General features: G+C 32.7%; 8 protein-coding genes and 2 long non-coding RNA genes across 10 annotated transcripts; all 10 read left to right on the top strand.

Annotated features, from left to right (window-relative positions):
- The first annotated feature begins 55,925 nt into the window (after positions 1 to 55,925).
- Positions 55,926 to 59,386, top strand: LOC145328601 (sister chromatid cohesion protein DCC1). Its single transcript, XM_080172345.1, has 6 exons — positions 55,926 to 56,137; positions 56,657 to 56,741; positions 56,892 to 57,022; positions 57,268 to 57,714; positions 58,035 to 58,292; positions 58,499 to 59,386. The coding sequence occupies exons 1-6, from the start codon at positions 56,018 to 56,020 to the stop codon at positions 58,670 to 58,672; spliced, it is 1,215 nt and encodes a 404-aa protein (XP_080028471.1). The 5' UTR covers positions 55,926 to 56,017; the 3' UTR covers positions 58,673 to 59,386.
- Positions 59,307 to 62,385, top strand: LOC145328604 (ATP synthase-coupling factor 6, mitochondrial-like). Its single transcript, XM_080172349.1, has 5 exons — positions 59,307 to 59,463; positions 60,397 to 60,459; positions 60,781 to 60,849; positions 61,730 to 61,797; positions 62,197 to 62,385. Exons 1-5 carry the CDS (start codon positions 59,386 to 59,388, stop codon positions 62,228 to 62,230), a joined length of 312 nt encoding a protein of 103 aa, XP_080028475.1. The 5' UTR covers positions 59,307 to 59,385; the 3' UTR covers positions 62,231 to 62,385.
- A 55-nt stretch (positions 62,386 to 62,440) lies between these two features.
- Positions 62,441 to 65,421, top strand: LOC145328603 (uncharacterized). Its single transcript, XM_080172348.1, has 3 exons — positions 62,441 to 62,619; positions 64,586 to 64,726; positions 65,098 to 65,421. The coding sequence occupies exons 1-3, from the start codon at positions 62,500 to 62,502 to the stop codon at positions 65,191 to 65,193; spliced, it is 357 nt and encodes a 118-aa protein (XP_080028474.1). The 5' UTR covers positions 62,441 to 62,499; the 3' UTR covers positions 65,194 to 65,421.
- On the top strand, positions 65,240 to 85,191 carry Gnf1 (germ line transcription factor 1). The gene is made up of 25 exons (XM_080171005.1): positions 65,240 to 65,245; positions 65,404 to 65,546; positions 66,005 to 66,101; positions 66,840 to 66,956; positions 69,821 to 69,907; positions 70,925 to 71,033; positions 71,175 to 71,632; positions 73,299 to 73,416; positions 73,742 to 73,808; positions 73,979 to 74,108; positions 74,496 to 74,621; positions 74,976 to 75,081; positions 77,833 to 77,908; positions 79,293 to 79,397; positions 79,877 to 79,924; positions 80,204 to 80,309; positions 80,519 to 80,638; positions 80,918 to 81,002; positions 81,397 to 81,477; positions 82,018 to 82,097; positions 82,998 to 83,074; positions 83,451 to 83,598; positions 83,797 to 83,844; positions 84,207 to 84,287; positions 84,413 to 85,191. Exons 1-25 carry the CDS (start codon positions 65,240 to 65,242, stop codon positions 84,599 to 84,601), a joined length of 2,808 nt encoding a protein of 935 aa, XP_080027131.1. The 3' UTR covers positions 84,602 to 85,191.
- On the top strand, positions 85,189 to 92,178 carry Mt2 (tRNA (cytosine(38)-C(5))-methyltransferase). Its single transcript, XM_080172346.1, has 11 exons — positions 85,189 to 85,290; positions 85,816 to 85,886; positions 86,083 to 86,160; positions 86,315 to 86,385; positions 86,736 to 86,822; positions 87,080 to 87,141; positions 87,457 to 87,576; positions 88,055 to 88,135; positions 90,578 to 90,707; positions 90,958 to 91,107; positions 91,607 to 92,178. Exons 1-11 carry the CDS (start codon positions 85,219 to 85,221, stop codon positions 91,723 to 91,725), a joined length of 1,041 nt encoding a protein of 346 aa, XP_080028472.1. The 5' UTR covers positions 85,189 to 85,218; the 3' UTR covers positions 91,726 to 92,178.
- LOC145328600 (uncharacterized) lies at positions 92,154 to 105,725 on the top strand. The gene is made up of 16 exons (XM_080172344.1): positions 92,154 to 92,356; positions 92,914 to 92,993; positions 93,415 to 93,510; positions 93,781 to 93,878; positions 94,231 to 94,312; positions 95,161 to 95,406; positions 95,842 to 97,796; positions 98,231 to 98,362; positions 98,752 to 98,953; positions 101,593 to 101,711; positions 101,899 to 101,964; positions 102,312 to 102,843; positions 103,140 to 103,331; positions 103,671 to 103,744; positions 104,309 to 104,416; positions 105,242 to 105,725. The coding sequence occupies exons 1-16, from the start codon at positions 92,243 to 92,245 to the stop codon at positions 105,397 to 105,399; spliced, it is 4,254 nt and encodes a 1,417-aa protein (XP_080028470.1). The 5' UTR covers positions 92,154 to 92,242; the 3' UTR covers positions 105,400 to 105,725.
- Positions 105,726 to 114,825: 9,100 nt separating this feature from the next.
- Positions 114,826 to 119,644, top strand: LOC145327457 (casein kinase I-like). Its single transcript, XM_080171004.1, has 8 exons — positions 114,826 to 114,934; positions 115,845 to 115,958; positions 116,286 to 116,349; positions 117,103 to 117,145; positions 118,331 to 118,422; positions 118,733 to 118,806; positions 119,089 to 119,124; positions 119,539 to 119,644. The coding sequence occupies exons 1-8, from the start codon at positions 114,849 to 114,851 to the stop codon at positions 119,642 to 119,644; spliced, it is 615 nt and encodes a 204-aa protein (XP_080027130.1). The 5' UTR covers positions 114,826 to 114,848.
- Positions 119,645 to 120,182: 538 nt separating this feature from the next.
- On the top strand, positions 120,183 to 123,814 carry LOC145328282 (uncharacterized). Its single transcript, XR_013882408.1, has 3 exons — positions 120,183 to 120,266; positions 120,641 to 120,740; positions 123,639 to 123,814. It is a non-coding gene; the product is annotated as an uncharacterized LOC145328282 (long non-coding RNA).
- Positions 123,815 to 127,963: 4,149 nt separating this feature from the next.
- On the top strand, positions 127,964 to 132,760 carry LOC145327456 (uncharacterized). The gene is made up of 8 exons (XM_080171003.1): positions 127,964 to 128,025; positions 128,704 to 128,757; positions 129,217 to 129,312; positions 130,049 to 130,088; positions 130,659 to 130,705; positions 131,126 to 131,178; positions 131,878 to 131,937; positions 132,367 to 132,760. The coding sequence occupies exons 1-8, from the start codon at positions 127,964 to 127,966 to the stop codon at positions 132,420 to 132,422; spliced, it is 468 nt and encodes a 155-aa protein (XP_080027129.1). The 3' UTR covers positions 132,423 to 132,760.
- A 2,993-nt stretch (positions 132,761 to 135,753) lies between these two features.
- Positions 135,754 to 140,598, top strand: LOC145327788 (uncharacterized). The gene is made up of 5 exons (XR_013882240.1): positions 135,754 to 135,854; positions 136,302 to 136,349; positions 137,902 to 137,933; positions 138,254 to 138,334; positions 139,176 to 140,598. It is a non-coding gene; the product is annotated as an uncharacterized LOC145327788 (long non-coding RNA).
- The last annotated feature ends 3,581 nt before the right edge of the window (positions 140,599 to 144,179 follow it).

Genomic DNA, 144,179 nt, shown 5'->3' with positions numbered 1-144,179 from the left:
AAACATTCAAATATACATAAAAATGATATAATAGTTATTTCTCATCTTATTATAAACGGCTTTCCGCGGATATAGAATGTACAATTATAAGATTAAAACTATGATTGTACATTTCTATATTCGTAGAAAACTGGATATAATACGATGCTAGACATAGTTTTTTCGTATGGATGAGAACCGGTTACTATCCACCGCATTCGAATGAATACGAGAAAAAATGTTAGTCCTCTCTGCATATTCGCTTCGTCTCTTATTTTTATTTACATTTCATTTTCGTATTGTCTGTTTATTTTTATGTTTCGGTCTGCTATTGATGAGGGGAAAGAATTACAAGTGCTCAAACATGTTTTTTTTTTAATTTTTAAGAGATAGCTTTGCTTATCAAAAATATTGTTTTAGTATATTTAAAAGCATTAAAGTAAAAAAAACGTTCTTTTATATATATATATATTAATTTACCTATAGTTATATACATATATACTATATGAAGCTAGCTTTTGAATCAGAAAAAAAGGAGTTAAAGAGTTTAAAAATGAGGTTATAATATAGTCTTTGGGGAATAATGTTTTGTAGATTTTGTTTGAAAACTTATTCACAAGGAAAAAAACGATAAAAGACAAAAGTTTTAAATGTTTTAAAAATTATATGGATTTTTTGATCTTCAAAATCAACTACCCCAACATCACATATCAAGAACCGTTTCTGTTGGCGGTTTTTCGTAAAAAATGCATATAATTCTTTATAAGGCGGATAATTATGGAATTGTGTTGATTAAATTTTTTGTTTAAAATAAACATATAAATAATTAAAATTTTACAAAAACAACATCATTTTTGAAATCTACATAAAAAATTTCACAAATATAGTATACAACAATGGGTAAAGGGGTAATTATTCTTGATCTGCAGGAGATTTCCTAGGTCCTTTATTTGTTCAGTGATAACATTTAAGTATGGCATCTAAAATAATTGTATTATGTTTTAGATTGGTCGGAAAGAGGAGTAGTTGTAGTGGTTGAGATATACTATTCATTCGATGGTGAGTTGTTAAGATTTTAATTTATGTTGTTCAACATTTGATTAATATTACATATATATTATTATCTGTTCGAAAATCGATCAATCTTGATAAACAATTTATTATAGATATTAATACCTGTTAAAGTGATTTATTTATTAAATGGCATCTGAAATGTTTGTAATATTTTAGATCGGCCGGAGAGAAGTTTTGGTGGTGATTGAGATCTAGTTTTGAATTGAACCATTGTTGTTTGATGTGGAAATTGTCGGTGATTGATTTGTTTTATTTTTTTTGAAATAGATAGAAAGTTATTTGGTAGGAAAATTGGATAGTTACAACCTCATAACTGTTGGTGTTGGTTAGATAGCTATTTTCTAATTTTCATGAAGATTCTGAGATGGCGGCTGAAGTCTACGTTCCAACGAAGATTGGTGACATGGAAATCCTGGCCTTAGTGGACAGCGGTAATGCCCGTGGCTGCCTCATCTCTCAAGTGTTAGCTCGAAAACTCGAATGTACGATTGAAGAGACGGATTCAAAGGCATCAGGAGTGCAGGGTTCCAGCATCAAGATTGACGTGTTGTTCGGAATGTTGAATTTCAGATTGGAGGCCACAGTTTTAAAGAAGATTGCTATGTGATTTCTGGCATGACTGTACCTATGAACCTAGGTAGTCATTGGCTTAACAGAAATCACGTGAAGACGATATTTGAGAAAGATGGTAACAGAATTGAGATGCATGGAATCAGTGTGAATCTGGTGGCTAAACGTAAGATTGTAGTGAAGAATTTGGTTCATACTGTTCTGGAAAAGATGGAGAAGGCAAGAACTAAGAAACCTGAGATTAATGTAGCTGAATTACAAGACCAAAAATGGATTTGTTCATTGAAAGATCGAATAGAAATTCCAGCCTTAAGCACAGTTGTGGTAGAAGTTTCAACTAAAGGAAATATGCCTGAAGGACAGTTATGTTATATAGCTCCTAGACAAGGTTACTGTAGCCGGAATAATCTGTTGATAAATGAAGGAATTACGGAGGTTGGAAAAAACGGTAAAATTATGACTAAAATTACGAATTTTGAGACTATTAAGAAATCTGTTCCTGCTGGTACTTTGGTTGGAAACTTGTTTTTGGCGGAGAAGATAGCGATGTTGCAGGAGAATAGGGTTAAAGAAGATGTGTCGACTACATTAAAGAAAATTCGTTTTATTAAAGATAAATTGAAGTTAGATAAAGTTCCGTTTTTAAAAGATAATGTTTCTTTGAAAGGAAGAATAGTTGGTTTGTTTCTGAAGAATTTCAAGGCGTTATCGGTTGAACCTACTGATATTGGATCTTGTACTTTGGAGGAGTATGATATTCAGTTGGTTCCTGGAGCTCAACCTTTCAAGAATAGAATGATTAGACTTAATCCTCATCATGCAGAGAAATTGAAAGAACAAATTGATTTATGGTTGGAAACAGATGTTATAGAAGAATGTAATTCACCTTTTAATTCTGGAATCTTTGCTGTTAAGAAAAAAGTGGGAAACACTAACGAGGTGAAAGTTAGGTTTGTCCTGGACTATCGCTCGTTGAATGAGATAACTGAGAAGATATGTTATCCTTTGCCTAACATTGGTGAGTTATTTGACAAACTGGGAGGAAAGAAGATTTTTACGTCCATTGACCTCACCTCGGCGTATAATTCGATGCATTTGAAGGAATCTGTTAGGAAATATACCGCATTTTGTTCTAACGGGCGGCAGTATTGCTTCAAGAGGCTGCCGTTCGGTTTGACCAATGCTCCAAGTGCATTTGTAAAATTGATGGATAGAGTAATGGATTTGAGCCCTGAATTAAGAGCATTTTGTCTCGTCTATTTAGACGATGTTCTGGTATATAGCATGAATGTGGAGGAACATCTGGAGCATCTGAATATACTACTACGAACTTTCTGTGAAGCAGGACTCAAGATTAATCTTGGAAAATGTACATTGTTTGCAGAGGAAGTGAAATTTCTGGGTCATATTATAAATGCAGAAGGCATATTCATGGATAAGGCATACATTGAGAAAATTAAAAGTTGGCCAGTACCTGAAACAGGCAAAGATATTCAAAGATTTACTGGTTTCATAAACTATTATGGTTCATATTTTAAGAATTTTTCTGATATTACGGCACCATTGAACAAATTCAGAAACAGTAGTAAAATAGAATGGGATGAAAAAAGTATGGAAGCTTTTACAAAGACTAGAGAATTGTTTTGTGAAGAAATAAGCAAATCATTTCCAGATTGGAGGATGGAGGCTGAACCATTTGTGCTGGATACAGATTGGTCGTCTACAGGTATGTCTGCAGTGTTAAGTCAAAAACAAAATGGTCAAGAAAAAATGATATTGTGTTGGTCAGGTGTTTGTTCAACTCATGAAGCCAATTATGCAGCACATAAAGGAGAATTATGTGCATTAGTAAATGCTGTTGAAAGATTTGAATGTTATTTGAGACACAAGAAATTTATTGTTAGAACTGATTCAGCTGCACTGAAACATCTATCTACTTGGAGACAAAATGGATATTTTGTTGGTCTCACCATAAGGTGGATAAATTTCTTATCCACCTTCAGTTATGAGGTTGTACATAGGCAGGGCAAGATGCATACTAATGTTCATATATTGTCACGTACTACGTTAGTGGATAGTAAAGATAGGATATCTAAATTATCGACAGACGAGCAAGGAGAGTTAATATTAGACACTGTATATCAATTAGAAGATCCTAAACTATGTCTTATTGCAGGAATTGGAGCAGAGACAGCCAGTAAAATAGCAGACAGATTGAAGGCAAGAGAATTCAGTCATAGCCTGGAGAAGGATCCTGTTTTAGTGGAGGTGAGAAAATTCATTGTAAATAACATTAAACCAACGTCCAGAGAATTGTCTCAAATGCCTTACCGTGGTAAACAAATATTAAGGTTTTTCGAACACTTGAGTTTTCGTAACGGTTTAATTATTTTGACTTCACCTATGCGGCTCCAGAAAGAATTTCAATTTATAGAAAGGGTAGTGGTACCTATCGGGATGTATAATAAAGTTTTTCTGTTGGCTCATGCAGATGTTACAGCGGGACATAGGGGTTATCTGGAGACCTTGAGTAAGATCAACAGACATTTTATTTTTCCCTATGTGTCTAAATATGTAGCTGCGGCAGTTGCAAATTGTGTTATTTGTTTGAATAGGCGTAAAAAACCAAGACATAATCATACCATTGAATTTTCACCTTTGGCTGGGGAGGCTATGGCAGAGTTAGCCATAGATGCGTTAGGTCCTTTGAATGAGTGTGAATATAATGGAGTCATTTGTAAGCATATTTTGATAGTAGTTGACAGTTGTACTAGATATGTGTGGTTGTTTGCTATTGAGGATGTTAAAGCTGAAACAATTATCGAATGTTTGAAGTTTAATTTATTTTCTGTCTGGGGATTGTGCGAGAGAATTAGAACCGACAATGCTCAAAGTTTTAAATCGAAGGTTTTTAGGGAAGTTTGTTTGAGATTGGGGATTGAACAGATTTTTATCCCTCCCCGCTCAGCTAATTCGAATTTTAGTGAAAGATACAACCAATCGGTGTATTCGTTTCTTAAGACTGATTTACGTTTTCAAGATGGAGATTGGGCTCATAAACTTAAAGCTACGCAATTTTGTATGAACACTTCTTTTAATCGGAGGTTGGGATGTTCCCCGTATTTCAAGTTTTTCCTACGCAACCCTAAGCTTCCATTGGACGCATTTGATCCTTTAACACGCACAAAGATTAAATATATGAATTTTTCAGAACTATTGGATTGTCTCGACAGAAATTGGAGAACAGGACGAGAGAGGACTGAGAAGTATTTACAGGTAGAAAATACAGAAAGGATAGGTAGGCCGGTAGCTATAAATTCCTATTGTTATATTTATTATGATGTCACTACGATTGGTGTAGCTCGTAAACTCTGTTCTTTATGGGTGGGTCCGTGTCTAGTAACAAAAGTAATTTCTGATAGTTTGTTTGAGGTTCAACCTTTAGAGAAGTGTAGACTGAAAGACAAAGGGGTTAGAATCGTGCCAAGGGATAAAATATATGTTATAGAAAGTACTCTAGATTTGACTCCAGATGAAAAGATCGACTTAGTGGTTACAGATGAGTTTTTTTCTGTGGACAATGACTTGAAAATAAACTATGACTTTCCCAATACCTTAAGAAATTTATCTTGTTCAGGCGTTACAGAAGAAGAGAATAGTTGTGGCGCTAGTCCAGAAGTGGTTAGAAAGCGGAAGGATGGACAACAGGTAACACAAAATTCTTTGGAAGGTTCTTTCTTGGGTGTGGGCTTGTCACAACAAAGGTCAAATGTATCTAAGGATAATGAATGTTTAAATGATTTAGTTGAGGATCTTAGTGATACTTTAGAAAGTACTCATATTTCTGAAAGTGTAGATATGGATGACAAAACTACGTTAAATTCTACATATTCTACTATTAGTAAAGATAGTGTTTTTCACGGGGATTATTCGAATGATAATAGTTTAATAGACAACAGTTTGGGTGTAGAGGATATTAACATGGAATCTGCTAGAGAATTAGAGTCTCGAATGAGTATTTTAGAAGATACTTTTCCAAAACTTCAGAATAAAATTGTAAATTTGGAACAAAGAAGGGGAAGTGTTAAACGGGGCAGGGATGTTGAGGAGGATGATTTAGATAGATCGTTAGATAATGCAAAATCGCAAAAAATGTCTGAAACTATTCCTGTGAAAGGTCGTCCTAAAGGTTCTACAAATGAAGTACAATTACAAAAATTGGATGAGGATAGACAAAGTAGGGATAAAGATAGATTAGAACGTTATTCTGTAGCAGATGTAGTAACTAGGAATCTTGCAAAACTGATTAAAAAATAATATTTGTAATAATTTGTATAATATTTGCAGGAGAAGAGATTACCATGACAATCGTCGGGAGCGTGACGACAAGCGAGGAGGCAGCGGTGGTGACAGACATGACCGGAACAGAAGAGAGGGAAATGATCGTGGTATGCGGAAAAGGTCACCTGACGCTTGTAGTTCGAAGAGTGGACGTTCTGGACCGATACCTGTGAAAAAATCCAAGGAAGATAGAGGTGTCAGGTACTTGGATATTTTGCTATTTTTTGTTGTGATGCAGACATATTGTTTTGTAATTGTTGGTTGTATGTATGCGTCACAGGATCCACGGTTAGCGGCTTATGATTGTTCTCAGATAAGTGCTGTTGAGCTTAGATCAGCTGCCTGTTTGCATGATAGGATGGAACCGGTCAGATCTGTGGAATTACTTGGTTTGGCTGAAACTGATTTTATTTTGTCGGAAGCTATTAGTTGTGAGGTTAGGCTAAAGTTGGAGCGCTGGTTCTGCGGCACTGCGAGTCATGTGCACGTGTTAGACGTGCCACATGAAACACAGGTAGAGTTAAGTATGGATGAATGTAGAAGGGTTTTCCATTCTGGCAAGTATCAACATGATGGTATTAGTTTTAAAGTGAATATAGATTTGCCAACTGTTCACAGTTTTACGGTTAATGGAACATTGTCACCTTTTAGTGATGTTGGTGGTGAAAATATTCAATGTAAGACACTGGGAGTATATGCGCACAACATGTGGTTCGACTTAGGTTTTGCTATTGGGACTTTGCATATTTTAGTAAAAAATACTCCAGTTTTGATTAAGGGAAATGTTGTTATGGATTATGATAAAAAGACAATTGTGGCGAATTTTGAAGAAAATCATTTGTGGGCAACATCAACTTCACGCTATTATCCGTATGTAGTACGAAAACCGGCCAGTAATTTTAAGGTAGTTTTTCAAGATACATTCAATTTAACTACATGGAATGATCAACTTTTTGTTTCTAACTCGGAAAGGAATATTTTAGTTAAAGTTATGGGAACGGAGAAATTTGTTTTGCAGCATTTGGATTTTAAGATTTTTGTAACAGAATTGGAAGGTATTAAGTTTTTAGAGGAACCGAAGGCAGCTGTTAGAAGTTATTTTGGGAATCTGTTGAAACAAGAAGCCAGGTTTGATTTAAATGCTATGTTTTTGGCTAGTAGAGAAAGGAATGAGAGGATGATGGAACTTCTTAGTATTTCTAGATGTGCTCAAACGGAAGTTAGATCAAATGTACAGTTGCATCATGGGTTCAGAATTATATACCTGGGAGAGATTGCTAAGTATGAAAAATGTACAGCGTTTGAAATTCCAGTAAAGTTAGGTGTGGATTATGGTTGTGCTGTAGGACATTTGTTGGTGGAGTATAAAGGTGAAACAGTTGGGATACAAGAATATAGTAGAATGATTGTTACAGTAGAGGAAATAAAATTGTTGAATTGTTCTCAAAGTCCGGTATTTTTGAAGTTGACAGCTAATTTGTTTCTTGGAAATCAGGGGCAGGGACTCGAGATTCTTCATATTAAGAATGAGAGATCTGAACATGTGGGACAGAAGATTTTTCTGAATGATGAGAAGGTGTTTATTGCTGATTTTAATAAGACTATTAGATATCAGGGTCTAGAAGATTTTGAGGATTTTAATGGACAGGCTTCTAAATTGGATTTTGTTGATCATAAGTTGTCATTTTTTGAACAAGTTACAGGCTCTTGGTTTGGTTTAGAACATTTGTTTAAGGATATACTACCATTGTTTGCTAAGTTTGTATTGATTGTTTTGATGTTATTGTTAGGTATAATTCCTATGTTGGTAGTTTTGTATTGCTGCTGCTCATGGTGTTATAAAAAAAGATTTACCGAAGAAGAATTTAATGCTAGGTTTACACATTAAATTCTTATGCTGAAATTTAATTATATTGTATTTTTTTGCAGGTTGGTTACGGCGGCAACAATGAATCAACAGTTATTGAGCAATGAAGAAAATGGCCGCCACAAACAACCTTCGGATGAAAGAAATCAAGTCAAACCTGGCCTACCTGTAAGCGCGTTGGTCAGCAATTCTGCATCCAGGCTGGTGTTGATAATGTCGCGTGTCGAGCTGCCAACGTTGAGTGTGGGCAGATCGTCGAGGAATGTGTTTATCAACAGTGAAGACATGCCACTTGCAGACTTAATTCGTCTTATTGATAATGAACCAAGGTTCAAATTGAACTTAGTGAACATGCTTTCATTGCAGCTTGAGATGGGGAGATGTATAAATTCATTAGACTGGGCCTTGGACAGAATCCCTATCTATACCAGCCAGAACTCAAGACACTTGAACCTGGTAGCGGCTGGTGAGCATTCTAAAGCTATAAACAGAAAGCTGTTCTGGAACGAGACCAATAATTTGAATAAGTTGAGTGCAACTATGTTCCTCTCCAAGCTTGTTTGTGAAATGTTGCCAAGTCTGGTGCTTCTTGCTAAGATTGAATACCTGGATGGAGATGAGAGAAAAAGCTGCCAAACGTTGGGAGAATTGTTGCCTATAATCAAGCACATGGGGGAACTGGATGACTGGCACCAACTTTCCAGAGTTGAAGTCATACCTGCAGATGGTCGTATGAGCCTTCAGTCCGTGCTGAGAACGGTGGGCAATAGTATTGACGCGCGTTTGAAGACGCAGGTTGTATCAGCTATCCGGCTTCTGGCGCATTGGAGAGACGTTGTGAATAAAATTTCATTTATTCTGAAACAGATGCCATCCACAACTTTATTCCAGTTACAGAAAGAGTGGCTTGAAGGAAAGTCTGAACAGGATTTGAGTGCTAAAGTGTTTATTGACGCTATTCATGTGAATGAATACGCGTACTTATCGGTTTTTATACCACGAATCTTCAACGTAAATTCGGTCAGCCTAATTACCAGTGGAGAGATGCCAGCTGAGATACGCTATGTTAGATTGGATGCACAAAAAGAAATAATTGAGAATCTTGTGAGTGCTACATATACAGGTAGTTTGGTTAACAATAAAGTAGATGGAAGAATATTGACATGGGAAATGCAGATGCGATGCAAACGTCTGCGTCCTACTCTGGCCAAGCAGACGTTGCTTTGTGAGCCAGGTACTACTTTAGAGGATGTGGCAAAAGAACTTAAACTGGAGTTGGATGGAAAAGTTCATACAAGTTTGCTGGCAACAAATCTCGAATGGAAGTTTAATCCTGAACACAGAGTAAATGAGTGGTTTGATGGCGATTTTAAGTTGATTACTCGGTTTGGGGGTCCTGTTTGTATCCAGCAGGATCGTCCTTTGGATCAGAACATTCCTGTTTGCCTAGATCTTGAATTGTCAGGTCAGCAATGGCGAGTTGATGAACAAGCGATGGAGGAAATGAGGATGGAACACACGCCTGGAATATTGACGATGCTTGATAAATTCGGGGAGGAGGTTAGCCGCAAGCATCAAAAGATTTTGGATATTCAGGAGGAGGCTGACAGCGTTGCAACCTCGATTTCGATTGCGGTTAATAACGGATTTGAAAGATGTTTGCATATGCTTGGTGATACTGAGGCAAGGTTGCCTCAAGACGGCCTTTGTGATGAGACCGCAAAACTTGGAATCGATAATGAGGCTAACATTCCTATGGATATTGAAGAATCTGGCAAGAAAGGAAGAGCAGCTGGAAAAAGAAAGTAATAATTATAGTTTAATGTGTGTTAATTCATATTTTTATTTTTATGTATTAATGTTTAAGTATTTGTTGAGGCAGTAGTAGTCTCTGAAGGTTATAATATCAATGCTTTTATAACAATGCATCTTTAATGACATGTGTAAATCAATGCATTTCTGATGGTTTTATGTTAATCAGTGTTTTTATTTATCAATGCATTTCTGATAATTATATGTTAATCAATGCATTTCCGATGATTATATGTTAATCAATGTTTTATAAAAAATATATAAAAAAGAAAAAAAAAACACATAAAGAGAAAAAGGAACATAAAAAAAACATAAAAGAGTTTTAAAAAAAACCAAAACAAACAAAAAAATATATATATATGAAATGTTTAAAGATCTGGAAATAAATTTAAAAAAAAAATAAAAATTTATGACAGGTGTCATACCAGATCAATCATTATTTATTTGATAAGCATTCAATGCTACCTATATCATATTTGATAATTAACATGTAATGAACATATTGTTATATTCAATCTGTAATGTTACAGTTTCGAAATTTATGTTCATATTAAAGCCGGGGAGAAATGTGATGTATAGTCCCTTCCTCCCTGTCTTGAGAGCATTGTATGTATTTTATATATTAACTTTTAGTTCTTGTGTCACCATTCCCGGAGCAAGTCTTTGCTCTGTGATTCGGCACGAACCTAAAAGTGTAACCTTGTTATTATAATTAATATCTATTTTGTATGTTTAATCTGTCTTTGAATTAATACACTTTATTAGAATATTTAGCTGTTTATTCTTATTATTACTACACGTCAATTGTACATTTCTATATTCGTAGAAAACTGGATATAATACGATGCTAGACATAGTTTTTTCGTATGGATGAGAACCGGTTCCTATCCACCGGATTCGAATGAATACGAGAAAATAAATTTCTTTATTTATGTATACACATATTTTCCCTATTTGATTGCACGACCTTTGTCTGAGAAGTTCTAACTGTGGCATGGTAATGAGATGCGCCTAATTATGGACCAAGGCATTACCCCTATTTTAACTATTGATGTCTTTCATCTGACATAGCAGCAGCTGGAACCAATTTTAACGTCTTTAGTTATGACGCGTTGTAAGGCCAAGAATCGAACCTATCACATCCCCGACGACGAGTGGATGCGTTACGTAATGAGCCACGTTCGCGGTTTATTTTCTTCTTTTCTATAATTTATTAATGTTGTCATCCTAAAATTATCTTTTAAAGATTCTGAATTGCAAAAAAATATTACACCGGGACCACACAACGGTCAAACTCCAATTTAGCGACCTCAGCTCTGTCCTCCAGCGACTGAACAAGTTCATCCCGTAGACTTTTTGGAATGAAATCTTGCCAGCCCAAATTCAGCAAACATGTTTTCCGCAGGACAAGTTTAATCCTCAACAGAATAGGGCTGCAAAGCCCGATCGGGTCAAAGGTTTGGGCGGCGAACCTGTGGACCATCTTCTTTGTCAGATTCTCGTCCAAGGCGTCCTGGAGGTTGTACAAATCAGCATCCTCTTTCACCTTCCTTCCCTTGACTTTACCATCTTGGTTGACTCTTGTGGCGATGGACAACACATCGGTGGCTGGCTTCCATATCAGCCCGAGAACCTTGGTAGGCTGGCAATCATCTCCAGAATAAATGACTTGTTTGAAGGAAAAACTACCTTTGCCGATAATCCTGTCGGCCTCTTTCATCATCTCCTTGGCTTCTGGCTTCGATCCTGCTCCCGAAATAACGTCATCTATGAAGCTGTGCTTCTCAAGCTTGACTGCAACTGGAATCTGAGGTAACTTGAATTCCTCATCAGGGTAGGTAGGTATTTGTGGCTCCTTCCATAATTCAGGTTTAGCAACAATTTCACTACCGTTTATCTGTCCCTCTCCATACATCTCCTTGACCTCTGCTTCACTCTTTCCGCCGAACAGGCGGGACGTCAACTTCAGGGCTGTAACTGCCAAATTTCCCGCAGCTAACTCGCCGAAATTCACAACTTTGGTCAGGTAAATTTCAAGTGGACCATCTGGCGTCGGGGAAAATAAAACTCTCTTCATCTGGCTGTCGAACTCTGTGGCCAGGATGGAGTTATAAAACTTGGAGATATCCGCGGTTATACCAACCTTGTAACCGCGGAAAAGCATCAAATGATAAAAAATCTTCTGCATTGGCGGCGGGCCTCCCAGCATTATGTTATTAAAACTGGTACCCTTGAACGTCAGAGAACTATTTGCACACAATCGCATGGGTGTGGAACTTGAATCCTCCTTGAAAGCAACCACTATTGATGAACAAGACTTAGGTCCTTCATACTGCAATTCTTCAGGCGTGGCTTTTTGAAAAACGCCTCTTCTTATGGCGTCGTTGAATACCTCCACATACATTCCATAGGTACCTTCCTTGACCATCCTGGCACGATCCTTTTCAGCAATTTTGCGGGCTAAACTCTCATTGTAGGGTAGAGTGTGAGGATCTTCAATATAAGCATATTGACCTGTCCACTTGTTGGACTGCAAGTCTAGTGTTAAACCTGCCTCAATTATCCTCTGCCTCTCACGCTGGTCCCAGGTAGTGCCGTCGGCCATAGCCTTGCACTCTTGACAAGCAGTACATCCTGGACAAAGTGCCTGCGGCTGTACGCCAAACGATTCAGACGTCAGAAAGTCTGGTAAAGTGCCTCCACTGACACTGACAGCCTTATAAGCCGACTTTTGATCTCCAGCTCCACCATCAGCACTTGTACAGATAAAACCACTACCAAAAATGGTTCGCCACAACATAGACTGGCCCACTTTCTGGTAGGTTGAAGGAAACACGTCAGGATGTGTATTTCCAATGATGATATCTAAGCCTCCACTAATATATGTAAACCTTTCTGGTGGCATTTTAAATATCTCGGCGGCAGTTTCGGGGTGGACCGAGCGCATCTCGTTGGCCCCGCCGAGGGTAGGCATGACAGCTGCCTCAAACTCCCTCAAATTGCCGTCCCTATCCTTCAGATAAAACACAACATTGCGGCAGGAAGACTCACTGCCATCAGCTACAGAAATAGTTGTATATCTGCCGGTAGATTTCAGCTTCAACTTGTTGGATAACTTCTCAGACACAAGTGGCAAATTTGCCCCGGAGTCAAACATTACCGTGGCGTGGCAGGTGCCGCCGCCAGGTGCTACAACAGGAACTAACTGAAGTAAGAAGGTACAGGGGCTGGGTGCAGAACTTGACTTGTAGACTGTATTCACACCAGCACTAGCCTCATGAAGTAACCTTGAATGGTATCTGTCACAATTATTGGTACCACAAACACCAAGCTTATCCGATTTATTACACTTGTCAGCAGTATGGCCGTCACACAAGCAGAGTTCACATAACTTCTTCTGCTGGACAACTTTCTTTCGGTCGACCACATCCATCTTCTTAAACGTGAGGCAACGGAAAATCGGGTGTTTCTCCTTGCAGTTCTCCACAGGACATGCACTGTTCCACTTGGAAGCCTTGTCCTTTCCAGCCTTTCCATTCTTATTGTCGCTGCGGCCAGATACTTTGCGGCGGCAGCTCTGTCACGATTTCTCTTGCCGGCGCCACTGTCATAGGACATATCACCGGCCAACATGGCACCCCTGGTCCTCTCCAGCAGTTCTACAATCTTCGGGATGTTTGGTTGGTTCATGCTACCTAGCTCCATCATAATTTTGTCTCTCAAATTTTCAGGGCACTTGTCTTTAAAAATATGAATAAGAGTTAGGTGGTTGTAATCCTTAGCTGCAGAACCAACGATGGCTTCTACCTCCTGCATCATGCTCTTGAAGGTAGCAATTGCGCTAACCACGTCCACAGGTTTATCCACAGGTTTCATCTTGTTCAACTTAGTTAAAATCCTCATGAACCGGCGAGTGTTTGATAAAAACATCTGATCAAGAAACGCCCATTGTTCATTATGATCTCTAATCGCTGACACTTGCTTGCGTAGTTCCGGGTTGGTTATCACCTTCTCCATACACAACATCAGACTTAACCTCTGGTCAGCAAATCCATAACCAGAACATAGATCTTTAAAGACCTGTTTAAAGTTTGGGTAATCCGTGTCAGTACCGTCGAACGACGGCAACAAACTGTTGTCCCAGCGCCCGTACTGCGGGTTGGAACTCCGAATATCCACAGCAGACATACTTCTGGAGAGCATGGCAGGTGTCCCACTCTCATCCAGATTAGATGAACGACGTTCCATCTCTCTAAGCCTTCGGTACATATCACGTACTTCTTGGCGCAACTCCACGGAAATTTTAAGCACTCCCATGTCCATCTTCACCTTCTCAATGACGTCGAGGTTCCTGGTGACAGTGCTTGACCTCGCGTCATCTGAATCATTGTCAAGCCAGTACAGAATTTTTGTACACTGCTCCAACGACGCATAAACTTTATCTGCAACAGTTTTCTGCTCACTAGCTTCATCCAAATCACGCTTAAACTCGCGCAGCTCACTAGTCTCCACGGCAGGTTTTAGACTTTTTATTAGGTCAGATTGGTCCTTGACCTCACTAAAAATGTCACGAATTGATTTTACAGTCACATTTTCACATGAACTAAAACTTTGGCAGGCTTTTAGATTGTCATAAAACACTTTTAACTGTTCATCAAAAACTTCTAGCCTTTCACTGCCAATAGCGATAGCTCGCTCAATTTTCTGCTTTTTGGTTAGTGGCATATTGATTCACTAGGTACTTATTTCACAGAAAAATTGTCACAGTTTATTGCATCAATAATTCACTGGATGCTATTGATCTCTTGATGAATGCTAACGCCTATTCATCAGATACTTTGAAATTGTCACAACCATGACACTTTGGTTGAGCTTGACTTCCGAATTAGCGGGAAGTTCACGAGATCAGTTGGCGAACATACAAACCCCCAATACCAGGAACCATCAAGTTTCAACAGCAGGTTTGAATATAGATTTATTGATGAAATTATTTCAAAGACCTGAAATTACAATATCAATTAGTTCATAATTCCAGTTATTTATAACCACGTAATCTTATTTGCTTTTTAAAAATCATTTTTCTCTACGGTAAAAAATCTTTGGAAACTTTGGCTTTAAAGGAAAATTATTTGGTTTAATAAATCATTGTTAAATGCAACAATAAGGCACATAAAAATTACTAAAACATATATTAATCATAATTAAGTTTCATGCTTAGCTGGCTAAAGCCTTTTTAAAACTACATATAATCGTCCTATACACCATACTTCTTAGTAAAAATAACAAATTCTACCTGAAGCTCTTATGGTTTCAAATCCCTGATATACTAGGGTCGTTCACACACTATGAGACCAATGATAGGCCCAATTTTGTTCTCCGAAATCTTCACACTCTCATATCTCATTCAAAAGTAAAGAACGTGCGCATCATAATAAACAAAACAATCCATGCCGCGCCACATTATGAAAGGAAAGCCATAAAAAGACGACATTTGCGCTTGGTTTTCAAATAATGATAAGGAATTAATTTCATACTTGATAAACACAAAGCTTCCTCGAAAAGAGGTTAAGACACTTTCATTGTGCCAATGTAATCATATAGCCCTTTTGATCATCATTTTTCTACCCATCTTGATTTTTTTAGAATTGCTATTATTAGAAGAACTATTCGACAATTCTTACAGATTGTTTAACCGTCATTAATACTTTCATTCATTTTCGTTTTAGGCCTTTACAAATAAATTCCTGTAGCAGGTACCATCAACTCTCTATGTCCATTTTAGATATTTTATTTTTAATCTTTGATTCCTATTTCGATTAAGCTCAATGTTACAATCAAAGCATCTCTATAATAAAGTCTAAGTACATTTAGAAATACATGGTATACACATGTTAACGAATTTTTTTTATGAATTTCGTAATTTATTATTTATTTTCAATAATGGATCAATAAATTTTGATAATTGGATAAATTTCATAGGAATAAATATTTTATGTAACAAAGCTACCCTAAAAATCAATGTGTCCGTTCAATTGTACGTCAGTAATTCTTAGGATCAAACGTGATTTCTTGGGTACTTTTAAATATAGTTTTTTTTACGATTCCTGATTTTATCATAAACTCTTTTCGTCCGTTTGTCCATTTTAATAGTGGAGGCTATAAAAGACAACAAGTTTTCCTATGATATAATTATCTTATTTATGGAATAATGATTCCTAGGACAACAAGAATTTCTTTAATCAAGCATGTTTTTAAAAGTAACCTGTTTTTTTTATATTAATTTTGCATCAAAATTTATACATATAATTTTAATTTGGTTATAAATTTATATTCTGTTATACTAGTGTTAATGTTTGTTCATCATTTGATTTTAGATATTTGCTTGATCAGATGTTGCCATCCTTGTTTTTAAAGAAAGTTAAGAAGAATAGTTTTATTATCAAATTCTTTAGAGAAATAAACAATTTAGAATTTTAGTTTTAACAGAAGAATAAATACATTCTTTTAAGTACAGTGTAGCTGCTATATAACTATACAATTATGTTATTGTTCATATATCCATCACTATATATATTGCCCCAAAAGGTTTGATCAACCTGTTTTTGTGTTATTTAAATTTAAAAAGAAAAATTTGTAGAAAATCTTTTTGGGAAGGGAAATTTTTTTTTCTTGGGGGGGGGTGGTTGTGGACCCTCCTTTTTAAGTTTGAGTTTGAGAAAAAAAATTGTTGTTGGGGGGGTATTTTTCATTTTTTGGGGGGGTTTGGGGTGTCCCAACCTCCAAGAAAATAGCTTAAAACCACCACAGGACCTGGTATATTCCCTGAAGAGTAGAGCCCAATCGTTTCAGTGGTTACTGAGATATTAAGCTTCAGACAAACGGACAGACACCTTGCTTCTTTGTATTATAGATATGAAAGATAATGACAAAAATCGAATAATTAATATAATAATAATGTCATTTTTAATGATTTTTTGTTATTGTTATTGCTGTTCTATTTGTGAATTTCGTATATAAAGTAAAGAGAATTTTAAAATTAAATTTCTTTTAATTTTATATTTACAAAATCAATAACTTTATGTTAAAAATAATTTTGATAAAAAAAGATCAATAACATGAATGACAACATCCATGAGAAGTTAATCACAGTTATAGAGTGACAAACCTAAACCTAGGACAGTTTCTTTACATCTAGAACATGATTATGTTTGCCAGATGCTTCGCATATTAATTTGTGTCTAATTGTTCTATGAATCAAGAATATCTAATAAAATGGATGAGCGAATGATTATACACTTTCTAAATATATTTTATTTTTAACGCGCAATCATGTTCTATAAAGCCTAAATTCCCTCACTATGTCTGTAACAATGTAATGTATGTTTTATATTGTAAATATGTCTGTTTATATATAGAGTAGATACACTTTAACAAGGATGACAACATCTATAATAGCGAAGCTCTGAAACGATAGGACAAACGAAGATTAACACTTAGTGTTAGAGCTGAATAAGCAGAATGTAAATGTAAAAAAAGTCGAAACAAAATTGTAATTAAAATGTTGAAAACCCGTTTAAATACAGGATAATGTGGATATACTTAAATTTTTAAGACTTGATTACAGAGATGCTTTGCTTATAACATTGTACTTTTTGACTTAGCAATCATTATTCCAAAATTCTTATCAATCGGATAATTTTGTAAATAAAATATGTGTTAAAAAAGTGAAAAATCAACATGTTTAAAATGGACGTACGGACATTCTGCTAACAATTATAGAGTTGCTATGCTTTCTAAATCGTACCTAACTAACACAGGAATCACCATGCAAAGTTTAAAATCGATAGGACAATTCTAACCTGTTTAAATTATCGAAAAGAGCTAACTGATCCGGACAGACGGACACACCTACTGACGGACCGACCCTAATTATAGAATAGATTCGAGTTTAAAAACATATTAATTATGATGGTAGGTATTCTTATTTTTATATGTACAAGAAAAAACTAATTCAACAATTTTTACACTTCTTTTGTTTTCAATTCTGCAGACAAACCAAAAGTTTTAAGGGTCTTACTCAATATTGGCGACCACAAAAAACGTTTTTTCTGTCACATTTTTTTGCTTTAAAAAGATAGAAAGCTCTTGCCATTCTGGCTTCCACGGGCTTCCAGCAAACCCTTCCTTGCAACGTCATCCAGCAAAGTACAGGCCATAAAGATTTAATGCATACTTGACAAATCCTTATAATAAAGTAACAGGATGTTTGTGTGTCTGTGTGTTTGTACCGAAGGATCTTGCTAACCGCTGAACCGATCGGGTTCTCCTTAACAGGGTAGCATCTTATAGGTCCCGGGAAGGTTTATAACTATTTTCTTGGGGGGTGGGACATCCCCAACCCCCCCAAAAATGAACCCCCCCCCAAAAAAAAAAAATTTTGTTACTTTTTCTTTTAAAAATCTAAAATAAGAAATTAGGTTATCAAATTCGACTCTCCCCTCCTCAAGTGCCCCTAGAGGTCTCTAGGGGCGTAGCCGCTAGTATTGAATATAAAATGATAAGTCAATGACTCAAATCTAGTCTCTAGATATGATCTTTTTAATAGCTTCTATAGCCGCAAATTGCTTATAATTTTAAACTTAATTACATATGTTCAACCGTCTACCTAAGAATATACATTCAATGCCTTTAAACTCAAAGTAAAAATTTAAATTTTAAGTTGATTAGAAAAAAAGGATTTAGACAAAGGTTGATAAAAAAGGAGTGAAACAATATAAAAAGAATAGACCCTGAGCTTTAACAGATGGTGAAATAAGTCAACAAGTTGCAACAAGGGAACAAAACAGACTTAAAAATTTCTTTAATCTTTTCAATACCTAAGCAATTCTGTCGTCATTTAACTTGAATACAAATTTTGAGTTAATCCTAGTTCATCACCACCCTTTATTTTCCACTAATTGTGGAAAAGAAAGAAAGAAAAGAAGTAAAACAATGAAAAAGCTCACATAGACAATTTTACAAATATATAACTGAATACTTTATCAAACATGAAAAGAACTTTTGTTGCTAAGTTTTTTCAGCAAATGAAGCAAGGACAAATAACAAGAATAATCTATCAAGTCGAAGCCCAAAAAAACCGAATTATTCAGTAATAAATCTTAAATAAAGAAAATCTTGTTTATATTTGTTGTGCATATTATTTATTTAAGCACCATTAAAGCCAAATTGAATATGATCTTTAATCGCTTTGTAAATTTAGACTTTTAAAGTACAAAAATTAAATCAAGTATTTTTCGGCATATGGCTGACCGCACAGATTTTGTTCACACATCATATATAAAATATAAAATGTCAAAACCGGCGCAATAATGCTGAACTCATTTGAAATTGTCAACAGGAAGTCAGACTAGGGTTGGACATTGGGCTGTTTATTACACTAGTACCAAAAGTCCTTCAATAACGTTTTCGTATTCGTTGGCTTAACAACTTTGGGGATTTTTAGAGAAATTTTGATTGGTTGGTTCATTAAGTTGAGTGTTAAAAATTCCAACTATTAATTGTAATCTACAGAAGGGGTAATTTTGTGTATCATAGTTTGGGATGTACATCAATATATCAGCTATTGTCTTATCCCTTTAGATTCCTGACAGGAAGTAGATATCACATAAGATGTTAACCTACTTCTTAAAGTGTGTGTGTGGGGTGGTAGAATTTTTGAATTTCCTTGGGATGATTTATTTTGTACCTATAAGATGCTTCGCTGTAAAGGAGAGCCATATCGGTTTTGAGGCTAGTGATATCCTTTACAACAAACAGACAGATATTCTTTTACTTTCAATACAGATCACAGATAAAAAACAATAGATGATGATATAAAATTTGAAGAGAAAAAAATAATTATAGTCCATTGTTTTATCTCTTTTTTTATCAAAACCAAGTCATCAAAAAAAAACTGTTCTCTATATTTTAACATTTCTTTGACAGTTCTATATTTTGCTTTCTTCCCAAAGCTACCACGAAACATGATTTACTGATTTCAACATTTTGTATTTAATTATAACGAAGCTACACTGTGATTTAAAATTTTGTCTATTCTTTTGCTGTTAAAGATAGTTGTCAGAAATTTGGACTGATGATCCCTTACCAACGAGCATCTATCAATTTGTTTTTCTATATCCCCTTTGGTCTATTCAAAGATCGGTTGGAATGAAAATTCTCAAAATGAAATATGATTTTCTTGGCTGCCATTAAAGCTAAATTTCTCAAATTTAGTGTGAACCCTTGACTAATAATCATCTACTCTATCCTATCAACAACTTACTTCGTTGGATGTTATATTTATTTATACAAATAAATTAGTAAATATGAAAAATTAGATTTTTATTAATTTTAATTAATAATATTAAAAAATTGTTTTGGAATTGTTTTGTTGATGAAATGTATCTTCTAGATAGAAATACGCAAAAGTAAATTAGATTTGATTTAACCTTGTTGAAAACTTGGGTATAGAACTAAATTAGTAGAAGGCGTGGGCAGTGATAAATATTCTATAAAACAAAAACAGAAGAGGACATTTTCACTCTTATTTTAGTTTAATTGGGTAAAAGGGGGTTAGTTTTTTTGTGCTGTACCTTAGGTTAGGTTAAATGGGAACAGGGTAGCCCTGTAGGGTTAGGGCACTGAAGGTTTGAACCCTGCAGGATTTGGGCTTCCCGCGAAGGTTTGACATAAAGAAAATAACCCCCCTCTATTTTTTTATTTCAAAATTTGTGGGTGGTCCTATGCTTGCTAGGCTCGAGGAAAGGCATCATGCATTGAAGAACCTCACTATACATGAAACAAATTTATATCCTAAAAACCATATACATGATTTTCATTCCCTTTTCCCATGTACAGTCAAGTTAAATAAATGCTTCTGTATATCTATCTCTGTTCCATGTAGAGTTGGGTTAATTAGAATTCTTCATTTCATTTACTAACTTTCTCACAGCTAGGATACACTGAAGAGAGAGAAATAGAGATAGATATAGAGAGAGAGAGAGAGAGAGAGAGAGAGAGAGAGAGAAAGAGAGAGAGAGAGAATGATATATATAGAATGAGAGAGAGAGAGAGAGAGAGAAAGAGAATGAGAGAAAGAGAATGAGAGAGAGGAAGAAAGAATGAAAGTGAAAGAGAGTAATATAGTGTGATTCATACTTTTGCCATTGATTACTTGGGTAGCTAATTAACTATCTCACCTTATACTTTTAAACAAACATATTTTACAAAAGAGTAAATCTTTAACTAATAAATTATAAGTTTATGAGGTGGTATACCAATAACACAGACCCATAAACATATCCTTATCTCGAAAAAAAGTTTAAAAGGAAATTTCCCCTTAGTAAGCAATATTCTATGAGGCAGGAATAATGGTCAAAACACAGAATTTTTCAACAAAAAAAAAGAATGATACCTATAAAAAAAATATTTTTGGTGCTTCACGCCGTGATCAGGCCTCAAAGTTTTACTGATCAGATGTTTTTAAGACACTACATGCACCATAATTTAGGTTATTTGAATAATCCCTCGTAAAAAAAACTTTTGGAATAATTAACCTTAACCACAGATACAGACAGATATCCCTGAAGTGATGAATATCCTTGCTCTTTAAACTGCTATCTATGCACTAACTAAATTAAGGATTTAGCGATTAAAATTAAGTAAGACACACACATGCCTAAAAATGCATGTCCGATACTTTTTTTAGAAGCAAAGCTACTTTATAAGTTGTGTGATGGTACATTGTCTGTCTGTCAATATCAATGGGCACGGGTGCCATATTTTTGATAAGGTATTAGAAATGCAAATTTGCTTGATTTTAAAGTTGACATTTTCACCAACACTAGATATTATTTCTAGCAATTAGAGAGGGATTGGAGTGGGAAAAGGAATCTTAAATGATTCATTCCCCCATACTTTATAAACTCGTTCTCACATTGGTTAGATTAACATTTGCAAGAGAAGAGATTTGATCAGGATTAGATTTTCCAAACTTTTTCATTTAAAATTTTAATCTACCAAAGGAGTAATTTTGCTTATTAAAATTTGTGAAAAGAGGGGGAGAGGGAATTATTGTTGATAAAATTCTTATTTCAGCTTTTTATTTAAAAATTATTGCTAAATTTCGCTACTGTACGACCCATGCATATTTGTTTGTGCATAAGCATAAAGTTTTAAAAGCTCTGATATAAAATTTAAGATGCAATAGTCTTCTTTATTGATGCATCCTATATTAGAAAATACATTAGGGTCAAACTCACTTACTATTTTAAATGGCACTGATTCTTTTATGATCATTTTTAGCAAATGTGCTAATCTATAAGGAACTAATATGGGGGTATCGTTAATTTAGCTACCTGCGAGTATTAGAGTACATGAAAATCTGGTACAACATCCAAGTAATAACAAATAGATTTATCTAATATTTTTTAGTTGTTATATATATGTATGTTAAAAAAGCTAATATGACTTGCAGAAGAATGACACACAAATAAGGGATTTAAATTGCTTGGAAAAAAACATATCTTTCAGTTAAAGGAATATACACAAAAAATGATAAACTTATCCTGAACATCTTATGATTGTTATATATTGTTATTCATTTAAACAGACATACAGTTTTGAGAAAAGACCTAGATAAATATCAAAGCAGTCTAAAATGTACTCGTAAATTAGCGCGCAAATTTTTTTAACATAAAGTAACTTTTTGTCTAAATATTTGATGTTTACAAATGTTTTTATATAAATAACAACATAATATACCATATTATGAACAGAATAAATCATTTGAAAGGCCGCAAAGTGCAACTTATTTTTCAAATATGCAGGGATGTAGTGGACATTGGGTTATTTATATTACTAGTCCCCAAAGTTTGATAAAAAAAACATTTTCTTATTCGTTGGCTCAAGAACTTTAGGCACTTGATTAATTTTGATTGGTTGGTTAATTAAGTTAAGTTTCCATATGTTCTATCCACTAATTATAATCTACATAAGGATTAATTTGTGTATCATCATTGGGAATGTACATCAATTAATCGGCCATTGTCTTTTCAATATAGATCCCTTCAAATATGTATTTTCTTTGCGGTAAAGTTTATATTTTAAACAAGGATGACAACATCCATAAGTAGCAAAGCACACAAAAAATGTAGATGATTATTTTATATTTATTTAAGAAAATAAGCACAAAACCCTTTTTTATTTCGTATGATGACTGTTAGACCGACAGCCAAAGTAATTAAATACTGGATGCTAAGAACAATGGAAAAAATTATTTTGATACTGTTATCCAAAAAAAGTTTGAAAATCTGACCAAAAACACCAAAGATAAGGGTAAATATGTAAAAGATAAAAATAGCCAAAACCCTGCTAGATGACAGTCCAACGCCATAGATGTTTTATAGTTGGTTATGCTCCTTGATTATAGGAATGTTGTCAAAAAGTTGCCATCTATCTTTTATAGAAGCGGAGAAAATCACTATTAAAAAAAATTGGCATAATTGGGAATTTCCAAATATGGTATGATTAATTGAATAATAAGTTTATAAGTAAATTTTTGGTTATTCTTGATCTTTTGGAAACATTGGGACAGTTTTGATTTGGGAGAGGGGAGGGGGCAAAATGGGGCATTCTTGTTCACCAGGGGGGGGGGCAAAAAGGGGCATTTTCAACATTTAGGGGGGGGGGTAGGGAGGGCATTGGCTAGGGGGGCAGGGGGGGGGCATTTTGGGCGTTAGGGGGGGGGGGGGCGATCGCCCCAAGTGCCCCCCGGTTGCTAACAAACTAGTGCCAAACTAAACCACGCGGTGGGGGCGTGATTTAAATGTGTAGTATACTCCTTTTGTTAAACTTAATTTAGGGTTTCTTATATAATTGCAACGTAGTTATAAGACTTTGGGTAGCAATAAAATGAGACGTTGGGTACACCTCTAACTGAAACGATTTTTGATTAGTCAACGGATCTAAATTTGTCTCGGACAGGATATAATTAAAAGCCTAAATCGGACAAGGAATAGCCGAAAACGATATTTTTATACTTAAAATTTAAAATATAGAGCTAAATGAGTGACTGCGTCTTTCTCTTTTTATCGACAGACGCACTTGGATATATTATTTTCATAATGAATGATATGTATTTCCGATTTTAACGTCAGCTCATGTTTAAATTTGGTGAGCTATATCATTGAGTAGCGCTGTTAAGATTGGATGGAAGAATTTTGTAATGAAAGCAAAAGTGGGGAAGGAGGATAAGGGATGGGGTAAACGAGTTATCAAAAAACCCAAATTTCTTGCCAGTGGAACAAATTCCACCGTGCCCCCTTCGGTTCGCACACCACTGATTGAATTCTGTTAGTATATTTGGTTATATGCTACGATAATCATGGACATTACTCTCCTAGTTTATTGTTTTCCAGAAAAAAAGGAATAATATACATTTTATAATAATATCACTTTTTGTGAAATTACGTAGATATACTTATATAGAAAACAAGGATGACGACATCCATAAAAGCGAAGCTCTGAAACGATATGACAGACGAACATTAACTTTTGTTGAGTGTCAGAACTGAATATACAAAATATGAAAATATAAGGTTTGACAAAATTATACCAACGTAAATTTGTTGCAAAACTTCTTAAATACAGAATTCTGTTTAAGGACATACTGACATTTTTAATACTTGATTATAGAGATGCTTCGCTCATAATATTGTACCTTATTGTAATAGGAATCAGTAATCCAAAAATCAGATAAATCGGATGTTTTTATCACATAAAAAATTGTTATTAAAAAAGTAAAAAAATCAACATGTTTAAAATGGACGTACGGACAAACTGGTAATGATTATAGAGTTGCTATGCTTTCTAAATCGTACCTAACTACTACAGGAATCACCATGCAAATTTTGAAATCGATAGGACAATTCTAACATGCCTAAATTAACGAATAAAAGCTAACTATCTCGGACGGACGTACGGACGGACGTACGGACCGACCCTAATTATAGAAAAGCTTCGCTTTTAACAATGAATATAATTAGAGACAATTAGCTATTTCTTTACAATTACTGATATAAATTAGATACTATAGCCCCTATTGAATCAAAAAAATATAGTATAAAAATACTAAATAACTAATTTTGTATTATCTATAATACAAAGTAGAACGATGTCTGTCTGTGTGTTTGTGTGTTTGTCTGTTTGTTTGTAACGAAGGATCTCGCTAACCGCTTAACCTATCGGGTTCTCCTTAACAGGGTAGCTTCTCATAGGTCTCGGGAAGGTTTATAACTATTTTCTTGGGGGTGGGACACCCCCAACCCCCCTTAAAAATGAAAAATCTTTTTTAAAATTTTTTAACTAATATTAAAAATGAGGAAGGGGGGCACCCCCCCTAGATATACCACACTTTTCTGGGATCTTGCTGAGTCAAGTATCAACTGTTGGGAATATCAAAGGATGACTCCATGCAAAATTTGAGCCGGATCCGGCCAAAACCGGCCGTGAATTTTATGAAAAACCGGTTTTTTCCGGTTTTTAGGGGGTATCTGTAAATCGATTCAGCTGGAGCAAAACCGGTTGGAGGTACAAAAAATTTTACTTCACATGAAATTTAGCCAATGCAATTGCCTACAAAAATGTACTTCATCATCAACTTGATTGGACAACTCTTTCCCCTCCTAAATGTCCATTAAAACCTCGGAAACGGCAAAAATCGCAAAAAATCACGCCTTCGGCGGTAAATAACGGCTAATCGGTCAGCCGGAGGCGAATGAAACATAAATAAAGAAATGTCTGCCTCAAAAAGTTGTTCAACATCAAAGAGATGCTTGAAGTCTCTAAAACGACTCCTTCCCCTCCTTTAAGGGGAAAAACTGAAAAAACGTGATTTTCAAAAGTATGCCCACTTCGTGGGTGTGGGGGGCACTGAACCCGTCACCCCAGGGTCACCAAATATAAAGTCTAGGCGGCCCACAATGCTGAATTTTTACCAAGTGAAAGTCTTGTGTCATTATCTTTTATGAGAAAAAAGTTATTAATTAATTAAAATTTCAAATTGTGATTTTTTGATGGATTTCTTTGATGAAATGACAGGCTGGTCAATTTTTAGGCCATTTTTTGCTGTTTTCGGCCCGCCACGCCCAAACGGTTTGAGATAATCTCACGGGACCTTTTGCCCGACCTAAGCCTGGTTATTTGTAAGGTCTAAGAAAAAAAAAATCCTGGATTGGATGAAGCACGACGTCGCTGCGTGCCGTCAAAAATCGTTGGTCGGCTCATTTTGCCCCCTCAAACCCTCACCTCGTGCCATTTTTCTGTGTAAAGATTATAATTATAATCTTTTGCGTAAGTCTGTTTTTTTCCTAGACCTCACAAATAACCAGACTTAGGTTGAGCAAAAGGTCCCGTGAGATTATCTCAAACCGTTTGGGCGTGACGGCCCAAAAACCGCAAAAAATGGCCTAAAAATTGACCGGCCTGTCATTTCATCAAAGAAATCCATCAAAAAATCACAATTTGAAATTTTAATTAATTAATAACTTTTTTCTCATAAAAGATAATGACACAAGACTTTCACTTGGTGAAAATTCAGCATTGTGGGCCGCCTAGACTTTATATTTGGTGACCCTGGGGTGACGGGTTCAGTGCCCCCCACACCCACGAAGTGGGCATACTTTTGAAAATCACGTTTTTTCAGTTTTTCCCCTTAAAGGAGGGGAAGGAGTCGTTTTAGAGACTTCAAGCATCTCTTTGATGTTGAACAACTTTTTGAGGCAGACATTTCTTTATTTATGTTTCATTCGCCTCCGGCTGACCGATTAGCCGTTATTTACCGCCGAAGGCGTGATTTTTGGCGATTTTTGCCGTTTCCGAGGTTTTAATGGACATTTAGGAGGGGAAAGAGTTGTCCAATCAAGTTGATGATGAAGTACATTTTTGTAGGCAATTGCATTGGCTAAATTTCATGTGAAGTAAAATTTTTTGTACCTCTAACCGGTTTTGCTCCAGCTGAATCGATTTGCAGATACCCCCTAAAAACCGGAAAAAACCGGTTTTTCATAAAATTCACGGCCGGTTTTGGCCGGATCCGGCTCAAATTTTGCATGGAGTCATCCTTTGATATTCCCAACAGTTGATACTTGACTCAGCAAGATCCCAGAAAAGTGTGGTATATCTAACCCCCCCCCCCAAAAAAAAAAAAAAAATTTTCGCTCCCCCCCCAAAATTTTTTTTTACTTTTTATTTTAAAATCTAAAATAAGAAATTTAATTATTAAATTCGACTCTCTCCTAAAGTCCCCCTAGAGGCCTCTAGGGGCCTAGCCGCTAGTCTATAATACAAAGTAGAACGATGTCTGTCTGTTTGTTTGTGTGTTTGTTTGTCTGTTTGTTTGTAGCAAAGGATCTCGCTAACCGCTGAACCGATCGGGTTCTCCTTTACAGGGTAGCTTCTCATAGGTCCCGGGAAGGTTTATAACTATTTTCTTGGGTGGTGATACACCCCCAACCCCCCAAAAATAAAAAATACCCCCCCCCGAAATTTTTTCTTTTTTTATTTTTTATTTTAAATCTAAAATACGATTTATTGGTTTGATTAAACCTCTTGGGGCAAAGCCCCTAGAGGCTAGGGACGAAGCCGCTAGTTCTTAATAAAATAACAGGATCTCTGTCTGTTTGTCTGTCTGTGTGTACCGAAGGATCCAGACTTCTTATTTTAAAAGAAGTATGGATATGGTTTTATGCTATTTAAATGCCCTTCCATATCCCTTCGAAGAAAGAGCCCCTAGATGCTAGTGTAACCCTATAATAAGATTACACATTAGTATATAGTTATCATACCTGATATTAGCCATATTTTTAGAGTAACTTCGGAATCTTTGAAGCACAGCTTTTCTATAATGTAAACATGTATTAATGCTTCACTGGGTAGATCTAGAATTTCTGTAATTGTACTTATAAGTTACGAAATATTGGCACCAAATCTAAATATTAGGACTTATCCTTATAATAAAGTAAAAGGATCTCTGACCGAAATGGTTCTCCTATACAATGTGGCTTGTAATAGGTCCTGGGAAGGTTTACAGCTATTTTGTAGAAGGGTACCCCCTCCCCTCACTCCGAAAATAATATTTGATTTAAAAACCTAAAATATAAAAATGAAGGGTCAAATTCAACCATTACACTGTATTCCAGAAATCCCGAAAAATGACAAAAAATCATAGAGAGTGTATATTTGAAAATTTGGATGAAATTTTATTTAAAAATTAATAAGTATAGATATATCTTTTAAAATAATGGTGAAAATACTTATAATAAGTGTTTTACACAAGGGGCGTCAAGGGGGGGGGGGTGTAAAGCTAGTCTAATAAGCAAATTTCAGAACTTCCTTTGTTTCTAAGCAACATTGACGGGAATCATATCAAAAGATATTACACAACCCAACTAACAATGTTTGTTAACCCTTAATAGTCGGGGGGGGGGGGGCGACCCTCCCCCCTTTTAGTATTTTCTATATCATTTTCTTTGTGTGAAAGATAGAGAGCTATAACTGAGTGACTTGTTTAAAATGGGTACGACACATAACTGAAAGTTGAATATCTCCACCCTGGTGGGCACAGGATGCCAGGATACCTGGCAGGATCATACAGGTAGAGAGCCAAAATATTTTTTTTTTATGACTTAAACTTAACATTTCATCTTACCAAAATACTAAAATATCCTATATTACTACATACAGGTGTTCAAGTCAATTTCCGGTTCCAGGTATGAACCTGCAGGTCTCCAGAAATCTTTAATTAACTCCTTTTACCTCAATTTTTCACTTAGAGACCTAAAATTTTAAACTTAAGCTATTCTAAGAACTATACACGACCAACTAAAATTTCATTAAAATCTGCCGCTATTTTCCTGCCGACTGCCGTCGCTGAAATTTATATTTTGAGATTTCTAATAAATACAGATGAGTAAATTTCTTACTCATTTTCTGTGTGTATATTTAAGCAGGGAGGAAGGGAACAATGGACTGTTTATTATACTAGTCCACAAAGTTTTATGATAGTTTGTTCTTATTTGTAGGCATAATAACTTTTGGGACTTTGATTGGTTGGTTTATTAGTTGAGTGTCCAAACATTTCAACAACTAATTGTAATTTATAGAAGAGGCAATTTTGTTTATTACCATTGGGGATGTACATTAATTTACCGGCCATTGTCTTATCCCTTTAGATCATAGATATGTAAGACTCTAATTTTTATTTTCATTTATTTTAAAGGAAACATTTTCTATCTTAATCAACATAAGTTCTACTCTTCTAAGTTCTTTGTTAATATGAAAGAACCTTTTGTGAAAGGTTGCTCAATAAAAGGGTAAAGGGAGTAGATAATGTTAAACATATAAAATCAGAATATTTTTTGTTGATTAAGGAAACCACTTACAAATTTTTAGACTTTTAGCTTTAATGGGATCCAAGATTGACATAAAATTACTGGGTGGGTTAAGTTTTACAGGGAAGCTTATTTTAGGCCTTAGGGAAGTTTCAGGTTATTATCCATGCACCCTTTGCAACTGCTAGCATATTATAAGAGCTAATCCAACTTGTTTTTCTTAATTTGAGAATTTTTTGATGGATGAAATTTATTTCATTTTCGTTTTTTTGCTTTATTATTAAAATGTTGATTGTTTGTGGTATAAAAGGACAGCAAACACTTTTTGCGCAGATTTTAACATCTTAAATTTTTCATGCTTGTCTAAATGAAGTCAGGAATACGAGGATAGGTCTGGTCAATGTAATGTAAAATGATCTTTTCCAAATTATTTTTATCAAAAACATTGAATATTTCCTTCGACTTTAGAATATGGACAATATTGTGTAGTCATTATATTATAATTACATTATATCGATGATATTTCTATCATTACTTCTTCTATTCATCACTAAATAGTTGACAATAGTAATGGCGTTCCTTTCTATATCTGTCATTACTATTTGATTTTCAGCTATAAAGTTGACATAATCTTTATTATCTTTTCTGTAGTGTTTGAATGGCAGGAAAGTTGGAGATTAAAATAGTTGTATTCTAAAAATAAATGTGCTATAATCGAACAAAAAGAAAAGTAAAGAGCAGAGTTGGATTCTTAAAAAATTATGGTCCCGCTGTGAGGCAGGGCTGCAGCGATCCTATCTTTTTTTAAGAATCAACCTAAGTATTTTCTAACTTTATAAACTGGTGAAAAATTATTTATTAATTTTTTGCCTATTCCTGTTGGCCTGAATTTTTCCCTTTCCCTTCTCTATAAAACCTCTTTTTAAGATGCCTTTGGTCTTAAAAGTGTTCATAGAAAAACACAAATTTTTTTTGTCAGTTTATCAGTATTGTTTCAGCTCATACCTTTATAAATTTGCCTGATTTTAAATAATATTGACTGCGCCCCTAGAAACTCAATAAATGAGCTCTGCATTCGAGGGGTGGACAAAAAATAACTTTGAACCAAATAATATAACCATCCAAGAGTCACAGGTAAAGCTTTCCTTAAGTGGAGGACTCAATCGGTTCAGTTCTCATTGAAATCATAAGCTTCAAAGAGAAAAAAAACCTTACTACTTTAAATTATTGGATATTGCATGAACACCTTTGTATATAAATAATCAAATTTTGCTTATATCATGTTTTTATTCAAGTAAATATAAACCAGGGAGGAAGAGGACAAAGGAAGTTGGATTAATCTTCCCCCAAATATATTATTGATAGTGAGCTACTTTGTACGTCTGTATATTCATCTGTTCGTCTCGCCCACTTTTTACTTCATACTCGTATTCTTGGCCCAGCTGTATAAAATGTAAAAATTTTCACAATATCAAATTGGGAGAAAATTGATAAATGTTTTATTTTCTTATCCCCTATTTTCCTGATAGAAACCAACATCCATGTTTAATCAACGTTTTTACAGCGATCTATAACTTACTTTGTTCATTTTAAACTTTTTTTTGTAAACTTGATGACAATTACGTCCAATAATAATTACTTTCAGGAGCAGTATGTATTTCTGCAGTCTGCTTAGAAACACGATTTAAAAATTAATTGAAGGTCATTAAACCAAACTACCAACCTACCAAAAACATTTTTTTCTTATGGGTTTAAGGGGTAGGGGATGTGACCTTCTAACCTTTTTAGGGGGTTTAATATAATTGTGGGATGGATCCATAAGGGAGTGTATCCAACGTCCCTAAATTTATCCATGGGGGTTGATACATAATTTATTTCTACATATTTTGAAATTCCGTAATAAAAGTTGCTGTCATTTACTAAAGTGTAGTTGCAAGCCTGCAAAACTATTGAAATTTAACTTTACTTGTTTATAAAAGTTAAGGGTTGAGTTACAGCATAAATATTTACACTTTAAATGTAAATCATAAACATATAAGTCAAGGTAAAATATCACTTCCGCATTAAGTTTTTTTAACCACTCAATGCTAATTTTTTTGTTTCTTTACAACCATTACATATTTGCATATATATATATTGGAAGCTATAATACAAAGTAGAACGATGTCTGTTTGTCTGTCCGTCTGTCTGTGAGTCTGAAGCTTAAGATCTCAGTAACCACTGAACAAATTTGGCTCTACTCTTCAGGGAACATACCTACTGGTCCTGTGATGGTTTTAAGTAATAGAAAGTTTTATAAACATTCTCTTTAATTCGTTAGATAATTTTGGATACTTTTAGATCTTGATTGTTTGGTTCAAATTTGAATCTTCAGAACGGGTAGTTTTGCTAACCATTATTGGAGATGTACATAGATTATTGTCCTTGTCATATCCCTTCCTTTGTTTTATTTCGACTTTTAAAACATTTAATAATGAAATTGTTCATTTGTTTTTAAGAATACTTACTCAGTCCATATGTAAAAGAATATCAATATAAATGAAATAGATCTCCCCATGTTATCAAAAGTGTGTAATTTTTTCCGCGCATTTTATATGAACCAAAAGATACAATAGCACAATAATTTAACGCAGTAATTTATTACATAGTAAGAGGGGCATTTTAAATGAAAAGGTATTTTATTCTACAGTAATAATTTGCTTAACAAATAAATTTGACAAAATAAAAAAAGCATTTTGCAGAAGTGATTGCACTTTGTGTTTGGCTTATAATTAAAGCTAAGCCACTCAATAACACCGGGAAGGGAGGGAACCATAGTTGTGAAATAAATTCCCTTAGCCCCCAGTGGTTTCAACAATATAAATGGGAAAAGAGGAATGTTGAATTGTCTTTACCTCCCTCTATACCCCCCCCCCCCCACTCCAAAAAAAAGCCTATAGCTATTGACGAAGCCACTGGTATCAAATATAGCAGATAATTCTGATGCCTATTAAAAAAAAAGATGTAGGGAGTATAGCCAGATAGAGACACACACCCTAGTTATAGAGAAGCTGCGCTATTAATAATGAAAATTATATGTATAATGCAAGGTATATTAAATATAGTATTGAATTCTAATGCCTATTGATAATAGGACTCAGTATGATACAAGGAGTAAGATTTGTTCAACAAACAGTTATTTTTTCATACGATTAAGTTAATATACAGAGCTGGCTTTAATATAAGTAATAAGATGTATGAGTGTTGATTCTTTGGCATATAAAAATATAAGAATATATGTTCACTAAATGAGTATGTTAATGGCTGACAAATTGTGGACAATTACCAACTATGGTTTCTATAAGAACAGTAAAGGTACTGTAATATTAGTTTTGCAGACAGCATAATATACGCCTGTTTATGAGCATAGACATTCTTCCTTGTGTATTAATTCTAATTAATGCTAATTTGGTCATATTTAGTATACTAGCTCAGGACCTGTTTTTATTGTTAGCACGGTTACTCTATAATTAGGGCCAGTCCGTCTGAATGACCGAGTAAGTCAACAAATCAGACTTATTAAGAGACTAAAAAGATATAGGTGCGATTTTTCTATTGTAATCCACAAAAACATTCATCACATTGTTAGTCAGAGCACTCCGTGACTAATTTTTTGCCACTTTGCGTTTTTTAGGCTTGTATCAATAACAGATACCTAATTTTTTTTCTTGTAGATTCTCCTAAATAAAGGGCATTTTTAATTTTGAATGACTTTACCTGTCATATAAATCCTTAATTTAGGGGTGTAACTTTCATAAAACTCATTGGGGTAAGCCTGCAAAGGCTAGAGCCGAAGCAGCTATTAGTTTTAAAAGCTGTCTTCAAGAGATGATTGTAAGAAAAAATTGTGAAAGTTTAGATTTGTTCAAGAGCATAAATTGTATGTAATACACAACCATACTCAGCGGGATATATACCAACTATCTTTCTATCCATTTTATATCTGGGATTAAAATATGTAGTTTAGTATTGGTTTCGCCCATAGCCTTTGGTTTCGTCTTAATTGGAGGATTGATGGAGTTTCTCCCCCCCCCCCCGGCCCCCATTCAACGTTTATAGTTTTTCTTTTTTACGGGGTCAGAAAAAGCGGGTGGGGCAATAGGTCAGTGGTTCTATCCTCCATAAAATAAGCTAAACTCATTATGTAACCTGTTAAATCCCTGAAAATCAGTATCTAATAGATATCCCGGTCAGCGAAATTTTCAAACACTGACAGACGGACGGACTTCGTTCTACTTTTGATCATTGATACATCTCTACTTATAGATAAATTTGTTGTATTTAAAAACAAACAGTCTCTGATATAAGTGTCTATAGCAAATGAACAGATAATATCTTGCAACATTGTAAAAGTAGTACCTATTTATAAATACATCTTTACTTCCTACTCTATTGATTGTCTGTAAAAAAAAACAAGGATAACAACATCCATAAAAGCGAAGCTCTGAAACGGTAGGACAAATGAACATTAACACTTGTTGAGTTTTAGAACTGAAAAATCTGAATATAAATATATAAAAGTAGAAACAATATTGTAAGTAAATTTGTTACAAAACTGCTTAAATACATTGTACAATGTTGCCCTAGGAATCAGTATTTCAAAAATCAGACCAAATGGATAGTTTTTCACATAAAAAATTGTCAAAAATGTTAAAATCAACATGTTTTAAATGGACATACGGACTTTCTGGTAAAGATTATAGAATTGATACGCTTTCTAAGTCGTACCTAGCTATTAAAGAAATAATTAAGAAAAGTTTGAAATCGATGGGACAATCCTAACATGTCTAACCTAACGAAAGGATCTAACTGTTACGGACGGACTGACTTTAATTATAGAAAAACTTCGCTTTAAAAATAGTACGTCGAAGTATAACAATATATTAATTGGCGTTTTCCCTAAATAATAAATTAAGTCAGCCATTGCTACTTTTAAAAATTCAAATTGTCGACAAAATTGTTTGCCACAATAGTTTTTTTTTAACAAGGAAATAGCTAAGTCCTGTCAAAAGTAGGCTTCTTGCTAATCTTTTACTATGCAAATTCCTAATACAAAATGTCTTTGATAAAAACCTATTTAATTCATTTCAAGTTGATTGATTGATTAATTGATCACATAAATATTTGAATGGTTAATTGATGTATGTTGCTTTGATTCTAAGTTGTAAGAAATCTATACAAATATCTATCTTGGTAGTACTATACTTAACAAGGATTATAACAATTTAAAGAAGCGAAGCATAGAAATGAAAAAATATCTTTCATTGAAAAGCAACCAGACAAAGTAAGTTATATGATAGATATTCAGTAATCTATATGGATTTTTCTTTACGCATATTAGAAGAATAATTATGTTATCTATCAAAGAAATTATATACATCGAAATAAAATCTTCTCCGTAGCATTATGGTCAAACAGACAACAGAAGTGTTTTACATAGTTTTTAGCCCAACGGTAAATGAAACCTTTAAAAAATTGCAGATCAAAAAACGCATTCCATATAATAGCAACCGAGAAAAATCATGTATCCTAAACGTTTCATATTTGAGATATGGAAATAAAGTAGTTGCTTCGTTACTCTAATAGGTTAGTTGAAAATTAAATACTACATATTTGTAAAACTTTGATTGAAACTTTCTGTAATGGGTTCTGAAAGAGTTTTAAAACAATTTCTTTGGTTTTGGAACAATTAATTTTCGTTTGAAAATTAATCCGACTGGACACTTAAAGATCTCGTTCTCCTATAAGGATACTTTTACTGTCCGTTTTGTATAAAGCATTCTTAGATTCTTAATGTTGCGCTACTTGGTAATATTAATATCATACATATATTTCTCAGTCGCATCAATATATTATAACAATAGAAATCAATTTCCTTACTTTGATTATCATATAATAAGATTCTTGAGTTGGTTACTGTGTACTAGAGTAGCTAATATAAAGAGGGGGCATTTCAGTGAAGTCGACCGTCATTAAGTGTCAGAAATGAATAGGCAGAATATAAATGTGGTAAATTTGGAAAGTCTGAACAAAATTGTAATAAAAGAGCTAACTGTTACGGACGGACCGACCCTAATTAAAGAAAAGATTCGCTTTAAAAAAAGGTTACAAAAAATTATTTGTGGGCTATTTCTCTTGAAAGGAGAACCAAATCGGTCTATCAGTTAGTGAGATCTTTCAGTACAGACAGACTCAGAGACATCCTGAGTGGGTTTTTACTGACCATAAAATTTCCACACTGTAGATTAAAAAAATGTACATAGGTTGATAATGAAAGATATACAACAAATGTTACATAAAAACTATTTCCTGGTTTTCATTGTAAAAAGGTAAACAATATTATTTTCTTTATCAGTTAAATGATTAAGATATTAACCCTTCAAAGCTAAAATCTTGCCTTCAAATTCGTGTGTGAAAAATTGTGCTATTGGTAGGTCATCTATAATACAATGTAGAACGATGTCTGTCTGTCTGTCCGTCCGTCCCTTAAGATTTCGGTAACCACTGAACCAATCGGATTCTACTCTTCAGGTAATATACCTACTGGTCCTGTGGTGGTTTTAGGCTATTTTCTTTCCTGTATTTTCTTGGGGACTGGGACACCCCTAACCCCCCCCCCCAAAAAAAAAAATTATCCCCTAATTTTTTTTTAATTATTCAAAATTAGTGGTGGAGTGGGGGCATCTCACAAGTTACTTAATTTTTTATTTTTTTTAACTATTTAAAATTAGTGGGGGCATCTTTAGAGGTACTTAATTTTTTTTTCTTTAATTAGAGGCTACGGGCGAAGCCGCTAGTAATTATATAAGGGGAAAAATCTTATGGATGAATTTTTTATTGGTAATGGCGTGCACAATGATTATTTGATAAACAGCGTAGAGGGGGGGGGGGGTAAAAAGGGGAAGTCTTGAAAATAGACATTCCATATTTTGATTTTATTGGGGGTGTGAACACCCCTCTACCGCACACCACTGTATTCATTTATGATCTGACGCTATGGTATTTATAAAATTTAATGCATCAAATATTTGATCGTTTTGAAGATGTCATTCATACCATTTCAGTTCAATGTTTAAATTGGATATATGGAATCATGGATTTGTGATACGACTAATACGATTTTTTAGGTGGGGGGGAGGGGGGGGGGTATGATATTCTAATCAGAACAGTAAACTAGATATTAAACATAAATTAGAGTTTATTATTCTAATATAAAAAGTAACAAGATTTTTTTTGTGTGTAGCTTAAAATTTCGAATACTACTGAACTGATTGAGTTCTATATTTTAAAGAAGCTTAAGAAGTTTTAGGCTATTTTGATTTTAGATTTAGGTGATGAGATAGTTTTGGGCCATTTTTGTGCTCTTCTCGACACCATAATTTACAGAACCCTTGAATGCTAGGGGTGCAGCTGCTAGTCTTAGATAAGATAATAATAATAAATAATAATAAAATCAATCCAAAAGATTATAATAATAGTATGATTAGAACTAAATTTTAAAAGTTACGAATCTGTCCTTAGATTTTGAAATGTTTTGTCCATATTAAATCATTCGTTACATGTATATTACTATACATTTATACATGCGCCCTTGAATGAGATCAAAGCATTTTGACATTCTTGACTGATTGATTAACAAATTGTTGTTGTTGTTGAAATGATTTATTCTTACAGAAAAAAATCATACATGATAAAATAAGTAAAATACGAACTAAAAAAATTAATAAATTAGATATGTGTTAGTAGGTTAAGGGTTAGCTGTTATACATATAAAATAATAATAACTAGCATAATAAACTAAATACACAATTAAATTGATAATGTTTAAATTGGTTTGGTGTTTGAGTTTAGTTTGTTAGAGTTGGTTGGTTTGATTGATAGCAAGAATTTTGGGCAGGAGTAGATTATGGAGGTGGAGGGTCCCAGTTTAAGTTTACTGGGCTCTTTTGGGGACTTACAAAATTGAGGAAAAGTCAAAATTGTAAGGTAGTCTTATAATAAAAAGACTACAAGAGTTCTTGCCAGGATTTGAAAGTATCACTGTAATAAGCGAACCCGCCCCTAGGCTTTTGCGGGTGAAAATACCCCATAAAATATGGGGGAATCTGCACAAGAATAAAGGAAAAATATTTTCCCTTTCACACACACTAAAATAGATAATAAAAGCACACAAAGGATTTCTAGCGGGTTCATAGATGTTGTAGGCACGTAGGTGTAGGAAGTTTTGAGGAGGGGTTGTTGACAGAAGTTTGGAGGGGAGAGAGGTGGTGAGACTGTTGGTGAGGAGGAGGGGGGGGGGGGGGGGTGTAGGTCATCTGGCGGGCGTCTAAGTTAAGCGTCATGGGGTTAAGTTACCAAACAATGTTTCCAAGAAAGGAAACAAAGGAAATCTAAAGATTTAAATAAAAGCTTGAGATGATGTAGCAGGAAAAAAAGCAGGCAGTCAGAAAACTGTTTCTTCTTTTGGTGGCAGAAATCATCTGTGTCCGATTACCAACACTATCTTCAAAGCACCTATCAGGAATCCACGAAGATTTTGTTATCACACAAATAACAAATAATATTGACACAAATAATGTGTGCAGCGGTCAGAGAAGCACACATGTTGTGTGTTACTCCCACCGCGTCCCAGAGCAGACTGATTGATTAACAAATTAAGCACAAGTTTAAGTATTCTGTTAAACAAATTTTTGCTGTCAAATTAATCATAATTGACACAAAATGTTTTTAGTTTGTTGTTGTTGAGTTTTGCTCTTTGTTTATTGTCATTCTTTTAATTAGAGTAGATTATTTCTTACTTATGCTGCACGTCTGTTTAAGTCAAGCGCTGGATCACGACGGACGGACAAACGTTACTAAGTTTAACTATAGAGAAACTGCGCTTCAATCCCCAATTACACAGAGGTGCCATATACAAGTTTAATTATACACAAACAAAACAATACTAAATGCAATAACTACAGAATTAGGATGGGTTAAATAAGATAACGATATTTTGGGAACGGGAATTAAAAATAGATAATACAAAATAATATTTATGATTTACATCAAAAGATTTATTACAAGGAATTATTATAATGGGACATAGGCAAGTATATATATACAAATTGCTCATTAAATATTCAATCTTCACAATAAAAAATTTTAATTTAACATATATAATTTTTATATATATGATTACTATACGACAAATTACTGTTCCTTTTTTAAAAATATACTTTTGATGCGCTATTTATAGACGAGTGTATTTTTGTTGTACTTGTATACAAACATGTTAGCACAAAATGTTGGCAAAAAGTTGAAACTTATTAAAATTCTCCGTGAGATCAATTTCTGATTAAAAATTGAATTCGAGCTTAAACTCAACAAAAAGTGAATCTTTGTAATTCCAACTATCTATCTATCTCACTATCTATCTATCTTTTAAACCATTTAGTTTATCTTAGTTCATTTTAAAAAAATTAGCAGGTACGTCCCTAGAAGCCTGTATGAAACTTAATGTGAAGGGGAAAGTCTACCTCCTCCCCACATTTTCAAAAGAAAGAAAAAAATTATTGGGGATACCCTCACTAAAAATAGTTAAAAACTTTCCCTAGACCTATAAGAAGCGTCACCTAAAGGAGAACCATAATGCTTCAGCGGTTAGCGAGATACTTTGCTACAGACAAAAAAGATTACATCATAGGATTAAAAGAATAATTGATGCCACAGAATTTTTCTGGATGTTGAAGGATAAAATTAGTTTTTAAAAATTTCTTATTGTAATATGTAAACCTCACTTTTATGATGTTGTCTCTCCTGTCTTTTTTAGCCATTACAGATCTAAAAAAATTGTTTAAATTTCCCTCCAATGATTTCCATTGCTAATAAACAGCTGCTACATTAGATAAATATTTGAATCAAATAAACGAAGAGGTTATAAACAAATTTTGTCTCAAAATACACTGAATTACAAAATATCTAATTTAAGGAGGATTTAAAAACAAGACAAAATACCTACATAAAAAAATATTGATTAGCCAAAAGACAGAAATAAAGAATCGATGTCATACAATAATCCTGCCAATAAAAATCTATATCCCCAATTTTGGTAAAGTCAGACAGGCTAACATACCGACTGAGTTGTGGAGTAGATGTATTTTCTCTAGTAACGATAGGTGGGATGGTGCTACCTTCCCCAAAATAGATATAAACTTCCCCGTAGCTACCCTTTAAAGGAGAACCATAATGGTTCTGTGGTTAGCGAGATCTTATAAGATTCTTATAAGGATTGAGCCGATTTAATTTACACTATACATTTAGTTAATTTAAAAAACAAAACCCTCTAAGTTTTATGGGAAATGAGAACATCTTCCATATGACGAACCCTATTTTCTAATATTTTGAAAGGATGATTATAGAACAGAAAAGATTCTATATTTGACACATGCTACTATAATAAACAAGGACAATTATGTTTATACAGAGCAGTAATAATAAGAAACGATAATATTATTTACAGAGAGATACATAAATCTTACCCTAAACTCGTATACTTTTCAAATCCTGATAAAATTGTAGACCTATCTAACCATTTTAGTCGTTTCCTCTTTGGCTAAAGCTTCCATGGAAGGCTTTTGTGGGTTGTTCCCTCTCTCAAAATACCTTTATTTTGGCGCGCTTAAGTTTTAATTTTAATTAATAAATAAACTAAAAAAAAGAATAATAATAATTCAATGCTTATTGTCTAAAACTACAAAATTTTTAAAAATCAAACTTTTTTCCTTAGTGTTAATGAAATAAATTAAAGAGAAGCTTTTTCTCTATTTTTAAAAATACGTTAAATTTTGTTTATTTGATTTACATGGCAATTTGCTAATTCAAATTTAGATACTTTCAGACGCTTTTTGTATTTGTAGTGTTTATTTTATAACGAAAAGAAACAAGGATGACAATATCCATAACAGGCATGGATAAAACAGTTAACGATAAATTAATGTATATCTCAAATGATGATAAATAAAATTATCCCATCTGTAGTATTATTAATTGAAAAGTTTGGACACCACTAGTTTGAAACCAAATTTAATAAGAGTACCCAAAGATTTTAGGCCAACGAATGATAAAACTTTGGGTACCAGCACCTTTGTTCGAAAATCAGGAACTTCATCTTTTACTTTAAGTCTAGGTTTCATAATTAAAATATTTTGGTTGTTTGTTCTCTATCTCTGAATAATATTAAAGAAAAATATGAGTTTGTCTGAACAGCGTTCACATAAAACAGTATAATAAAAATTAATGTAAAAATAATAATAACCATCACTGCTGATTTTAATTTGCCTTTGAAGAAGAGTGTGTATGATAAGTGTTTACTTATGAGATAAACCAAGGTGAATAATTGTCCCTTTTCCTATCTATATATACAGTTTTAATTGATTTTAGCTGTTTTGAATAAACATAAACTGCTGAAAATATGAAAATAAGTAGGTTTGATGATGAACAAATTAGTAATGCCCTATGCCTGTGCTTATATCTACTTAAAGTTGCCCTTTTTTACCACAATTTAAACAACATACATTTGAGTTTTAAAAAAAAAGTTTTATGTAATTTTTATATTCTCTGTTTTAGGCAAGTTTCACATAGGTCCTGTGATGGTTTAGGCTTTTTATTTTTTAGATTTAAGTCTTGGTGCTATTTTCCTGCCCCTTACTATCCCAACCAAGAAATAGCCCCCAGATTCTAGGGGCCCGGCCGCTTGTAACGAATAGATGGCTCAAACGAGAATTTAAGGGTGTTTTCGAGAGTGACATCCCATGTATAAGCTTTACACACAGACAAACAAAGACAAATATTTGACTTGTAGAGTAGCCTTTCTGTTGAGAGCGACAAGATAAAGGAAAATGATGTCTTCAAAGATCCACATTACTTTAGCGTAATTCAAATAGACTTTCATATTCTAGTATTTGTCTTTTTGCAAAATCTATATTATGTATGCAAACATAAAATATTTGCAGTTTAAATCAAAACTTTATAAACATTTCTAATGTTCACTTTTTTGAAATTTTCATATTCTTTGTTATGTCATAAAATAATATATTTTTTTATCTTTAATATTTCTTTGTTAAATGTTTTCTGTAACAAGACTCCAAATCAAAAAGCAAAATATAAGCGGAGAATATAATTAAGTAATTGATAATTAGACCAAATTGTTTTCAAATAAAAAACTGAAGCTTCATATAGTTCCCAGGGTGATTATGGTGAAATGGTTATAAGCAGACAAGGCATTAAAATGCACAAGAATGAGTATCTACATAATGTCATTACATCTTTATATCTATAATACAAAGTATAATAATGTCTGACCATTTGAATCATAAGATCTCAGTAACCGCTGGACCGATAAGGTTGTGCTTCTTAGGAAATATAGATACTGGTCCTCCAACAGTTTCAATGTATTTTAAAAATTAAAAAGGGGATTGAATGGATCTTGGACAAAGTAGCCTCGGACAAAGTAGCCTCCGGATAAAGTAGCCTCTAGGACAAAGTAGCCTCGGTACATTTACTTAAGAAAAGTAGCCTCCTAAGGAAATTAGCCTCCAATAAAGGTCATAGCCACAGCGCTCAGCCCCCTAGCCTATAATCTAACCTATGTTAACTTCAGGACATTTACTTAAGAAAAATAACTTTAATACATAGGTGATTAAGAATTTCGTGGATTTTACGAAAAGTGGTTGGTAGATTTTTACAATTTTTAATGTTGTTTTTACAAAGGCAGGCCAGGGGGCTGAGCACTGCGGCCATGATCTTTATTAACTATGGAGGCTAGTCCTAGATGCTACTTTGTCCGGAGGCTACTGTGTCTGAGGCTACTTTGTCCAAGATCCGGTTGAATCTCTAGCGAAGCCCCCAGAGTCCAGGGGCGAAGCCACTAGTATATACATTTTCTATGTGATAAAACTCATGATAATGTATTATTATGTCCAATCCAAGGATATTATTCATATAATTTTTGGCAAATGAAGCTAAGCATGCTTTTTGCAACATTTATGTGTGAGCAAATTATACTTCTTTATGCTAATTTTATTTGCATATTTCAAGTAATATAAAATTTTTATTAGTTATCCTTCCCTCACTCCACAACTATATAACTATTTCTGTAATGCCTATTCTATTTTGTTCTAACTTTTCCTATATCTCATGGGTCATTATTTAACATTTAGTTTGATTTTGATCCTGTATTTGTGACTACCATGAGTTTATGAATACTATTAAATCCATTGTATAATCTAGGATTACATTGTTCAATGTGTAAAACGTAAATGATATTTAATATTTTGTTATGGCTGTTTATGTTCTTATTAATATTTTATCAAAAACATATTTTGGTTTTTACGAGCAATTGTCCTCAATTAGGTCATGCACACTCGAAAATTGCTTGAATCAAAGAGAAAATAAGTAAGCATTTATAAAAATTCTAGACCTCAATTGTAGACATTAAGGTACCAAATTGGCACATATTCTAATACTTAAAATTAAATTGCAATTAAGAATAATATGTAAGAAACAATTATGTATAGAATTTGAATCTTATCTAAATCTTTCCTATTTCAAATGAAATTATTGAAAAGCCATTTAAAATGCAATAAAAATAGGTCAAGAAATTGCTCTAAAATACTTTAGAAGGAAATATTTTCATAAATGAAAATAAACGAAAAAATTAAGAGATGATACCTAGGATTAGGGAAAAGGCCCTGAAGCTAAAGTAAAGTAGCTACTTGATAAATATGTTTGTACGTACGTCAGTCTGCCTTCTTAATCACTAACCATCATAAATGTGGCCATTCAACTGTAGTAGATCATTTTTTTGCTATTAAAATTGTATTTTCAATTTAATATTGATAGAAGTATTTTTACTTGTTTTGGTTCTAAAAAAATGAAAGTATGAATAGGAATAAGTTCTTTAATACAATTTCCAAAGTTTTGCATACACTTTATTTATAATATTAGAGGACATCATGATCGAATACAGACATCTGGCAATTGAATATGAATTATAATAAAAAAAATTGTAAACCGCCTAAAATTCAAAGTCTTAAAACAAAGTCATATGCCTAAATCAAAGCACTTGTAAAAATGGAACCATTGGTTTCTGAGACAATTTACCCAATGTTCATTTGTTTGAAGCTAATCAAATTAAGTGATGAAAATTTTACTTTTAGAAGCGGAATGTGAAGATAAAATGCACGGTACTCCGTAAGGAAAGGGTCCCGTAGTGCTAGAGCCTCCCTCCAATCGCGCAGGGGATAAGGGTATATTATTCAAAATTGTATTTATATTCTATGCTCATTGCTCAGGTTATTGCATTTGAACAAGTTCCAATTCTGAGGTCTTCTAATATTCAAATACTAAGATACTACAAATAAAATTCAAACCTTGGTCCACTAAAACAAACAAGAACATTTATTTTCATTTACAACAAATATGCAATTTTTAAAAGGTAAATTTATTTTAAAATAATAGAATGTAGAAGAGTTAAGCAAGTTTTGTAAAAATTATTGATGACTGAAGAAGTCCAAAACAGTTGTTTATGCATAGAAGAAAGTGCAGGGGGAAAGTCTTGGCTCATGAACAGGCGTTACTGATATTCACATATTTAGAATTTTAAATAAAATTCGTGCAATCGAAAGTTTCTTTGTCTAATGGGTTTTTGTGAATTTTTTAGTTATTCTATGATTCCAGAAGAAGGTAGTTTCAGGAAAATTTAAGAGTTACTGCGCTACAAACAAAGTTTTTCAATAATCTGGTCGGTTAAACCCGGGGGAAAATGGGTTGCATATGTCCCCCAAATAAAAGGAATAATACAATAAAAAAAAGTTTTTAAAGAAATATGTACAGACAGATTTTTTAGCGGCAAAGCTACTCTATAATTCCTAGTGCCTGTCTGTTTGATCGTTTGTCAGAAATGTTTAGTGGGAAACGTGATTTCCTCGGCTGCTAATTCAGAAATATATATCACTTGGTCCGTTGGTCTTTCGGCATGCTTCTGGAATGCATAATTTTTATGGTTAATATGTGTTTTCTCAGCTGTTTAAATTTTGTCTTTCTATCTTTAATGCTTACTTTTACCTTTCATCTTTATTGTTGGTTTCCATGATATCTATGAGCTTAGCTACATATAAATGTTTTACTTTGGAAAGTGTTTGCAGTTCCTCTTTAAATCATCCTAAGCAAGGAGAATCTTTATACATACACAATGTTTTATTTTATGTATCACAATAAATAATTATTCAGCTTCTAGAAGTGTTTGGTCTAATTAATTCAGGAGAAATGGAGTGTGATTCTGATAAACAATTCTAAAGGAAATTTCCCCACAACCACCTTTCCCTCTTCCTCCCCCTTTTTACCCATTCCACTTAAGTTACAAAAAAATAAGATATACTTCCACCTTACTTCCAAAGGTTTCGTGATTTTTTTTGTATAATTGATTGTTAGAATAGCTAGGCCTGGGTCAAATTAGTTTTACTTTAAATGCCGTTGACAGGATGTGTGTATGTGTCTCTGAGTGTTTGTATATTAAAATCCAGCTGACCGCTAGACCGATATGGTTTTCCTTTTAGTGAAGGTTTATATAGGTACAGGGAAGATTTAAAATTATTTTGGGGAGGGTATCTACAATCTCCCAAGTGGAATTGGCTATTGAAAAGAATGTGGAGTGTCTACCTTCCATCCCCTTCCTCTTGGCGTGCCCCTTGAAGTAACCGCTATTTATACATGTACTAGCATCTACGCCCCTGGAGGCATCTAGGGACACTTAAGAATTTTTAAAAAATTTAGATTTAAAAGAAAAAGATAAAGAATTTGAAGGGGGATTTTTTTTGTGGGGTAATTTTTTTCTGGGGGCGATTTCACAGGGGAGGTTGGTGGTACCCTCTCCCAAAATAGTTATAAACCTTCCTGATAACTATGAGAAGCTACCTTGTAAATGAGAACCACATAGCGAGACAGGCATCCTGTTACTTTAGTATATGAATATGTTGCATTACCGACATACCAAACAACCTTTATATTCTCATCAAGAGTTGTAAAACAAATATTATATTAAAAATCTAAATCTAATTAATGAATGAGATAAAATATAAACATGTTTTTTTAGGGTTCACAGTTAACTGAAATCACGCTTTAATAATGGATTTGCATTAAAAAAACAAGAATGAAAAAAATGGAAAGAATGTAGCAAAACAGCCGTACACACTTAACATCACTGTGGGTTGGATCCTAGTCATAGGGCAAGGTAGTCGGGGAAGGGGGGAGGGAAAAATGCCAACACAATCTTTTCCTTTTTAATGTGTTTATTGAAGATCCTACATGAAGGTACAGTTCACCCTCACTAGAGTCACATTTAGAAAAAGGGTGCAGTGCTTAAGAATATTTTCACTATGCATGTTTAAGGTGCGTACATGTAATGTGGAGATGCTACGCTATAAAAAGCAACACAGTAAGCATTGCATACATATTAATGCCCTACTTATACCAAGAACAATTTATTTCAAAACATTGAAACTCAAAAAATCGTGGAGAAAAATAATAATTTCATGATTGTTGTAGGATAGGTTAAGTAAGAGTAAGAGCTTCCTGCAGGAGCAACAAACAATTCGGTTTTGATCTTTCCTAATTACCATACTTAACCTTTGCTTAACTTAAAATAAAATAAAGAAGCAATACAGCAAAGGGCAAAGGTATTATACTTAAAAGGTTTAATCAATGAATTTTGACTTTTACTTGTTTTTCAGTAATTTAAGTCAAATTTGAAAAGTTTAAAGCAAAACTAAAAAGAAAATAAATTTAAGAGGATCTTTACAAGTTTTAAAGTTTACTTAACTGATTACATATATGTACTTGTTCTAGGATAAGCGTCAATATTAAGAAAAATAAAAATAAAGAAGGGTAAAAAGTACAGATTCTCCAAATTTCATTGTGTAAACATTTGAAATCAACAGTTAGTGTTTTTAGAATAAAAGAATTTAGTAATTGTTTTGATTTTAAAAAGAGCTTTCTAAGGTAATCCTACCCATCCCAATTTTTTTAAAGACAGACATTTATATCACTAAAATTTCTCTGTAAAATACCTCACTGTAAAAAAGTTTGCTGTAATGAATCATAACAGCTATTTTTTTCCTCCGAATACAACTCCCTTCAAGTATGCAAAAAAAAGGTTTGGCTTGATGAGGGAGATGGTGGGGTGTGGAGGGGGGAAGGGAGAGTTAAGCCCCATGTTACACTAGATAATCCTAGATCATGATAACACTATTTCAATTCAAATAAGAAAAAAATCTGCCAAAATACAGTCTGCGATTTAGCTAAATATAAACACCCCCTTCCCCTTATTGTTAAAAGCTACCAAAGACATAAATTTACCCATAAAAGTTGTGTTTAGTTTAACATTTTTTTGAACTATTCCTTAATCGCATTTCAATCAATCTTTTATGGATGTTGCCATTCTTATGGAAACCTATTAGTAACCAAATAGTCAGATCCAAATCCTATTATATAAAGTAGTAAGTTTTTTTGTCTCTAGCGACTTGGTTATTCTTTACAATGTATCTTCTTATAGGTCCGGAGAAGGTCATTTTTTTTTTTTTTTGGGGGGGGGGGGGGATCTCCAGTGCAGTGATCCTCTCAGTAAAAATGACCCTTTCTCCAAAAAATATTTTTTTACTTTTCTTTTTCAAACCTAAATTGGTATTTATTCAAGGCATACGTATAGGTATACATGTATGATTTTGGCTATTTTTATTAATAAGTTTTTAAGCCGCATTGAAATGACATATTATGTATTTAAATGCAGAGTTATGAAGCTAAGTTTGAACATAAGAATTACATTTTTAAATCTGTCTCAATGTTTGCTTTACTTAACAAGGATGCTTTAAATCTTTGAGTTCAGCTATGTGTATGTATGATTAAAATTAAGCCTTTTTTGAGCTATTTAGTTTGAAATCTCTCTTACTAGCTTCATATTCCAACCCAATATAACTTTTATTTTTTATTTTCATAAGATTGATAAACTTTCATTGGAGAAGATTGATTAATTCTAATTCATTTTTAAAGATTTTATTTTGAGAACTCTCTCTAGAAATAGAAAACTTACAACAACTTAATTTTTACATAATAATAATATCCACACCTTTCATTACTCACGAAAAAAGAATTACACTCCGGGCGAATTTGTCCAGAATGTATGAAAGATTATTGAAATACTTTCATTGTTTTCTGTATTTACTTTAATCATTTAATCTTTGACTGTTATGCCTGTATCCTTTCTGTTTTTATTAATCAAAGTATCTGCATTTCTGAAGATCTTATGAGACAAATGGGCAAATTTTAAATATTTTGCAGTGGTCAATTCATCCTCTGAAAACTGGTAGATTCCTGAGAACTTCTGAGATATATTATACATGTACGAACATAAATCTATTTGTTTAGAGGGTTGGGTACTTGTAATTCATATTTGATATTAACACCACCTCCTTATATCAGAGTTATATTAGAATCACTTTATGTAGTTTTTATTGAAGTTAGGGCGATTATTATAGCAGAGATTTTTTATATACATGGTTATTATAAGTTTGCAATTTTGAAACTTTTAGTTAAAGATGGACAATCTTCTTTAAATAATGAATAGCTCTAAAAAAAATAAATTTTACTTTTTGCATCAAATGTTTGTTTGATTTCTGAGTCACTGGTGCATAAAGATCTAGTTATCGGCAGGACTGACATGGCTCCTTGTTTACAGTGAGACTTCGTTGCGGAAAGGTAACCCTAAAAGTCTCTAGGGGCGCAACTGCTTTTGTTAAGTAAAAGAATGTTGATTTTCAGTCAATAATCATTTGTCTAAATTTCACATTTAATATTAACTCTCTGTCGGTTTCTATGATGATAGAACAATAAGATATCACAGTTGATAATAGGATGAAACATGCCTTATAAGTTAAATGTGATAAGACTGTTACAAAATGACTATACAAACAGCTTTATGAGTGTTCCACCTTCCATTAATCTCCAACATAGATACTGACATCAACTAGATTTATTCAGGGGTAAAGGAATAGGACAGTGGTTTAGAAATTAATCTCCAACATATATACTGACATCAACTAGATCTATACAGGGATAAAGGAATAGGACAGTGGTTTAAAAATTAATATTCAACATAAATACTGACATCAACTAGATTTATTCAGGGATAAAGGAATAGGACAGTGGTTTAGAAATTAATCTCCAACATAGATACTGACATCAACTAGATTTATTCAAGGATAAAGGAATAGGACAGTAGTTTAGAAAATAATCTCCAACATAGATACTAACATCAACTAGATTTATTCAGGGATAAAGGAATAGGACAGTGGTTCAGAAATTAATCTCCAACATTGATACTGACATCAACTAGATTTATTCATGGATAAAGGAATAGGACAGTGGTTTAGAAATTAATCTCCAACATAGATACTGACATCAACTAGATTTATTCAGGGATAAAGGAATAGGACAGTGGTTTAGAAATTAACCTCCAACATAGACACTGACATCAACTAGATTTATTCATGGATAAAGGGATAGGACAATTGTATTGAAAATAATCAATTATATATACATACTGTTACATCCCAACTAAATTTATTAAGGGATAAAAATATAGACTAAAAATCAATATCAATCTAAATGATCTACAAATCTACAAAAATCTACAAACAATCTGATAAATTTTTTGTATGTTTTAGTAGTTGAGTAGCTACTTTATATGTAGAATTATTCTGTAGTTTTTCCATCTCCGAACGTCATTTTAAGATAGTTATAAACTCTCAACTTTATCTAAGCAATCTATACTAAATTTTATCGATTTAGAGATTTACATAATATACAAATCTAAATCTAAAATATTGTTGGCTATGTTGTTGTTGCGCTACTTACAACAAAAATATTCTTGTTTATTCTAAAATTAATGTAATATACTAGAAGTAGAGTAGGGTAGTTGTCTCTGCACTGTTTAGTGTTTATGTATATACTGGACCCTTTTTTGGTGTCTAATTTTAATTCAAATGTAAAATTAGATGTTTTTTATCGAAGTTTTCATTTAGTCCAAAAATAGAGACTTGCAAGTTGCAACCCATGAATTTAAACACACAGAAATTCAAACCAACATACCTACTAGGCTACTACAATCCAAAAATGATTATAATTTTACTATTAAAAGTATGAAATATCAAATTGCACAGTTGTATAGACACTTATTCTTGTAAAGGATGGGGGGAGGGAAGTCAATTTTTTGCTTGGATTCAAATTAAACTTTGAACAAGTTTGTCCTACTCTTTTACACGAGAAAATGTAATGTTATACATAAAAAACGATTTTGTCCAAAAACAGAGAAGATTTTAACGAATATTGGCGCAAATAAATTTACTATTATATACCTGTAATACAAAGTAGTAAGATTTTTTGTCTGCCACTAAAGATCTTGGAAAATATTTGTAAAATTAGTTGTAAATTCAGGAAAGCTTTTTGGATGTCTTGGGGGTGGTTTTAGGCTATCTTCCTGACTCTTCCCTTAGGAAGAAAACTTTAAAAATATAAGATTTATTAAATCACAATTCAATTTTTCAATTATTACTAAAATAATTTAAACCTAAACTGTTTTAAGTAAAATAACTTCTTATCCGACTAAGGTGAGAGAGAATATATGGGTTAAAGAACTCGACTATATGTCTTCATGTGTATTTACATATTTAATTTTCTTAAATATTTAAGGAAACACCAATTTTTTGCTATACAATGATTTTTTGAATAAGTTTTATGCTCAGTCATGTAATTTTATTATTTTCCATCTTTTCATAGTTTATTAAATATAAATCTCAAGCTGCGCTCCTTATCTTTTCTCTAGATAAATGTCCTTGTTTTATATAAAATCTACATTGCAATGATCATTCTACTCGAAATAAAACAAAGAGTTATTCTTTTATTGAAAATGAAAGTGTACAATCTTATATCTTATCCCCCTCCTCCCCTCCCCCCACCCTAAAAAAAAAAACCATTAATTGAATAAGAAGCCTAGTTGTGTGCCAATAAAGATAAAGAGGGATCATAAAAAGTAACACGAAAAAATCCTCTAAGACAAAAATTGCTGTTTTATGCAAAGAAATAAAGAAATATATATTGTGTTTTGGCAAGCAGTAATGAAAAAAAGTAATCTAGTGTTGTTAACGATCAAATTTCTGTTATGTTATATAAAAGTTACTTGATGTTTGTCTGACTGTTTGTGTGTCTATATGTGTATGTGTGTGTAGCGAAGGATCTCGCTTACCGCTGAACCAATATGATTCTTCTTTATGAAGCTCTAGGGAAGGATAATAAATATTTTAGGGTAGGGTACCTCCTTCATTCTAACATAAATTGCCCCAAGGAAAAATGGCTTCCTCAAAAAACTTTCACTTGAAGGTAAAAAATAAAATTTAAAGTGAACGGTCGATTCCGTTCCTTCTTCTTTAATATCCCCTTATATGGCCTCTAGGAGCGTAGCTACAGTAATAGATTTAAAAGAACAGATGAAAAAGAATAACTTCTAAAATAATAATAATATACCCTCGGAAATAAAATTGCCGAATACAATTGATTGCTGGTATAATATGAGAAAAGAATATTAGACAGATAGTAATATTGATGAATAATGATAGTGGTTTCAATATAATAACTAGGCTTATGGCAGATTTCTATATTAGGTATTAGAGTAGCTTCGCTTTCTATAACAACTAGCGGCTTCGCCCCTAGCCTCTAGAGGTTTTGCCCTAAGAGGTTTGATCAACCTAATTTTTCATATTTTAGATTTAAAAAGAAAAAGTAAAAAAATTTTTTTTTAGGGGGGTTATTTTTTATTTTTGGGGGGGGTTGGGGGTGTCCCACCCCCCAAGAAAATAGCTTAAAACCATCACAGGACCAGTAGGTATATTCCCTGAAGAGTAGAGCCCAATCGGTTCAGTGGTTACTGAGATCTTAAGCTTCAGACGTACAGACAGACGGACAGACAGACAGACAGAAATCGTTCTACTTTGTATTATAGATAAGATATCATAAGGTATTATAAGATTCATATAACTAAAAGCGTGAGAATGGGGGGATTAACCAACCCCTGGCAAAATTAAGGGGTTTGGATACACCCCTTTAGGTGTTCACCCCATACACCTCTCTACTTTTTCTTTGATAAGGGTCTACCTACACCCCCCTGCTACACCCCTCTAACATAGCCATGGGGTGTGCCAAAATAAAAATCACATCCTCCTTATATCTAAGAGGGATTTTTAAAAAAAATGACAAACTAAAACACTTCCTGACTCACTAACTCCTTATCATATAATATTTTTAACCTTTTAATGTTTTGTTGCATAATTTTTTAAAGTTTTAAAATAATATCAGTTTGAATATCTTTTAGATTGTCCTCATACTTCATACTTAGATTTCAGACTTTAAAAAATAACTAAGATGTGTAAAAATTATTTATATTTTATAGTAGACAATACAGATACAATTTAATTAAGCCATTATTATAGAATGTTAAAGTGTCATTATAGTTATTTAGACCAATTAATCGGTGATGTCATTTAAATCTTTTTTTTACTAGAAGAATAATTTGTGGTATAAGCCTACTAAGCTAGGGTTATGATTATTACTTGTATTTGTAATGCCAAGAAAAGTATACACAAGTGCTGTAATATTTATTAATAGTTGGCACCCAACCTATACACTCAACACTATGAGCTAAAATCATTACCAGGCAAAAATTTGTTTCCATTTGAAAAGAGTTTAATTAAATCTTTAAAATTACCTACAGAAAACAATTTAAACTTAATAATCACATGCTTTCTCAAACTGTTAAAATTAATTATTAACATCTAATTTGATAAAATAGCAAAAAATAACTAAAATTCAGGAAAAAATGTTCTTTTTCGTTTGTTTGTAGTATGATTAAATGTGCCAAATAAAGTAGAAAATATGCAAAAGAATATAGGAACAAGTATAACAAGATTCTTATAAGAGAATATAAAAAAGTAAGTAAAGCATTGGTTATAGTTTTGACAGCTATGCTTTTCTACATCTAGGTTTGGTCTATACATATTCCTTAGAGGAAAAGTCTCATCTTAAGCTTTGACATAAATTGAAGTAGTCATAATGATTTTCTAACAATAAAGCATAGTTAACATTCTTAAAGTAGGTTTCCAGCTATCTAATGTTTGTAGAAAATTTAATATGATTTAAAACATTAGTATCTAAATGAAAATTAGGAGTCTCCTTATAATTACACTCGTCGCAGCTGTGTTCCATTTAGCCTCTAAAGGGACATCGCGTCGGAAGTAATAGGAATGGGGTTAACCTCACCATGCCTTAGATTTTATTTCTTCAAATAAAAAGGACGATTTTTTTTAGCTACTTGCCCCCCTAAATAGTTATTACATTTCAATGTAAAAATTCCCTGAAGAAGAAAACCTTATTAGTTCAGCAGTTATCAAGACTTTTTAGAAATAAAGACAGACAGATCGACCGATAGAGAGCCTTCCTCTTCAAAAATTTGTTTAATGATTAAATTAGTTGTAATTTAAGAAATAAAAAATACTATGACCCCGTTAGAAAAGCAAGCTAGTAAAAGACACACTAAACCAAAAGAAAGAAAAGCTGTGCTGTTAAAATTCCATATGTAAAGAGGACAAGTATAAAAAATGTTTTACAATTGTATAATATTGAACAAATTTTTCATGCAAATACAAAATAATATTTTCGGCATAAAATAGAAAGGTTTAGGCAAAGAAACAAGGAATATAATGTACAAAAGTATCGCAGCAGATCAACAAACATTATAATGAAATGTAAACGCGCCTAAAAAGCATTCAAAAGCAGTAAAAAAGCATTATTATAATATTATTAATCACAAAAAATTCCATAGAACCAATATTATTTAGCAGTAAATCAACATATTTCAGTATTGGATATTTTCAAAAATATGTATTTCAATTAAATTTTAAAACTCAATAAAAATTTGTCTTTATTATTCGTTTCCTAAATGTAAGAAACAAATTCTAAGCAAAAATCTAAATTTAAGCTACAACTATGAATTGCTAAAATTGAGAGAAAGAAAACTTAAATTTTGAGTTAAAGAAAGAAAAAGTTAAATGAACTCTTTGCATTCAACTTAGTTTTACTTTTTATAGAAATTTTCTATGATTTTTATTAAGTTTTTCATATTATATTCTTCAGCCCACCTTGATTTTACAATTTAGATGACCTTCTTTGTTACTAGCGGCTTCGCACCTAGTCTCTAGGGGCTTCGCCCTATGAGGTAAGGGGAAGTCAACCCTCCTATATAGAATTTGTTAAAAAACAAGGATGACAACATCCATAAAAGCTAAGCACTGAAACGGTAGGACAAACGGACATTAACACTTGTATAGTGTCAAAACTGAATGAGCAGAATATAAATGTATAATAAACGAAGCAAAATTGTAAGTAAATTTGTTGAAAATTGCTTCAAAATTGTGTCATAAAAATAAGGAATTATCCAACTCTTTTTTATGGGTTGTCTTTCACACTTCTCCTCTCATCTCCCTCATTTTATGACGTCACTTGGATCACTTTTGACACAATTTTGCAAGAATTTGCAGAATCGAAAAACTGCTTGATACATGATAATGTTTATGGACAAACATTATAGAGTTGCTTCGCTTATAACATTATACTTTGTTGTCCCAGGAATCAATATACCAAAAATCAGATCAATTGGACATTCTGGTAATGATTATAGAGTTGCTACACTTTTTAAATCGTACCAACTACTAAAGGAATCACCATGCAAATTTTGAAATCGATAGGACAATTCTAACATGCCTAAATTAACGAAAAAAGCTATCCGTTACAGACCGACGGACCGACCCTAATTATAAAAAAGCTTTGCCTTTGAAATATAGGCATTATTACAGGCTACCTACTGCTACATATAGAATTTGTTAAAAAATAGTTACTGATACAGGCTACCTCCTGCTACAGCCAACTGCTACTAAAAAAAGTGGGGTTGGGGATTTTTTTTTTTTTTTTGTGGGTTGGGGGTGTCCCACCTCCAAGAAAATAGCCTAAAACCACCACAGGACCAGTAGGTATATTCCCTGAAGAGTAGAATCTAATCAGTTCAGTGATTATCGAGATCTTAAGGGACGGACTGACAGACAGACGGGCGGACAGACATCAAGTTACTTTGTATTACAGATGATAATTTCAATTATGTCCACCTGCATTCCATAATTCTGCTCGTCTGCTCTGAATATAAACACATTTCAAAGACAGAACTCATTTTCTTCATTTATCCCAAAAATTCCAACGAACGGACGGACAGACAAAGTCAGTTCTGAATTCAATATGTATTGTATATTAGATTTTTAAGAATTTATACAGCTTATATTTCATAGCAGCCGAGGAAGTTCCGTTTGACCAATTTAGGTTTTAGTTGTTGAAATAGACTTTGGTAATATGTATAAAATTTGCAAGAAAACCATAGCTATAAAATTTGCCGTTTACCCTACACTAGCTCACGGATGTTCAGTTCAAATGGACTTTTGAAATTATAGAGTAGCTTTTATAAACGATCAAAAGGGGCTGAAAACTATAGGAGAAGAAAATGAAAGGGAAATTGCAAAAAAAAAAAGTTTTTTCTTTTAATTTCAACTTTGAAAAGTTTTTTTGCTTGACTTATTGTTAGCAAATGAAGAGAGGAAAGAATTAAAATTTTGATTTAAGCTTGGGTTCATTAAAAACTTTGCTCCGTGAACATTTGCATAATTGATTAGTGAAAATGTTGATTTTATTGTTACATTACAAGAAAAATCTGAATTCTAGGTTTAATAGCAGCTGAGTAAATCCAATTACCCCATATGCGTTATTGACTGACGGACAGACAAAGAAGGAAATTATAGAGTAGCTTAGATACTTAAAAATAAAGGGGCCAAAATTTGATATGGGCTTCTTAGTATTGTCATGACAGTGCCAAATATTGGAATAGTTATTTATCGCATCGTTTCAAAGATAGCTTTCCGCGGATATTAAAATGAAAAATTATAAGATTGATTTCAGTTTTGTTACCCCGAGGGGACGAAGGCTCGACTAACAAAACTGATATTGAAATTATGATTAAATTATATTATTCTCAGAAAATTGTCTATAATACGATACGATACATGATTTTTTAGTATAGCTTAGAAACATGTTTTAATTCAGCGGACATTAATCTGTTTCGAAGCCATACTTTTCAAAAAGTTAAATAATTTTAGTTATTAATTAAGTTCATTATTTCTATTTCCTTATTGATATGATAGCTTAAAATGTCGTATTTGTAAAAGACTTCAATTAATTGGCTACAGACTAAAACCTTGACTTGATAATTTTCCCTAAATTCAAAAGCAGAAAATCATTATTAAATATAGAAAACATAAAATATGTAACTACTAATTTTGCACAAAGTAGTCTAATTATAGTTTACTTAGTCTTACAGAATAAGATTTTTTATAATTGGGACTGAATAACAAAAAAATATTGGGGAAAAGATATGCAGAGCAAAATATGTCAAACATATGAGTTGTGTACACTACAAAAAACAGCTGTTCGGGAAAAATGGAGGTAAAGTAAAGGAGAGGAGAGATTGAATTAGAAATTTTCATGGAGTTGCCTTTATTTAATTTTGGCCATGATGATGTTTCCTTTACATATAGTGATTTTTATGCTTATTTTCAAGATGATTTTGTTTTAATTAAATTTTTTTTTCTTGCTATTATAATTGATATTTTTTAGATATAAAAGATTTACGTAGTTACTTTGTTTATTTTTTTATACCCAACTTTGAAATATAATGGAAATTGACGAAAATATGGAGGACAACGAAGTGTTGTTTGACCGTTCCTTAGATCATGTGAAACAAGTTATTGAATTGGCAAAATTAGAAGATTCTGAATTACATAGTTATAGTCAGGTAAGGAGGTTTTCTTGACATCTAGCTCTATAGGTGTATTAAAATGAAACTTTTACCGATATCGCGATATACACTTTTATAGAAGAAAAATATACGTATTAAAAGCATAACAGCATTTTAAAGTACATAACCTTTTATAAAAATACAATGTATCTCTACAATTCATTTAATCAAAAGAAAAAAAGTAACGTTAATTAAATATCTTATTCAGATTTTTCAAAATAGACTTTTTAATTGTATATTTTATTTACTGATTTGTATTTTTTCCGTTATAGGACGATTGAGAATGAAAACTTATATATGTTTTTGAAATATGTATTTGGCCTGTTCAAAGATGTTAGTTTGATAAAGTAGTCTTGGGTTGAATGGTTCAATAGCTTTTAAAACTTGTTTGTTAAAATTTCTTTATTTACAATCCTTAAGTTTAAGAAGATGCTATGTTTTTTCAGTCATATACCTAGTCTATTGATAAGGAGTATTTAAATGTATGTTTACATTTCTACCATTACTACTTTCTAGGTTGTAACATTCGCCCCAGAACTATATGGAGACGAAGTTAAGCTTATACATGTCACTAAAGAAATGGCAGATGGATTAGATGAAGGTAATTTAAAATAAAGCGTTTTGTTTTACATCTACAAATATCACAGAAAGCTTCAAATCTAGAAACTGACTGAAGACCCTGAATTTTTATTATCTTTTTATGAAAAATTTCAGAATTTTAAGACTTTTGTTTTAAAATGTTTGTTTTTAGGAAATTGCATATATCTACGAGGATCAGAAGAAGAAAATATAGTTTTGTGCACCAAAGATAAAACTTATGACTTCAAAGAAGCTGAAACCTCCAATTCTCTCCTAATCCTACCTAACTTAACACTTTCTAAGGCAAAATACTCTCCTTTTTAAATGTTTTTGCTACAAGTATAATTTATAATAGTACAGATACTTATACTATACTAGTATATGAACTTTCTTAATAACGAATTTTGTGGAATCTAAGAAATATGATTTTACTTTGAAAATTGTTTAAAAATTGTTTCTTATAGGACGTAATTATCATTTTTTAATTAGAAAAGATAATACCTAACAATTTCTTTTAAAAACATTATTAAGAAAGGTGCTTTTTTTAGGAATGTAGCTCAAAATCTGGTGGGGATCGAACCCTAGCCTGGCGGTCTGTTTCTGGCGTTTTCTACAAATATTTTGAACTTCATGAAATGCGGCCACGCTTGCAAAAACTCCGCTCCGTCCTACACCCGCCTCTCACAGAAAGTGGAGTAAAAGAACGGAATATGACGGGCAAAAGTTTCGCGGATTTATTAGATTGTATTCAATCGAGTGAGGCTGAATTATGTCAAGGGCTTAAAGAACATGAAGCTGTACAATATGACTGTGACTGGTTTGTATTAGAACAAGAATATCAAATGAAGGTTCTATCCTATATACTCAAGCTATTTAACGACAATTCTTGGCCGTTGGACTGTGTCAAGAAAAAAGAAACTGTTGAATCTTTATCAGATTTGGTCAATGATCAAATTGTGTCTCAAGTCTTTGATATCTATTGTTCACCAATGAAGGTAATACTTTTTTTTTCTTGTAGCGCAAATTCTCATTAACTAGGATATGTCTATATTATTCTACGTCGATCCGTACAAAACACAAATCTTTAGAATTTCTCTAACTGAATTGAATTCGGCCGAATACAAATACATCTTGAATTTTCTATGTTGCTTAATGATAAGTTAATGTTTTATTCTTGACAATTTATGGAGTCTCATTTATATATAAGAAATAAACTCCTTCCTGCTGGACGTATTTTACTAGTGCTATTTATTAAATTCTTATTTAAAGTCTCAAATATATTATTATTATTATATATATATGCACTTTTGTACAGGGAGGTAACGAGGATGAATACAGTCTGAACAAAGAAAAGGTTTCACGTTTCTACGGAGACTTTTTACTAGTCGACGGGTCTAGTTTTGCTCTGGACGAATTTATGGACATGTGGCAGAAAGCGTTGCCTGAAGGGATTAAAGCAGAAATCGGCCATCTCGCGGGGTTGGCGCTAGTCGTTGATTCTACTGGCGGTTTAGGAGGCAGTCAGACTGTTGTGAAAAGGTTTCCTGAATCTGCCTTGCCTAATAGTATTCAGGTATTACAAGTTTTAGTAGCGCAGTTACTCTTTGTTGTTACTGACACAAATACACTGGCAAACATGCTTGCAGCAGAGATTTTCGCTCGCTTTCATTGTCTTTACAACGTTACAATACGAATACATTACATTTTGTATAAAATTTCCTTAATTAGGTATCTTAGTTTGAATGAGAAAAATAACTAAAAAAAATATTTAATTTCTAGGAACGGCTTGAAGTATTATTTTCTGCCCGAGAAAAATGGAGTGTACCTGACATAACCCCCTACATTCAGCCGCTGACTACGCCAAAGCTGAATGTGAACGCTATGCTCACCAAATACGCGCGGCCGGTCAATGTACACGGCGTCAAGTTTTTCTGTGCTAAGCATGGCAAATAATGTAACAATAGTATCTCGGTAGAGAGGTGACAAGGGGTGTTACATTAATTCTAATCCAGTTTATTCATATGTTTTTATGTAAAACAAGATTCCCACGGAAGGAATGGTGGTAAAATTAATTTATGGTTCATTGTCTTCTCCCTAAATTGTAGTATCCAAGAAATTCTGTTAGAAAATTGAACGAACCGGACAATATTTGTAAAAGAAATGTATTATAACAAGGATATCTATTTCCATAATAGAAGTGCAGTAGTAATGATAATTTAATATTATTTATGAAATAAAATCGTAAAGAATATTACCTTAAGGAAAGAAAAGGTTTAGGTTGAATTGGTAAGGCTTTTTAAAAACTGCAATTAGCAATAAGGTCATAGTGAATGATTTATGTCACATCGTCAGAAGGGAAACAAGTATCAAGTTTATTTTTAGAGTAGCTTTGACACTGAAAAGTGTTTAACATTTAATGTATTTTTAAAAAGAATTCTTGTTTACAGTCTATTTGTAAAGTATGTTAACAAAATTATGTGATAAAGTAAAGCATTTAAAGTACCTAAACATAACTTTATATAACCTATACGCTTAAAAGTAGAATTCATATCAGTACAAATGATATTTTTTTTATAATTGAAAAAATAACTTTATTATTATACCTACTTTGTATTAAAATTATATACGTAAAAGATTATTGTAAATTGAAATGTAATTTCAGCAAAATGTCTGTTTCCCTTTTCAAGACTGTCTCCCTGTCCGCCACCAGAAACTTCTCTGTTTGGGCCCCCGCCATGACCAAGGTAAAGATTCTCTAAAAAAAGATGTTTTTTTTCTAGGTACTATTTTTCCAGGGTGTATATTCTGCACAAGATTCATTTTTCATTCTCTGCTGCCCAAAAAATTTATTTTCCCCCCATGCTAGTTTTCTTATTTATAAGGATGAGGTACATAGGAGAGTAAGACACTTTTTTGATTGTGCTCCACTTTCTTTTATCTGATAATAGATATATTAAGGGGGGCGGATGTGCAAAATTTTTTAATCCAAAAGTAAAACGCGCATGATCTCAGCCCATAAAAGAGTTACAGATCTAAAATTCGGCACAGCAGTTGCTTTGTGGAGAACAATATGGAACTGTGAAGAAACACAAAATTACCCCTTCTGTTGATTAAAAGGGGGGGGGGGGGGTTAATGCAACCATCTCGTAATCAATGTATAAATGGCACTTGGAATTCGAATTTTGATCTAAAATTATGCAGGAGTAATCCTTGGTAGGTCTATTTTCCCTAAAACGAACAAAAAAGTTGAAAAGGTAACGGCTAACGGCTCAGCCCCTTAGTGTTTGATGAAACGTTTGAACACTCGACATAATGAATAAACCAATCAAATTAAAGTCCCCAAAGTTGGTAAGCCAACGAATAAGAAAACTTTATTATAAAACTTTGGGGACTAGTGTAATAAACAGCCCATTGTCCCCCCTCTCTCTGATTAATTTGAGACCCGCTTTCATAACTAGAGAGGTTATTAAGATGTAAGTAAAGGAATAAACAAGGATCATAACTTACATCTTTCTTATTTCTGGTTTGAGTATGACAGATGTCCCATTTCTCTTTGCCTTTTTGTATAAAACCAAATAGAAAACTTAGTTTTACAATCTATCCCAAGTATATCTACTTTATCCACTAACATTTGAACCGCCAGTAATGTTATACCTTAAGGATATTGTGTTATTCAGGTGAGCGACCCCATCCAGGCCTTGTTTGTAGAAAAGATTCAAGAATATGCCACCAAGTCTAAGGTATACTAACTGCCAGTAATTTATGTATTGTATATATTGTATAATGAATTGGTCAATATTTTTAAAAATAATGACTGCCAATATGTTTGAAAGATTAAAAAATTATAACTGTATTACAATTTACTCATCTTTTAAATCAATCAATCAATCATCTTTTAAAAATTAATTTATAGTAGTGTATATACAATATACATATATGTAGTATATAATATTGTATAATGTATATGCTGCGCTGATTGTAGACAAAATGTTCTATTATACATATATTGTTGCTTTTTTAACATTACTCATTTTTATATCTCCAAAATGATTTTGTTTCAGGCCTCCGGTGGTAAGTTGGTGGATGCCTCCAAGGCCACTGAGACCGCCCTCCAGACTGAACTTGACAAGGTATGATTAAATCGTCCTATCAATTAAAAACTTTATGAAATATTATTACACTAGCGGCATTGCCCCCCCCCCCCCCCTTGACGCCTCTAGGGGCACTTGAAGTAGGAGGGGGGGGGGGGTTGATCTTGGCTCAATTTATAGGGGGGGGGGGGGGGCGGATGTGGCACTTTTTGAAACCAAAAGTAAAACGCGCATTATCTCAGCCCATAAAAGAGTTACAGCTATAAAATTAGGCACAGCAATTGTTATTGTGGAGAACAATATGGAACTGTGAATAACCGCCGCTCCTACCGAAAACCGCCGTTTCCCGCCGAATTTTTTTTTCCTTTTCTCGCCATAATAGACAATTTTCAATCATCTGAGAAAAACTTTTTTATAAAGATTTCCCTTATATTTTCATTTGACACTTTTACAAGATTTTACACTTGCAATTTTTTTTTAATATTGACATGTTTAAAATATTACAAGTGTCACGTGAAAATATAAGGGAAATTTTTATGAAATTTTTATCTCAGATTTCTATGGGCGATTGCTCATGGAGGGGGGGGGGGGGGAGTGGTATCCCTCCTCAAAATAAATACAAACCTTCCAAGGTCTTATGAGAAGCTACACTCTAAAGAAGCTAACGTGTTATCTTGCATTGTAACGATTTTCTGAAAAGGCTTGTTCAGAAGTGATGCTTCATTTGGTAAATAGGCCACTAACCAAGCGTATAGGTAGTTGCACGCTTGAACAGGGCAGTATTGACTGTAAAGATAATGGGATTTAAGTCAATGAAACAATGATAAATTGAGTAGTTAAAGCCTAAGAAAACAATTGGAACAAAAAAGATAAAAAGTTGTTTGGTAGTTTATGTTAAATAAATATTTGTTATGTTTAGGTTGCCAAGGCCTATGGTGGTGGAGCTGGTATCGATATGTCCGCCTTCCCTAAGCTTGATTTCAAGGAAAATATAAACACATTACTTATCTATCATTTGTAATAAACGAACGAAGAACTATCCTCACATATTTTCAATTTTTATAAAATTAAGGCAGGGTGGGCTTTTCAACAGAGAACTTTGGGGAAAACGCCAATCAGTGATAATCATTTAAGTGTAATTTCTAGTTTTTTATCATTTTCAACAATTAATATTTCTATCTTGACAACACACACCAGACATATAAATTTGTTTCTGCTGGGCTTTTATGAACTAAGTTACCCGTATTTCAATAAATTAAACTTGCGTCTTAAATAAAGAAATTAAACGTCTAAATGTTTGTCTCTAAAGAAAATTTGTCATATACCTTCTCAAAGAAAAGAAAAAACTTCTAATACAAAAAAAATGTGTTTATTTTGTTAACAGGATGTCGAAGTTGACCCCATCAACGTTGCAGCCTAATAAATCCTATTAATTTATCCCTCCAAATTAACCCCCAATGAACGCTTGTCTGTTAGTCATCAGTGTAGAACTTTCTCTCAGCATTTTTAACAAGATTCAACAACCTACCTATATGTTATCATATAAATGAATTGAAAATAAATTTTAAAATAGAATTTAATTTTTAATGATCTGTAGACTTACCTAATGAAAACTTTGAATTATATGCTGAAAAAGTATTAATTATTATTACTGTTTTAATTTCAGAAGTGAATGTCGTATTATTAAAAATGGATATTCGCAATTTTTTCGCGCCAAAAAATACGGCGGCTGGAAGTGGCGCTGCAGCCAAAGTTGAACAGAAAGCGGTTAAGGATGAAGATAACGGTCATGATGCCCATCGTAAAAAGGGATTTTCAATTTATTTTTTTATTCCTACCTAGGAAGTGCTTGTCGGATATTTTTTTTCTTCAAATAAGCTTTGTATAAGTAGGAGGTTTTTTTGTGTATGTTTAAGATCTCGTATACTGCCAGATTTGCGTTCAACATCAGGGATGGAGAGTTGATTTTTTTCATCATTATTTGGGATTTACATCAATGTAATGTAATGTTAAAGGGGCGTCGTGGCTCTGTGGTAGAACACTGAGGCACGGTGGTGAAAGTTCGAGTTCAATTCTCCATGTGTTAACTTAAATTTCTCATTGCAATAATAATCACGCAACTTCCCCTGGTTGTGTAAGAAGGGGATTATTGAGTAAGTTAGGATACTCAATAGTCACTTACATAATATTAGTACTACCCTTATCCCAAGCTTCTCTGCGGAGAGTGTCATTTATTACGGTGACTTAATTTGGGACACTTACCATACTCGGCGACAGTGAGGTAATAATGAGTAGCACTATGAGATAGCGGGGTTAAGTCATCTATAATACAAAGTAGCTTGATGTTTGTCTGTCCGTCCGTCCGTCTGAAGCTTAAGATCTCGGTAACCACTGAACCGATCGGATTCTACTCTTCAGGGTATATACCTATTGGTCCTGTGGTGGTTTTAAGCTATTTTCTTGGGGGGTGGGACACCCCCAACCCCCCCCCAAAAAAAAATCCCCCCCCTCCATTTTTTTTGTTTGCTGAAGATTTCCTTGGTCCTTTATATTTTGTAGAAGATTTCCTTGGTCCTTTTTACGAATTTCGCCTTAATTTTTTTTTCACCTCTTGGGGCAGAGCCCCTAGAGGCTAGGGGCGAAGCCGCTAGTAACTAATAATGTGCTTGAACGTTTAGCTTGATAGCCCTAGTGGCTATGCAAATTTGCTAAAGTCTACTCTGTGACTTCTTAGGTCCAAATCCTGAGAAACTTTGGCTGATCATCAATAAATCAATGTAATATTCTATACCTTACGAACCCAGGTTCCATAAGTTTTAGAGAAGCTTAGATTAAATCAGGTTATGTCACTGTTCTTTCTAAAATTCTAATAGATATATTACCCTTATGAACCCCTGTTTGGGCCCCTAAGTTTAATTTCACGAAACCACCAAAATAGTGTGATTAATGGAACGTAAGTTTGATTTCAAATTGAAATTAGGCCACATGTTACCTATAGGACTTAAAGTTAAACATATTCAAACAAGGGGGGGGGGGGGGAAGTTCTGACACTTTTGCGTAAACGGTGATTATAGGCTTTGTCTTTGGACTGAGAGGATAGGTTATTAGGGATAAAATCATTCTTATATGATGAATTTCCCCCAGATTTAAGATTTTTTGGATAGGCCTCCAGGTTCCGGAGCTCCAGGCCTCCAGGTTGTCTCTCTACAGGTAAAAATGAAAAAAAATTTTTTTTTTTAAGAGTTAGATGTCAGCTTATGAGACAAAATATGTATGTTTTTTCTTCAAATATGTGAATAACAATAATAAGACGTATATTTTGTTTAATAAGTTAACTTCTAACTCTTCAAAAAAAAAAATCTTATTTTTAAATTTTACCTGTACAGAGACCACCTGGAGGCCTGGAGCTCCGGAACCTGGAGGCCTATCCAAAAAATCTTAAATCTGGGGGAAATTCATCATATAAGAATGATTTTATCCCTAATAGCCTATCCTCTCAGTCCAAAGACAAAGCCAATAATCACTGTTTACGCAAAAGTGTCAGAACTCCCCCCCCCCCCCCCCTTATAAAGTTACCCCCGATTATTTGTTGATGATTTAATCGTAAACAAACAGGCTATATGAACTAGTTGAACATCCTCCATTTACAGATTGTTTATTTTTTCATAAAAATGGGTAACTATTTTCATCTGAGTCTAAGACTTTCCGGAAGTACATACCTAGGTACTTAGTAAATTATGAAATAAAAATATTGAATTTGGAAATATAAAATCAGAGGTCCGAAGACAATGGTAGCCACAGCAAGAAAAGGAACAGGATGGTAATAGATTCCTCTGACGAAGAGGCAGATTTTGTTGCAGCCAAACCCAAGACTCCTCCAGCTAATGAACATAAAAAGAAAGAAAGCAAAGAAAAGGTAAATTATTAGCGCGGGGATCTTGAGGGATAAGTCAATGGAGCAAAATTATTCCTCCTGTAAATTAGTTGGAAAGTTTAGATACATCTTGTTTGAATTAACTAATCAAGCTTTAGTAAAAGTGCCCAACTATTAAAGGAGATAGCGTGACTATAAAATAGTCTAATTTCCCCTTCACTCTCTGACCCTATTTAACTAAGGACAAAAATAAGAATTGCATCTTTAAGAACTAAATTAGCGCAGCAGCAACAACAGGCTAGATCAGACAATTAAATTGTTTTTGGCCACTTGTTTTTGTCAAAATTCACTGATAATGATATGTTTGCAACTAATGTATGTTGTCAATAGTCATTCTTGTTTTTTTTTTTAAGGATTCTGGAAGCAAGACCAAGCTTAGTTCAGTGAATCCTGCCGATTTCTTTGCTAGTTCAGGGATATATGGTGAAAGTTTAAACTTTAAAAGTTAATATATAAAGGATATTACAACAGGGGAAAATCTATTAAGCCTTGATAATGATTGTACTTGAAAGAAAGTATGAAAAATTATGACATGTCGTAATTTATTATACTTCTCTAGGACCTAAACACCCTTTTTAAAAGTTTGATTAAATATATGTATTCAATAATTACATTACCTAGTAAGATTAAACTAAATAGATCATTTCACTATAATTAAGTTACCAAAATTAGGCAAATCGTCACAAGTTTTGACTGAAAAATCTTCCAAGTCTGAGAGCTCAAAAACTCCAAAATCCAGCGAGAAATCTGCATATCATAAACATTCTTCTACTGATAATAAGAAGAGAAAAGCAGATGATGGGTAAGTGTAATTTTTGTAGCATAGCTACTTTTCAATTTAAAGTATCTGTTTCGTATGTTTTTAGAGTGTAATTGTCCGTTTTCAAAGATTGGTTCAATTATTCCCTAGGTACATAATTTTAATATTATTCCAAACATTCAACGAATCAACAACTTCTTTTATACCGCAAGCTCAATCTTGTCTTGAAAAAAAAATCTCAAGTTCCTCTACAGGCCTCCAGGGGCGAAGCTACAAGTGGATTGTATCAGGAATAAGGTATGATAACCATCAAGCGAAATAAATCTAAAATAGTATAGGGGGGGGGGGGGGGTTATAAAGGTTGTCAATTCTGATAAGTGTTGCCCCCCAAATCACGTATAGGATTCATGATTTTTTTCGAATTAATTTCGCTGTTGGTATAAGCTTGGATTATATACTAGGTTGGTATCTTTAATAAATGGATTTTTTATGTATTTCAGTACCCCAGATAAAGAAGAGAGTGGGTCCTTGGCAAGTAAACTGGCTAAGAAAGCTAAATCATCCCACCATGATACAAGTTCAGACCATCACAAAAAGGTATAACAAAACATGAACCGTAGAAATTTCTTTAAAGGAAGATATAAGGACATATGGACTGTCGGAAAATTAGAGTAAAACACTAGAGGGGGTAAGGGGTTAAATAACTGTATGTCCCCTTTTTGAGGACCTTGTGTTGACTTTTAATTGGGTCTTTGAAAAACAACCAATAGCGTCGGAAATATTAACACAGCCAAGTCGCTACAAAAGAGCAGAATGAAATTTGCTAGTATACGGAAAAGGTCCCCAACAGGTGGATCCAGGTAGTTGTCTCGTTATAAAGGGGGGGGGGGGGGGGCGAAAGTGACACTTTTTGAAACCAAAACTAAAAGTCAAAGGAACTCAACTAAAAAAAGTGTTACAGGTCTGACATTTTGCATGGCAGTTGCTTTATAGGGGTACAATATGGAACTGTGAAAAAACGGCGGCGCAACCGCCGAAAACCGCCGAGAAAAGGCAACAAAAATTACGGCGGGAAACGGCGGTTTTCGGCGGTTGCGCCGCCGTTTCTTCACAGTTCCATATTGTACCCCTATAAAGCAACTGCCATGCAAAATCTCAGACCTGTAACCCTTTTTTTAGTTCAGTTCCTTTGTTGACTCTTAGTTTTGGTTTCAAAAAGTGTCACTTTCGCCCCCCCCCCCCCCCCCCCCTTTATATTGTAGATTTGTTAGCGGACATATCCTGGCTAAAAGTTAGCTAAACTTCTAAGTTCTTATAATGCCATTATTTTTTAAGGATAAAGCTGATCACAGCAAACCACCCGCTAAGAAGGCAAGATCCAAGTCTAGATCCAGATCACCGAGCAAGGCAAAAACCCCGGAAAAACATTCTTCTTCTAAAACTCCTGCCAAGGCAGGGTTAAAAGATTAAGCGAACAAACAAATATGTTTAAAATAATAACAAAAATCTTTTCTAACCTCCAATATCTACTAGCTAGAAAAGGCAGTGATTAATACTTAATATTTTCTGTTCCTTTCCTATTCTAAATACGACCAACCCCTTTGCTTTGCAATAAATTCTTCCTGTTTGTGATGTAAGGCAACCATTCTAGTTTAACTATAACGACTCTGGTCTGACTTAACTGCAGTTTTAAACATTTTGTATTTGATCTAGGAAAAAACACACCCACCCATGCAAGAAGCAAACGCGTTATAGTCGCCTTTAAGTAAGGGGGGGGGGGGGGAAGTTTTGCCACTTTCGCGTAATCCGTGATTATTAGGCTAGGTATTGATGTGAGACTATAGGTTATTTGGGATAAAAGGTTACTTTTGGGTAGTACTTCACGTATATTTAATCATTTTTTGGATAGGTCTCCAGGTTCAGGTGCTGCAGGCTGGAAGGTGGTTTCTGGACAGGTAAAAAAATTTTAAAATTTTTGTTTGAAGAGTTAGAGATCAAATTATAAAAGAAAATATGCATCTTTATGGATGTTATTGACATATCAGAAGAAAAAATTAAAATCGGCCTCCAGGTTCAGGTGCTGCAGGCCTCCAGGTCAACTCTGGACAGGTAAAAAATCAAGTTTTTTATTTTAAGAGTTAGAGGTCAACTTATAAAACAGAATATGCATATTTTTTGATATTATTGACATATTTGAAGAAAAAAATAAAATCGGCCATCAGGTTCAGGTGCTGCAGGCCTCCAGGTCAACTCTGGACAGGTAAAAAAATTAAAAAAATTTATTTGAAGAGTTAGAGGTCAACTTATAAAACAGAATATGCATCTTTTTTGATATTATTGACATATTTGAAGAAAACATAAAAATCGGCCTCCAGGTTCAGGTGCTGCAGGCCTCCAGGTCAACTCTGGACAGGTAAAAAATCAAGTTTTTTATTTGAAGAGTTAGAGGTCAACTTATAAAACAGAATATGCATATTTTTTGATGTTATTGACATATTTGAAGAAAAAAATAAAATCGGCCATCAGGTTCAGGTGCTGCAGGCCTCCAGGTCAACTCTGGACAGGTAAAAAAATAAAAAATTTTATTTGAAGAGTTAGAGGTCAACTTATAAATCATTATATGCATCTTTTTTGATATTATTGACATATTTGAAGAAAACATTAAAATCGGCCTCCAGGTTCAGGTGCTGCAGGCCTCCAGGTTCACTCTGGACAGGTAAAAAATCATTTTTTTTTATTTGAAGAGTTAGAGGTCAACTTATAAAACAGAATATGGATCTTTTTTATAATATTGACATTTTTAAAGAAAAAATTAAAATTAGCCTGCAGGTTCAGGTGCTGCTGGCCTCCAGGTCCACTCTGGAAAGGTAAAAAATCAAAAAATTTTATTTGAAGAGTTAGAGGTCAACTTATAAAACAGAATATGCATCTTTTATGATATTATTGACATTTTTGAAGTAAACTTAAAATCAGTCTCCAGGTTCAGGTGCTGCAGGCCTCCAGGTCCACTCTGGACATGTAAATAATCAAATTTTTTATTTGAAGAGTTAGAGGACAACTTACAAAACAGAATATTTATAATTTTTGATACTATTAACATATTTGAAGAAAAAATTGAAATCGTTCTCCAGGTCCACTCTGGAAAGGTAAAAAATCAAAAAAATTTATTTGAAGAGTTAGAGGTCAACTTATAAAACAGAATATGCTTCTTTTTTATATTACTGACATATTTGAAGAAAAAATTAAAATAGGACTCCATGTTCAGATCCTGCAGGCCTCCAGGTCCACTCTGGACAGGTAAAAATTAAATCTTTTTATCTGAAAAGTTGCATATTTTGTTTTATAAGTTGACCTGTAACTTTTCAGATAAAAAGATTTAATTTTTACCTGTCCAGAGTGGACCTGGAGGTTCAGGTGCTGCAGGCCTCCAGGTCCACTCTGGACATGTAAATAATCAAATTTTTTACTTGAAGAGTTAGAGGACAACTTACAAAACAGAATATGCATCTTTATATATTACTGACATATTTGAAGAAAAAATTAAAATCAGACTTCATGTTCAGATCCTGCAGGCCTCCAGGTCCACTCTGGACAGGTAAAAATTAAATCTTTTTATCTGAAAAGTTGCATATTTTGTTTTATAAGTTGACCTGTAACTTTTCAGATAAAAAGATTTAATTTTTACCTGTCCAGATCAAAAAAGATGCATATTCTGTTTTATAAGTTGACCTCTAACTCTTCAAATAAATTTTTTTATTTTTTTACCTGTCCAGAGTTGACCTGGAGGCCTGCAGCACCTGAACCTGATGGCCGATTTCATTTTTTTCTTCAAATATGTCAATAATATAAAAAAATATGCATATTCTGTTTTATAAGTTGACCTCTAACTCTTCAAATAAAAATCTTGATTTTTTACCTGTCCAGAGTTGACCTGGAGGCCTGCAGCACCTGAACCTGGAGGCCGATTTTATTTTTTTCTTCTGATATGTCAATAACATCCATAAAGATGCATATTTTGTTTTATAATTTGATCTCTAACTCTTCAAACAAAAAGTTTAAAAATTTTTTACCTGTCCAGAAACCACCTTCCAGCCTGCAGCACCTGAACCTGGAGACCTATCCAAAAAATGATTAAATGTACGTGAAGTACTAACCAAAAGTAAACTTTTATCCCAAATAACCTATAGTCTCACATCAATACCTAGCCTAATAATCACGGATTACGCGAAAGTGGCAAAACTTCCCCCCCCCCTTACTAAGTGATACATATGTTTTGTTTTCTTTCGCTTTACTTAACTTTTTAACTCTGAAACAAGGACGAAAAGAGTAAGAAGAGTAAAGACAAAACTCCGTCTAAAAACATGGCGGATGACAGTATTTCTGAGCTGGCTGGCACACCGCAGGTAATAATTCTAGAAGTTTATCATGTCTTAGATTAAAGATTTGTCCATGCAAAATAACTTAATAGTTATTTCTCGCATCTTATTATAAACAGCTTTCCGCGGATATAAAATGCACAGGGGGGGGGGGGGAGTTTTGACACATTTGCGTAAACCTGGCACCTAGGCTTTATCTTTGGACTGAGAGGATAGGTTATTAATGATAAAATCATTCTTATATGATGAATTTCACGAAGTTATAAGATTTTTTGGATAGGCCTCCAGATTCCGGAGCTCCAGGCCTCCAGGTGGTCTCTGTACAGGTAAAAATGAAAAAAAAATAAAAAAAATTTTAAGTTACAAATCAACTTATAAGACAAAATATGCATCTTTTTTCTTCAAATATGTGAATAATATTACAAAAGATGCATATTTTGTTTTATAAGTTGACCTGTAACTTTGAAAAAAAAAATTTTTTTTTTCATTTTTACCTGTACAGAGACCACCTGGAGGCCTATCCAAAAAATCTTAAAACTTCGTGAAATTCATCATATAAGAATGAATTTATCATTAATCACCTATCCTCTCAGTCCAAAGATAAAGCCTAGATGCCAGGTTTACGCAAATGTGTCAAAACTTCCCCCCCCCCCTTATATGATTAAAACCAGTTTAAAGTTTTAAAAAGTGGTTTTAATCTTATGATTGTACATTTTTATTTTCGTAGAAAACTGGATACGAGAAAAAGTATTAGTTGAATAATTGAAACACTATTAGTTTGTACTAATCAGTCAAGATTTGATATAATTAAAGTATGTAAGAACGTTTTTATTAAACTTTGAGTTTTAGCATCATTCACAATCGAATGGCTTATCCCTTCTTAGTATATGAAATCTATGGCTTGCTGTAAAAAAGAATAATTTTCCAATAACTATAAAGTCTGCAATGTAAAAATTTGTGTACACTATTCTATTTCATCCTTATACAAAACATAAGGAACGTTCACACAACAAAACAAAAGTTCATGTTGATGTTTTACCTCAGGCTGACCATGAAGAAAAGAAAAAGCACAGACAACAGGCCTACCAAAAGTTCCTTACAAGGGGCGGAGCTAAAAATCCTGGATGTAAGGATATTCCAGAGGGTTCGCCAGGTAAAAAATTAGACACTTTACCCCATCAGTGAATAAAATGGTGCCTAAATTATTTAACTAAACGTTATTTTTGTAATAGTCATCAGCCGGATTGAATTTTAAGTTAGATAATTATCAAACCCTCTACATCTGATAATTTAGATTGTTTTGCTGGGTTGACCTTCGTTCTGACCGGCGTGTACGACAGTTTGGAACGTGAAGAAATGGGAGAAATAATCAAGAAGTATGGCGGCAAGGTTACCACAAGTGTTAGCAAGAACACAACTTATCTTGTTGTTGGCGAACAGGCAGGAGAAAGCAAACTAGACAAGGCAAGGAAGATTGGAACTAAATTCTTGACTGAAGACGAATTTCTCAAACTTATTGTTGAGAAAAGTGATGGTAAACCTGTTAAAGAAAAGGAGAATAAAACACCTTCGCCCAAAAAGAAAGAGGAAAAATCCGCGAAAGCCAAAACAATAAAGGATGAGCCAATGTCACAAGAGAAGAAGCCAATGATAAAGTCAGAGCCTGCTACAAAAAGTCCTCTGAAAGCATCAAGTGCAAAGAGTGAAGTTAGAATGCCGAAAATCCCTAAAATAGAGCCTTCAGAAACCAAGGTAAAGGGATAGTTGTATGAAGTGCATTTTAGAAAAATAATTTTAAGCAGAAGTTACAAGTATACCATCAAACATATAATTTTGTATAACAATAAATAACAAACAATTAGAAATCAATAAAAGGGGAGGTAGCTTTCGCAGAATTCCGTAAATGTGTCAGTTTTAAGACTTACAATTTTTTTAAGGGCAGTTGCTCTAATATAGTACAATATACCTAGTACATATCCACGATATCTATAATACAAAGTAGAACGATGTCTGTCTGTCTGTCTGTCCGTCTGTCCGTCTGTCTGTCCGTCTGAAGCGTAAGATCTCAGTAACCGCTGAACCGATTGGGCTCTACTTTTCAGCGATTATACCTACTGGTCCTGTGATGGTTTTAAGCTATTTTCTTGGAGGTTTGGGACACCCCAAACCCCCCAAAAAAGTGAAAAATCTCCCCCCCCCCCCCCAATTTTTTTTTTCTTTTTAAAATTAAAATTAAAATAGTGGAGTTGACTACCCCCCCCCAAAAAAAAAAAAAATTGCCCCCCCAAATTTTTTTTAAAAATTTTTCTTTTAAATCTAAAATACGAAAAATTGGTTTGATTAAACCTCTTGGGGCAAAGCCCCTAGAGGCTAGGGGCGAAGCCGCTAGTACCCCATTAAAGCAACTGCCATAGGTACCAAATTTTAGATTTCTACTTCTATTTTAAATTCTTAAAGCTCACACATTTGCGGAATTCTGCGAAAGTTACCCACCCCCTTAGTCGACATGTTTTTTTTGTGAAAATAAGCCAGCGATATAAATTGCACATATCACGAGAAAATGATTTTCATGTCATGATATAGGTTACGTATTTTAAACTTCAAGGTAAAAAATTGAAATTCCTTCAAATGCCCTATAAATGTAGTTTATGACATTGAACAGGAAGAAATATGCTGTTCACTAAATTCAAGTTGAAATGCATATTGTCACAAATTTGAAATCAGAACCTCCCGCTTTCCCACCTCCTTATTTTCGAAATTAATTAAAAATGAAAATAAGGGGGAGTTTTTCATTTTTTTTTTTACTTAATATAGGTCATATGGGGGTAGGGGCGTCGTAGCTCAGTGGTAACGCACTGACTTACGGTGATGAGAGTTCGAGTTCTAGTCCCCATGTGGCAACTCGAATTTCTCAGTTGAATACATTCACGCAACTTCCCCTGGTTGTGTAAGAAGGGGATTATTGAGTAAGTTTGGATACTTAATAGTCAAGTACATAATATCAGTACTACCCTTATCCCAAGCTCCTCTTCGGAGAGCGTCATTCATTACGGTGACTTAATTTGGGACACCTGCCATACTCGGCGAGGGTGAGGTAATAATGAGTAGCTCTCATGAGATAGCGGGTCAAGTCATAATGTGCTTGAACGTGGAGCTTGATAGCCCTAGTGGCTATACAAAAGTGTCTCAGCCTACTCCATGACTACTTAGGTCCAATCCCTAAGAGACTATGGCTAATCAATCAATCAATCAAAGGTCATATGGGCATTTGGGTCTAGTGCTTAACAAGCATTTTAAGGGAGAGCATCCAAATATTATACCAAACCTGTTTTCTCTAGATTAAAACAGTGTCTTATAATGTTTCATTGTCCCTGATAGGTTTGTATTTGGTCCCATTTATTTAAATCTATATTTGAAGGTGAAAATGGAAGTAGATTCCCCAAAACCTGTTTCTGGGTCCAATGGACCGGTTGAAACAGAACTTTGGGTGGATAAATATAAACCTACCTCTTGTAAAGCTATTATTGGACAACAGGGTAAGTTTATTTTACATTTACTTTATGATAGGGAGAGGAAAATTATAGTTGTAGCCTTTCTCTTCCTCCTAATTATGAAACGCTATCAAAAGTAGAAATCCATATTAATATAGGGATTTTTTTTTCATTCCTGTATTAGTTTATAAATTGAATCAAGTGGACTATCTTAATGTCATTGGAGGCCTTAAAATGGTTTGTCTGAAATTTTGAATTATTTTAAACTATTTCAAGTTACAAAAAACGGGATATTTTTGTTTTTAAACTTTGTTAAAACCTGTTAATTCATATAACTTTACTTACTGTATAATTCTTATACTTAATTTAGGTGAAAGATCTTGCATGAACAAATTAAAGATTTGGCTGAGAGATTGGAATGATAACCATCTACATAGGTACGTAATTAAAAAAGAGTCTAGTGGGTGATTGGTTAAGGGCGCTCGATTATAGTCCTCTTGGTAGATACTCTTTAGGTAATACTGAGTTATTTCCATTATGACATACGATACCTAACTAATTATTTATTTGATGTCACGGCGTTAAGCTCATTTTATGGTTGTTTCAGACATGGAAAGTCAGCTCCCAAGCCCGCCCCATGGGCTCAAGCTCAAGACAACGGAGCCTGGGCTAAAGCTGCTCTCCTATCAGGCCCTCCGGGAGTTGGCAAAACAACCACTGCCTACTTAGTTGCTAAGGTAACTTTTCTCTTTAAAAACATTTAGAAAGCGGGAGGTCATTTTCTAGTAAATTCCGTAAAGGTGTGTGTGTTATAAGGCCTAAAAATAGTAGTAGAACGATAAGGTGCTCCCTATTGTTCTATTCAATAGGGAATACAAATATATAGAGCACCTTATCGTTCTACTACTATTTTTAGGCCTTATAACACACACACCTTTACGGAATTTACTAGAAAATGACCTCCCCCTTTGTTTTGAAACTTTGTAGGTAATTATTTTAATATTGAACATATAATTATAATCCTTAAATTATAAAATAAGTTTTCCTTCATATATTTCTTTGTTATATTTCTATTGCTACGCTTCTTTTTAAAAGTATCAACTAACCTTAAATAACCTTTTAAGGAGCTTGGTTTTGATGTGGTGGAGTTTAATGCTAGTGACACTAGAAGCAAGAAATTATTGGAACAGAATGTGACTACAATTCTAAATTCTACTTCGGTTTCTTCTCTTCTACACCATGATAACAAGGTAACAGGCACACAGAAACATGATTATAAACAAGGCCACATCATAGCGCCTAAAAACCTACGTTCCAGGGACGACCAATGAGGGGGGGGGGGGGCGGGAATCCTCTCCCACCATATTGAAACTTATATCACCAACCCCAAAAAATATTTGATTCTACTCAAATGTTTAGTATTTGTTAGGTAGATATATTCTTTTATAAAAAAGGTTAGTTTTATGTATTTAAGTACCTAAAAATATTGTTTAAAGATTTTTGTTTTATTTTTTAAGAACGTTGTCTTATATTCCTGCTAATTTGTAACATGTTTGTCTTAAAAAGCAAGACACTTAATTACCTTATCGTCCTTATATTTTAAGGTGACCGCCAAGCGAGTTCTGTTGATGGACGAGGTTGACGGAATGGCGGGTAATGAAGACAGAGGCGGTGTGGCGGAACTTATCGCCCTTCTCAAGACAACCAAGGAATGTTCTTACAATGGTTGTGTAATGTGTATTGATACTCTTCTTAACAATATTAAATGAAAAGACTAATTAAAGTAGCATGACTCACCACAAAAAAAAACAATGTAACTAATTATATAGGTGGACTGAATCTTTAATCAGATAGATCACATCTGTATATCTAGACGTTTTAAAGGTTCTCTCCTTGATGTCAGGGTTGAAAGAGGACCTGATGTTAATTCAGACCATTATCTTCTATCTTCTAAAGTTCGGCTTAGATTTAAAAAGCAGGACACAAAGCCTAACCCCAGGAAAAAGTATAACTTAACAACCCTTCAAAACTCTGAAAAGCTACAAGAGTTTAAGCTCACTCTAAAGAACAGATTTGAGTTGTTGACTCTTCAAGAGGATGATGGAGTTGAAGATATTTGGCAAGGTATCATAAAAGTTTATAATGATACTAGCCAAGAAAAATTAGGTTTCAAAAAGGCTAACCAAAAGCCGTGGATCACTCAAAGATCCATTGATCTCATGGATCAAAGAAGAGAGGTAAGACAAAAGACACTCTCCAGAAACTCTCCAGAAGATAAAGACCTGTATAAGATGCTCAGCAGGGAAATCCAAAGAAGTGTCAGAATTGACAAAAAAGAACACTTGGAAAACCTTGCTATGCAAGCAGAAAATGCTGCTAATCAAAATAGAATGAAAGATGTCTATGAGATTACTAAGAGCATTGCAGGTAAAGTACACAAATCAGGATCACACATCAGGGACAAGGATGGTTCACTCCTTAAAACTGATGAAGATATTCTAAATAGATGGGCAGAGCACTTCACTGAACTGCTGAATCTTCCAGTTCCAGAGGTAGAAACTGAGATTCCACCCTCAGATGCACTTGACATTGACTGTCGAGCGCCAAATCTATTGGAAATCAAGGAGGCCATTAAAAGTTTGAAAAATAACAAGGCCGCTGGACCTGATAACATACCAGCTGAGGTCATAAAAGCAGACCTAGATACATCTGCTGAGGCATTCCTACCTCTGATCACAAAGATATGGAATGATGAGTTATGCCCAGAGGACTGGAAGAATGGACATATCTCAATACTAGCCAAAAAAGGAGACTTGACCCAATGTGGAAACTACAGAGGGATAATGCTCCTTTCAGTACCTGGCCGTATCCTTAGTAAGATTCTTCTTAATAGAATAAAGAAGAAGGTTAATGAAAAGCTAAGACCTAATCAGGCTGGATTTAGACCAAACCGTTCCACTATTGATCAGATAACCTCTCTAAGAATCATCATAGAGCAATCCAAGGAATGGAACTCTGAGCTTTTTGTAAACTTCATTGACTACAAAAAAGCATTTGATTCTTTAGACAGAAGATCTCTCTGGAAAATCTGCCGACACTATGGCATTCCAGAAAAGATAATCAATATCATTAAAGCTATCTATCACAAAGGAGGTGGAAATGTAATGTATAAAGGTAAACTATCAACCTTTTTTGAGATTGTAACAGGCGTCAGACAAGGATGCCTTCTTTCTCCCTTCCTTTTCCTCCTTGCCATTGACTGGATCATGAAGAACTGTGAAAGTAATGATGGCATTCGCTGGGAGCTATTTGGCAATCCCAAATATTTAGGAGATCTGGACTTTGCTGATGATATCGCTTTGTTAACAAGCAATAGAAGTCAAATGCAAAGAAGGACTAACAGGATAGCTGAAACCTCCAAGAAAATTGGACTAGAAATAAATGTTCCTAAAACTAAAATACTCAGATTAAATGCAAATTCCCAAGAACCAATTACTATTGGAGACCAAATTCTTGAGGATGTAGATTGTTTTGAGTATCTTGGAAGTAAAATTGATGAAGCTGGAGGCACTTTAACAGATGTTAAAGCTAGAATTAACAAATCTAGGACAGCCTTTGCCAGCCTGAACAAAATTTGGAATTCCAACAACATCTCCATAAAGGCCAAGTTAAGACTGTTCAAGTCAAATGTTCTCTCTGTTTTGCTGTATGGGGCTGAAACTTGGTTCCTAAACACAGCAGTGGTCTCCAAGCTACAGACATATGTCAATAAATGTCTAAGGAGAATCCACAAGATCTTTTGGCCTAATAAGATCACAAATGCTGAGCTTCTAGAGCGCAATGATATGTCAGACATTAAACTGACAATAAAACAGAGAAAATGGAGATGGCTGGGGCACACTCTAAGGAAAGGGCATGATGATATAACCAATCAAGCCTTGACTTGGAACCCCCACGTAGGAAAGAGGAAACCAGGTAGACCAAAAACAACCTGGAGGAGGGAACTCTTAAGTGAACTGAAAGAAAAGAAAATTCCATCTTTCAGCAATGCCTCAAAACGTGCCCAAAAAAAGGAAGATTGGAGAACCATTGTGCATGGCCTACGTTCTGCCGAGAACTAAAAGGCAATGATGATGATGACTGAATTATTATTCTGCCTCTCATAAATACTTAAGACATTTGGTCCATGGTAAACGTTGATTAAAAATAAAAACCATAAAGATATTTTTACAATTGAATTTAGAATAACCTAAAAAGGTAAAAACTCAATACACCGCCTCTTATGTTAACTCAATTTCCTCACTTAGGTAGGTAGGTAGGTATTTTTTCTTTGAAATTTACATATTACATAGATAGTGTACCTAGAACTTTAATGTGCTACGCTTTTAACTGTCATTTTATCTGATTCCGCTTTTATTGATGTTGTAATCCTTGTTTAAGAGCATACCATTAATCAACAGGTGCCAGTTATTGCCATGTGCAACGATAGAAACCACCAGAAAATTAGAAGCTTGGCCAATCATTGTTTTGATCTCAGGTTTGATATTCTAATGTTATTCAATTAATCTTATAAAGGGATCGTCAAGTATTATTTCATGATTAAATACTTTATACCTAGATAAGCTAAAGAATACAAGTTTGAAGTGAATTTTAAAGAAATTGTAGGGTAAAGCGGGGCGATCTCGGTTTTGAGGTGAAGTCGGTATTTTTTTGACCACCTTCATTAAATGACATTTTTCTCCATGTTCTAATCGACTGACAGAAAAAAACATAAAATCAAATTTGTTCCTTATTAAATTGCTTACAAAATAGTATACAATGAAATTTTTGTGAGATGAATTTTTAGGGTACTTATTGGGTCTTAAAGTCGGACGACAAAAATTTTTTTTTTCGATTTTTTTGCTTCGGTCGGAAAAACGGTAAGTTGGACAAAAACTGGTAAGAGCTAGAGCTTAGACGTCTTCAGGGGACTTATTAAGAATCTAATAGGCTATCCATTTCCGTTTAAAACTTTAAAAAAGCTTGTATAGTTTTTTCTTAAATCGACTAAAAGTGAAGCGGGGCGAATTCGGTTTTTTCACTTTTTATACTAACTTTTTCAATTTTATATAAAAAAGTGAAATTTTCGAGAAAAAAGTCAAATTTCTCGTACTTAGAAGAAAGAAAAAAAATTTTGTAGAAAAAATTGTCCGATCTTCATAATTTTTTTTGTGAATGCTCTTTATTACATTTAGCAACTTTAACCTTTAGGGCATGCTGTAATTAAATCAATATGTCATAGGTTTTTTGAAGCTGGAAAATCGACCACAGATTTTGCCAAACTTTTCTCTTTTTTTTCAACTTGATTTTTTTAGGAAATTTTGCTAATAGAACTAATTTTTTTTGGCCAAATCTATTCAAAATTGCCTGAATTTTAAGGATCAGGCCATTAAAGTCATAAAAAGTTATTTTTTCTACTAGTATTTTTATGTTTTTTATCAAAAAAATTTTCGAAAAAAAAGTCAAATTTCGCGTACTTCGGAAAAATTATTTTTTTGGTAGAAAAAAATTGACCTATCTTAATAAAATTTTTTGTGCATACTCTTTATTACATTTAGCAACTTTTACCTTTTGGGCATGCTGTAATAAAATCAATACGTCATCGATTTTTCGAAGCTTTAAAATGCCCTACCGACTTCGCCTCAAGGCGGGGCGAAGTCGGTGCCGTTTTAGAGATCAATTTTGACAAACTTCCCAAAGTCCTAGGTTTACGTCCTTTTAGGACCTGATCGACTTTTCCGAGATCTTTCTACTGGTCTTGGTCCCATTTTAAAAAAATAATTTTTACGATTTGCAGGTTCAAAAAACCGAAAAAAAGACCGAGTTCGCCCCGCTTTACCCTAGATATTACCTGTATATTATAATATAATATTATATTTTAGATTCCAGCGGCCAAGACCGGAGCAGATAAAGGCTTCAATGATGTCCATTTGTTTTAAGGAGAAGATTAAAATTAAACCAGAGGCACTCACTGAGATTATCATCGGGTAGGTACCTAACAAATTAGAAACTATTCATTTTGCTTTCCTTCAAAGTGCCTGTAGAGCAATTGGATATATTAATAAACATTGAATTGCATCAAAGCCGAAAATGAAAAATATCCATGTAAAATTGAAAATATGTTGTTGGGGGGGAAAAATTGAAAAAGTTAAGAGAAATGAAATCATTTTTTTCCATTTTTCTCCCATCCTTGGTGAAAAACTGAAATAATGTGTGGAGGGGAAATAATATAAATAGAATAAAGAGTTCTGAAATCTTTTTCCATTTTCCCCCCTTCCTTAACCAGGAGGGGAAATTTTTTTTTAAAATTTGCAGCAGGGGAAAAAATGAATTTTGTGCAGAATATACACCCTTGAATTTATTTTATATCCTATGTAAAACTCTCCCCCACTTATTCCGCATTAAGAAGTGCTGCACTGCGAAGTAAGTAAAAAGTGTCCACAAATTAAATTTTGTTTTTTTTTAGGTGTGGACAGGACGTGAGGCAAGTACTTCACCATCTATCAATGGTCAAGTAAGTGTTTTTTTTTCATTTATTAAAAAAAACAGATAATCAGGTAGAATAAAAACAACCTGTGAAAGAGAATTTAAAAATGAACAAAATTAACTATTTATTATACCTACGTAAAGTTTTTAATGTAAATGTAACAACAGTTGCCCCAAACAATTATAAACCTTCCCTGTACCTTAAAAAAAGCTTCACTGTAAAAGGGAGCCATATCAGTCCAACGGTTATCACAGATAGACATGCTGTTACTTTTATATGAGGATATACACATTTATCATTTTGCAGGGCTGGAGAAACAGGAGAAAAACTGGAAGCCGCTCAGGCCAAGAAGGAGGCAGAGATGTCAAAGAAAACTTCTATCAAACTCGGCCCATGGGATGTCTGTAAAAAGGTATAAAGAGTAGAGTACTGTATATATGCTCTGTCAAAAATATTTCATATTATCATAAATATTACCTACCTAGGTAGTCTAATTTAATTTTAGCATTTTTAAAATTAAATTAAGAATGGTAAAAATTTGAAAAAGATAAAATCTTTAGATACAATGAAAGTTAAATTTTTTTTTTTATTTACAATATATCGTCTAAATCTTTTGTTAAGGTTTTCTCTAGTGAGGATCATAAGACCATGAGTCTGTTTGACAAGTCGGATCTTTATTTCTATGATTACAATATGGCTGCACTTTTTGTACAGGAAAATTACCTTTCCTGTACCCCTCAGGTATATAGACTGTTATTTATACAAATTAGGAAAAATTCATGGTAGAACATGTTAAAAATGCTTGTATTTTTATTATTATAATATGGCTTTAGCTACCTTTTGTTCAAAATGACAATATTTTTCCTTCACACCTATTTCAAAAACACTTTTCCAGTATGGCTTCGAAACGTATTAATATCCGGTGGATAAAAGGTTAATTTTATATCCGATTCCGCGGTAAGCTGTTTATAATACGATGCGATAAATATATATTATGAAATAAAAACATATTATATTCAGGCGGCCAAAGGAAACAGAAAGAAGACAATGGAACTCATATCTAAAGCAGCGGATTCTTTGGCTTGTGGTGACGTTGTAGAAAGAGGTGAACCTTAAATTATTTTTTCCAATTGTCTTGTCCCTTAGCAGGGGTGTATAAAAAATTAAAGATAAGTGGTTGGGGGGAAAAATGTAAAAATTAAGAGAACTAAAAGCCTTTTTTTCCATTGTCTCCTCTCTTAGGTGGAAAAAAAAACTAAAAGAATATGTGGGAGAGGGGATAGTAAAAATAAAATAAAGAGTTCTAAAAATATTTTTCCATTTTATCCCCTTCCTTGCTGGAAAAAAATAGGAGGGGAAAAAAATATAAAAATTTGCAGCAGGGGAAAAAAATGTATCGTGTGCAGATTAAACACCCCTGCCCTTAAGATTCCCTGAAATTCAAATTGTATTTAAGGAAATTCAATAACAACAACATTTCTGTATTGTCAAATGTTTAGGTATTAGATCTGGAATGAATTGGTCTTTGTTACCTACTGCCGCTATTTTCTGTTCTGTTCTTCCTGGAGAATTTATGTCAGGTATAATTAAAAGTTAATGAAAACTCTGATATCAATAAGAAGCCAAGCATTAATAGTATTAAAATATTTCTATTAAATAAAAATTAGAACATTTAAACTGTAAAAATTTTGTTCTGTAGGTAACTTTTCAAATGTAATTAAAGTAGACATTTAAACAGTATGGAAGGGAATATTGGACTGTATACTATAGCTCTTAGGTTTTATAATCACATAAATATATTTGGCGATTTTAATAAAATCTAAATTTTTGCACCACCAAATTTGATCTAGAGAAATGGTAATTTCGTTTTTAGGATGACTACCTATCAATTTATCGTTCAATTTCTTATTCCTTAAAATCCCTGAATTAAGTAAACCCTTTAAAACATAACATAGACTGCGTTAAGACTTCACTTTATTCTTGGAGATTGAGTAGCGGACCTTTCCACATGATATGATGTAGTTTAGAAGTGTTTCTGCTAACTGTCTTAGTTTATATATTCTACTAGGCATGATATCTTTATTTTCAATTTTAATTTCACAATTTTGTAAATTTCTTAGGTCATATGCACGGACAAATACAGTTCCCGGCTTGGTTGGGAAAGAACAGCAGACGCAATAAGATTGATAGAATTCTACAGGTATACCATTGCATTGGTCGCGTTTTCTCTCAATGAATATCTCCCCTTTTTTTATTGAAATAGACTAAAATCAGGGGGGGGGGGGTAATTTTTGTTTATTACTTTAGGTTCAGGCTATAATTGGTTCCTAGGTTTTCCCCCAGGCACAGGCTTTCTTCACTTTTATTATTTTAATGAATCATATGAATAGAAATATAAGAATAGAAGCATATTCTGAACCCTTTTTTCGTCAAATCTAATAAGGAACATTTCTAGCAGGGCAAAAGTATTGTTTATTTTCGGCTCAAGCTGATGTGGATTCTTAAAATTGATAGAATCGCTACTCGATAGTGAGGCAAAATTATTTTTGTGAAAAATCATCCAACAGCACATTTAAAATCTACAAAAATTAAACAAAATCATATGTTAATAACCCTTTTAAGATTTTATTTAGTTTTTGTAAATTTGTTATGCGATTTTGGAGGATTTTTCACAAAAATAATTTTGCCTCACTAGCGAGTAGCTAGCCTAACTTTTTTTTAAAGAATCCACCTCTGTTTCAGCTTTGAAGCTTTCAAATTTAAGACGAAATTTTTGGGCAATTTAGTCTGATTCCGTAAAGCTTTCTACTAAGAAAATATACTATTTACAGCTGACTTTTTTCTATGTAGGAAATACAAAAAACATGCGTTCGAAACAAAATGTGTACACAATTTCAACCAATGAGATTAAATGTATGTACCGATGCAATTCTCCTATTGGCTCAATCAGACATTACCTCTCTTTTTTAGTACCTTTATTATCAAATGTGACTAAACATAAACAAAATTCTTCGTCTGGTAGAAATTTCTCTTGGACAGATTATTGTTTCTGACAGTCCATCCAGAGTAATATATCAATTCTAATTTAAATTGAATTCAGGAGTTGACTCAACACACACGTCTGTCAGCTGGAGCTAGCAAACAGGCACTCAACCTGGATTATGCTCAACCCCTCAGGTATTTAATTTGTTGAACCTGGGCCCTGCTTGTCCGTAAGTTTTTGTTTTTAATACATAAAATACCTAAAGATTAAGAAGCAGTTCAGTGAAAAATCTACTCGGAAACATTGTTTAATTCTCTAATGAGATGTTTATTGGAATATGCATAACATTCTTAAATATGAATATTATTGTTCCTTTTAGAAGGGACAAACGTGAGGCGGAGAGTTACCTAGTGAAATATAGAATAGTCCCGCTGATATAAAGATTATAGCAAACAAAATTGGCTAACTTTTATAAAAGTAAAGCTGAAGATGATTATCTTAAAAAAAATGAATTGATCATTAGTCTTAAAAATCCTCTTCCTGTAAAATGTTATAATTTTTGTAATGCAGGGATTTGATCGTACGTCCGCTGGTGAAAGAAGGCGCCGAGGGTGTAGACACAGCTGTGGCCGCCATGGAGAAATATGCCCTGCTCAGAGAGGACCTAGATGGACTTCTGGAGGTGACGCAGTGGCCTGATCATCCTGAACCTTTTAAGGTAAATGTTAAGATAAAGCGAAAGTTTTACTCCAAAAAGAAATTCCCTAATCAAACTTCAATTTGAAAATATTCTTAGAATTTGTATATAACAAAACAGCTTATTTTATTGCAACAAATATCTATTTGATGGCTGTTTTCACGATTTTTCTGTATATTGTTTAAAACATGTTTGATAGAATGTTTTTTTTTATTTTAGCACGTGGACAGCAAGACAAAGGCTGCCTTTACTAGGAAATACAATAAGGTAGGGGGTAATTTTTATATATTAATTTTATTTTTAAAATGTTTCATCTTTTAGGTATTCTTCTAGTTTTTATCATTGGAATTTATTCGTTTACAAAGTGCCTTTATTGAGCTCTGAAATCCCCTCTCCATCACTTTTAAAATAAATTGAAAAGTTTTCGTTATTTTGTTTATTTCTTTAGTTTAGGCTGAGTTATATTAGGTACTGGTTAACCCTGCAGTTAAAACACATAATTAAAACTACAAACCTCCCTTATTTGTAATATTCGCATATTGATGGACTGGAATTTAAAAGTATTTCTAGTTTTTTTATACTAAATTCTGTGTTATTATAATTTCATTTAGAAGTTCGTTTTTTCTTAGGAGTCAGTAATGTTGCCCTACTCAGTTGTTCAGAATGTCAAGAAAAAAGCCAAGGAATCTGTGGATGAATTTGGAAACGAGGTCAGTGTACAATTACAATTTAGAATTTATTTTATCAATATACATATTCAATTCAATTCATCTATTTATCTATATATTTATCCATCTATCTATCTATATATTCATACATTTAATTATCTATTTAGGACGAAGAGGAAGAGGAGGAGAATGAAGACGACGACAACGTGGAGCACGACGCCATGATTAAAGTTAAAAAGCCAGCCAAAACCAGCAAAGATGGCGCCAAAAGTAAAAAAGAAGATGGCGGCGCTGCAACCAGCAAAGGGAAGGGGACCGGAAAAGGCGCGAGTGCTAAAGGCAAAGGAAAGAAGTAAAATAATTGTGATTGTTCCTTTTTGAAAATTAAAAATTGAAGTTTTTTATTTACATACATTACCTACGAATTTTACTAAAATGTGAAGAATTTTGACCAAATTGCAGTATTGATAAAATGTCAATAGTTATTATTTCAAAAGTATATGATGTAAAGTTAAACTTGAGTGAATGTACATATTTAGTACCTACATTTTTATTAAAAAAAATCTCAATATTCTCAAAGAAACTCAAGTTATATTCATAATTGGATTATAATATTTTGGGATAGTTCATTCTTGGGTACAATATAAAATTAAGGATCTTATTTTAATGAGGGGTAAAAGATTTTAAAAGGGTGGTACATCTACTATCCAAATATATAGATTCCACTTCTGTATTTAACTTTTAATATTGCCAACCATTGATAGATTACAAAAAAAATCTAAACTTTTTATCTGATGTGATACAAATTACGCTTAAAACTCTAGTATGATAATCTTCTTAATTATGTATTCAGAATTCAGTGAGTTGAATAAATGTGATTTTTTTTATAGTTTTTATAATAAATTACTGTGTAGGTATTTGTCGCTTAACATATTTTAATTTCAGATATTAAAAACAAAATATAAAATACGAAATGGTGAAATATAAAGTACTGGAGTTATTTTCTGGAATTGGGGGTATGCACGCAGCTGTTGATTTGTTACAGGTATTAAAAATATTAGAATGTGTAGTACTTAATAATTAGCAGTGGTGTTCACAGGATTTTTATTTGACATTACCCCTTGGCTGTTTTAAAAGGGTATATATACCCTTGTCAAGGAGGGTAGACACCTAGGGGAGTGTATCAGTAAAACCGCCCTTAATTTTGCCAGGGAAGTGGATAAACCCCCCTTCTGTACGCCTATGGTCATTATTTTTTTTACTTTCTTGGGTACCCTCCTCAAAAGAAAAGTCATAAATCATTATTCCTTTTGGACCTGTGAAAAGCTTCTGTATGGAAAAAGACTCATTATTTCAGCGGTTAGCGAGATCTTTCAAAATAGGCTAGACATACTTCCTGAGACTTATATATAGTAGAGATATTCCAACCTTAACCTGTGTGCATTTAAATCCTAACTTCAGAGAATCTGTTACATGCATTTATATTTTATATCCCAAGAGTAAAAAATAAGCTCTTAGTCTTCTAATGTCTTATACTGATTAATGTTCTAAAATAGATAAATGATTTTAGAGAAGCACAAATGATGAGTTTGAAATAGTAGCTGCGATTGACATCAATACTACAGCTAATATGATATACAGGTATATTGTCTGAAAAAAATGACCAAATAGAAAACGAAGCTAATAAAAAAATCATTTAGGTATGTTATTAATTAAGACAAAAAAGTCCCAAATAATTACCATCCACAGTTAGTATTCAGAGGAAGATCGTACAATCACATGGTTGGTTGTCTGCTTTACAAATGAGGGCGTTGTTATCAGAAAGTTTTTATTTTAGATTCAATCATCCAAAGACATCACATTGGCAAAGAAACATAACTGGAATCACTGCTAAAGAAATAAATAAAAAATTAAGGTAAGCTAATTTTTTCAACTTCAAATATGTATTTACCTAGAGACTATGAGTGTGCAGTGCCTGATTGAGAGCAAGTGACTTTATGCACCTTCCAGCAGAAATTCTGAGTATTTTTAGTGGGAAATATACTAGGTTATTCTTATTTATTTTTCAGTCCAGATATTTTATTGATGTCACCACCGTGCCAACCCCATACTCGACAAGGAAAAAGACAAGACAAAAAGGGAAGCAAGTTATTACCTCGCATCATACTAGTTGCTTAGCCCATAGCTTTAATGAAAGGTTAGAGTAGTGGTGTAAAGAAAATGACCTAAAACCACAAAATTCCTGAACAGTACAACTAAAAAGCAGCTGCATTTCAAATATCTTTAGCTTCAGAAAAAAACCTTTCCATTTATATAATACCTAGGACTAGGATATTTCTAAGAGCATCTACTCCTTAATTTATTATGTCTGTTGTGTTGTCTTTTCTTTAATATTTCATTGTTTTCATTTGTGCTTCACTACTTAGGTACACATATTCTTTGATTATATTTTATTTTTGTAACATAATAACTTGAAGACTAGATGATAGGATCCTCGGAGTGAAGCTTTACAACATATTCTCTCCCTTATCCCTGAGATACCAACTTTAAAATATATCTTGTTAGAAAATGTTCAAGGTAAGTCATATATTGAGATTAACTAGGGATCGAAAGCCACTGCCGCTCGTTAAATTAAGTACCTATTTGAACCAATGCAATCATTCCCGAGATTACAATTACATACCACGTCTTCAGACAATAATACTTTAACACTTTTTAATAGGATATCTGCTTATTCAATTATACTTTTTTATTCTCATAAATTAAGTCAGCTTACTTTATTTTTTTTTTTTTTTTCAAAATATAGGTAGTTCTTTATAAAAATTAATCTTAAGGTTTTGAAGTAAGCGAAGCCAGATCAGATTTTGTAGAAACTGTTAGAAAAGCTAATTTTCAGGTTTAATATTTCATAATCTATCCAAGATAACAGATTTGTTTTTTCTTTCCTTTTCTTCCTTTAGTCCTAAATTGAAACCATCTAAAATAAGTTTTGATGATTGTAATGAGTATTCTCCTTTTTGATTATTTATCCTAATATAAAAGTAAAAAGATGTCTGTCTTATGTAAGGAATACCAAAAGATCTCGCTAACCGCTAAATCTATATTGTCCTCCTTTACAACGTAGCTTCTCATAGGTCCAGGGAAGGTATATAACTAAATAGGCCTCTATGTGAGTAGTCTCTAGTTGTATATATTATAAATCAATATTTAGATTTGTGAGTTCCTGATAAATCCAATCCAAATAGGAATACCAAATTCTCGGCTCCGCTACTATGGTCTAGCAAAAAGGACAGAAGACAATATTTCTTGGCAAGTGCCGTCTACTATACAGGTTAACACATTTATAAGTTGTAGTGAAGCTACAATATAACTAATGTAAATCAATATGGCAATCTTAAATTTCTTTTCAGTATGGTATAAATACGGTATCATAGTTTCAGGAATATCATTAGTCCAACTGTAATGAATGTATCTATGGTAGATTCCCGACTGCGTTTTGGTTACTTCCTTCAGATTACAGGGTTTGAGAGGGGCTGACAATCCTTTTCTACAAATAAAAACTGCGGATGTTCAATACACATGGAGAAATGATCAATTTAACTTTGGGCTAGGTTACGTCGTTAGAGTTGGAAATGTTTATCTTCTTAAAAACTTCTATATTTTGATGACAAAAAAGCATTTTGCATAGGTAGGGTCAAGTCCTTTTAAATTTTTCATAAGTATTCCTTTATATCTTTAAAGCTAAGGAAATTCTAACTCCTTAGCCTAGGATATTTTATTTATTGTTTATTATGAAATTATTATTTCAGGAAGATTTTTGTTTGATAGAACCTTCCTTAAGAAAGCTTGAGGCATTTATAAAGAAAGGGAAACTAAAAGACTTTTTAGAGGTATTGTAATGCTAAATTCATTATGAATTGAAACAAAACTACATGTAGTCACACATTAATGTGTTTCATCTGTCTGTGACGTTTCATAACATATTTTACCGAGAGACAATGTAATTCTATGTCCGTCCAACTTAAGCAAGAAAATTTCAAAATCAGTCAATAGATAGGTATTTATTTACATAAAGATAGCCTTATCGGTTTGACATGCAGTTTTAGGTTACACAGTGGTCTAAGGCCGGACATTTCGCCAAAAATCAACATTGGAATTCCTCAAAATTAATAATTTCTTTTGAAAATATATACCCTATCTCATATAAAACCGAAGAGTTTTTGTCTTTTCAACTACTGGTTGAGGAATTATGAACTTTGAAACATGAAGGTTCAGGATTATTTTCACGTCATGAATTTTACCTTTTGAATTTTCACCATCTTTGGAAAAAATATTTTTTTTCAGTGTTGCATTGATACAATGAAGTTTCTTCACCTATTTATATTCATAATATTACATGATATATTAGGAAACTGGGGTTTTAGATTTATTTTTTACTTTTTTCATCAATTTTATAGTTGTTTTTAAAAATTTTTTATGTCATTTCCTAATTATTTTTGCAATAAATTTTGGCAATAATTTTAAGTTTTTTAAGTTTTTGACCAAAAACCGGGCCCCGTAACATACCAAACCATATAGTATTCTTAATATACAGGTATCATGTTATAGTTTGATGTTTAGTTTAGGTCTTTACGGGGCCCGGTTTATTTCAAATTTTAACTTTAACTTTATAGGGTAAACTCTAAAACTGCAATAGATGAAAAAAATTTTTTTTTATTCTTTGTTAATTTTAATCAAAAATGCATTTTAACTTATTTCTTCTCAATAACATTAATGTTTAAATTTGTGTGTTTGTTATGTAAGATATCTAAAACAGATTTTCGAACAATAATTTGATTTTTGTTAAACTAGTAGGTATAATATCAATAAAAATGTCTTGTTACATTTATCAGTTCAAGGGCAATACAATGCCTATACTCTAAAAGTAACGTGCCTAGCAAACGCATTACCCTTTATGCTATAGCCTCGGGTACATGCTAGACTAATGGATATAGAATATACGGGGATAATATAACAGGGGGAAAATTGTTGTCAATTTAGCTTGCTAACATGTTTCTCGTTTATTGGCTAGTTCATTTATCGAGTAGAAGATGGGATGCGGTAAATGAGGTGGATTAGGGGGTCATGTTATTTTAGTCCGCTGAGAGTTTCCCTTGCTAACATGGAACTCGTTTATTTACCAGTTCATTTATTGAGTAGGAGATGGGATGGGGTATAGTTTTTTTAGTCTGCTGCGAGTTTCCCTTTTTTTTGAGAACATAAAAATCTGGTGTAACATTCAAGTAATAGTATATCCAATGCTAGACTAAAACCATCTGGAAATTTTATTTTCGTTAAAGATATGGCATCTAAGGAACAAAGCCTCAGACTTTTCAGTCATCGAATTTAATCATTTTCCTTCCCATTTAAGTGCTATTGAATGAGTAATCTAAAGAGATTAGACAATGGATGATTAATAAATAATGATATTCATCCCTAATAATGATGAACAAAATTATCCCTTTTATTATTGGTAAAAAAATAGGACACTTCTAGTTTGAAACCAACCAATCAATTTCAATAATAAGTTTTTGGGCAAACCAACAAGATAATGTGTTTATAAAACTTTGGGTACCAGTGTAATTTACGGTCGTATGTCCCCTTCCTCGTTGCTATTGCATGCTGTATGAAACTTTCTTTTGGAGCCAAATGATTGTCTTCAAGTAACATATCCCTGTGTATTTATTTCGTGATTAGAAGCAACAACTTGGGTTACCACAAAAACAAAATTTTTAGATAAATTCCTTTCCAATAAAATAATTTTTGCCAGTAACCTATCCTTGTTTTTTATTACTAGATTACATTAAGTAGGTATTATTAATTATCCAAGAGAAAATAACTTCGTAAAATAAGGGTGAAGAAACTTCAATTAGTTGTATCAAATGTATGTTGTACAAAGTTTGGTGATAGATTATTTACCTTTATATAATCATTTCTACAGTAAAATTATTCATGCTTCAAGATTTTTAAATGTTTTTTTTGCTTTAAAACATCGAATTTAGGCTCTCTAGGACTTAAGAAAAAAATATAAAAATATGAAATTTTAGCTAAGTTTCAAAGTATTTTCTAGGCCAGTTGGCTTTTGTTTTTCTTCTCTAGATGGATATACGAGTTGTATTAGGTAATAAGGCGCACACTTTTTATTTTGAACGATTCTATCAACTACAAGCTGAGAAAATTGACTTTGAGTAGAGGTAGGTGAAATGTCCACCAAAAGGCCAAAATAGACCACTGTGGGTTAGTTGCGTTGCTAATGGTATTATTTTCTAAAACTAAAGGAATTTTTTATCTAGGTAAATATATCCGAAGATTATTTATTGGAGGAAAAGATTCTACTGAAATATAATAGAATTCTTGATATTGTCAACTCTGAAAGTGATAGAAGTTGCTGCTTTACCAAGGCCTATGGACAATATTTTGAAGGTAGATTTTATTTTAGATAAAAATGCATAGCTTTTCAGTATTGGCCATTAATATTAAGTTATCATAGTTTTGTTCTTTCATAGGAACTACTTTTAATTTATGTAATTTAATTGTCTAGGTACTCAATTTTAGATATTATTTTTTTTCAGGATTAAAACTTCATTGCAGGTTACTTGTCTAAATGGTGGGCAGCTTTTTTAAGCTGTGTATTTTTTGTAAAAAGAAACTTTTTTTGCATCATATATTTTAGGTACAGGAAGCATACTGCAACAGTCTGGAGATTTGGACGCGGCATACGCGCAAGCAGAAATGGCGGGAAATCAATCAGAACTAGTTTTACAAGAATTAAGAAAATTAAAGTTGCGCCTGTTCACAGCCAATGAAATCTCTGCTTTATTAGGTAACTTTATTACACTGTTTGGTAAACCTGTTTGGCGTGTAAAGTAAACCATCACATTATAATTGTTTTGCATAATATTATATACTTTAACTAGCGGCTGCGCCCCTAGAGTTTCTAAGTACATTTAAGGTGGGAGGGTAAAAGACTACCGCCCTCGATATCTTCATTTTGAGTTTAAAAAAAAAATTAAAGTGGGTCATATTTTATTTAGTTGGTAAGTATAACCTCCCCCAAAGTAGTTGAAAATCTTTCCTGGACCTTTAAAAAGCTTGACTGTATAGGAGCACCATATCGGTTCAGAGGTTAGCGAAATCTTTCGCTGCAGACTCAAATAGCTAATTACTTTATGTAATAGGATTTATTGCCAATTTCTTGACAATGATTTTTTTTAAATTTATAAATTGTTAATTTAAATCACATTCCTTATAGGTATCTAAGCCTAGCTTGCTCTACTTCTGGCATTTTTTGTTAGTTTTATAATGAAATAAAATATTTTTAGGATTTCCAGCAGAATTCAAATTTCCGCCCAACTGTTCCAGAAAGCAGCAATACAGAACTCTGGGAAATAGTCTAAATGTTAATGTTGTTGCTATTCTAATTCATTTCATGCTTTCTTAACTCCAATTAATTGGCAGTCAATAGGTTTTTTTTCATTGAAAATTGTTGAAAATATACAAATAAATAAGAAAGACAATGATTATTTAAGTATAAAGAGGAGAAAGTTTTAATCTAACCTTTCCTTTATATTGATAATTTATCTTTAAAAAAATATTTTGCCTCCTACGTTTCTGTAGGGCACAAATAAACTTTTATTGATTTTTTTACGATTACAGCATAATGCTGTAAATACTTAGATGTAGAAATCAATAAGGTACAAGTTATCTAAATGAAAATTATTTTTGATAAAAAATTCCAAGTCAATTTTTTCTCTTTTAAACTTACAGAAACAATTATTGTTTGTTTAAATCATGAAAGAACATACCTATTGATTTTTTAATGATACTGTGATATTTTTTCTACTATGTACAGTTTTGCTATGTAAGATATTCATACAGTATTTTTTCCAGAAAATACAGCATAAAAATGATCATAAGATATATCAACACTTATAGTTAAAGTGAGAAGAAGTGTAAGGATGGATGACACATCAATATTTTGTTTTCTTCCCAATTCACGCGGGTTGAATGTTCCACATCTCATACATCATGATTTCATCTTCCATCTACCCTCGGGAAAACCTAAAGATATGGTAAACATATCCTTTTATACAAAGTAGTATGTTTTTTTTGTTTGTTTGTACGTTAAGATCTCGCTAAACACAGAACCTGATAATGGGGGTGTAGCCAATCTACCGGTCAAACTAAAGGGGTCGGACAACGGTCTGCTTACACCATCAAGATAAAAGGAAAAATTGCCCGCTACGCATAAAACCCTTTTTTTTTAATGAAATATTCCCTTAGAGGTAGTAGCGCATTTAAAAGTGTTTCTAAAATAAGTTTTAATTCACAATTTCTGTATGTTAAGTTTATTTTGTGTTAATGAGTGATAATATCTTTTATGAAAAAATGTATGCATTATTTCTATTAATATATCGGAGCTACAGCTACTCTGTAATGAGTTTAATTACAAGAGTTTTTTTTATATATATCAATTAAGATTTTGAACTCGAGAACTTATAGGAAAAGGTATAACCAACAATCACATTATATAGAAAATTAGTTTTACTACGTGGATATTGTGATCCTTGTTATAATACACCCTGAAATATTTTTTCCCTGGAAATGTTATAATTTTATTTTTATTTAGGTTTTCTTTTCCTGTAAGAAGCTTTACTGTAAAGCAAATGTCGAAGTTATGTACAAGAAGGGAAAGCCAACCATCTTAAGGTTAGTTCATTACAAATTACAAACTTTACATGAGTGATTGGTGCAAAACAGCCTTTCCGCGCAAGCTAATACCATGATTCAGACAAAGGTCGTGCAATAAAATGTTTGGTTGTCTGCAATATTTTCTATAAATTACTCTAGTAAATATACTAGGTACTGCACCATAGTATCTCAGAGAATTTGGGCATTAAAATAGCCTAAAACCATCTCGGAACCTTTGAGAAGCTTCCCTCAAATGACGAACTCTATTGATTTAGTCGTAAGCAAGATATTGACAGGCAAAACAAAACAGCGTACTCATTTATGTAATAGGATAGACTTTTTATCAAATATTATATCATATCAAATGATTTTTTCCTTCTTTAAGTGGTTATACCTGACAATTTAATTGATTTGACTCTGTTTGTTGTTTAATATTTAGATTACCATCCGAAGATGGACATATATTGACTAATGGGTTAGATGGAGAAATACATGTTCCAACCCAGGAAGAAAGACTGGTTGCACAAACCCTTAGGAATACATTCATTACCATAATACTAATTTAAGTCCAAAGAAATGAGGGTATTCTTTATAACTTGATAATGATTAGATATATATATTCCTCTACAAAGTACCTACCTTATTTTACTAACAAATTTATTTTATTAATAATTTTTTATTATAAAGTTAAAATGTTAGATTTTTCAAAAATGGTATCCTAAATTGATCGAAATTAATTTAAACGTAATTGTTCTGAGGTTTCATTACTATTTATCTAAAATGGCAATGGATATTTAAATGTTAGAAAAATAAAGCAGTGTCTAGAACTCAATAGTCCAAATGATAAAAAAGAAACCTATGCCAGTTGTATTCAAGAATCTTTAAATTTGTTGGATGATGAAGGTAAATGTTATAAAAAAAACTATTCTATAAAGGTTTCATAGTTCTCGAAAATGTAATAATTATTTTTTTTCAAATCGTATCATTGACAGCTTATCGTGGATAGTAAAATGTAAATTATAATATTAATTCTAGCCCTGTCGGCCAAAGGGGTTGGAGGCCCGAGCCAACAAAACAAGTTAAATTTTTTTATTATCCATGTAAAATTGTGCTTTAATACGATGCGATCACAATTTTTCATTGCTAAGAATTTGTTCTAATCTAGTGGATATTAATCGGTTTCGAAGCCATACTGGAATATGTGTTTTCATATGATATTGTTAGTACCCACCTACCTATATTTTTCTAATTAAAGGCGAAGAAAACTTTCTTGGGTTGATGCCAAGCTTCGAAGATCTTGCAGTTACAATTAAATCATGGACAAATAAAAAATCAAGGTATACATTTTTTAGTATAACAATCTTTACTTACTAAAAGGCATCTAATTGCAAATGGTTTAAAACAAAAATGCAAACTTGTAAAATAGCGAAGCTCAATATATCAGACTGACAATTTTTAAGAAACACAGAGCGTCTTTTTATAAATAAATGAAATATGAGCAAAAACTGGATGGAAAGTATGTCATCGTTTAACAGCTTAAATGCTAGGTTGATATTTGAAAGTTTTAAAGTTTTGAGATTATAGAGATGCTGCGTTTATTAAAAGTGTAAAATTATGATACTAGGAAAACGAAATCCCGTAAAACTTTCGGCAGACTTTTCGTTAAGGACTATAGAGTTGCCACGCTTTTTTCATTGCACCTAACTGTTTCAGAATCAGCATACAAAGTTTGAAATTTAAAGGATAATTCTTACTTGCCTTAATTAATGTTCATGGCTGTCTGTTAAGGACATATACCAGACCTTAATTGTAGAAAAGCTTCGCTTTTAAATACAAATCCTTAATCTTAACAATAATTGAGGGAGATAAGATGTTTAATCAGAGAGAGGGGACATTAGGCTCTTTATTACACAAGTCCCCAAATTTTTATAATAATGTTTTCTTATTCATTGGCTTAGCAACTTTGGTGACTTCAATGAATTTTGATTGGTTGATTCATTAAGTTGAGCGTTCAAATGTTTTAACCAATAATTTCAATCTACAGAAGGGGTAATTTTGTGTATCATCAATTATCATTGGGGATGTATTGTACAACAATTAATCGGTCATTGTTTTATCCCCTGAGATCCCTGCGTTTAATAGTTTTTCTTTTAACTATTCTATTATTCTGATAAATTTTTTTCAGTGCTTCCAGAAACCATCCTGCATCTAGTGACGACAGCAGTTATCTTTCTAACATTCTGGAAAAAATTGATAATGAAAATACAAATAATAACTGTGCAGAAATGCAGGCGCCAACTAATATGAACCTGACTGAAGCTACCTTACAACCTGAATTAGATGGTGAAATAAAACTACCAGATGTATTTGTTAGAATGAAACATATAGATAGAGCCCTCGCCGTTAGAGCATTTCGTTCTGATAATGGAAGGTAGGAATTTTTTTATTTCTAAATCTTTTCTATATTAGGATGTCCCACCTCCGCATTCTTGATAAATAGTGTAAAATTAATAATTGATGGGTAAAAGCATCACCTAATTAGATCAAAAGTCCTTAATTTTGTTTTTATTGTTATCTTTCGACTTAAATTAAACTTGAAATACTCTCTTCTACATGAGCCAAAACACCTATCACCCCCGCATCCCAATTCCCTGATTCCTATTTTTGTAATTCTTCTTTTATTGTAGTAACGAATTATATTTTGGGGAAGGGAGAATCAGTGTGTAGGTTTATCTAATTATAATTTTCTCTCTTATTTTATTTGGCTGAAATAAAAGAAATTAATTTTTGTTACTTGCTTTAAATGAAAAATTTAAAAAAAGGATTGTACATAAATATATACCTAGTAACATTGATTTATACTTAGGATAACATTGTCTTCAATAACAGAATCAGAGAAAGAACAAATAAGCATATCTGAAAATCAAACAGAAGCAAAAAATATGGAGGAAGATAGCAGACCATTCCAATGTAATATGTGCCAAAAATGTTTCAGTTCACCCAAAAAGGTTGAAAAGCATTTGAGAGAAAAGCACAGAGATGAAGATTTATCATATGAAAATGTACCTGAAAAAGTATTTAAAACAAGCAAAACTAACTCAAGAAAAAGAGGATATGATAATGTACCTATACCTAATGAAAGCGATGATGGTGTTTTGAGCTGTCCGTTTTGTGATAAAATTTTCAAATCAGATAAGACTTACAAGAGTCATATGAAAAATAAACATCCGGATGAGTTAGATGAAGATTATGAACCATTTGCAGATAATTATGAACCTGTAGAAGAGTATGAAGATTATGATGTAGAAGATGAGGAATATGAACCAACAATCGAAGAAAAAGATCACCACAATACTTCTAACATTGATAAATTCATAAAATATTGCTGGGATAACTCATTGCCAGAACCAACAATCTTAAATGGAACAAGGACTTGTCCATATTGTCAAAAGGTATTGGTAACCAGAAAGGGGTATAAGATTCATCTGAAAAAGAGGCATAAGGGTGAATTAGAAAGTTATTCTGCTAATGATAATAGTTACTTAGAAAATACCATAGAAAACACTGCCCAAACAACACCAGATGTAATTAAAACTGCAGTGAAAGAAAACAACTCTCAATTCTATGATGCTTTCAAAAACTTTCTTCAAAACGGCAATTTGGGCGTAGTAGATAATGAAGTGGATAAACAATTTTACTGCAATGACTGTAAAATACAGTTTTCAACTGAACGTGGTCTTTTTATTCATAAAAATACAAATCCTGCTCACAGAAAAGATACAGTGGAAAAATCAAATATTTATAATTTCCCTTGTAATATATGTAATGACAAATTCCATACAAGTCAAGCACTTACACAACATATGTCATGTCATAGAAAAGAAAATGCTGGTAGTTTAATTGAGAGAGAAGCTGTTGAACCCAGAGAAAAATCAGCTGAATCATCTTCTGAAATTGTGGATGATCCTGCTTCAATTACTGATGATGCTTCCAAAGAAACTAAAAATGAAAAATTTACAGAACAAAACTTTACATCATTTACATTTGCTTGTGATCACTGTTCTTTGAAATTTGAAAAACCTAGAGGACTTAAAGTCCATCTAAAAGGGGCCCATAATATTTTGGAGGACTCTAAAATACCAACAAACAATTTAATTAAAGACAACAAATCTGATAAAGTTACTGATCAAGAAAAACTTGCCACTGTTAATTTAGAGGATGATATTTCAGTCATTGCTTGTGACAAACCAGGTGCTGCTAACTTAAACACAACAGAAAAAGTAATCACTATAACTGAGCTTGAAGTAAATGCTTCTAAATTTGATGCCATTACTAAAGATTTACCCTACAGTAAACCTAAAAACAAAGAAGATCCATTGAAACATTCTAGATTCAAATGTAGTTTATGTAACAATAAATATAGATTTAAGCATGGACTAACTACACATATGAAAAAGGAACATTCAAAAGGAAGTAATAATGTTATAACTGAAGGTGATGTTTGTGTCATTAATTATGATGTTGAAAATAAATTGACAACAGAGGATGATAATAACATTGAAACAGTTGACATAAATGAAGATGGTTATATCACAGATGAAGATATGGTCATCATACACAAAGATTCTTCTAAAGATTTAAAAACCTCTAATAAATCCGCAGAACGATCCACCACAAAATCTGCAACTCCTACAATGACAAAATCTGCAACAGTATCTACTAAAAATTGTTCGACTGCTGATACTACGGATGATTCCAATGATACTGATGACATTCTCTGGGATGTTGTTGATAAAATAACTACAACTGCAACAGATGCAGGGACTGGAATAGATTTTGTTCAAAACGACGCCTGATTGATTAGTTTTGAATTATTACTTTGTTAGAGACTAGCGGATGCGCCCTTAGCATCTAGGGGCTTAATATTTGCACGAAAATGGAAGGGCAGAAAAAAAGCCTAAAACCTTACCGACATATTCATAAAGATAAAGTAGTCTAAAACCATCTTAGGGCCTATTAGAATCTTCACTTTTTAAGGAGAACCATATCGGTTCAGCGGTTACCGAGATCCTTTGCTACAGTCTAAAAGCTTACTACTTTATATAATAGGATAAAAAATTCAAAAATAAAGAGTTGAAAACAAACTTAAATGTCCAATTAATATTACATTTTTGAATAAAAAGAGAAAGTCTTGATACTGAGTTACTTATTGATGTAAATTAATATTGTTTTGTTACAAATCTATCCTGTCACAGATGATCCTGATGACCCAGAAACAATTGACGAAGTCGACCTCTCTGAAAGCAGTGATAAATACCTAATTTATATTCGTGCTGGAGTCATTATTGAACCTAACTTCTGTGCAATTTGTAGAATTAAGTTTCCAGGCAAGTATTAATTACCTTATTAATACAAACTTTTCAACAATAATTTCAATCAACAGCAGTATTAATTTTGTTATCATATTGGAGGGTGAACGCTAATTTTTATCATTCACTTTCTTACCCCTTAAGATCCCTGCTGAAACCTAAGTAATTTATATACATGACTAGTGGTAACGCCCCTAGGTCTGTATTCAAAGGGGCTAGTAAAATAGCTGAAAATTGTCATAAGACTTCAAAGTCAAACTGAAAATAAAATAAATAAAAAGGACCATACCTTTGCATATAAAACTTACCTTAAATTGAAAACCAAATTGCTTCAGTAGTGATAGAGATCTTAAGCTTCAGACAAAAGAAAACCCTACTACTTTATATAATAGGATATGTGTTTTTAGGTGGACAGGCCATTTTGATGAAGCATATCAAGGACAACCACAAGTTTATGGATTTGTTCAATTGCATGAAATGTCAAGCAAAGTTCTCATTTTATTTTGAGTATATAAACCATATGTCTCTCCATCAGACAGGTGGACACCTGCAGATGTTGTGTCCCTGTGATATCTGCGGTATCAAGTTTTTGGGCAAAACCAAATATAGGCAAGTTTTTTCTTATTATTTACTTTGTATCTGTAGCGTTGCATACGTTAATCCCCAACCGACAGAAAAACTGACGTAGTATATCAATTTTTGGAGGGGGTGTTGTTTCCCAAGTTTTAATTTCATCTTAGAGTACATTCAACATGATTTCAATATTTATTTTAATTTATATTTTTGAAAATATTTAGGTATTTTTCTTTTTGATATTGTGTCCATTTTTTTATATGAGTTATTTTGTATACTAGCGGCTATTCCCCTAGAGGCCTCTAGTGGCATTTAAATCTTTTTTTTTATTTTAGATATCTAATTTGAGAAATAATTCGTCTATGGTCAATCAGCTGTTAAATTTATACTCTACGCAGCGCCATAGGCGTCCAAGGGGGGGGGTAATGGGCCATTTGGCACCCCCAAAATTTTGTGAACAATACCCCCCCCCCAAAAAAAATTACCCCTACCTTGGGGGTGCCGTAGGTACCCCCAACGATTTTTGGGGGGGGTAATTACCCCCCCCAAATTGAATGTTCTTAAAAAAAATTTATTGAAAATTTTTTATGGGGGGGGGGAGTAATCCCCGCCTTCCCCCCCCCCCCTTAAAAAAAGTGTTCTTTAAAAAAAAATTTGGGGGGGGTATTTACCCCCCCAAATTGAATGTTCTTAAAAAAAAAATTATTGTAAATTTTTTTTCGGGGGGGGGGGAGTAATCCCCGCCTTCCCCCCCCCCCCTTAAAAAAGGCATAGTGTGACTCGAGCCTTGAGGTGTAATATATTTTATGTTCCTCGTTTGGTCTCCTAATAGTTAATGAAAAGTATATCCTAAATGGCTTTTGATAGTTTATTTTAGGATAAGTTATATTGGTTTAGGTGATTGCCCCACATGGTTAAGCAATTGGCCCCCCGCAGGGGATAGAAATAGGAGAGAAGCTTGTGTGAAAAAAACGAAGAAACGCCCCTTAAAGAGCGTTGCCACAAAAGGGACTATACCCCAATATAGTCCAACCAGTTAAAACAGTTCTTAACCATGATAACAAAAAATTTAATAGTTGGATCATGTTTTATTTGCTTGGGCCTTTATAAGGGCTAAAACCATCCCGGGGATCTATGATGTAATTGTAAAGCACTGAAGATTCCATAAAATAGATACCTAACTAAATTAAATATTTCATTAAATAATGAAAAAGAATTTCTATAGGCGATTTCTTTTGGGAGGATGTCAGGGTGTCTCAAAACTAGTTATAAAACTTACCAGGACCTATAAGACGCTTCACTTTAAAGTATAATCATATTAGTTCATTGGTTAGTGAGTTAATTATTGTATTTTTATGTTCTAAAGAATGAGATACTACTATATATTTGAATAGTAGTGGCGCCCTTAGCATCTAAGAACTCGTGTTTTCTAAAGGGTAAAAAGGGAGGAGAAAAATAGCCTAAAACCACTCAAAGGATTGACCTATAATTGTGTGGAACCATCATGGGATCTATGTGAAGCTTTCCTAAAAAGGAGAACTCAGTATTAAAAAAAATGAAATCTGAAGCTATAGTCAAATAAACCTTACTTACTACTTTATGTTATAGGATAGTACTTATTAACTTAATAGATTAGGTAGGTGCTTTTTTTACATAATTAAATTACCCCCCCAAAAAAATTTACCCCCGGGGTAAATTAGTTTGGGGGGGGTAATTACCCCCCCCCCCCAACAGATTTGGGGGGAGTATTTACCCCCCCCAACAGACTTTAGGGGGGGTAATTACCCCCCCCAATAAAATTTTACCCCCGGGGTAAAAATTTTGGGGGGGGGGTAAAAAAAAATTTCGGCGCGCTTCGCGCGCCATTTTACCCCCCCCCCCCCCAAACACGAATTACCCCCCCCCCCCCTAAAATTTTTTACCCCCCCCCCCCCAAAAAAATAAAAAGCTTGGACGCCCCTGCGCAGCGCCACTATGCTACGTAGAGACATTCATACGCTAGCGACACTAAGCGGCAGGAATATTTCAATTTTTTCCGATTTTATTATGATTCCTCTTGGGAGGGTGGTGGTACCTTCCCAGGACCTATGAGAATTTACCCTGTTAAGGAGAACCCGATCGGTTCAGCGGTTAGCGAGATCCTTCGGTACAGATACACAGACAAACATCCTTTTACTTTAGTATAAGGATATCCAAATCAAAAGAAAAAAAAACAATTTTCTTTTTTCATAGAAAATAAAAGCATTCTGGCTTAAAATATAACAAATTAAGTTATCAAATAAAACTGCAGAAATCTTATAAAAAAAGAAAATATTAGAAACATTTTGAATTAGAAAGGGGATAGATTTATTACCTCAATTTAATTTCATACTTTTAAATATCTTTGTATGATGTTCTAAGTTACTTTATGTCCTCATTACGAGATCCCAACATAGCGTCCCCTTCGTTACTCCATTCTATTTATAAATATATAAGATCATAGAAAGAAAACGTCGTATTTTTACAGTTTTCTCCTATTTCTAGGTTCTAGGGTGTTGTTAATATCTAATATCTGCAGGACAATCATTAATATTTACCTAACCTAAAGTAACCTATCAAAAGCTACTGTGAAAATACGACGAAACCTACGTTGTACATCATTTTCTTTCCATGATCCAAAATATGTTTAATTACAGGAAGCATAGAAAAGAGAGGCATGAGATACTGGCATTTAGATGTGACAAGTGTGATTGTAAATATCCAGAACAAACAACTCTTGTAGAGCACAGGCGGACAAAGCATGGTAGGACACCAGGTAATCTTATATTTAAAATTGATTTTAATTGATTGGGTGGTATAAACTATCAGAATCCAAACTACAGATGTCAGAATGTGTAATTTTGTTATCAATATTGGGTCAGAACAATTTGACATCAATGAATAACCATTGAAAGGATGCTTTGCTTCAATAGATGTTGTGACTTATTTATGATTTATTTAAGAGGATGAAGCAAGAAGAGTAACAAAAAGAGGTCGAGGTGGCCACCAGGTTATTTCCAAAAGTTTAGGCAAGCATTTGTTTTTATTTTAACTATTAGCAAGGAGTGAGGGTGCAAAATTATAATTGGGGTAGAAATATCGGCGGGTACAGTAATATTCATTGGGTAGTGCGTCCTTTGCATTGCGGGGAGTGGCTTACCGGTAATGCGGTGTTATTTTAATAATAGAAAAATCTTTTTAGTCTTTTTTATTTGTTAAAAACGTACCTTTTAAATACAATTGTCTACCATTTGAAAATAAGATTTAGATGGATGAAATTTTAAATCCTTAGGGCTAGGGGTGAAAGGGGCCATTTAGCAATTTGATGTTATTTTTGTTGAAAGAAACGGTTATAAAAACAAATCTTGTTCTTAAGTTCCAATGCACAAATGCGACCAATGCCCAGCTTCCTTTCTTAACTCAGAACAGTTGAGTAATCATAGAACTGCGCGCCATCCTGAAGAACCTGAAATATTGGAAGTAACCAGTAATAGTCAGCTACAGACCAGCAATACAGAAAAATCAGCACATAATCATCAGCCTAGTGTAAAGCACAAAAATACGCTTCATCCTCATAAAGAACTTATAATATCAGAAGTAACTAGTAACAATCAGCAGCCACATTTTAGCAACACACAAAATTTAATGCCTAGTAAAAAAATAAGAATAAATTTTGGGACGGGTGAAATTCAAGCAACACCTGTTATAAACCAAGCTACTCTTGTCAAAAGTCCAACTCTGACTGTTTCAAGCCAAGTCACGCTTGTTAAAAAACAAAATCCGCCTGTCAATCCAGTACAAAACAAAACGGGATTTGTAGAGAGGCCATTTGCATGTCACAAGTGCAGTGAATCATTTACATCAAAGATTGTTCTGTCTCTGCATATGCAGAGTAATCACAAAGAGGAATGTACATACATTGATTCATTAACTTTTGTGTTGATTGTCTACACAAAAAGAATTAATTTTACCCTATACATCCCAAAATTAGATGCTCATTTTATAAAAAAATATTGAACAACCCCTTGGTATATTAAAACCCATAAATAAATAAAAGGCATAACGACAGTTAAAAATATTTCGTTTTTATGTAACACTTGTAAAAAGAGTGTAAAAAGATAAAGGGATGAAGAAACGTGGAAAGTGTTTTCTATACGAACCAATCAGTATAAAAATTTTATGTATGTCATAATATTAATTAGGAGAACCCAATTTTTGCCTTAACAGCACCGCTGCTTCAGCGGCATAGCCTACCACAACCACTGGTCCAGCAGCCAAGAATTCCACTAGTACGACAACAACAACATCCGCCCCCTTTCATTGGACGAGTATTGCTTCCTCCTCCCCCCTTGCGGAGAATTGTGCCAATACTACCATCTCCACCTAATATGACCAGGTACGTACAGTGGCATGCACAATACATTGCCGGGGAGTAAAAACTTGAGCTGAAGGAAAAAAAGGATGTAGGCAGTCCATTAAGGTGTTTACGCCTCCCACCGACCTACTCGGTTGACAGTGTAGTTATTATTCCCTTAAGGGGGGGGGGGGGGTGTCCTTGAAACCGATTGGATTCCAAGAACGATTTAGAATTACTTTGTACTATAATTAGTAAGTCCCGCAGAAAGAAAAGTATCATTAATTTACTTAGGTACCTACTATTCAGTATTCAATAAACAAAAAAAGTGTGCAGCTTTATTTGAATTGAACTATCCCTATAATAATATTTATATTGCAGACATGGGAATCCTGGTGTTATTGCAACTAACCAAATAAGGATGCCAATTCCAACTGAGACTGTCACTGCAATAGGTATTTACATTAGTTTACTGTGTATGTAATATGTATGTAGCCATTGCTTCTTAGTGTTTGGACCTAAGTAGTCATGTAGTAGAACGAGGCATTTTTGTATAGCGCTGTGGCCAACTCAAGCACAGTATGGCAGGAGTCTTAAATAATGTCACTGTAAAGAATGACACTCTCCACAGAGAGAAGCTTTGGATAAGGATTGTATTAATATCATATGATATACTTTATTATTGTTTTACAAACCTACTCAATTATTTACAACCAAAGGGAAGTAGCGTGAATGTATTATGACTGAGAAATTCGAGAAGCCACATGTGGACCTGAAATTGAACTCTCACTACCGTAACACGAGCTGCGATACCCCTTTATAATTAGCCTATCTATCAAAAATAAATTTGAATCCTTTGTAAACTCGATCTTCGATGTATTGTACATCAATTTATCGAACATTGTGTTATACCTTCAGATTCCTCGGTTTTATAAGATTATGATATATACCTAGAAATAATCATATGTATAGATTTTTATGTCTCAATAAACACCTCAACACTTTATGTTGATTTGTAGGTATAGATGAGGATGACCAGAATGGCACCTTCCTGTACAGCAGAGAGTCTCTGAAGGAAGGAGAATTTGATGATGATATCATCGCTGACGAACAAGATCCTTTCTTAGGCACAGATATTTTTTTAATTGCGTTTATATGGATAATGACAGGAGAAGTAAAGCTTGTTGTATAGGTACTAATAACTAAGATATAAAATTAGGGTGATTTCGAAAGAGCAGGTTAATTTCGGACGGGAACAAATAGAGAATTTTGACTTACTATTTATCCTACTCTCCTAGTTTTAAAATTTTATTTTTAATTGAAGGGGGGGGGGTAGTTGTTTTTCGTTAAGTCTATTCTTTAACTTGGAGTGGAGGGTGGGTGGAGGGGGATAACCTGGCGGAGTGTCTACCTACGGTGCTCTATAATTGAGGGGCTATCCTGTCCTAATAGAACCTATGTAAAACTAAACCCCCCCCCCCACGCCTCTTCTCTATTAGACACCTTGAGGAAAATCGCCGGAACAATAGTTTATTTGGTAATTTATTTTCTCATCCATACGAAAAAAAACTATGTCTAGCATCGTATTATATCCAGCTTTCTACGAATATAAAAATGTACAACCATAAGATTAAAACCAGTTTTTTTAGCCGGTGCCTTCGGCACCTCGGGGCTAGAAAAACTAGTTTTAATCTCATAATTGTACTTTCTATATCCGCGGAAAGCCGTTTATAATACGATGCGAGAAATAACTATTCTCGTATTCATTCGAATCCGGTGGATAGGAACCGGTTCTCATCCATACGAAAAAACTATGTCTAGCACCGAATTATATCCAGCTTTCTACAAATATAGAAATGTACAACCATGAGATTATAATTGTACTTTCTATATCCGCGGAAAGCCGTTTATAATACGATACGAGAAATGACTATTAAAAGTGTCTGTATCAGGAATATCAAACGACGACACAGGAGGTCTGGAGGATGACATTGTTGATAATGATATAGAGCTTGATACTGACTATCATCATAGCGATAACTTAAAGGAGGAAAATATTGACATCCATCATACACCGCTAGATCAAGAAGAATGTATTTTGTCGATATAATAATTGGAATAAATCAAGTAATCAACAAAAATCAGTTGAGATCACATAAAGATATATAACCTTTCTTTTCTTCTTATCTAAGTTATTCTGGCCAATTAAATTTAACCTTAGCGTTCAAATTACCAAATTATTTGGTTGCAATACCAATTTAGCGTGGATATTTTAAATGAAAAGATTACATAAAGCCTAAATTTTATATGATTGTATAAATTGATTTTAGGGACTTCATTTCATTTCCATGTTCATTATATTTTCTTGGCTATATTTAGTTTAAATAAAACTTCATTTGTATTTAATATTTATATTTATAAGGGGGGGGGGGGGGAGTTTGTACACTTATAGGAAATGAAAATTCAGTATCAAATTTTGCCCTGGCATTTTGGGCTTGTTTTTATAGTTATCAGCCTAATTCTTTTTGTAAACTCTCATATATGATTGGATCTACCTGTAAAACTTTGAAAATTGAATTTTGGTACTTTCCTTCTAGGGGCTAGTGAGGCAAAAGACCCCTCCAAACAATAAAATTTTAAGTACTGAACTTATTGTTAAAGATATTGAGCTGATTTCTTTATTAGAAACTATTTTCACATAACTGAAATAGGTAGTGACTATAGATTTTATTTACGCACTATCCTTCTAGGGGCTTTTGGGGTTAAACAACTCCCCCAAACACAAAATTTATAAGTTTTGAGCTTACAAGCCCCTAGAAGTAAAGTACAAAACTGTAATATGAGGTGGCTAATCAACTCATTTATGTAACAAAAGGTTCCAATTAAAAAATCAGCTCGATATCTTTAAAAAAAAGCTCATAACTTAAAATTTTAGTGTTTGGGGGGGGGAGTCTTTTGCACCACTAGCCCCTAGAAGGAAAGTCCCAAAATTCAATTTTCAAAGTTTTACAGGTAGATCCAATCATATATGAGAGTTTACAAAAAGAATTAGGTTGGTAACTATAAAAACAAGCCCAAAATGCCAGGGCATGATTTGATACTGAATTTTCTTTTCCTATTAGTGTACAAACTTTCCCCCCTCTTAATGTTGTCATTTTTATTTTTCTAGTTTCATTAAAGTATTTACCTAGTTTTTAACGCATTTTAGAAATTTAGATCATAAATCCGACGTCTACCTTTGAATTATATTTAAATTTCTATATTACTAAGTCGTTGAAAGGGATTTTAAGCACCTTCCAGCAGCGAACCTGTATATTTTTTTGTTAAATATACTAGGTTTCTGCTTAATATTAAGACTAAAAAAAGTATGTTTCACTGTGGTTTTATGTGAAAAAACCTTTGAAATTATAAGAATTTTTGACGAAATATCATGTTTTGTTTCAAAAATTTCAGAAAATATATAGGTAATTAGTAAAAGGGGTGGTAACTTGTAATATTAAAAATAGTTCAATTAATATAATTCTGCAATTTACAGCATTTGATCATTTTTGCCGTGTTATTTCATTTGGTCTTTTGAATTCAACTAAACATTTAATTATATAAAACCATGGTGAAATTAATTTTTTTTAGTCGATATAACTATATTAAATATAAACCTAGTATATTCACTATAAAATACTAAGGTATAATAATGGAAGGTGCTTAAAATTACTTGCTCTCGTTCGTGCATAGTCCTCTTAAAGAGTCCCCGGGATAATTTTTTTGTACATAAAAAATCCAAGGTGGTTGATGTAAGATGTTCAGTGTTACTAATACTATTGTCAAAGTTAATATGCTATTATGAAAATTATCATTATCATTATTCTATTTTCTATCAAATATTTGAGACAAAATAAATTTATACCCAAAGCTGCTTTGGTTTTTTCAGTAATTTATATTTGATTCAACTATTTAAAATTTTGAATGACATTGACTCTGTAGAAGCAAGGACATGGTTTCAGATAGTGAACGAAAATAGACCAAACACAAGAGCCATAAATTCTGACCATGGAGTGATAAGCTTTCAAATTCCAGTGAAAAGAACAGATCTGTCCAGAAATGTATTCAGTGTTAGAGCAGCTAAATTCTGGAATGATCTTCCTGTTAATGTGAAAAAGGCCGTGACTTTATCTACATTCAAGAAAAGACTTGATAATCATATTCAGACTTTGGCCTAGTTATTCAGACCTCTTACTATGACCCTACTTGGGTTCTTAAGAGTAAAATCACAATAAACAACAATAAACAATACTAGTGTAGTAAAGCTTATACCGAGGATAATTATATTTCGAGTATGGTTTCGAAACCGATTAATAATTTATTTAATATAATAATTTATAATATATAATTATATATTATAATTATATTATATTATTTACTAAGTATATTTGCAATAACTTTTATTTAATGAAATCTTCCAATTTTTAACATGTACAAAACGGCCTGCTTAATTGCTTCAAGATCCATGTCAGATCTATATAGGAAATAAATGTCTATAATCGAGCTCAAATTTTCCAAGGAATATATGTTTGAAACTCATAGTGCTCCAATAATCCTTAATTAACTCTCATTGCCCAGAACGATAAGACCCATTATTTTACTTTATTAAAAATAAATTCATTTTTTTCATTTCATGTTGCTATTTACATTATACTGAAGTATTTAATTTCTAATCATAAAAAAGAAAATTTAAATTTATAATATGATAAATTTAAGAAAACTCTGTTTTAAAAGAATTCGATAGTGGCGACACTTTGTGTGTTCAAATATTAAACTAAAATTGTAATCATATTAACCCTTTGGCGATGGTAATGTAAAAAAATATGATTTAAAAAATCTTTTTTAAAATCATTTAAATTATTAAACATTTACTTTCTTTTAGATAGTAATGCCGGGTGAGGAAAATAGATTTATTGAGAAATAGATATGCATATAGAAAACTAGCCAATTGGGAGATAATTATATCGAGCCAACTCTAGTAAATTATATGGTTCTCCTTTAAAGTGAAGATTCTCTTAAGCCGAGGAAAGGTTCATAACTCTATTTAGGTAGGGTATCCACAACCCCCACCCCACATCGCAATAGAAGTTGCCAATAAAAATATATATGCCTAAGCAGGAGCGTCCAAGCTTTTTTTAGGGGGGGGGGGGTAAAAAGGCGCGCGACGCAAATTTTTTTACCCTTCCCAAAAATTTTACCCCGGGGGAAAAATTTGCTTGAGGGGAGCAATTACACCCCCTGAAATCTGTTAGCAGGGGTAAAATGTTTATACCCCCCCCCAAAAAAAAAATTTACCCCAGGGGTAAAATTTTTATTTGGGGGGGGGGGGTAATTTCATTTCGTTAAGGGATTTTTTATTTTGGGGGGGTATTTAACCCCCCTAAAATTGTTTAAGGGGGGTAAATACCCCCTCCTAAATGGTTGGGGGTAAATTTTAAATGGGGGGGGGGGGTAAATGAAAAAAAATATGAAATTCGTTTTGGGGGGGGGGGAGTAATCTCCACTTTACTCCCCCCCCCCCCCTTGGACGTCTATGGGCCTAAGAAATATGCATGACCATTTTTTGGGAGGGTAAAACCACGTAGTACAACCTCGCAAGAGAAATCGCTTTAGAAAAAATAGTCCCCCCCCCAAAAAAAAAAAAACCTAAAAGTTAATGTTAAGTGTACTGGGTAATTTAAGATCGTTGCTTCTTGCTAATGCTGCGCTAAGCATGAACAGATTTGTATTTTTTCTATTGGAGGTAGATATCTAACTTAGTGGCTTTCTCTCACTCTATGTGTAATATTTTTTATTATTCTGATGCATGCTTTTCAGGAACAGGAAAATATACGATAAAATAATTTTCCACTAATTATTTATTTCAAGATTCTACATTTGATGATTTTTATTTTAAATAAAAAGATGCATGGTACCTAGATTAATTTATCCTTGAGTGACCTCTCCCTCCCTGATGATGGTTTAATAATTTAATCTTGCAATTGTTGGAGGAAATGTCTTGCACAGGGATATTTCATCAAGAGAAATTATTTAGTCTCTCATTTTTTTTCCAGCAATAACATATTTTTTTTACTCTATTATACATACACTTTTGGTACCAACTATATTTTACAGTCTAATGTCCCCTCTCTCATCGAAGACATTTGAAAGTGTTTCCAAGTAATATATTTTGTCTAAAATAATGATCATTCTTCACTTCCCGAAAAAATGGTGGCAACAACGATGATCAAACATAATATATTTTTACTAAATAAGCAACATTGAAGTTGGAGGAAATTTTCTAATCTTATTTTAACCCAGACCTAAAGGAATAAAACAATTGCCGATAAATTGATGTACATCCCCAATAATTATATACAAAATTATCCATTCTGTAGATTATAATGAATTGTTAAAACGTTTGGACACCAAAAAAAAATTCAATAAAAGTCCCCAAAGTTGTTAAGTCAAGGAATAAGGAAACGTTATCATAAAACTTTGGGGACTAGTGTAATATACAGCCCAATGTCCCCTCCATCCCTGTGTTTTAACATTTACAAAAAGTGTAGAATCCAACAAAATTATTTGATGGTAGTAGAGTAGTAAGATTTTGTAATATTTCAGTGATGGCTGTGTTTGCATGCTCACAAATCTTTATTAATCAAAAGATAGAGATTATAGCAGGCTTTCATGCATATTAGTGAAAGCAAACCTATTATATACATGTGGGGCGTCTTGTCTTGCTGTACGTCCGTCTGTCGGTACAGGGTCGTAATCATATTTTTATCAAGATTTTATCACAAAAGAATATTACTAATGTCATGAAGAGAATAACTGGGCCAATTTATGTTGAATTATAGATTTTATGTTTAGGAATAATATATGATGTATGTAACTACAATTTGCAAGGTGAGTGCGTGCTTAGTAGTAACTTTATTTCAAGTTTGACTTTGAAACCGATTAATATCCCATGGATTAAAACCGGTTCTAAGCCACACTGAAAATTTTCTACTAATATAAAATGTACAATCATAATATTAAAACCAGTTCTGATAGCCTGTGCCTTCGACATGTTTAGGCTAACCCAAATAGTTTTAATCTTATGATTGTACTTTTTTATATCCGCAGAAAGCTGTTTTTAATATGAAACGATAAATATCTATTATATATCCCATAAAATAAAGTAGATTTATTTATGTCTGAAGCTAAAGATCTTTGAAAATGCTAGTCCGATTTGCTTGTAAATTTCAGGGAAGAAAAAGTACTAGTTATTTTTTTTATCGAAAGACTTGCTTCTACAAATTTATGCTTATTCATTTGTCGCATTCGTTGAGCTTTTTTATGTATGTTGACATCCTTGTTAGTTAGCATACATATATCATGTATATACAATGGTTAGGCAGATTATTCCCAGAGTTTTTAAAACATTTTTTCTTTTAATCATTTACAAATGGCCATCTTAAATGGAAAGGGGGAAGGGTAGTTGAACGACAAACCGCAGTTATTTCTTTTAGAAACTTTGCTTATAACAAGCTTTAAGTAAAAGGAGAGAAAATATAATTTAATATAAATAGACCAAGTTATCTTAAACTATTAATGCAAAACATTTTAATGTATTAAAAAATATTGTCTTGTTGTTGTGCTAATATTATATATGGACATATTATTCCTTGTTTAAAAAAAAAAATAAAATAGGATATAATATATGTGTATCAACCCCAATTTTTCTTAATTCAAGTTTAATTTGTGTTCTTTAGACTTTATCCACACATTTAACAATTTCAATATAAAACTAAATTGATTAGCTCAGGGCCAAATAAAAGTCTTCTTATCCCACCAGTTCTAACCGGTGAAATAAATCATGTTTAAAATTATGCTTTTCTTGATATTACGTCGACAGGGTGACCATTGGACCAACAGTAATTTTTAAAAGCGAAGCTTTTCTATAATTAGGGTCGGTCTCTCTCTTATATATTTATATTCTGATTATTTAGTTCTGACAATATATTTAAAAGCGAAGCTTTTCTATAATTAGGGTCGGTCCGTCCGTACGTCCGTCCGTACGTCCGTAACGGATAGCTTTTTTCGTTAATTTAGGCATGTTAGGATTGTCCTATCGATTTCAAATTTTGCATGGTGATTCTTTTAATAGTTAGGTACGATTTATAAATCGTAGCAACTCTATAATCATTACCAAAATGTCCGTACGTCCGTTTTAAACATGTTGATTTTTTTTACTTTTTTAACAACAAATTTTTATGTGATCAAATCATCCGATTGATCTGATTTTTGGTATATTGATTCCTGGGAGAACAAAGTATAATGTTATAAGCGAATCAACTCTATAATCAAGTCCTTAAAATGTAGGTATGTCCATAAACATTATCCTGTATAAAGCATTTTTTAAAACAAATTTACTTAGAATTTTGCTTCGACTCTTATATATTTATATTCTGATTATTTAGTTCTGACAATATATAAGTGTTAATGTCAGTTTGTCCTACCGTTTCAGTGCTTCGCTTTTATGGATGTTGTCATCCTTGTTAGTAATATATATGAATGTATTTATCTCCGGTAGTAAGATTTTTCTGAAGCTTAAGATATCGGAAATTATACTTGATAGTGGTTTTATGCTATTTTCCTGACTTTCCCCGCCCTCCTCTAGAGGCAGCAAAGCATTTAGAGGAATAAATAACACTACGACAAAGTCTTAAGTAGAAAAATATCAGCTATAAACTTAAGCAGGAATTTCTAATTTATAAATTGGTTTATTTTTAAAAATTCATTTAAAACTAATTTCTAAGTATTAATAGTACACTTTCTAAATATTAAATTTGATATTACGTAAGTTGACGGCATTCTGGGAGTCAAGGTAGACAGACTAACAGTACCTCAACTAAAGAACAAAAAGGTGTTGCAATTGAAAAAAAAATCTTTTCAAACCATTTGGTTCAGCTGAGTAATGGTCCTTGTCAGGTTCATTTAAGGCTGTATTTTGTTCTGGTTTTCTCAAGAAACTACATATGTAAAAATATAACCCCCCTTCCCCCACAAAAAAAGTTTTTGATATTGGACACAATTTCGACGATAACAACAGACAAATTTGGCCGCTTCACACAAAGTACCCTGTTGAGCAATGATAACCTCACCCTCTTATTTATAAAATAAATTGAAAATAAAGTGAGTGTAGTATTCGTTTGTTAGATTAGTTACAGTTTTTTAGTCACTACAGGTTAGGTTGTATTGGGTACTGGTCGCCCCGCAGGGTTAGGACACCGCAAATATAGGACCTCGAGGGGTTAGGCATAGGACAAAAATACCCACTTTTTATATTTAAAAATTTTATTTTTCTAACTTTTATGTATATGAAAATTATTTTATTAGGCAGAGAGGATAAAATAAAATCACTATGGATACTTTTTAGGATAGAGTAGAGAGAACTTTTTAGAGAGAGTGGAAAGTTTAATATGACAGGGATTAATAAATTGGATATTCGAGAAAAAATACAAATATATAAATCTAATATTATTATAAGAATTGCGTTGTATTTAAAATTTTGTAATCTATATCTTAAATATGCATTAAATTTTTTAGTTATAGATGGTATTTCGTGCAAATATTGAATAGAAACTGCGCCCCTAGAATCTTTTGTATTTGCATTCGAAGTGATATAGAAGGACTGAAAAAAAGGCATAAATTCATCCTAAGATATAAATTTTAAAATAGAATAGACTAAACCATCCCAGGACACATGTGAAGCTTCCCTAAAATGGGGAAATCTTCAGATACAGACAAAAAAGTAATACTTTGTATAATAGGATATTATTATTGATATCGATATCAGCTAATATATTACAATTAGCCCATCATTAAATTTTCATTTTTTCACGGATTTTTTTATTCCATTATTCCTGATATGAGTGGGCATATTTTGAAACAAGACAAGGCTGGGGGAGGGAGATGGGGGGAGGGGGGGGGGTCAGATTATAATATTAATTCAGGTTAAGGATTATTCTTTATTATCTCTCCTGCTCTCTCTCAATATTACTTCAGACTTACCTCTATCACAATGCCAAGGGAATAACCATTTTTTATTATTAATACAGGTAATAGTTATTTATCGCATCTTATTATAGATAGCTTTCCATGGATATTAAAATAAAAAATTTTTAAATATTAAAACCAGTTTTGTTAGCCTGGGCCTCCAGCCACTCTGGACTAACTAAACCGGTATTAATTTTATGATTTTTATTTTACTGTTCGTGGAAAATTGTCTGTAATTCGATGCTATACATAATTTTTCAGTATGGCTGTTTACACTTTTATGTCAATACATTACATGTACATTTCATACTAAGATATAATAATAAATAAAATACTAAGTCTAAATGCAATTTTTTATAAGATATACATACATATTACATATGATTAATTGTATATTTATTGCATTTCTGAACAAATTAAGTATCTCAAGGGCTTAAATAGAGAGTGGTGGTGGGAGGGGGGGGGGGGGTGTATTACCCTATCCTGTGATCAGAAAATCCACGGTAAAAAATTGTGCAGTGCCAATGTTTTATAATGTATCTGAACAATTTAACCAAAAACTAAATCTTATATTTTATGTAAAATTAGTGTGCTTTCGACTTTTATAAAGCTTTTAATAGAAGAACAATTAAATTAAAATTTTTAAAATGTAAAGGTTTTCATAAAATCTTTTAATTTTTATCCAAGTTGAAGAGAATTAATAAATATTTCTTTGCTTATTGGTTTTTATTGATTATTACACGAAGGAGCAGTATATAACTATAATATAGTAATCTTAATAGGCTTATAAGCTAATTAATATTTTTACTTTTACTTTCCTCTAAAGGTTTATTCATTTTTAGTTAAAAAGCTGCTCTATAACCAGTACTTGTACAAACATCTGTAATTAATGATTTCATTTTGGATAATATCATTATTATTAATTTTAAATGCTAAATTAATTAATAATTTATTCTGTAAGATACGAATCTGTCTTGCCAAAGAGAATGAAATATGGAGCATTATCTCATCATTTTTTGAGGGATTAATAGCTAAGTTTAGCTTACACGTGTATCTCCATATGACTACTTAGTCAAGAGACAACGGTCACTAGTTACCTCCATGACATCCTGTCCTTGACATGATTTTTAGACTCTCCCCATGACAATCCTAACCTTTTAATGTTCTATTCAGTCAAGGTAATGTTTGGCCTCCCTTGCCTTAATCTAGCTGGGGCGAGGGGGGGGGGGAGGATTTACGTCTTCAGCACTTCTTTGGAATTATTTCCTGTTCCATTCTTATCACTTGTCCTAGCTACCTTAGTCTTTTTTGTCACGGCATCAAAATTTTTTAGCAAAAATATTTAAAGTAAATTCATCCCGAGAAGCTATTGTGAGATGAAGGCAACCACGGAAAAAGAGATCTTAAAAAAAATTTTGATTTAACTTTATTACAACCACTAATTTATGTGATTTAAATCTGTGAATTACTATTTAGGATGACTAATGCTATGATGCAATGATGATGGTGTTACGTGAGGAAGCCGGACAGGACAGTCCTAAAACCAATGCCAGGCAACAGTGGACTAAATTATTTGCAGTCAGGTAAAATACAACAAGGATCATTTTGCTGTATGGTAGTGAAGCTATTTCAAATGATAAAAGGAAGAGGGTTAGCAAGGAACTTAAAAAGAAGAGAAGCTTACAGAGAAAAAATTTAGTATAAAACAGATCAATTGTTTTTTTTATATTCTATATTTCTGTGAATAGTAAGTGGGGGGGGGGGGCCCAGGGGGGGGGGTGGAATTTTCAACACAGTGAGAGGATAGATTATTTTGCAAAAATAAGGTAGTCTCTAGACAGGTGAATTTTTTTTTTAAATCTTTGAGAAGAGTTATCTAGAGATATTTATAAAACAAAACATGCATCTTTTTAAATGTTATTTACATATTTAAAGATAAAAGATACAAATATGTTGACTTCTAACTCTTCAAAAATTTTTTTAAAATTTTCATGTCCAGAGACCACCTTTAGGCCTTACAGCACCTGATCATGAATGCCAAATCCATTTTTATTCAATATAGGGAAACTACACCCCAAAATGAAACTTTTTTGCCAAATAACCTATCCCCTCACAAAGCTTATACTCCCTGTTTACGCAAAAGTGTCAACCTCCCCCCCCCCCTTATTCATGACAATATTAATTGCTTAGAGAATACCTGCCAAGATACTCTTCCCCCTGCCACTTTAAATCCATGCCCCCAAGAATAATCATTTTAAATTCAGAGTAAAAGAGAAACTTTAAAGATCTTTCCAAAACCTATTTATTGAAATATCGCACCTCCACCTCATTCCCTTTATTATAAGTATTTTTTTTTAAAACGATTATTCTTGCTCATAACTCTGCGGGGCTAATCTAACCTTAACTTTTTTTACGTTTTTCTTTTTAAAAAAGTTGGCTTGTGGTTCACTTGTGATATGATAACCAGGGTGCTAATCTTTATCTTTTGTTAAGGAAATTTCTAAGCCTATCCCATGCTACCCAGAGGAAGACACCAGCAGAACTTATTTTTCATGGAAAATATAAAATTGGAAAGAAAATTGCTAATGGAGCTTTTGGCCAGCTAAGGTAAATTTGCAGACAAAATATAAGTAGAAAAGCTTTACTGTTAAAAATAGAAACATAATTCGCAATTTAAACTTTTTTTTACAATAAGTAGTTATTAAGTCTGAAAATAAATCCTAAAATAAAACCCTAAACAAGATTAGAATATTTAAGACTACTAAAATTAAAACTTTTTCTGAAAATAGAATTTCTAGAACAGTCAGACATACTTTAAATAAAGTTTACAATAACATATATTCCCTTAATGTTCGATATAACCCTCATTTAAGTAGTTGAGATTCCCTTTCTGGATGTTGTCATCCTTGTTAATAATAATCCTGTTATGTGAAGATTGGTGAAAAATATAGAAAATGGAGATGATCTAGCAATTAAACTAGAACCAGTCAATGCTAAGGTATAAATTATTTTTTCGGAATATTTTGTAATACGTTCTTTAGGATCATGGAAAGAAAACGAAGTAGCTTTCAAAGTAACTTTTTTCCTATCTTTAGATTCTGTGGTGGGCTCTAACCCCACGGGGCCTATTCCCTAACCTGAGGGCCAATCATTAACATTACCTAACCTAACCTAAAATAACCTCTCAAAAGCTACTGTGAAAATATGACGAAAGCTACTACTTCGTTTTTTTCCAAGATCCGTTCTGCCAGACCTTGTGACGACATTGGAGTTTCTTTTCCACTTTCCACTAACAAAGTCATTTTTGATGTCATGTCATTAGGCTAAAATAAAAAAAAAACATAATTCAAAATCTGAGCTTTTTATTAAAAAAGTCACAGTGTACAATCTTGTTTGAATATGGTGTTGAAGACAATGGAGATAAATTCAAATACATCCTCAATGTGATAAAAATAATTAAACTTCTATATATTGAACACTAATAGTTTAGAATTAACCAATCAAAATGCAATAAAAGTACCACAAGTTTTTTTTACCAACGAATAAAATAACATAATCATCAAACCTTGGGTACCAGTGCACTTTACAGTCCATAGTTCCCTTCCTTCTGTAAAAGTGTAAAATCAGTTTTTTATAAAGATATACTTCTTCTAATGCAAACAGCTGATATTATCTTCTATAGTTACATTTTACCTCAAAATAATTTATTAAAAGATTATTAATTAATTTAATTCTTTAATATTTTGTTTAGATACCCCAGCTTTTTCTTGAATATCAGTTTTACAAGAGATTAGGTAACATTAAATTTTTTTAATGGAAATAAGAAGTAAACAATCAGATTTGATAACAGAATCATCACCTTAAGCCAGCATCAGCTGCTCCTTCTTGTAATAGTTTTAACTGCAAAAAAATAAGCGATTAGCATTCCCGTTTGATTTTTGCTTAGCAGCCACAGTTACTTTAAAAACTTGTAGTTAAACCTTGCCGCAAATACAATATAGGGCTGCCATACCATACCATTTACATTATCTAAATAACCCTTTAACATATTCATTTAAATGTATTTTGCGTAAATATGACTTTCATAACTTATTATTAAATGCCATATTAAAGTCAAACTGGATATAAATATTAGAAAATTTAAACATATTGCCTAAAGTTTAGTTATATAAATAAAGATTTTTGAGACAAAGTTTTATATTGTTTTGTAATTCATTCAAAAAGCTTTGCTGTAGTTAAAAATACTATTTCTCGTATTTCTTGAATAAAACTGTAAATTTTGAATAAAACTAAAACTTACAGGTTCATATACCTATATTTTTTTAGACAAAATGAATTGAAAATGATTGCTAAAATCGAAATATATCTTCATGTCTTAGAATAGTGAAATTTTTTTAAAAATAGGTTGAAAAACATACTAACTTTAAAATAGGTTCATATACATCTAAAGAAGAGGATGTTTAACCCTCACTCTTTGAAACCCAATATTTTACCCCCCTCAAAATTTCTAAAGCACATTAGATACACCCTCAAACCTCTAAAACACCTTATTTTATCCCCTCTCAAAAAAGCTTAAACGTCTTTACATAGATGTTTATTATTTCGACGTATTAATACATAATACATATTTTACAACAAAATCGATTTTTGGATTATGATGTTTTATATAACAATATATTATATGCTTTTCATAGTTTCTAAAATTTTAACTAAAATATCGAAGGCAAAAAAAATTTATTCAGAGTGTTTCAGCAAAAATATTTATTGACTAATTTAGAAATTAAGTAACATTATTTACTTTTTTGTGAAGGGATCTAGCTAACTTATTTGTCATATTTAGTATCTAATTCAAATTGACATTACCTTACTCCTTTTCATCTTATCCTAACATTACTTCATCTCAATATAACTTAATACATATTAATAATATAAGAACAAATCCATAAAATGACTTTCTAACAAGAACAAACTTGTTGTAGGGCCTGACAATGCATTGCCGAGGGTTTACCACTTTGGTAAATGCGGGAAATACAACGCCATGGTTTTAGACCTTCTAGGACCGAATGTAGAGGTAATGCATTTTTCTAGAATGGCTTCGAATCTAATCCTTTTCGTTGTTTTAAAACCAGTTCTAAGCCTTACCAAATTATTTATAATTATTTCTAATTGGCTGTAAAAAGTTGCTAAGTCCTTTATTAAAATGTTCAACATTTATTTTTAACTGTAATCTGGTTTTTGCTAAAAAAAATGTAACAAGTTGATATTAAAACAAAAGTACAAAAAATGATGAAATCTGGAACTATTTGGTCATTTTTCAAAATATTTTTATTCTTTTAAAATACATTTTATTGATATTTTAATAATAATTGATCTATTTTAAGGATTTATTCAATTATTGTGGACGAGAATTTAGTTTGAAAAGCACTCTGCAAATAGCAATTCAACTAATGTACAGGTATTCAAATATTTTCCAGTATGGCTTTGAAACCGATTGATATCTGCTTGATAAGAACCGGTAATCAGCTATACTGAAAAATTATGCATATCATCGTATTACAGACAATTTTCAACAAATATTAAATTAAAAATCGTAAATTTATGCCTGTTTTGTTTTATTATCCTAGAATATGATGCGATTTTAAAATACTGTTTTTTATAAGATTTAAATATGGAAAGGGAAGAGAAAGATTAAGTTAAATATTTTAGGTAAATAGCTGCTAATTTTATATTTTTTTAGAATACAGAAGATTCATGACACTGGACTTGTGTATAGGTAAGTGAGGTAGTGGGACAAAGTGTTATGGGTTTCTTTCCCACTTCTCCTCTTATCTCCCTCCTTTTTATGACGTCACGTGGCTGATTTTTAGACACTTTGTCCCGCTACATAAGTGATATAATAAAGAGAGGGGTAGGTTTCTGGTAAAATCCGTAAAAGTTATGTGTTATAAGTAAAAAACAGTAATATAACGATAAAAATTTATGTTAATTTTTTAAAAAGATTTTTTGTCTATAGTTCTTTTCAATAAGAAATACACATATTTCGTAAATATTATCGTTCAACTACTATTTTTAAGCATTAAAACATACACCTTTACGGATTCTACCAGAAACCTACCCCTCTCTTTATAAAAGGTATTTTTCATAAGTTGAAGAATTTTAATCTGTGATTAATTGTAGTTATTTTTAGAGATATAAAGCCTGAAAACTTACTGGTGGGAAAAATCTGTGATCTTAAAGACCATGTCATTCATATAGGAATATTTCAACATCTAGTTCTGACTCTGATAACCTAACAAATGCAGAAATTTAGAATAGTAAAACACCAAACAAAAAATAGAGTAGTTTAGATGAAACTTGAACGAACTTTTCTCAAAGTGCTTGGCGACCTCCCCCCCACCCTCTATTTTTATTGATATAAATTGAAAATTTAATTGGAATAGAATTTTTGTATCATGATGTAAATGGGGGGGGGGGGGCATACCCTGTACCCAATATAGCATAACCTAACCTGACCTAAAGAAAAAAAGAAATACACGAAAGATTACCCATCCCTTATTTTGATTTTTTTCAAAATAAGATGTGGGCGGGGGGGGATCTAAATATTCTCGACTATACACTTTCAGGAAAACCGCCATTTTTTTCATTAAATGTAATATTTAAACAACATATCATTAAGCAATAGAAATTAATTCAGTACCTCCGCTTATTCATGTATCGTGTAAAAACTGTGGACTGTTTGGTGAATGTAACTGACCGTCTGACATACATTCCATTACCCTAGTTATAGAATAGCTACCCTCCAAACAAGATAGATGTTGAAATATCATGGTTTAGTTGACTATGGTCTTGCTAAACCATATATTGATTTTGAAACTAAGAAACACATTTCATACTCAGAAAATAGATCCATAACAGGTAAAGTCTAAATTGTTGGAATTACATACAAACATTACAAAAAAGCAAAGTTGTTAGCATGCATTGCTTCTTCTTTAAGAATAATTGTTCTTGTTACAAATGCTTTGAGATTAAAGTTACAGAACATTTGTCTGTCTGTAATCTGTATGTATGTCCAATAATATCTCTTAAAGGTCTGAACAGATCCTTCCCCAATTTTAAGGGTTGTTTAGTTTTGGTCTTCGATAAGTTAAATATTTTTTTACGCGTAGGAGGGTGGTGAGGGTTTCCTCATATACCTGAGAAAAAAAAACTACCAACTTTTTATTACAAAAACTAAGCCCCTGGAGTCTAGTAGGATAGACGCTGTTAAGATATAATTGTAATTTTTTTAGGAACAGTGAGGTACATGTCTATATCAGCGCACAGAGGTTCTGAACAGGGCAGACGGGATGATATGGAGGCCATAGGATATCTTATCATTTACCTTCTCAGGTTTGTAAATAGTAGTATCGTACCTCCTATATAATTTACTAGCGGCTATTACCTAAGAAGCCTCTAGGGGCACTTAAGGTGGGATAAGGAAAAATCTAACAACACCCCATTTTCAATCTTTGGTTTAAAAAGAATATATGGGAGGTCAGCTTTCATTGAAAGGGTGAAGATACCCTCCCTCAAAAAAGTTAAAAACCTTTCCTGGATCTATAAGAAGCCTCACTGTTCCTTCGCTACAGACAAAAAAAGCTTACTACTTTATATAGTAGGATATCTTGTAAAGTGTGTTACCTTTTTTTATGTTTTATTATTATTTGGCCACAACTTGGTCAAAAATGCTCACATATCAGACCTTTTTCGACTGAAGATACTCAAATGGTTCCTTTACAAGCCCAATCAATCAGTTTTAAGATATCTTTATATTTCAAGGAAAATTGATGAAAATACTAAAAAACGACAAATTTGGGTGTTACCTTTTATATGCACAGATACCATAAAATCAACAGAAAAAATACTTATTTTTACTTTTCTGTCATTTTTAAAGTTTGATTAACAGAATTGGCTATTCTTGAAGGGATTTATGCATTTATTATACTGAAACATAATATTGGACAGAAATTAATGTATTTCAAAGAAAGAAATTTTGGAAAATAAGAAATTCGACCTCTATCACTTCAGAGGACAGCTGCCAACCTCCAGTTGACAGGATGTAGTTAAATACTTGTTAGAAACAATAATTAGCCCAAAAAGTAAAACAAAATTTTTTATAATATGGTAAAAAAATGAAAATCTAAATCTTAATTTTGGGGATGATGATCTTGAAGACGCTCTTGCTGTTGATGATGATGACCCAGATGGTATCCAAATACATGAGCATTATGACAACTTATCTATTAAACTATGGTCCCATTTTTGTATTTGTAGCATTCTCCAATCAAGAGAAATCCCAAAACATACAATCATGGTTTTTAAATTCTCCAATTCATAAGGTAAATATAGTAGTTTTTAAAAGATGGTTATAAATCTTGTTACAACTTTCAATTGGAGGCTGCTACAAATACAAAAATTGGACCATAGTTCAATAGATGAGTTGTCATAATGCTCATGTACTTGGATACCATCTGGGTCATCATCACCACCAGTAAGAGCGTCCTTCAGATCATCATCCACAAAATTAAGATTAAGCTTATCATTTTTTTACCATATTAAAAAACTTTTTGTTTTACTTTTTGGGCTAATTATTATTGTTAACAAGTATTTAACTATATCCTGCCAACTAGAGGTTGGCAGCTGTCCTCTGAAGTGATAGAGGTCGAATTTCTTAATTTTAAAATTTTCTTTTTTTGAAATACATTAATTTCTGCCCAATATTATGTTTCAGTATATTTCAATGCATAAATCCCTTCAAGAACAGCCAATTTAACAGAATCAAACTTTATAAATAACAGAAAAGTAAAAATAAGTATTTTTTTTGTTGATTTTATGGTATCTGTGCATATAAAAGGTAACACCCAAATTTGTCGTTTTTTAGTATTTTCATCAATTTTCCTTGAAATATAAAGATATCTTAAAACTGATTGATTGGGCTTGTAAAGGAACCATTTGAGTATCATTGGTCGAAAAAGGTCTGATTTGTGAGCATTTTTGACCAAGTTGTGGCCAATTAATAATAAAACATAAAAAAAGGTAACACACTTTATGTCTTCTTTTATTTTATGTACGTCTCTATTACAAGACTATACTTAGTGATTAAATGGAATTGAATCCATTTACAAAATATTAACAATTACAAAACATTAATATAGTGGTTAGGTTACCGCATGGTTTAGACCCTCTACAGGCGATAGGGTGCAATGAAACAAGCTAAAATTTAACTTAACTAATTTGGATCATTACTAATTTGGAAGTTGAAATTTGTGTACCTTTGACTAAAACAACGTCTTTAAAATCATAACTTTTTGTTCTACATTTATTTTTAAAACTTTATTAAACATTAAATTTAAGCCATATTGAAAGTAAAGCTCCATGAAGGGCATAAAAAAAATTTTAGGCTTCAGTTTTTAACAGTTTAAATATACAGTGTGTTTTTTTATGAGAACTTTTTTTGAAAGCTATTTTACCCCACTTATAGTTATCAGAATTTAATGATTATTGGCTTATTTTCTTCGTTTTTTAAAGCAATTAATTAGAACACCAAAAAAATATTTCAGTTTTTATTTAAAAAGTACAGTAAAATCTAAAATTCAAAACTTAGGTGTCAACATCTAAAAATGGTTTTAGCGCATTTTTCTTAAGCACAAATATTCAACCTTTTGCAAGAATGGCTGCTAAACACTTCAAAGTTGAGATATAGAGCTAAAAATGTATACAGATACTATTAGGGACATGTACTAGAACATATTAAAGTTTAAAGGTCATATCTCAACCAGGGAGGTAGTACTTGCCATCCAAAGTCGACTACAGAAAATCCAATTGTTCTTGCAAAGGGTAGAAGATTTAGGCATTTAGAAAAATGCGCTAAAACCATTTTTAGATGTTGACACCTAAGTTTTGAATTTTAGATTTTACTGTACTTTTTAAATAAAAACTGAAATATTTTTTGGTGTTCTATTAATTGCATTAAAAACGAAGAAAATAAGCCATTAATCATTAAATTCTGATAACTATAAGTGGGGTAAAATTGCTTTAAAAAAAGTTCTCATAAAAAAAACACACTGTATCATATTAAAAAAAAATTTCCAGTTATTTTTCGGAATTTGATTAAATATTTAAACAACTTTTGTGTTGCTTAATAACTTTTTTTACCATAATACATGTGAATTATATTCGTAGCAAAATTATGCAAAACTCATTAAAAACACCTTATGGAACTATTTCTTCTATTTTTCTATTGTTTAGAGGAGGTAAACTTCCGTGGATGGGGTTACAAGTGGATGATCTCAGGCTATTACATATTTACATTTGATTACAAAACATTTGTCTATAAATCCTAGTATTGGTAGAGTACTGATTTCCTCCTTTTAAGTGTATTTTCCTTACTAGTGATACAAACTTTACAAAAACAAGGATGATAACATTCACAAGTAGCAAAGTACAGATAAAAATGTGAAATATTGGACAGTCGGACAGTCAAACAGACAGACCAACAATTGAACTAAACAGTAGTTGCACCTTAGTAAAATGTTTCTCATTGCTCATTAGAAATGTAAAGGTGTTATCCTAACAGAATCTGAGTAAATCTAATATTCTCCCTTCAAAAACAATTTCCTTAATTTGATTACCGACGGACGAAGTGATTTATAGATGATGCAATAATTGGTCAGGAATAACCTATTAAGAAATTTCAGCTTTCTGTCTCGAATAGGAGCCAAATAATGCATATTAAATGGAATATGGTATATTATATTAATACTAGCGGCTTCGCCCCTAGCCTCTAGGGGCGAAGCCCCAAGAGGTGATAAAATTTTTTTTTTGGCGAAATACGTAAAAGGACCCAGGAAATCCTCTACAAAAAAAAATAAAAAAATAAAAAATGGGGGGGGGATTTTTTTGGGTTTTTTTTTGGGGGGGGGGGTGTCTCACCCCCCAAGAAAATAGCCTAAAACCACCACAGGACCAGTAGGTATATTCCCTGAAGAGTAGAATCCGATCGGTTCAGTGGTTACCGAGATCTTAAGGGACGGACGGACGGACAGACATCGTTCTACTTTGTATTATAGATTATCAAAAAATGTTAAATAGTATGAGAATCGTTGAAAAAAAAAGAAAGTTTAATTATAGAGTAGCTTTGACACTTTTAGGTTAAATAGAAAGAGTCAATTCAAATACTACATCCATATAGACAACTAGAGCGTCCAAGAACCACATTTATAACCAAATTCTAGAATAGGTGCTCTAAAATGAGATAAAAACATGCAATGTTTCTAGAGAGAGGTATAAAACCATTGGAAAATTGAAAGAAACAATTCCTATTAGCAAACTATGTGAAGGAAAATAACAACATCGGACAAATTAAACAAGAATGCACAGCACATGGCCATAACATGCAAAGTTAACATTAAAAGCAATAACACATAAATCCTTATATAAATAAAAGTAACCTATGGTTCACGATAACCCCTGAAATGATATTGTTCTCATTTACAATGTATTTAGCTTCCAAAAGTAGGAAGAACTTGAGATTTAAAAGAAAATGTTTTTATTATAAATATTGATAAAAAGATGCTTGCTACTCAACTTTTTGTGAAATTATAACGATGCTACGCTTATAACATTGTACCTTGCGGACCTCAAAAAACGATGTTGTATTTTTGACGGCAGGTTTACCGAGAGAAATAAGTAACTATCTGCGATACATCAGGAACAATTCATTAACTTTTTAGTTTCTTACTGATTTTAGGCTATTTTAGAGGCTATGAAGTAAAATATGTTATTGTATTAATTGTATGCTTGCCTTTCTTAGAGATCAATAAAGATTATGGCGACAAATTAATTTACATCCTATGTAACCTATACTTTCATCATCATCATCAGGCGCGTCTCTCTTTTGGACTCTGTAGTCCAGAGAATACGGCCACCCTGTTCCTCCATGATGTCCTGTCCTAGGCATGATTTTCAGCTTCTCCCCATGTTAATTCTAAGTTAAAGAGGTCTTTTTCAGTGCTCTGCCTCCAGGTCATTTTTAGTCGTCCCTGTTTACGTTTACCAGTGGTAGGGTTCCATTTTAAGCACTTTTTTGGAATCCTGCTATGTTCCATTCTGAGCACATGTCCTAGCCATCATAGTCTTTTATATTTCACTTCTGCTTCAATACTATTGCACTTGGTCTTGGCATACAGTTCAATGTTTGATATTTTGTTTGGCCAAAATATTTTACAAATTCTTCTTAGGCAGCTATTATGAAATGCATTAAGTTGTTTTGTTTCAGTTTTCACAGTTCTCCAGCATTCAGCCCCATAAAGAAGAACTGATTTCACATTACTATTGTAAAGTCTGATTTTTGTTTTCAGAGCAAGTTGCTTTGAATTCCAAACCTTGTGTAGGCTGTTGAAAGCAACCCTATCCTTATCAATCCTGTTTTCAATATCAGCTTTTGAGCCATCTTCACTGCTGATAACACTCCCCATATAGGTGAATTTGTTACTTTGTTTCAATTGTTCACCATTTATTGTTATACTTTGATCAGGGTTTGTAGGTATATTCATAATTTCGGTCTTCTTGACATTAACAAAGAGCCCGACTTGTCCTGCATATTTGACTAGTCTATCTGTCTTAGCTTGTAGATGTTTGATTGTTTCTGAAATCAGTGCCAGGTCATCAGCAAAGTCCAGATCTTCTATGTGTCCTAGTATGCCCAGCTGGAGACCACGTTTTTTGTCCTCGGTGGTTTTCTTCATCACCCAGTCAATGACCAATATAAATAGAATAGGTGATAAAATGCATCCCTGTCTAACTCCAGTGCTTATTTTGAAAAAATCAGATGTCTTATTGTTTCCAACTGAAACACAGGCTTGGAAGTTGTCATAAAATTTAGTTATCATAATTATCATCTTTTCAGGTATACCATAACTTCTTAGTATTTTCCAGAGTGTTAGTCTGTGTATGGAGTCAAAGGCCTTAGAGAAATCAACAAAATTTACATGAAGTGGCTTGTTAAATTCAACACATTGTTCAATAATCGTCCTAAGTGTGAAAATTTGGTCAACACAGCCCCTTCCAGCACGGAATCCAGCTTGTTCTTCTCTTAGTTTATTGTCAATTTTCTCATCAATTCTGTTTAAAATAACTTTACATAGAACCTTGCTTGGGATAGAAAGCAGCATAATTCCTCTCCAATTATCACAGTTGTTCAAATCTCCCTTCTTAGGTAGTTTTATGATTATTCCTTTAGACCAGTCCATTGGTATCTTTTCTTGCCTCCAAATTTTATCAAAGAGATCAGTTAGAGTCCTAGCAGAAAGATGTCTGCCTTGAGCATTTCGGCAGTTATCAAGTCAGGTCCTGGTGCTTTGTCATTCTTTAGACTATGTATAGCAGCTTTAACTTCTTGAATAGTTGGTGGTCTTATATCTATGTCTATTTCATGTCCTGGTTCTGGTTCAGCAGTAATTTCTGGTTCAGGTCTGTTCAACACTTCTTCAAAATGCGATTTCCACCTTTTTTTATGTAGTGAGTAATTTACCATCTTTAGCCTTGATAGTTTCACCACTCTTTTTGTTATATTTGCCACTTAATTGCTTAGTTATGTTGTACACTGTTTTCATGATACCAAAGTCAGCTGCTCTCTGGGCCTTTTCAGCCAGATTGTCAATGTAATCTTTCTTGTCTTTCCCTGTGCACTTTTTGACTTCTTTGTCTTTAGCAGTATATTCAGCTCTTAAATTGCTTATGTCAGCCAAATGTTGAGCATTATGAATTTTGTTTTTAAGCTTCTTTCTCTCTTCTATTTTGTTCCATTTTTCTTCAGAGATCCAGTCCTTTTTCTCTGGTTTCTTGTGTCCTAGGATTTCCTTAGCAGTAGATTGAAAGTTTTCTTTAATCGAAGTCCATGTGATCTCAGTCTCGTCATTTAGGTCCTCTAAGACTTGAAATCTATTTCTGAGTTTTAAGACAAATTCATTCTTTATCACAGGGTCCTTTAATCTTGACGAATCATATTGTCTACCAATCTCACTCTTTTTATCATGGCCAGTACGCTTCAGCTTTAATTTAATCTTACTGACAACTAGATCATGGTCACTGAATATGTCAGCTCCCCTGTAGCTCCTACAGTCTTGCATTGACTTGACCCATTTTCTATTGATCATAATGTGGTCAATCATGTTTCTTGTTTGTCCATCAGGTGTTGTCCAGGTATATTTGTGAATGTTTTTGTGTAGGAATAATGTACCTCCTACAACCATATCATTATTTAAACAGAATTCAAGTAAAAGTTCTCCATTTTCATTTCTTGTACCTATGCCAAAGTGTCCCATTGCATTCTCCACTCCAGTCCTGTCAGTACCTACTTTAGCATTCATATCTCCAAGAACTAGACACATGTCATGTGTGGGTACTGAGTTTCTGATTGATTGCAGTTGATCATAAAACTCTTGTTTTACTTCTTCATCTTTGTCATATGTTGGGGCATAGCATTGGATAATGGTCAACTTGCAGTGCCTTGATTGGAATCTAGCCTTAATTATTCTGTCTGATATAGGTTTCCAGTCTATTAGTGAATTGACATGTCGTTTTCGAACAATTATAGCAACACCATACATGTGTTGGCTTTCATGACCAGAATAAAGTATTAGGTGGCCATCTTTGGTTGTGAATTGTCCATCTACATTCTGCAATTCCAAGTATTCCAATATTGTAACTTGTCATTTCTTTAACTACTTGAGCTGTTTTGGTTGAATCATACATTGTTCTAACATTCCAGGTTCCTATCTTACAACTTTCCTTATAACTTATTGGTCCTGTCATCAAGTTGATAGCTTCCTTTCGGATTTCACCATCATCTTTCATATTCTCAGTAAACTGAGCATCAGTTCCAACAGTTCTTGTTTCATGCACACCTCTGGCTGTGTTAAAGCCATAAGTGTTTGAGGTTTTGTGGGTGGTTTCGCTAACTGTGGGGATTTTTACAGGTAGGATAGTTAGTCCTACGCAAACCTTCCATATCCCTGGAAGGAAGGGTGACTGGTAAGGGGAGGGACGTCAATATCCCCCAGTACTTCAAGAAGTACCTCCTGCCCAAAACCTATACTTTAATACACTTCAAATTCATTGTGTGAAAAGATTGGAAACTGTTAGTTTGAACCAAACATTAAAGATTTTTAAAAAGTAATTATTCTCCTTATTCTCGAGTGTCTATCCATATGTCTGTCGTCCATATGTCTGTCTGTATATTCAAACTGTACCACTTTAAAGCTACAAAAGAATATAAAATATTAACCAAAGTTAATGAATGTAAAATATTTAGATCATTAAAGTTTACAGACAAGCCAGACTATCATTATTGTAGGAACCTGTTCAGGTCACAAATTTTAGAATTAAGAATTGGGAGGAAGATTAATTTATCATATGATATTCCTATAATTCCGGCTTTCTTGTTGTTATTATGGAAACTTTTGCATCCGTAGTTTTTAAGACTATGTTTGGACATTAAAAAAATATATTGCTCATGCACATTGGCTAGCCACAGCTTTTAAGACTATGTTTGGACAATCCGATTCCGCAGTCACAGCCTGCTGCTTATATACTGTTTTGCTAATAGATCATTTTAAAAATATTTAGCCTTAACAGCCTACAATATGTTGCTCATGCTCATTGGTGGTTTGATATGGAAAGAAATCCATACAAGTTTTTTTAGCTGCTGCTGTACCCTATAAGTAATTTCATATTTCAACATAATAGTTTGAAATCCTTGGCTTTTACATATCAGGTAAATTATTGACATTAAACAGTAACAATGTTATTGTTATTTTTATTTTAGGCATTCTCTAGCTATGTTTGGTTTACAAGAAGACAATGTCTTTGATTGGATGCAATTAAACTCTAATTCTGTTACTCCTCAGCCAATAAGAGACAGGTATACTAAAATATTGTTTTTTTATTGGTTGCATCTAAACTCAACTATGTTACTTCTCAGCCAATAAAAGACAGGCATACAAAAATACTGTTTTTCATTGGATGCAATAAAAGTAAACTTTGTTACTCCTCAGCCAATAAGGAAAAGGTTTTAAAAATTATTGTTTTTTCATTGGTTGCAATAAAACTCAACTATGTTACTCCATAACCAATAAGAGACCGGTATACAAAAATATTGTTTTTCATTAGTTGCAATTAATCTCAACTTTGTTACTCCTCAGCCAATAACAGACAGGTATACAAAAATACTATTTCTCATTGGTTGCTATAAACTTCTATCTCTGTTATTTCACAGCCAATAAGAGACAGGTATACAAAAATACTGTTTCTCATTGGTTGAAATTAAACTCTATATCTGTTACTTCTCTACTAATAGGGACAGGTATACAAAATTACTCGCTTTCCTTAGTTGCAGTTAAACTCATATTCTTTTACAGTTTAGCCAATAAAAGAAAGATATACTGTTTTTTTATTAATGTATATAATTCAACTCCTCAACGCCAGGTAAAAATTAATTCAGTGCTCTGATTAGAGATTTATTCGCTGTTTAACCAATGAGAAACGTCTTACTGTTCTTTAGTTGGTGGAAATCAAACTTTCATTTTGCTTCATTGACAGATAGACAAGAAGTAAACAGAAACTTTGCTAAATTTAGTAACTCTAAAAATGTACTTTAGGGGTTTGAATACTCAAGCCAGAAAAATTGGAGTAATTCAGGTGAAATATAATTCTCTTATTTTACTTTATAGTTTACCCTTCTTTAAAACTGCTCTGCTGCTTATAAAAAACAAAATATTTTTATTTGCACTACTAATAGAATATATGTTTCATAAATTCCTAAAATATAATACCAATTAAAATATTAAGAAACAAAGCAAATTCTAATATTAAATACTTTCTTATAAAAACAAGAATTAATTAGTATTTTCATAATGAAACAAACTCGTGGGAAGGAGAAGTTTTGTAATGAAAAAATAAAAATAATATTGGCTTATTCCTTGGTTCTTAATTTTCAAGCAACGATTAAATCCTAAAATTCGAAGAACATACAAATTGCTTTTCAAAAAAAGAACAACATAAGTAAGACATACAAGAACAAATGCAAAACATAAAAATTTTATATCTTTGAAACTTCTCATTTGTTGATGTAGTGACAAACATACCCTAGTTATGATGTACATACAAAAATCATTGCAAATACTCTGCGCGTTAATGATTAATTTCTTCCTTGTCCCTTTTATCTTTAGAAATATGGACATTCCCAACAACATAAATGTTTTTGTTTAGTCCGAAAATCCGCGAGTACTGGACAAGGAGCGACTTAGACTAGGCAGGTCAGCTTGTATTAATAATCTAAATTTCTCCATGTTCTTTACATACATTCTGCATTGTTTTCCAATACATATTTTAAGATATTTTCTGAAATCCTTGAAAAAAAATGATTACTGGTTGTCTGTGTGTACCGAAGGATCTCGCTAACAGGGTAGGACCTGGGAAAGTTTGTAGTTTTTTGAGGTGGGGGGATACCACCACCCTCCCAAGAGAAATCGCAAAAAATAAAAAAAAATAATAGAAAACACCGCCTTAAGGATATTTTTGGTAAACACTTGATCTTAACATATATTGAAAAGTAAACATTAAAGGTTCCCCTAGAGGCCTCTTTGGGCGTAGCTTTTGTAAAACATATATTCATTTTAAAATAAAATTAGAATTTACTTTAATGATATGACAAGTTACCATTTTTGTTGTTTTAGTAGTCAATCTTACAGCAAATTTGAAGATATTGTTGGAAACGCACAGGACACAGGTATACAAAAGTTTTAAAATAATTTTTTTAAAATGGTGCTTTCCACTCAAAGTGAACGCACTGAAACCCTCTATCCCATATTTTAAAATGATTTGACCTTTGACCTCAACTAACCAAACTTAACCTAAACTATCCTATTATTTTTATTATAAAATGATGTAAATTAGTTTTGTTTAAAATAGGGTTGGCAATCCGAATCTGGAATCCGTCCAATTTTTGGCAAATTTGGGAATCCAGAATCCAAATCCGGAATCCTTTATTTTGATAGAGGATTCGGATTCATAATTGTTAGGCTAAAATTAGCGTCTTGAGTTTCTTCTTCCAACCCCCCTCTTTGAAGGCAAAGATCAACCCCCCTGTATAAAGGTCTAGAAATAGGAGAAAAGCTACTTTGAAAATATTAAAAAATTCAGCTTTAGATTCAGTACCCGGTAATTTTTAATCCCTTTATTTATTTTTAAAAAAGCCTTTTAAAATATTGCTTGAATCAAGAATCTGGAATCCTTAAAAAAAATAAGAATCCGGAAACCACGGATTGATCCGTTTCATTTTTTGGCGGATTCTTGTAAGAATCCGAATCCAATTCAAAAATTAGACGGATTGCCAACCCTAGTTTAAAATCTATGTAATTAAAAAAGATTAAGACTCCACTCTAATTGGACCCAACCAAACCTAACCTTAAAATAAATATATTTAAAGAATCCAGAGAAAAACTGTTGGAAATGACCCAAGAGGTCAAAATCAAAGTTAAGGATGAAGGTAGGATATATAAATAGGTATCAAAAGAAGGTATGCCACAATTTAAATTCACCAAAACTACACCACATATATGAATATTAATTGTCCGTTTTCATTTATTTTCTACACGTTTGTAATTTTTCATATTAATCAAAAAGGGTTTGGTAACAGAATTTCTAGTATGGCTTCGAAACCGATTGATATCCGGTGGATACGAACCGGTTCTCAGCTAAACTAAAAAATCAAGTATTGTATCGTATTTTATCTAGTTTTCTATAATATAAAAATGTGCAATCATAATAATAATACCAGTTTTGTTAGCCCGTGCCTTTTAAACTTATAATTATACATTTTTATATCCGCAAACTTTTTAGAATACAATGCAATAAATATCTAGAATAATATAGTAAAAAATATCATGTTTATATCTTTAAAAAAAAATTATTTTAGAAGATACTACCAATGATGAATATGGTTCTGTGTATATGGGATCTAATCAGGAATAAACATATTTCTTTATCATCCATCATGATATATTCCATGTGTAACGAAGCTTATAAATTAAGCTATAAAAATTGGAAAGAATTTTAATGAATATAATAGATTTAAAATCTGCATAAAATTTTAAGGAATTTTTATAAAATTCGTTTTTTGTATAATTCTTTATCTATAAGCGCAAATACAAATTAAGTTAAATAATTTTGACATCTGTGATTGGTGGATTGAAAATAATCTGCGCCCTGATTGAAGAAGCTTAAGTGACGTACATCATTCAACCAATTAGAGCGCAGGTAGTTTCCAATCCACCTATCCTATTGGTCAAAATTTATTAACTTAAATTGGATTTGCGCTTTAAATAATGAATTATATAAAAAACGAATTTTATAAAAAAAATCCTTAAAATTTTATGCAGATTTCAAATCTATTATATTCATTAAAATTCTTTCCAATTTTTATAGCTTATTATAAATATCAAAATTTGACCTTTGTACCTTAACTACATCTGACTAATTAAAGGCATCTTTTTATCTCATACTATAAAATTCTATGTGGAATTTTCATTATTGAGGGTATAAAGTTTACAGCTCCCCACCCCCCTCCCCCGAGTGTGAAATTTTGCTAAGGGCACGGGGGTTACACACTCTCGTGAAGTGGTTTATGTGGTTGTGCACACCTAAACCGCATTAAATAAATATTCAAGACTCGCCACAAAATTTCATGTCAAGACTGTTGTGGAAGAAATGTTTTTTTTTAACCACAGGAATTGGATGATGAAAGCATAGAAGTTTTAAAATTTTCAAATGACAGGTAAAATATTGAGATAGGTCAATGGCAGATATTCAAATCACCACAACTAACGATTTGTGTTCATGATTAAGATTTAAAAAAACGGAAGTATTTTGACAAGATGACAATATATTGATAGAGGATTTTTATTCCACTTACAGTGTAAATATTCGTTAATGAATGATTGTTCTACTGTTTATTTTTAAACTTCACTTTTGTGGATGTTGTTATCCTTGTTTAAAATTAGAACTAAAACAAAGCCTATTTTTCATTACTGGCCGCTGTTCCCCTAGCATCTTGGAGCTTTAAAAGGGAGTCGGGAAAGCAGAAAAAATAGCTTAAAACCATCTGGGACATTAGTGAAGCTTCCATAAATGGAGAAGTCAATCGGTAATCGAAATCTTAAGATAAAGACAAAAAATACCTATTTTTTATTATAGGACAATATATTTTTTCACTCATAATTCCTAACCTTTTAGACATGAGGTTAAAGTTGGAACTAACCGTAAATCTGACATAAGTGGAATATGCCAGAAACCTGAACATCAGGGCCAGACTGGCTCTGGAACTACCCTGTCTGCTAAACCTAACAGGAAAGGATATTAATATCACTTATATTCTAATTCTGATTATGATTTTGAATAGTTGTACATATTTTTAATTTTCTGTTTAGTTTAATAGAGCTGTCCTTACTTTAACAGTGCCTGTAAAAAATCTAAAGGAAAAATTTTCTTTTATAAATTATTTGGGGTATAGTCCCTTTCGTGGCAACGCACCTTAAGGGGCGATTCTTCGTATTTTTCACAGTAGCTTTTCTCCTATTTCTAGCCCCTGCGGGGGGCTCTAACCCTGCGGGACCAATCACCTAACCCAATATAACCTAACCTAACCTAAAATAACATATAAAAAGTAATTTTAAAAATACGACGAATCGCCCCTTATTCCCATTATTTGTTATGTTTTTGAAAGAGATATTTATGTCCTGTATTAGTTTGTGACTTCGAGCTTTATTTAAATCTGTAAATAATTAAATCCTAAACCTTTAGAGTTCCATTGATAACCCCTGTAAATTCTGTAGATGGATCTCATATATCAGGAAGGCATAATCAACAAATCAATTACAAAATGAGAAAATAAGTAAGGACATAAAAGCTTTTTACAGAGGCGATTTATAATTTTACCCTTCCGAAAAATAGTTATAAACCTTTTCTCGGCCTATAAGAATCTTTACTGTAAAGGATAACCATATTAGATCAGAAGTAAGCGAGAACATTCGTACACAATAACTTATAACATTCTGTTACCTTTATATAAGGACAAGTAGCTATGCTCCCTAGAGGCCTCCAGGGGCATTTAGGTCAATTATGCCTTTTCAGGGAAGCTTTCAAGAGGGAGGAATACCCCTGAAGAAAGTTCAGATATGATACAATCTAAAGGAATATTCTTGTCTAACTTTAAAAACTAACTAATTGTCACAAGAATCATCTTAAGGAAAATTATCTTGAATATTCTATCAATTCTATCTAATAAATTTAAAAAATCTTAACAAAATGTTTCAAAATTAGAATGATTCTAAAGAATGGTACCATTTAATCTGTTGCATGCACAGGAACTTATGGGTTATACATGCCAAAATAGGATAAAAAGGGTAGGGTTTGCAAGTTGATTTTTCTTTCCTCAAACCTTTACTAATAGAATCTTAGAAATGCAGTCATCATGAATAAATTAAGAATTTAACAAGAATAAAAATGTTGGCAGACAATTCTTTAACTGGCGTCCTGCCTACCAACCCCATGATGGTGTCTACAGAAACCATGAGTTCTATTCCAACACAGGTAAAAATATTTCCACAGTAAATAAACAGGGATAACAAAATCTATAAGTAGTGAAGCAAAAATTTCATGGGTGGACAGGCAGACAGAGCAATTTATAGAGCAGATATCAGTGTTATATAGATAAATATTTACAAAAAAAAAGTTAAAATTAAGTAACCATAAAACATTTTATGGTAATGTAAACCGACAGACCAAGTAAAATCAATAACATTTTACAGTTTACTGTCATTTTTTCTCACTCTAACTTATTTATTGAATAGGTAACAGTAAGACAGGCTACTGATGGTTCCATCACTAATAGTGCGAAGAGCAGCTACAGTAAGGCAAGTTTTATAAACAAATTAACAATTTTCTCAAAATTAAAAGAAAAGCATTTTTCAAATAATCTCCTTGGTAATATATAAATAGGAAACATCATAACTATGAAATGTCAAATTTATTACCACTGCACTGTAAATCAAACTTGTTCCCAAAGTGTCATAGACATGACCTCTCATTTGTTGACTTAAATACTAAAGGTACTTTTTTTACGATGACAGACAACCCAGGACTTAATTTTGTACAGTACATATGGTTTTCTTACAAATGTACAGAACAATGAGAGTTTTAGAAGCAATATTTTGGTAATTAGTTATAAGTAGTTTTAAAATTTGGATACATTCTCGGACTTCTTGGTACCTGTCATCGTTTTCTAATATCAATATTTTTTAGGACCACAGTGAATTAAAGAAATCTGGTATGAAGAAGAATGGACACAACATAATTGGTAAAGAATCATCACAAACACAAAATGGAAAAGAAAAAGTAAATTTTGAGGTAATTTGACTTTGATAAAATATTTGATTCGTATAAAAAAACTAAAAAATTCAAATTTAGGTTGCGCCAATAGTTCAGAGTATCCCTGTAAGTATCAGATTATTCATTATTAGCGTTTTTTACATGTTAAAACTGGTGATTTACTTCATATCCTTATAATAAAGTAACAGGATGTGTGTTTGTGTGTTTTCCCCAAAAAATGAAAAATCCCCCCCCTAAAAAATTTTTTTTTTATTTTTTTAACTAAAATTTAAAATGAGGGGGGGGGGGCCCAAAATATTTTTTTAACTTTTTCTTTTCAAATCTAAAATAAGAAGTTGAATTATTAAATTCGACTCTCTCCTCCTCAAATGCCCCTAGAGGCCTCTAGGGGCGTAGCCGCTAGTGATTCTATAAAGGAACTACCATCCAACCTTAAAAATTTTTAAATGCATTTTCTTGTTTTAGGACGAAAAATCAGGTTTTCGCAAAGATGAAAGTTTTCAAGTACACGAGGTAATAATTTGAAATAAACAAGTACAACAAAATTCAGAAGTAGTGCAAAGTAAATAAAATATATGTAATTGTAAAGATCTAATACAATATAAAGAAAATCTGAACAAACTGACAGATAAACTGTACAGGGATGTCCAAGCTTTTTATTTCGATGGCGGTAAAATTAGTGGATTAAAAGTTTTAAGGGGGTTAATCTAATGTGTTTTTTAAATTTTGAGGGGGTTATAAGGTCTAGAACCTATGTCTAGCCTTGAGTTGACAAATTAGTTGACCAGTCCAAAGCAACTCTCCTAAACTACATAAACATAATGCGTGAATGGCTAACTAAGAAAAAAATGTTAGACTCATTGAGAAGGGTCAACTGGTTTTTAAGGTTTATAACCCTTCGCCCACATAAAATATTCTATTTTCAATGGGTAGAATTTTATATATAGAGGATAATAAACTTCTCATTTTAAATTAACAAGTCCAGGGCTCCATAAAGATTGGTATCTAAAATAAAAGTTTCAAAATTCGTTTATCTGATTTCTTAATAGAATTTATGTACTGTATATATCAAACAAAAAACTTGACATAATATTACAAACATTGCATGATTATTAAGAAAGATAATATTCTCTAAATTTTTATTATTTTAGAGAATCTCTTATACAAGTTATTATGAATATTTAATCTTTAAAATTTATGCAAGTTGTACCTTGGTAACCTATTGAAGAATGGGTATTTTTATAGAGGGCATTTCTGTAGGGGGGGATAAACAGCCCCCCCCCCCTAAAGATTACCTGGGACCATTATATAATTTACAGGACCTTGCTGAAAAAATCAATCATTATAATTGAAACTATTTTATATAATCATTTAAATGGGGGGGGGGGGGGTTTGCCCTCTTTCTTAAAAAGACTTAATCACTAAGGGCTTGAGGGGAATATTTTTTGAGATAAAGATTATCGAGAATATTTTCATGTGAAAGGTTGACGTAATAACGGAAAGTTACATCCTGATATCCATTAAGTATTAGGTCAAGGAATACTTTACACAATTTTCAGTGATAAAAAGCAGGGAGGAAGGGGAAATTACACTGTATATTATACTGGTTCTCAAAATTTTGTAACAAGTTCTCTTATTCCGATTCGTAGGATTAAAAACTTTGGATACTTTTATTAAATCTTGCAGTATCCAATCTTTACAGCCAATAACTTAAAACTCCAGAAGAGACAATTTTGTTTGTGATAATTGGTTATGTACAATAATCATCATCTAATTTGTTATCCTTAACAACTCTGAAAAAAGTTATAAAATGAGAGGAGTTTGTTCAGAACTCTAATTACAACAAAAATCCAGGTCCTTGGAAGGTTAATAACTACTTTTTAGGGGGAGAGTACAAAAACAAAAATTGAAATGGGGAAGGGGTTAAATCCCCCCCCCCCCCTTCCATTTTCCAGATTCCTAGAGGCCTCTAGACTAATTTAAGATGACAAAATAATTTTTTATATCCTTTGATAATCTTTCTTATTATTCGATATTTTTCAAACCTTATGTCTTAATTTTTCAGAATGGAAATAGGAAGGATTTTATGTCATTCAGGTATATTTTGTTTAACAGGAACTGTTATGTAAATAATGCAATGATAGGTTGGCTAATATAACGATACCATCCCCCTCCCAACTTATGACTATACCCCTCTCCGGACTATGAAGGAACTTATTGAACAACTTTGAAGTCTTTTGTAACAACCTAAATTGACGACAAAAATTCCCTACTCACACTATCCACTTTTTCTATATCCATTTTAAAATTTATCATAAGAAAGATCTTAATAATTTTAAGCTTGATTTGATTTTTTAGTTTCCTATTTACTGCCAGGCTAAAAGGGTTTTCTTTTATAGATGTTTTAATTTATCTAGAGAGGAAGCATTAATGGATTTAAAACATTCCACATCTGAATCTCAACCTGAAAATCTTGTAGAGATTGTGGGCAGCTACAGGTAAACTTATCATATGTATGTAGTTATACTGGCAATCTTTTGTCGATGCGCTAATATTATGTCAGACAAGTATTGATAATATTTTGTCGACTATATAAAAATATATATATTACCATCGGTCATGTTTGTGTGAAAGCTCTGCGTTTGCTGTAGAGTTGCTATGCTTGTAATTTCAATAACACACCCAGTTTTAATAAGTTTAATTCCAAGATTTTTGTTAAAGTATATACCTGAAGTTTTTAGTTTGATTTTGAGATGACAAGAGGGGGGGAAGTTTTGACACATTTGCGTAAACAGTGAGTATTTTCCCAAGTTTTAAGATTTTTTGGATAGGCCTCCAGGTTCAGGAACTGCATGCCTCCATGTGGTCTCTGAACAGGTAAAAACCAAAATCAAATTTTTTTTGGAGGAGTTAGAGGTCATTTTATAGAACAAAATATGCATATTCTTAAATGTTATTAACATATTTGAACAAAAAAGATGCATATTTTGTTTATTAAGTTGAACTCTATCTCTTCAAAAAAATTTTTTTCTTTTTACCTGTCCAAAGACCAACTGGAGGCCAACAGCTCCTGAACCTGCAGGCCTATAGCTCCTAAACCTGGAGGCCTATCCAAAAAATCTTAAAACTTGCAAAAATTTATCATAAAAGAATGATTTTATCCCTAATAACCTATCCTTTCAGTCCAAAGATAAAGCCTATACTCACTGTTTACGCAAATGTGTCAAAACTTCCCCCCCTATAATTTAATGTTAACACTATTGATTTTTTAAAATTAGGTTAGGTAAGATGCCCCGCAGGGTTTGGCAAATTCAAATTTTTGAAACCATTTTATTTCAGAGATTGCCACTGCTTACCATGGATAAAATTTCTTAATTTCAAATAGAAATTTTTTATATTCAATCTGTTTATATGATAATTTTAGATATTAGTTAAATTTTATATTTTTATTGTTGGTATTAGGAGATTATTTTGGTGCTTTCCCTTAAAGTGCCTAGCGAGCCCAGAGTCCCCATCCCATTATTTAATGCTTTATACTTATTACAATCAAAAATAAATTCAAAATAAGGGGGAAGAGTTTCTGTAGTCGACAGGTACTTTGAAGGAAACTGCCTATTATTTTGTGTTGATAAAAAGTATAATTATATCACTAATTATAATTTTTTTTTACAAATGTAACGCCACTATTAAGATGGTATCATCCTTGTTTTTCAAAAACCGCCTGCAGCAAAATATTAATTTCAACAAAATTTCAAATTATTTATTGGCTCCAAAATGGAAGTTTCCTTTTTAATGTTATTCATAAGATAAACCCCTCATTCTCTAAAACGTTGTTAGATTATTGATTTTAAATCAGGGAGCGGGGATAGATGAAAGATGAATAAACCTATGACTCCTTAAATTTAACCAAAATATATTTAATTCTTTAGTCCTTCCCTAAATAGAAAGGAATAATATTTTGAAGTTGAAAATTTTGAAATAGTAATAGAGAAATTTTTATTTGTGTGTGGGAAAGGGGAGGGAGGGTACTTTATTGGTCAAAACTTAATTAAAGGGAAAGTGCGATATTTAGTTTTTTCTTGAATTGGTTGGATACATCAGGATTTAGTTATTTGCAAAGTTTGCCTCCCTTTAATTACAGGAGCATAGATGCTCTAAAACTTTATATAGAACTAGCGGTTACACCTCTACAGGCCCCTAGATGCACTTGGAGGTATTAAAGATAATTTTTGTCATTTTGCAACAGATTAAAATTACATTTTGTTTTCAATACTGATTATTTTTGTAGGTAACATATTTTTTTCTTCAATGCAATTCAAAGATATTTTTTATATAGATAAATGTACTATATATATTACTTAAATGAAAATTAGATAAATTTCAAAAGTTTATTTATTAGTATCAAAGCTCCTCTATAGTATGATATTCTTTTTTTATTAATATTGATAGATTGAAAAGATTCAGGACAAGATCTTAATAATTTTTAATAATTAGAATTAAATATTTGGGCTTTCACTCCTCCGGGACTCTTCTAACATGGAATTAACACAGCCTAAGACATAAACATATAAAAAGCATGTAAATTTTTTTTTTAAGTTCGCTTGCGTTCCAGAATAATGATTATAAATAAAGTGATACTTTCAAGCACCAAACCACCAAATCTTTTTTTGTTAACTTGGAATAACAGATCTGCTAGTTATGGACATAATGGTCCTTGTCATATTTTTAGAAAAGATTATGTATAAGTATATGTATATTGTAAATATGATTCTTGTAGATGATATTCATCGTTAAAAAAAAAAAAGTTGTGATTTCCATATTTTTATTTGTAGACAAAAAAATATTTATAAAAGGGTAGGCAAAAATTAGATGACAACATCCATAGGAAGAAAAAATATAAAATATTTTTATCAAAATATTAGAAAAAGTTAAACCAATATGGAGAAAAAAAGTAATTAGGTAAGTGAACTGAAAAAACCTCACTGTATTACATCACATTTTTGTCATATCTCGAACAGATTAAGAGAAAGATGGACGAACAAAGTGATCGATACAGTATCTACGCATTTTAAAAAAATTAATAATCAAGCAGATTTGGATGGGAGGAGAGAAAAAAATTTCTGCCCTATTATAAAATATATGTTCAAAAAATTTTATTGTAAAATTTGTAACTATAATTTATTCATTAAAATTGATGTTTAAAATATATGTTTATATTATGATTGTTTTTATTATTTTTGATTTTTTTAATGAAAATGAAACTCTAAATAACAAGTTTTGTAAGCGCCTTCCTTCAAAGTGCCTATAGAGCACAGATCCAATTCTTTTTTATATGAGATAGATTAAAATTTGGAATTGGGTAGTCTTATTTCTTACACCTAATCCTTGTGGGGTGGGGGAGTATAATAGCCATACGAGAACTTAAACCGAACCTAGTCTGACCAATGTATAGTATAATAAACAAAAAAAAACTTTTTTAAAATAGAAAAAAGGTGGGGTAGGGTTCTTGTCTTGATAAGGCATTTTGGTAGAAATAGATTTTTGGTTTCAAAGGGGTTCTTTTTAAACAAATCTTAAACAATCTTAACAACGTAGTTTTGATAAAATTATTTCGTGTCGACTTTAAAATTGAAATTGTTATTTAGAAAACTTCCCACATTCAGTCTTTGTCCGTCTTTTCATGGGACGGGTAGCCTTAACCCTGAATTAAGTATGTTAGAATCGTCTTAATGATTTCAAACCCTGTGTGAATTTAGTCTAGAAATAGTAGCTACTTTATTTGCCGACCTACTGTTTTCTTATTTCTGATTAATGCTAAGTATTTGCTTTTCTAGTAACACTCAATTTATATCGACAACGCTATTTTACAAGCTAATATTTATGGTAACTATCTATAATACAAAGTAGAACGATTTCTGTCTGTCTGTCCGTCCGTCTGTCCCTTAAGATCTCGGTAACCACTGAACCGATTGGATTCTACTCTTCAGGGAATATACCTACTGGTCCTGTGGTGGTTTTAGGCTATTTTCTTGGGGGGTGAGACACCCCAAACCCCCCAAAAATAAAAATCCCCCTCAAATATTTGTTTTGTTTTTTGTTTGTTACGTAGGTACCTATTTTCCCCCCAATTTTTTTTCTTATGGGGAAGTTGGTTCACATAAAACTACTGGCCGGCGGTAGCACCAGTAGTACTTAATTTTTTTTAATTACCTCTTGGGGCAATAGCCTCTAGAGGCTAGGGGCGAAGCAGCTATTTATATTATAAAGCAAAAAAATAAAAAAAGAACTTAATTCTTTTAATTGTTTTAAAGTCTTGTTTCTCTACACTTTAAAATATACAATTATTATTAAAATTCCAATAGATTAAACACTATTGGACCAAATTATACTTGTAATAAAATTTTAAAAGTGTACTGTTCTCTGAGTAGAGAATCAGTCTTTAGGCGATTTACATAATACAAGACAAAAAAACTACCCAAACATGGATTGATTATTGTAAAAAAAGTTAGTTTTTATGATAATATCATGAAAAAATGATCACTGTACTGTAAGGAAAACTGAATAATTGAAAATAGAAGTAAACGGTAACAAGTTTGAAATGAAAGAAATACAGAAAGTAAAAGATGCCAAATAAAATGGCAAGAGTTGATCTTATAAGGATATCTGGTCTGAGTCGGTCGTGGCGTCTGGTCAAAGTCGATTAGGTGGCACCAAATTTAGAGAAAAAATCTAAATAAATCTTAATTTCTTCATTATGACTTTTGTGTATAAGATAGAGACCTAAAATTTTTTTTGGTGAATACTGGGATATCAATGAACATCTGAAAATAGTGGTGTTATGACCCTTTCACCGTTTGACCGCTTCCTGACCGATTTTATGTCCTGCTTTAAATATGGACTTTTATCATGTATATCGTTGCTTCTATTACAGCTAGAGACCTAAAAAAAATTGTGGTACATCTTTGAGCAATAATAAACTTCCGTGAGTAGTAAGGTCATGACCATTTGACCACTCCTTGCCCGATTTTCTATTCCCTACCTGTAATTTTGCCGTTTGTAGGCTGCCAGCCGCCAAATTTCAAAACAGCCGTTTTACCACCTTTTTACCGCCTTAACCGCCGAAAATTACGGTTTCCGTTATTTGCCGTTTTTCTGCGATGGTCAAGAATAGTAATTTTTTTGTTATAAAAAATAAAAGTTCCACCTAAAATTTTCTCTTAATATGCACATGAACCACCAGAAAAAAAATTTATGTCTCTAACTGTAACAGGAGCCGAGATATTAAGGTGGGAATTGGGGCCCGATCTGTAAGGGTTAAAGAAAACAATCAGCAAGCAAATCTTTTCCGAACAATTAGTATCACACAAGTAAGTCATCCTTTTCTTTAATTTTCTTATGAAAATATCAAAATTTGTGTAAATTTAAGCAAAAGTGTTGTGGTAAAATGAACAAATTGTTTTAGGAGAGCTTTATGAAAAAATTATTTAATTAGAAGACAATTAGAATTATCCATAGGACCTGTAATTTGATATAAAACCCAATGTGGTATCAAAGTTTAGCATTTGAGCCAATTTGTTCAAGCAATTAATTAGAGTTTGGCAGCTACAGCCACCATCAGCCGACTGTCTTATAGCAATTTCACCGTCAGCTACACGGCTGTGTATGCGACAGCCACCAAAACTACAAATCAGCCACCCGAAGCCTCATCCAGCCAAAATCAGCTGCAGCCAAACCTACCAAGGGGCATAAACATTAACAAGCTGAAGTAAAAGCTGCAAATAACCGATCGGATTCAAGAAAGCTGAGTGAAAGAATCAGTTCGTTGTCAGCCACCTGCAGCCCTATTTTTGTATTCGGCTTGAGCAATTTACAGCCACATAAAAGGATTGCAGTCCACTTAAATAATGCTAAAAAATTGCTTTGTCGTGTCTAATATACTTTATCTCTAATGTTTTCAAAGTGGTCACCTAAAAAGTTTAGGAAAATTTAAGAAAAAATTGTATCTATGTAATTATGATCACGAGAGATTCTGTTTTCTCAAAATTTTATTCTTCTCAGTCGATCTTCAACTTTTGAGGGATAAAGTAAGCTTTAAAATATAGGGAAGGACAGGAAAATGATGCATAAATTAATTTACAAAATACCGCCCTCATAAATTTAAAAAATATTTTCGAAAAACTTAAATTTAATATTTCCCTAAAAAGTTTTAAGCAAACATGTAGATACTAAGTGATTTCAAAAGTTATCCTATATACTAAAGTGTTCTGTGTCTGTGTTCCGCTAAAATCTCGCAAACGGATGGTCCAGTTGTTTTCACACTTTGTAGGGATGTGTTACATTGGA

Source organism: Acartia tonsa, chromosome 9 (genome assembly GCF_053477335.1).
Source record: "Acartia tonsa isolate MP-2025a chromosome 9, ASM5347733v1, whole genome shotgun sequence".
Classification (NCBI taxonomy): domain Eukaryota; kingdom Metazoa; phylum Arthropoda; class Copepoda; order Calanoida; family Acartiidae; genus Acartia; species Acartia tonsa.
Note: the sequence above shows the minus strand (reverse complement) of the source record. Positions and strands in the feature narration are given on the sequence as shown.

Excerpts from the sequence above, each read along its gene's own strand:
- LOC145328603 (XM_080172348.1), top strand. The coding sequence starts at position 62,500 with ATGGATATTCGCAATTTTTTCGCGCCAAAAAATACGGCGGCTGGAAGT. Across the intron at positions 62,620-64,585 it reads ATGATGCCCATCGTAAAAAG|AGGTCCGAAGACAATGGTAG; the intron begins GGATTTTCAATT and ends ATATAAAATCAG. Across the intron at positions 64,727-65,097 it reads AGAAAGAAAGCAAAGAAAAG|GATTCTGGAAGCAAGACCAA; the intron begins GTAAATTATTAG and ends TTTTTTTTTAAG.
- Gnf1 (XM_080171005.1), top strand. Across the intron at positions 65,547-66,004 it reads AAGAGAAAAGCAGATGATGG|TACCCCAGATAAAGAAGAGA; the intron begins GTAAGTGTAATT and ends TATGTATTTCAG. Across the intron at positions 71,034-71,174 it reads TATTCCAGAGGGTTCGCCAG|ATTGTTTTGCTGGGTTGACC; the intron begins GTAAAAAATTAG and ends CTGATAATTTAG.
- LOC145328601 (XM_080172345.1), top strand. The coding sequence starts at position 56,018 with ATGGAAATTGACGAAAATATGGAGGACAACGAAGTGTTGTTTGACCGT. Across the intron at positions 56,742-56,891 it reads GGCAGATGGATTAGATGAAG|GAAATTGCATATATCTACGA; the intron begins GTAATTTAAAAT and ends GTTTGTTTTTAG. Across the intron at positions 57,023-57,267 it reads CTAACTTAACACTTTCTAAG|GAATGTAGCTCAAAATCTGG; the intron begins GCAAAATACTCT and ends TGCTTTTTTTAG.
- LOC145327456 (XM_080171003.1), top strand. The coding sequence starts at position 127,964 with ATGTCGTTTTCGAACAATTATAGCAACACCATACATGTGTTGGCTTTC. Across the intron at positions 128,026-128,703 it reads GCTTTCATGACCAGAATAAA|ATCATTAAAGTTTACAGACA; the intron begins GTATTAGGTGGC and ends TAAAATATTTAG. Across the intron at positions 130,089-130,658 it reads GAAAAATTGGAGTAATTCAG|TCCGAAAATCCGCGAGTACT; the intron begins GTGAAATATAAT and ends GTTTTTGTTTAG.
- LOC145327457 (XM_080171004.1), top strand. The coding sequence starts at position 114,849 with ATGATGATGGTGTTACGTGAGGAAGCCGGACAGGACAGTCCTAAAACC. Across the intron at positions 115,959-116,285 it reads GGAGCTTTTGGCCAGCTAAG|ATTGGTGAAAAATATAGAAA; the intron begins GTAAATTTGCAG and ends TGTTATGTGAAG. Across the intron at positions 119,125-119,538 it reads GACACTGGACTTGTGTATAG|AGATATAAAGCCTGAAAACT; the intron begins GTAAGTGAGGTA and ends AGTTATTTTTAG.
- Mt2 (XM_080172346.1), top strand. The coding sequence starts at position 85,219 with ATGGTGAAATATAAAGTACTGGAGTTATTTTCTGGAATTGGGGGTATG. Across the intron at positions 85,291-85,815 it reads CAGCTGTTGATTTGTTACAG|AGAAGCACAAATGATGAGTT; the intron begins GTATTAAAAATA and ends AAATGATTTTAG. Across the intron at positions 91,108-91,606 it reads TGAAATCTCTGCTTTATTAG|GATTTCCAGCAGAATTCAAA; the intron begins GTAACTTTATTA and ends AAATATTTTTAG.
- LOC145328604 (XM_080172349.1), top strand. The coding sequence starts at position 59,386 with ATGTCTGTTTCCCTTTTCAAGACTGTCTCCCTGTCCGCCACCAGAAAC. Across the intron at positions 59,464-60,396 it reads GGGCCCCCGCCATGACCAAG|GTGAGCGACCCCATCCAGGC; the intron begins GTAAAGATTCTC and ends TGTGTTATTCAG. Across the intron at positions 60,460-60,780 it reads AATATGCCACCAAGTCTAAG|GCCTCCGGTGGTAAGTTGGT; the intron begins GTATACTAACTG and ends ATTTTGTTTCAG.
- LOC145328600 (XM_080172344.1), top strand. The coding sequence starts at position 92,243 with ATGGATGACACATCAATATTTTGTTTTCTTCCCAATTCACGCGGGTTG. Across the intron at positions 92,357-92,913 it reads CGGGAAAACCTAAAGATATG|GTTTTCTTTTCCTGTAAGAA; the intron begins GTAAACATATCC and ends ATTTTTATTTAG. Across the intron at positions 93,511-93,780 it reads CTGGTTGCACAAACCCTTAG|AAAAATAAAGCAGTGTCTAG; the intron begins GAATACATTCAT and ends TTTAAATGTTAG.